The sequence below is a fragment of the Tetrao urogallus genome, assembly GCF_951394365.1.
Source record: "Tetrao urogallus genome assembly, chromosome: 3".
Lineage (NCBI taxonomy): Eukaryota > Metazoa > Chordata > Aves > Galliformes > Phasianidae > Tetrao > Tetrao urogallus.
In genome coordinates, this window is record NC_136815.1 from 52,553,118 (window position 1) to 52,697,296 (window position 144,179).

The 144,179-nt window shown below is 34.8% G+C and overlaps 1 protein-coding gene across 1 annotated transcript; it reads left to right on the forward strand.

Annotated features, from left to right (window-relative positions):
* Nucleotides 1–25,934: 25,934 nt before the first annotated feature.
* CDH7 (cadherin 7) lies at nucleotides 25,935–96,511 on the forward strand (the record flags this gene model as incomplete). Its single annotated transcript, XM_079533550.1, has 11 exons — nucleotides 25,935–26,144; nucleotides 54,214–54,508; nucleotides 61,750–61,869; nucleotides 64,592–64,759; nucleotides 65,991–66,178; nucleotides 76,785–77,038; nucleotides 81,215–81,351; nucleotides 83,265–83,386; nucleotides 85,958–86,075; nucleotides 88,622–88,873; nucleotides 96,018–96,511. The coding sequence occupies 11 exons, from the start codon at nucleotides 25,935–25,937 to the stop codon at nucleotides 96,509–96,511; spliced, it is 2,358 nt and encodes a 785-aa protein (XP_079389676.1).
* Nucleotides 96,512–144,179: the final 47,668 nt, after the last annotated feature.

Genomic DNA, 144,179 nt, shown 5'->3' on the forward strand with positions numbered 1-144,179 from the left:
AACTGAGTGAAGAATACATTTTATTCATATCAATCTTAGCTGTTGTGACAAAGACAACTGACCCTGTAGATGGCTTGTAACACAAGTACTATCAGTCACTGAATCTTTCATTTGCTGTGTTTCCTTACCTGGGATCTGTGCCCAGCAGCACATTTTATGTTTTGAGAGATTGTTCATCAGTTATAAGAAGGACTATTCAGAGAAAAGCAGAGACTCTCCAGACAAGCAAGAGATATTTATGTGCCAAAATATAACTAAAATTAAAGCATTCACATACCACAGAAAGTCAGAAAGAGTTTTTTCAATGGTCTTTTATAAATCTCTAAGTTTAGTCTAAGTTTACATGTTTCACAATTAAATGGCATAAATTCAGAGTGCTTGATAATTTGCAGTTATTTCAGTATACAAATTATATGAAATTCAAAACCTTCTGAGAATCTATATATACAGACCAGACAATCCACTTCACTGTATAAAATGCATTTTAATTTAATCTTTCAACACTCATCTTAATAGATCTTAATCTGATCCAGCATTCACAATAATTTTAAATAGTGTGGTTTTATTGATTTAACTTGCAGTGTCCCAGCTGATCAGTTTCATGCATTTTTCCTCAAAACCAAGTGAACTGACTTGGAAAGTGGATTTACATCTTGTGTCTGATTATATCTCAGAACTACTGGTAAATATTAGATGAACCGAGAAACAAACTGAATTTGTCATGTTTTTGCACTCCTAATTTTCAGATTATATTTATTTTCTCAGATTTGATGCCAACATCCGTCCATATATGACCCAGATATACAGATGTATTTTAACAACGAAAGGTAGAATGATCTTGGTATTTCATTTTGATAAATAAAGAACCATCTGCACATTCACAGTTGTTAAAATCGTATAATATTGGGATTCTTGCTGTCATCTTACTTCTCTGAGTAGAGATGCTTTGCTGAGGACAGAGATTTCAGTTCATCAAATCACTCCACTGTATTACATACCTACATAATTCAAATTAGTTTCAATAATGGTCATAATAAGCTAAGACCTATGAGTTATAGTCTTCCTGGTTTGCACTGATTGTTTCTTTATAACCATAGACATAAAAATTCATAATAGGTATCATTATTGTGCTGTTTTTTTTTTTAATAAATGTATAGTAAACAAGGAAACATAAGTTCAGATTCTCTCTCTCTGCTCCCTCTCTCTCCTCTCTCTCTCTCTCTTTTTTTTTAACTGTTTGCTATTTCTATTCTGCATTAAAATCTTAGCCTTGTGTTTTTACTCATGATTTCTTCATTTCATATTACAGCAAAATAGATGAGTGCACTGAATTGCTTTTTATAGATTTCCGAGCCTGATAGATGACTATTATTTTCAAAAGTATAGAGGGCATTTGATATCCAGTTCAATTCCTTCATGTCTCTATGAAAGTAGTAACCTCACCAGACATCAGTTTTGCAGGCTGTTTCTTCTTTTCATTTGAGAAGAAACGTTCTTTTAAAATGCATTTTCTTTTGAAGGGTCTTGTAACAAGCAGTAGTGGAATGACCTTTGCCATAATCTCTCTAATTAGAGATCATGCTTGGGACAAAGCAACTCTGTGTATCCACTATACTTCTAAAGGATAAATTTAGTTTCTGTGTTATTTGGGAACATTTCTGAGTTGACATTTTTGTATCACTGAACATAAAGTAGCTTATACTAGAAAATATAATGTTCAGGTTCTTCAAAACTGAATTTTCTACTGATGGAAAAAAAAGCATTGAATTTTTTAAAAAACTTTCTGCTTCTTATGAAGAAATCTCAATCACTGTATACATAAAATCATTCAGGATGTTCATAAATGCTTCTTACTAACACAAATCAAACTGAGAATTCAATTTCATGCGAAAAAAAATGAATAAATAAATGAATATATTTAAATATATTTATTTTGATACTCAAGGTATCCTCTGTGAAGCTTGTATTTTATATTCAAAAATAATTTTTCAAGTGATTGTAGCATGCCTAAGCTATGGTTTTTTCCTGTTCTTACATGAAAGTCCTGTCCGGTCTTATGTGGCAATGTTTTTGAAGCAGAGAAGTTGCAGAGTTGGCCTTTGTGAGCAGAGCCAGATAGTGCTCCATGTCAGATCAGAGTTAACTTCAGCTGCTCCAAAATGGACCCACTGCACCAGAGCTGAGCCATAAGAGCTGCTGGATATGTTCCTGGAGAGCAGATTTAAGAAAGGAGAAAAAAAAAAAAAAAAAAGTGCAAAAGCAACTTGAAGAAAGGAGTGAGGAAATGTGCGGGGGAACAGCCCTGAAGACACAAAGATCAATGCGGAAGGAGGGCAGAAGGTGCTCCAGGCAGAGAATGGAAATCCCCTGCAGACTAGGAAAGGCCCGCAGAGGTACCGACCATCCCCCTGCAACCCACGGGCACCACACAGAGCAGACCTCCCCATGTAGCCGTGTCACCAGTGCAACAGTGAGTGGTGCCTGAAGGAGGAGTTGCAGCCCATGGAGAGCAGCCCATGGTGGGGCAGGAGGACTGGGGGAGATGCCACCCATGGGTACCTATGTTGGAGTAATCTTCTCCTGAAGAGTGGGCCTGTAGTATGGATGTTACAGCAGTTCTTGAAGAGCTGCATCATGTGGGAAGTCCACATGTGATCAGTTCAGACAGGATGGCATCCCATAGGAGGAAACCCATGTTGGAGCAGAGGAAGGACGTAAAGAAGAAAGAGATTCAGAATCACAGAATCACAGAATCACAGAGTCACAGAATTGTAGGGGTTGGAAGGGACCTCCAGAGATCATCGAGTCCAACCCCCCTGCCAAAGCAGGTTCCCTACACCAGGTCACACAGGTAGGCATCCAGTCAGGTCTTGAACATCTCCAGAGAAGGAGACTCCACCACCTCCCTGGGCAGCCTGTTCCAGTGCTCCGTCACCTCACTGTAAAGAAGTTCTTGCGCATGTTTGTGCGGAACTTCCTATGCTGCAGTTTCCAGCCGTTTCCCCTTGTCCTGTCTCCACTCACCACTGAAAACAGTCTGGCCTCGCCATTCTGCCCCCCACACTTTAGATATTTATAGACCTGGATCAGGTCCCCTCTCAGTCTTCTTTTCTCAAGGCTGAACAGACCCAGTTCACTCAGCCTTTCAGAGATTAAGCTTTACAGATTGCAGTCCCCACTCCCAGCTCGTCTGCACTGCTTGGGAAAAGAAGGTAGAACAGGGTTGATAGAGGAAGGTGTTTTATTTTGCTGTTGGTTTTTCACCACTTTAGTCTGTTAGTACAATCAATAAATTATACTAATTTCTCAATGTTGGTCTGTTTTGCCTGAATGGGTATTGGTGTGCGATTTCCCAGTCCTTTATCAACCTTTGAGCCCCTTCTTTTTTTTTGGTAGCATTTTTTTCCCCTATGCTATTTGAGGAGAGGAAGTGATAGAGTAATGTGTTGGAGTTTATCTGTCCATCAGAGTGAAACTACAGTGGGATTCAAAGTCTATCCTCAGCCCCCTCCCTAAGGAAGTAGCTGGCTTCAGATAGTTTAAAGACCTGGAGATCTCTCCCAGTTAGTTCACACCATACAGTCTGTTCTGAATTTTGAATTTCTTTTTTTTTGCTGTTGCAAATAAAGATTCATTTGAGTTCCACAGCAGAGAATATTTCAGTATGTTTCAATATATAAATTCTTTCTATCTCTCATACAAAACAAACAAATAAATAAATAAACTCTCCAGGCAGAGGTGGATGGAGGAAAAAATAAAAAGGCATTTATACACAAAGTGAACCAGTAGGCTATCATGGCTGTTGTAGTAACAATCGTAATCAGAGATACTGAAGGAGCATGAATGGTGTGCACAAACTCCAACCATTATCTAATTTCAATTCCTTAAAAGCATCTTTACTCCCATAATCTCATTTTCAGTCAATTAATTTGAGTCCATGTTCTGATTTTACTTCTCTGAGTTATTATTGTACTATCTGGGGACTATAGTGCCTTGTAAGAACCAGTAGGTATTAATACTTTACTCATAATCTTTTTCTTATTCTGGGCTTAAAACTAAATCAAGATCATAAGCCTTCAAAATAATTCAATTTTTGTTTGATTTAAATAATTTTGTTGATAGATCCTACGTACTCTGTCCGGAGAGTAAAAGGATTCTGAACAATGGGGAATGAGAGAAGTTCTTTCACCATAAAAATACAGAGCTTATATTAAACGTGAATTTTATTCCTAATTTATTGACATTTCAGTCCATATTTTCATATATCTTTTATCAGGCTCCATTCAAATTAAACAAGGTAGAAGACAGTAGATTCCAGTGCAGAAGATGACTTTTTGCTTTGTAGTAAAGTTACTTAAGGCTTGCAACTTCATTATGAAAAGAATAACCGCAGTTAATGGCCTCAAGTGGCCAAAAGAATGAAACTCCTGAACAGAACTGGGATAATGAGTTCTCACAGGGCTATGCTATATAGTCGCCGTGGTATTATGAGAATTACCTACCCCTTCAGAACGGCCATATGCAATTGGCCATGGACGCTGGTTCTTGAATAATCATTACTGAAGGGAACCCCATGAATGGCTGTGAATGGATAGAATGAGCACAGTTTGACCTGAAGAGTTCCTGTTAGTGGGCAAAATCTCTGAGTTGCTATCCAGTCTTCTGAATGGTCTTTGATTAACCCAAGATTGTCAACCAACCAAATGAAGGTATCTAATGTATGCACTAAATTAACAAGGTGAGCAAGCTGACAATTAAAACTGCAGCCTGCGTAGAGAATGAAGCCATTTCAAAGTTGAACAGTCTCCTTTGGTTAACTTTAGCTTGTTTCAGGTAGAAAAAGGAATATGATGTGAATGTTTTTTATTTCCATAAAAATTATTTATTTCAAACAGTACTCACTTTTGGGTTGTGAGATGGAATAGTACTCTGTTTTATGACTCCTAATTAGCTTTTAATCTATAACATGACTGTGCATCATCCCCTCTCATCACTTTAACAGCTTCAAAGGAAGGAATTTTTCAAAAAGTTCTTGAAATTCTAAATCAGTTATATTGCCTATTTCTATTATGTATTTTGTTAACTATTCCAAGGGGTAATAAACCTTAGGTTAAATGTAAAACTTTCTATAATGATAAGCTTTGTAGAGTCTTTTCACATTGTCAGATACTCTTATGGTGAATAATCCAGTTTGGTACTACTCTTGGTGAATAATACCAATTTGGTATACTCTTGGTGAATAATACCAGTTAAGACCATACATATGCAGGAGATCAGACTTAGCTCCTCAAAGGTCTTTCCTGTTCCTGTCAGTACTGAAAGTGTCTGAAATATAATACATGTGATATGGATTGAACTTCTATTAAAACATGGCATAGCAATAACCAAACATGAGGTTTTTTTAGTGGTGAAGTTTTTAAGATTTTAAGAGCTAGAGTATTTGGCTTTTAATCTACTTTATGCTGAGGTCTTTATGTATGCGACTAGATATCATCAAATTATTTAGATATCATCAAATAATTTTGTACACATATTGGATATCAATATTTGAAAGCTTAAAGTGACTTAATTTCATTTCTAAGAAAAGGAAAACACAAGTTTTAGACTTGAAATTGTGGTGGGTTTTTTAAGTTTTCTCTCTTTGGTTGCTTGGTTTGGCTTGGTTTGGTTTACGCACGGAAAAAAACTGAGCAGAAGTTCATGTGATTATTTGTTTCCTTCAGAATGCGAATTCCCTGGTGCCTAGCTTATTAAAGTGCACATTGCTTCGGACTGACAACTGGCAAATACCCATACCCTTTCTGCTGGTGTTCTCAGCAGAGTTTGACATTGTCAGTCATACATTACTGCTTACATGCTGTACAAATCTGGCAAGTGTAGGCAGAAGCATGCTGAAGTGACTGATCTTTTCTGTCAGATTATTCCCAGAAGGCCCCATTTCCATCTCCAAAACTTGCCATTGAAGAAAATTTAGTAAGATTCTATTCCTTCCCCTTTCTCATTCAGTAGCTATACTTCATGAAATTATAACTGCAGAAGATTGGGAAAAAAAAAATAAATATATATATATATATATATATATAACCCACAAACAGAATGAGATTAACAAAATAAAATAAAATAAAATAAAATAAAATAAAATAAAATAAAATAAAATAATATACCATCAGATAAGCTAAAAGAGTCTTTATATTGAGATTCCCCAAAATGTATGTAAGAAGTTTTTTTAAGAAAATTTACAGTGAAAGTGTTGTTAATGGTTATTTCTGCCCTACCATCCATATTTTTTATTCTGCCCAATTGTACTGAGATGGACTTGCTCTAAAATTTGATTTGGAAAGAAGAAAACAAATAAGATTTTTTTATCTTTTTTTTTAAAGCTTTGATTTAGCTTGAATCATTGAGTAGTCTATTTTACAATGTAGCTTTACTTATGTGATGTCACTCCAGCTAACATTATGGTAAGAAATGGCAAGAGGATGGGAAGGAGAAGAGGAATGTCTCAGCTTGCTTTATTGCCAGCAACACTGAAACACACAATTCCACATCTTGCATAGCTGAAATCAACCCTATTTAGTAGATCAGTGGACAGTTTATGTTGTCTTGTATATCATCTTACAAAAGAAAGTAAGTTTTCAGATGTAGTTCTTCAAAACCTCATATAGTTACAACTTTCATTGTCTTATAGAAAACAAAGGTTATGAAGCACTATGAAGATACATGTTATTTATTTACTAATTGTTTTTAACAGCAAAAGAAGTGGATTTTCTGTTGAAGATACAAACTCTTTCTGGACTTTATGTTAAAATTATTCTTTGAATATCCAACATTTTTTCCCCCTGATTTCTGTGCAAAAACAGTTGCAAGTAATAGGATGAAATACTAATAAAAGAAGATTGAGATAATTTTGTGACCATAATTAGTATCACTTTGTTTTGTTCTCCTTGTTAATTATTTAGTAAGATTATTATTTGCACTTTCTGTTCTACAGCTGAAAAATTCTAAGTCAATAGGCAGAGTTTTACATATCTTTTCCCCTAGTTTCAATTTCTATAACTGCTAATTGAGTAAATACATCTTTTTCCTTTCTTCTTCAGTTTATTAAATTACCTCACAGATAACTGTACTTCAAAGGCCGTTGTGTGAAATTCAGCCATTCCATATGAATGCAGACCCAGAGTAAATATTGTAATTCCTGATTTCCCCTGATCTTAAGTCTACAGTTTTATGAATTAACATAAATATATATATATATTTTATTTTTGCCAATCTTGTGGAATTACCCATATATACATAAAGATTTTGCTTTCCTGTCAAAAGCACCAAAGAGTGAATCCTTTTGAAGTGGTAAATTCTTGGTATCGTGTTTTAATGCAGTACTGTATTGTTTTGTTTGGCCTCAGCCTCAGAGAGCCATTGGTCTGATCCTTTGCAGAAAATACTGTGATCTGATATCTAGGACTGAACCAAATAAATGCAGGAGATTGACTGCACCAGCAGAAGGGGGGGGGGGTGGGAGGGGGGAGGGTCATGGGGTGGGTTATGCCTTCATCTTTCACTGCTAATGCCTGCTGTGTGCTCTTATCTCATCTGCTAGATTAGAAAGAATTTAAAAAGAGGCAAATACTAAATTTTCTTCATTTGTATTTTTTTCTGTTCTCCTTGGATAACAGCTCTGTAGCAGTTTTCAGTTGCTGAAACAGGTTGAAAGTAGTTTGAAATGGTGATTATTCTTTTCTGAAAATAGATGGCAGAAATGGTTTAGAGAACTTGCAGATGACATTTCTAAGAATATTATAGTGGGGAGAAGCTTATCTGGAATCACATTTACTTGAGAGTATTCTGCTAGGAGTTAAACATCAAGTTGCTCCCCAGCCTGACCTGACAGTGTTACTATTTTAAATATTCCCCAATTAAATAATTAGGTGTAACTTAATAAATGTTTGAACACCATTTTCTTCCCTCTTTTCTCAGTCCAACTGTCTTGTACTTTATGTCACTATAGCCTACTTTTCAGCAAGAGCATGTCTTAATATTGAGTGTATCAAATCTAATCCTACGGTTTATTGTGGGCAGCCCCAGTTGGTCCTGTTCTAAGGTTTTCCCTCCCTTTCTGGTGAAAAGTGCATGTACCATGGCCCTGCTGGTGGCCTGAATCACCTCAATTTGTTCTAGAAATCAGAGGCAGCTGCTCCATGTGAAAGGAGTGTGGACCACTGAACAGAGCATTATGACTGACCTCAGGCTGAAAGCAAAAAGCTCAGCCCTTTCTGTGAGGCCAGTCGAGCATGTGCAAACAGATTTACTGAAGTACAAAATGGTCCAGTGATTTAAAGCAAGTTTTCTTCTCCCTTTCTCCCTTTCTCCTTTCAGAAATGAAATGATAGAGGATAGCCTGGGCACAATCTTAGCAACATCTGTTGCCTTTCACTGGGGTCTTGGTCAGGGACAATATGTATTCAAAGACATACTGACATTTTATTGAAAGAGGGAAAAAAGCCTTAAATAGAGGAGAGATTGGACATGTTTCCCAACACACACAGTTGGGTCTTTTTATGGGTCAGAATGCCTTTGGAGAAACAATTTTCTTCCCTTTCTCTCTTTTCCAGAGAAATTGTCAGAAAACAAATCTTCAAATTACAGAGCTCAGTAGACTTACAATGCTGAAGAACAGTTAAATTTTCCTTTGCTTGCTTTTATTCTGGGAACTAGAGGATGTTTGAAAACTGAAATCTTAACTATGCTTAATAACAGGACTGAAGGAATTTATGTTTAAGGTTGTTTCATGTCTGTTACCATTTAATTTCTTTTCTCTTTTAAAACAGCAAAGCATAATGCTGGAGCAATTGCAGTATTTTAGTTCTATAGCTATGATTGATATCATTTACACATATTCTGTAAATTTTTTGTTATGTTTGTTTTCTTATATGTTCCCCTCTCTTCCCTACACTCTCACTCCCTGAACATTGACTTCATTCTGCACTTAGGAAGAGGCAGTTACCTGGTTCTGTCTCCCTTTTTTCTTCACATATCTTTTCACAGGCAATTTTGTTCTGTCCAAACATGACATGCCTTTGTAAAAATGACAGATGAAGCAGCTGAGAAACTGGTGGGTATATTATTCTCTTGCAGGCATCTGCCTCTGAAAAGATACCTATTCTTTTGTTGGCTTTGGGTCTGAGGATGTATACCTCACCTCATACATGAAGCCATTCTTATCAGCTTTCCACTTTTTTGAAGATAATCACAGTAAATTAAGTAAAAGCTCCTCAAAAGAGGTCTAGTAGAGTTATTCAATTACATACGTTAGCAACAAAGCTTTACATAAATACAAAATTTTAGATACAGAAGGTAGTGCTAGAATCCTCAAGAAGACATCCTGCAGTGTCTCCAATTGTAATGAATTTTGGATTGATCAGACCATGGTCAATAAGATTAAACAAACATGAATATGTGTGGGTGAACACATATTGGATGTGTGGATGAATGTGTATTGGATGAACACTCCATGACATCAAATGACCTAAAGGGATGGACTTACATGTGTGTTGTGTAGTAAATTATTAGCAGTTACCTATATGGTGGTACTTCTCATTCAGAGATTCTGTTCTTATCTTCTTATGTTCTATCTGTGCTCTGTGATTTGCAGAAATTTTTGATCTAAAAAAGTCTTGTCTCAGAAAGTTCACAGCAGAAATACACAGGACGTAAACTACAGTGACTCAGAAGAGCAAATGAAGTACTTCTATTGAGAAAACAAAGCATGTAGAACTGGTAGCACTAAGGTCAGTACTGCTGAATGATCAAACATGGTGTCCTAGTGACCAGTGTCTAATGTCTCCAAAGGCCATACTGTGGAGGAAATACACTGAAAGAGTGAAGGGGGCTGAGTGGCTCTTGATTCTGATGCCAGGGCAGTACACTATTAACCTCCTAAACGTGGGAGCAAGAAGATTCTGGAGAACTGTCATTTTCTTTCACCTGACCTCAAGCCCTTTTCTTTCTCCTTCCATAACCATCAGTAGATGTAGGAGGAAGTAGAACTGGTAACACACGGTTTTGATTCTTGCAGCATAACCATTGACATTCTGCCCTGGGACGTGCATTTTCAGAATGAGAAGGGATTTCTACCACCTTCTTTTAGGGTGGGACAAAGTGCTGTATTCCATGCCCTGAGCTTCTTTTCTGATTTACAAAGACTTGGATCTTTCAGAAAATTATTCTTCTCTTACTGAATCAATTTTTTTTTCCCCCACTGGTTTTAATGAATGCAAGAACAGGCAGAAATTATGTAGGATTAAGGGATCTAGAAAGTTTTAAACATTTTAAGCACAAAAGTGAGGTCTTGTCACTTTTAACAAAAGGAAAAAAAGATGAATATATTAGTTTGGTAGAAAATTGATATATATAATCATGTCTCCTTTGGTATTCACACCAATTAGTTACTACAGTGAGCAGTTCAATAGGATGAAGGTAGTCAATTCTTTTATCTAGCTCACCTACAAAATGTTTATATCTGCTTTCTATACAACAGCTGTCACATCACTTTAGAATTCTGTCTCCACAAATATTCAGGTATTAAATTTCAGTGTTCAGGTTAACATTCAGACATGAAAAGTTTGACTGTCTGAAAGTGAAAAAAGGGTCACAAGTATGCTTCTTGCTCACCATGTTTCCAGTGCTTACAATGCTTATTCTGCACATTTTGTAAATGTTAGTATTGTTATATTTTATTTTTATTTTTTGAGGGAGAAAGAGAGTGTGTCCAATTACTGCTGTGGCCAAGTGAAAAATGTACAAATAAAATTTGCTTACATATTTGATGTGTTCATACGGAGGAGGCTAATATCAGTTGTGATGAAACATTGTCCATAGCTTGGTCCAATTATTCAGAAAAGTTTTCTAAAATTGTAGATATAAAGTCCTATTTTATTCTAGAAAATATTCAAGTTTGTAGTGACATGTTATACTGGAACATAAAAATCTGGTTTGGGCTTAGAGGTCAGTGAAGAAGTTATTCACACTAATTTTGTATAGATGATGAAGCATACAGACTCTGACCTAAAGTGATACATATTGCTGTGTATGAGCGTGTACTGATAGGAATTTTTTTCCAGGAGTGACTTAGCTGTAGATTTTCAGAAGACTGTTACACAGAAGCAGCTCTCTGAAGTCAATTGGACTTCCTGTGTTTAACTTTTCATAGGATCAGACAGATGCTCTCAGTCTAGAGTGCAATTCCTCTGAAAAATTGACCTCAGTTTTGCCACAGTGCGAATGCCCTGCAGAACTGAGCTTAATATCCAGCAGAAACTTATCTAACCTAATTTTTTTTTCCCTGCATACATCAGAAAAGAGAGAAGCGCTGATTATAAATGTTATAAATAAATAAATAAATAAATGAATAAATAAAAAGTATATAAATATAAATAAATGTTGATGCCTCTTCCCTATCAGCAGGATATTGCTAGCATGAAACATCAATCTGAGACCCCAGTGTTTATGGATGTATTTGTTTACAATCTGAACTATTACGTTCGTCATTATTTTAGATATGGTCATAAATGTAGCTACTGTCTGTTAGAGAAACATTTTAAAATACTCTCTACCACTGTAATACGAGTATTGCATCATGTGGTCCAAGGAAACACTAACAAATGGCACTTTGTTTACACTTTGCAGGAACAGTATCTTCTGCATTCTGCCCCCATTTTAATTTTTATTACAATATTTCATTTCCTATCTCTTAGTCCTAGCTCTTGCTTTATGAATTCTGAAGTTTTAAAAATTATTTTCACACTTTTATTCACAGCAGCATTCTTCAGCTGTTGATCTTTTTTTTTTTTTTGCTATTGGTAACCCACATTTCTTGCAGAATGTTCAGTGCACAACACTGTCAGCTTTGTCCTGTTGTATTCTATTTGTCTCGCTGTTGACCCTCTTGGTACAACCACTTATAATAATGAATGATATCTGGAGCCTGGCCACACAGACTACATTTTGGTCCTAGATTTCTTTGAAACCATCTATTTGTGCTTGCACGAATTACCCATCCCTATGGGGTCATGATTAAATTCTCCATTTCTCTTTACAGCCTTCTGACAACTTACCACCATCTTCTTGAGAGATTTTCAATATTTCTTTCAGTTGATTTTTTTTATATATATATATTTTTTTTGGTTGCTCTTACTGCAGTATGACTAATGAGTTATCCTCACTAACAGAATGTCCTTCTTTCAATTTTTGGCCATTCCTAGGATTAAATTTATTAACATATAGATTTCTTACCTAAAACTTTCTCTGCTTCCTTTATCTGATCTTCCTGACGATAGAAACTCCATTTTAACCTGCATCCACATTTATTGACTTAGACAACAGCAAATTATTATTTTTACAGTTATAGTCCCTTAGATTAACCAGGAATATTTCTGAAGGGGAATATAATTCTTAAGATTATACCTGCTAACCACATGTACCAGTGTGTGTGTGTCCAACACACACCAAAAGACTGTGAAAATTCAAGACAAAATACGGGGGAACAAGAGAAGAACAGCTAGAGCCATGATGGGAATGCTGAATTGGTAAAATTTCTTCCTATGTGTCATAGGCCATTGTGGAGATTTAATAAACTGACTGATTGAGTCGTTATTTTTATTTGCTACAGTTAATTTGTATTATTATCCAATTCTGCCTATCAAATCTTCTGCATAAAGTCTTCTATAGAGAAGGCTGCTGAACTTTTTGGAACTGTTAGATATGTTCCAAATTTACTGTGGATCCATGTGGGTTGGAAAACACTCCTGCAATGTAGACAACAGTGTACTTGACTCAAAAGCTCAGTTTAAACAGAGAATTAAGTCATAACTGGGTGGACAGTGAAAAGCAGAGACATTCCTGTGTTGAGATAAAGCCATTAGATTTCAATAGGCCTCTTGTTATTCCTCCTGCTAATTATAGAAATGAGTAAAAAAGATGACTAAAAATCAAACAAGCAATGCTAGCTGCTAGATTTGAAACAGAGACAATGTGACCACAAAATGGACAGTGATCTCCATTGTGATATGAAGGTGAGAAGTTTGCATCAGAATTAAACCACCCATAAATAATATCTCTGTACAGCAGAAGTCCTTACCTGAAAGTCTTGTATAACTGATTAACATTCATAGTGGGCAACCATGTGCTAATGGTTTTTAGTAACATTTTCCTTTAAAAAAAGATCTTGAAGTGCAAGATCTTCTACAGCTCTTCTATTTGCCTCATGAAAGCCATATGAGATTTCAGGTAAAGCAACAAAAAGTTAGCATTTTGCCTCTGAACATGATATATTCTAGTATCAAACAAACTCTGCAAGTGGTTGCTGAGTGCGTGATGGAAGTTCTTTCTACACAGTCAATGAGTTATCAGCATCCAAGTAACCAGACACTGTTTTTTTGAATGCATACTTTGATCACAAAGACAGAAATGCTAATATTGAGAGACTGACAGTGGCTTAAGGGACTGAGGAGAACCATAAAACTCTTTTTTTTTTTTTTTTTTTTTTTTCCTCAAGTAAAAATGCTCCCAAAGCAGTGATTACCAAAGCCCACATGGTCTAGGAAGTATTTGACAGAGTGTGAAAGTGTTTCCTGGTCAGTCCTAGATTTGCCTATGGATCACGTATACAGTACAGTATTACAACTCAGATTTTGCAGTGACACCCAGAACACTTTCAGAAGTCAAAGGAAAGGTGCCAGGAACAACAGGGTCTTTGACACCTGTGGTTGGTCTTTGAAGGGCCTAGCTAAGACATAGATCTAGTTCTTCTTTTGACAAATGGTAAGCTTTCCTTTGAAAATGGTACACGCATACCTCTCAGGATGACTAAATGCACTATAAAACATATTAGAAAGAAATACAACAGCACTGTAAGTGTGGATTACAGCCAAAATCTTCCAGTTAATGTACTGGAATGCACTGACTCACTGGCAAAAACCCACCAAGAAGACGGTCTAGAACAAATTGTATTTAAAAAATATATATTTATACATTTGCTTATGTTACTAAAAGTGGTAGATTGCCAAAAGTTACTAAGAATAATTGCTTCTTTATATTTGATTCTGCCTGGGCAATGAAATTAAATTGGCCTGCTTAGTCACACTTTCTTTTTGGAGTTACTGGACTGTTTTTCTTCAGTAAAAGTCAAAGGGTTTAATACATTTTATTTTGATGTGACAGGGTAAGCATTTAGGAAAAAAAAATAATGATACAAAAATATATATCCTATTTTCAACACAGTAAAAATAAGTTCAAATATTTTCACAGGCATGCAGTTTAATGATGGGTTTTGCTTGAGAGAACATAGATTTTTGGAAAACAAACTACACCCTTGAGAATGGTCAACTAAGTCAGTAAGAACATCATGAAATACTCCATGAGGGTCTACACATGAAAGCTTTTTATTTGGGTGATAATTGACTATTCCAATTCTGTTTAGTAATATCAGAAACAAAATTAATGAGAAAAAATCCTTCTAACCAAAACATTTCAAGTGATTGTAAAATTACTTTGTTCGGATTTGAATCTGAAGAACAAAGAGAGAGCTGGAAGGTGGTGGGTAACATCTACGAAGGTCACTGCCCCTGTATATTTTTTTCTTTTATTTCATCTCACTCTCAAACAATGAAATACTCTTCTTTATTTATTTTCATGACTGAGGTTATAGCTGCTAAAGTAAGTATGAAGATAGAAGGTTCTCAAATACAGTTTGCATGACAGAATGAATTTGAAAGAAGATGAAGGAAGGGTATCTGTGTTACTCAGTGAGCAAGAAAATAATTTGTCCTTGAAATTTGTCCTTCAAGGATCAGTGCAAAGAGTCTTATTTTGATTAATTTGTGAACGATGAATTAGGGATTGGGAGAAAGAGGACAAAAGAAAGATGAGTCCTTAATTGCAATCTTAAGCAACTGTGTGCAATCATGTTTCAGGATTTTCTTGCCTGAATACATCCTATTACATTGTAACCACACGCTCAGATGCTACATAACTTTCAGAATGAAGATTGCTTCTAGTTGCCCTCTTTAAACTACCTCTTCTTTCCACATGCCATATACTGAATTGTCTCGTCTATAAAGGTGATATTAGAAATCACATATCTGAGAATGAAGCTATAAGACAACAAACACAGTGCTTTTACCTATTCCATCTATAAAATATGCATACATGTAGATACTTCTGAATTCAAAGGATAGTAAAGTCCAGAAAGTAAAATGATAGAAGATATGAAAGGAAGAAAGGAAGAAAGAAAGATATATATAGTTCTCTATTTTTTTAAATTTTATTTTAAGAAGTGACTTTGTCTTCACATTATTAATGTTGATACTACACTTCGTAGTATATAAATATATATGAGGAATTGAATTCAGTTATAAACACAGATTATTAGTTGGTTCATAATAGGTTGAGAATGCTTTTCTCATAAAGCTATAAATCAAAAGACATTGACCAAGGTTGCCCTTGGTATGATCCATTGTTCTAAAAACAGTAGGAGTTAAAAATATTTTTGCCCGTGGAAAATGTCAGTTCAGCAGCTCTGCCAGCACTTGGAACCTCTCTCTGCCTTTTGCAGGAACAGTCCTTACTCCTGGGTGATCACCTTTCAGTGGAGGACCTCCTTCATGCTGCAGACCCAGAAAGGCTTCAGCAGTGCTGAAACGAGGTTGAAAGTTTGTACTGCCACTGTCCCTGCCGAACCAATCCCCAACAAAGGAGAGATTCATCTCCCAGACCGGCTTCCCCAAGCGACTGTGGGGCTGTGCGTGAATGCTTCAGGCACCAGCTAAGACGGAGCCTTCTCCTTCCCGGTGCGCAGCGCTCCATCCGGCACGGGCACACAGCCGTGCCTCGGCCGCCTCTCGCGCCGCTTTTCTATGGGAGCACCTGCTTTATTCATTCCATCTCTTTAGAAATACTTTTTTATTATCACTATCCCCCCTCCCCCCCGTTTAAACAGTCAGGAAGGAGGGACGGCGGCACTGAGGGAGGCAGAAGTGAGTGGGCTGCCGTCCGCGGTGACAGACCCGTGCCGCTCGCTGGGGGAGTCGTACCGCGCCTAGCGGCCCGGGACCCGCAGAGGGCACACGGAGAAGGGACTCGCAAAGATGTCCTTGCCCTCCACCCGCTCGCTGGCTCGCAACTCCCAGCTCCCCAGAACCTGCCAAGGAGATATGGATGCGAATGGGAGGCTTTGCGGATGGGAACAGGGGCAGCCTAGAGACAGAAAGAACAAAAATTGTAAAGTAGGGAACCCGGATACTTCGGATTAGTTTTGCTACTTCTCCTTCGCGCCCTGGGCGCTCGGTTGACAAGCTTGTATATTGGGGGTAGGGGGATGGGGCAGAGGGGATTAAAAAATGTCTTAAACTCTCTGCCCCAGCTCCATGCTTTCAAATGCAAATCGGGAGATAGATTGGCTCGCGCCCCACCCCCTAGCCCTGCTCCTGATTTTTATCCAAAGGGCTCCATCTGTATATCCTGTCAAGGAGGAGGAGAGGCGGGGGGAGAGGGGTCGGGCAGGCTGCTCACTCTCTGGATCCCTTTTCAATAGCGACCACTGGGTCTTCGGGAGGTACAAAAAGTCGCGGTGCCTCCGCGCCCACGAAGGGAGCTGGCAGCCGGCACCGGCACCGGCCGCTGAGCGGTGATATCCCCTGCCCAGAGCAGCATCCCCACCTCCACTGTCTCCTCCCTCCCTTCTCTCCCTCCTCCTCCTCCCGCAGCCAGGATCCGCACCCAGTCGGAGCTGGGCTTGGCACCGGCACCCACTTCTCGCTCCGTGCGCGCAGCGGCTGTCTGCGCCGTGCAGTGAGTGGAGGAGGGAGAGCAGGAGGAGAAGGAGGAACGGGGGCAGCGGAGGCGCTCGTGCCTCCGCGGGTGCTGGCAGTGCGCGGGCGGGCGCGCAGTCCCCATGCCAGGCGGGCGCTCGCCGCCCGCAGCCCAGCCCCCGCCTGGGAGAACCCCGGCAGTGCTCCGCCGCTCGGGCACCGCCGGCCCTTGGGATTAAAGCACTCAGTGCGCCGGGCAGCCGAGGGAGAGGGGCTGCAGGTAAGTGCCGCCTGCACCTGCTCCTTTTCCCCACCCCCGTGTAGGCAGAGGGAGATCAGAGGAGTTGCGAGAAGGGCTGAGCGAGGCTCCTGTCCCCGTGTCCCTGCGCGGCTTTCCGCGGGAAGTTTTCACTCCGCAGTGCGGGGGGACGGCGGAGAAGGGGCAGCGGGAACATCGGGAACGGGCTGCGGTCGGGAAGTGCGAGCGCCGATGTTCTGCCTGTGTGTGCGCGCCTCCTGAAAAGAATAAGGAACAATGGCATCTCCTGACTCTTTGGAGAAGTCTCACGGACAGGGGAGAGAGGGAGTGGGGGAAGGGAGGACTGTAGACTTCTGCACAGCGTAGTCAGCACCAGGCACCAAGTCCTCGGTCCTTTCTTTACCGAAGCTGTTGTCTTGCTGGAGCTCTGAGTTCAGCGCTGATGCTGCAGGGCAACAGATTGAAGAGGCCGGGAAATCCGGACTTATTTCCCAGAGCTTTTCTTCTCTTATGTCAAGGATATTTTGGAGTTTGCAAACGTGGAAATGGTGGGAGCTTGTTTCTTTGATTAGTATTCAGTTGGTAGAGCTGGCTCTGCAGTGCTTGGCTGGTTGGTACTGACCCTTCCCCCTGCCCCGGCCCCCATCTATCCATACATCCACATACAGAAAGCACAAAAAGCAGATCGCGTGTACTAGCAATAAGAATTTTGTGATCTGGATCCAACTTGTAGTTGGTAAACGGAAGGAAATACCCTTCTCTGATAGAGGATTTAGCCTTTGTACCTGTGCTTTCCAAAGGTGAGATAGTTCAGGTGAGCAAAGATTCCGTGAATGATGGCTTTCCCAGCAAACCAGTAGATTTAGGAAGGCAGGGCAGAGAATAGTGAGACACTTGATTCTGGGACTTGAAATGAAGATACTTTAATCTTTTTTCCTATTGGAAGGAAAAAAAATCTCATGTTCTGATAGATAACTTCTCAAGTCAAAGCAGAGACTTAAAAGGGCAGCGTATACTTAGTAGTTTCTCTAACAAGACATAGTGCCACACCATTTTTTAGCAAAAGCATTGGTGATCATTATGTTTTGCAGAAAATAAATTACTTTCTGGGAGGAATAAGAAAATCAATAGAGAAAGGAACAAAACTCCTACATGTCTATTTCTGTAACAGTCTCACCTTGCCAGTGGTGTGTCTTTTCTTTATCGTGTCTGCTAATTGCTCATGGGAAGTTTGCAAGGGTTCACTATGGCATAGGTAGATCTTATCCAGTTTCTGGAGAAGATAGGTCCATATAACCTCATGTGAAGAGTTATTCAGATGAATGGACAAGTTACATTAACAGCATGACAGCTGTGTAAGTAATTGAAGTTTTCTTAGATTATAACTTCCAAAGGTACAACAGGTCAGCAGATGAGTTGTAAAATGATGCTAGTTTGCTCTTAGCAATATCAGAGCAGTTTAAAAAATGTAAAAGTGAAGTCAGAGCATTTAGAAATAATCTGTGCACCTCATTAAAACTAGTTCAGTGTAATAGCGGTGCTAGCATGTTTGGAAGAAAAATAATAGTAAAAACACCAAGTAAATCTAACCCAACTCCCAAGGGCCAAGTGCGACATCCTGTTTAAAGACCTTGTACACACTTCTCTGCCTCTCTCAGCCTGCATTTACCAGGGGATATCATCTAGACAAGCTTCTTTTTTAGGGGTGCAGAAAAAGGCTAAGTAAGATTTTTAAAATAATTACAGTAAAATCCACAGGAAGTAGAGCAGAGCAGAGCAAAGAATCTGAAAGCTGACTCTGGCAATTTTTAATGTTAAATATCTGAAAAACTCTGGGTTTGAGAAGTTAATAGAGATGTAGAATGTCCTGGTATTTTAGGAAAATATCCAAGTTAATAATCTGGGCTGCCACTGCATTGTTAGAAATGTGTCTGAGCTAATGTGAAGAAAAAAACGAAAAACAAAAAACAAAACAACAATCATTGGTAATGTGGACTGTTTCCTTGCAAAAGCCATTGAAGATTGGATTTTTAATCAGAGGGCATTTCACCCTAATAATGGGAGACTTTATTGTAATTAAAGTCTGCTGCAGGTCATTAGAAATGTGTTAACAATATCAGATGGCAGCCTTACAGCTCTTTTAAGTCTACTTTTATTGATATAATAGCAAAGCACTCTTGATTATTTGTCTTTGATTTAATAGCAAAGAAGTCTTATCCTTCCATATAAAAGGATAACAGTAAATCATTTATTTAGCTGCAGATTACCCGTGAATTATCTGATGAGAAGAACAGATCCTTTTCATGTATAACTTTGAGTGCTTTGTCCATGTTTTTCTGTTTTTTTTTTTTTTTTTTTTTCCCCCAGCAGTCAGACGCTTGACTCAAAGTCATTATTAATGCAAAACCTAAGGTTGTTTTACTCCAAGTTAAAGTCTTACTTTGCTGTAAACTTGGCTAAGCCTTTCCTCAAAGGTATTCAACACATAAACAAACTCCAGTGTCAATGAAAATAGAAGGTATTTTCAATTTCAAATGCTCTGTAGATGAGTATACTATCATAAGACTGTTTTAGTGATGGGCTGGTTAGGAATTTTCACTGTTTTTTTTTTTTTTTTTTTTTTTTTTTTGCTATTGGCTTCAGTGTCTGGTCAGCTCAGTGGTTCTTCAACAAATGTCTTTCCTGAGCCACCCAGTTTAGTGCTTATCAAGCACACTTTTTTTTTTTTTTTTTTTTTTTTTTTTTTTGGATGTATTCTTTCATGCTACTACTGGGCATTATTTTCTTGTAGCAATAAAAATCATTAAATTCTAGCTGACAAAGGGTGAATAAAATCCATGACGTTTACTTCTGTCCTGCCTGTCAAATCAGGCTTAACTCTGAGCAGTAATGCAGGAGTGCCTCCTCTGGGAATTCAGTGGTTCTGCAAGGAAATGTCACTAAGTCATTTCTTCCCCTAGGTATTATGTGAAATTTCTCAAATTAAATGAAGCTGCAGAAATTGAGCTTGAGGAAATTTAAATATTTGACTTGATTGGTCACAGAATTACAAATACTGCTGCTGTTTCTTTTCAATAATGAATCAAATTAGCATAATCCTTTCCAGCAACTTAGATCTATAAAATATACTATAGCAATGTGGAAGAAAAAACCAACAAAGCATTTTCATTTGGAGAAAATAATATAAATATTTATTTATTTTGTCAATATATCTAGAGAGAAGGGAGGAGAGAGGGGAGAAAGAAGCTCAAACAACTGGACTTTACAGTCACATACAGTATTATGATCAACTGCAGAGCACTGTGAAAAAACAAAACCAGTTTGGTTTTCTCTCTGCATATTTGTGAAGCCATATCATTTATCAAATTGTGTCTAGTGTTTTCCTGTTGTCTCACCAGGTTGTTCCACCTGAGTCAGAGGGTACTGGAGCCAACTTAGTGTAACAGTGCCATATGTTTGGAGCAGTGGTAGTTTCTTGCTTGATAACCAGATGCAGACTGCAGAATGTGCACTTCATCTACAGATCTCCCATGTGAATATTTAGGCCAGCTAGCTGCAGGAGATTATGGTCTGTAATGTAATGTCATTTGGCACAGGAAGTTAACAGGTCTGATTTGGTTCCCAGGCCTCCATTTCATGGAATGGTCCCCACCTCACTTGCTTCAAGGTACCCTCCTACAAAAGGAAAAAACTATTTATTTATTTATGTGTATTTCTGTAGAAAAAGTACAGTGACCAGACAGTGCAATCTACACCATAATTAGATATGTTCTCATCTCCAAACACTTTGTTTCAAGGATCACAGAGCTCCTATGCCTGCAGAAGAGTCTCCTGTGATATTTAGATATGTTGCATTGCTATGAGACCTGCTATAAGTTCCTTAAAAGGAAATTTTCCACAGAAATTGCAACCCTTTCCAGTAGGCACTGTAAAACTGTATCTGAAAACATACATATTTTGGCGAGGTTATGTCAGGGGGCTCACCTGCTGGTTCAACTTTGTTTAAATGATCCTGGTTCAAGATCCACTGTCAACAATTACCCTCAGAATTATGTCAACACACTGGGTCTTGTTTCCTTAAATATCTCAAGTGAGTGTGTGTGGGGGAGAGGATAACTGTGTGCTCTTGGCAAGCTAAAACAAAATTTACTGGCAGATGTTTTCTGGGCTGCAGTTCTAGAGATGGTGAGAGCTAAGTTTGACCAGTGAATTTTGTTATAGTATCAAAGACTGAAGCAATCTTACAAGAGCAAAGAAGGGTGGAGCAGGGAGCAGAAAGGGTGGAGAAGGCAAGAGGATTGAAAAATCTAAGTTAGACCTTAAATGGATGCTCTGATTTGAAAGTAAGTTTTCAAAACAGACAAATGTAATCCAGTCCAATGGAGCTTAGTAATGGAAAAGATTTGGGATTTCTGCTTCTGCCTGAAGAATTTTGTTGAAAAGACTTTAGAACAATATAAAGTGATGGACAAAATTCTATGTTAGGTTGACAAGGAAATAATGTGGTTCATATGTTCAACTGGCACTGTGACACTAGTAGCAGTATGTGAGTGAAAGTTTGTAGGAATTTGTACTTTGACTGCAAATATTAGCTGGTGAAAAAAAGAAAGGAAAAGCATCATGAACCTTCACCAAAGGCCCTTCAGGGCTGCAGGAATTTCAGTGGTGGGGAAAGAGGACTTCCACAAGGACATGTAGGAGACTGAAGACCTCTTTTGTCCATATCTACTGAGGCTCATGGCTACATTCAGATAACCAGAACTAGTCTTGGTGTGTTGTTTCAGAATTTATGAAATGAAACAAAATATTCAGAAGGATTTTCAGTGGGTGTAACTGATCCTTAATTGCTAGCAACAAGGGGAATTATTCCTTAAAGCTGAGGATTTTATTCATGATCTGAATGCTTTCATCATACCAAGATTGCCCCGTGGAGACCATGCATAATGGTGTCTTTTTGACTCTAGCAGATTGTTTTGGTGAAGTAGAGTAGTAACATTTTTCAGAGTAGCAGTGTTCACCAGAGAACTTCTGCAACAAGGTTATGGGTCAAATACAGCCCAATTTTTATACAACAGATGGGAGAAAATGTAAATTTTATGGTTTGTATTGAATTAAGAGTTTATTACTTTTTTGGATATACGTTATTCAGTTTAATGTCTTATAAAACAAGCAGCTATTTAAGAGCATGAAAGAGTAGGTGTTTGATGAATATTTTTAATGGACTTTTTTTTTTTTTTTTTTTTTTTTTTTTTGGTAGAGGGTGTGGAATGAGGTGGTATTTCTGTAGCTGTTCACTTAGCAAGTTACTGTTAGAGCAAAAGAGACTACACGTATAGTCCAGATCACAAAACATACTCTTTGAATTATACAGTGTTACTTTTTTCTTTTTTCTTTTTTCTTTTTTCTTTTTTTTTTTTCTTTTTTTTTTTTTTTTGTATTTGTGAATGTCAGGGCTATATGCAAAGTAAATAGGGAATGCAAGCTTATATGTGGAAAGTAGAGCTTAGTGAAATTCATCTAAGTTTTAAAACTCCAATAGCTCTTTAAGAAGGCAAATCTTGAGGAGACATGTTTGCATTTTGGCCCATTTGAGAAGTAACTTTACATAAATGTGAAATAACATACTAGACTAATGAATGACATTAATTACAAGTGCAAATATTTTTAGTTCATTTGTGCAGAACAGGATACCATTTAATAACAGAGAATGTTTAAACACAAAGTAATTGCAGGTCAGTTTTGTGTTTACTTCATACTCAGGCTTGTAAATAGAGATAATAGAGAAAGGACCTAAATCAGAGAATTCCATCCCCTCTGCTGCTGTCATTACTAGTCATATCTGTTACTGCAAGTGCTCCTGGATTTAAATTTATACCTTGATGAGGAGAAAAACACCAACATTTTAGCTTTCCTTTCAGTTTCGTGAATGCTGTGATGTTTCTTGTGAATTACATATTTATACTTGTGCACTTCACAGAGAAGGTGATGTTGAAGTGCTAGCTATGTTTGAACAAGCATATTTTCTTTTGTTTACGTATAACCATATGCACTTCATATAAATGTATACAATATGAATATATCTAAAATATCTATCGATATGAAGAATTATTATTAAATTCTTCAGTATTTTTTTCCCCAAATAAAAAAAGATTTTGTGCATTTCTTGCCACCCTCCTTTAAAAAAAATAAAAGCTCTAAGAGATTTAGAAATACTGGAAGATTTGTTCTGAAGAAGGGAAGGAGTAGAGGGAAGAGAACTTCAGAGAAGTGTGCTGCCAGATAGACAAACAAAAATAATTGGGATTCTGGAGACTGTGTGATGAAAGGATTTTAGAATGAGTAAATGACAATATGTATATATATTTTTTTCCAGGGGGTGTGAATTTTCTGCTTTTCATCATATTGTGCTGTCTAGCATATGGACTGTTTTTCAGTTGGTATTTTGGGTGCATTTTTCAGTTCCATGCTGTGGTGTGTGGCTAGGGACCATGGCACTCCATATGGTGGCTTTCATACTTCCCTGCAGGTGTTAAAGAAAGGATATAAGAGAACACTGTTCAAGATAAAGGTTAGAGTGATTCTAGGTTTAATATGTCTGCTCAGAGAAAGAACAAGACATTTCAAACTGCTTAGTGGAAAGACTTTAACATATTGTAAATGTTTTACTGACATTTCTTAAGAAAATCCATTTAATATTTTTATCTCTGTTAAGTAACAATCTGCTGCCTCTTTGAAATAAACTGATAGCTTATCAATATCAGATGTGTTGAACCTAACGTAACTTAGACGCAGAGAGGGAAAACGAAGAGATGTGCAAACAGCCCCTGTTACAGGCAATGCTTTTCTTACCTGAGAGGGATGGAAGGAACTGCAAGTAGCACTAGGAGTGCAAAGAGGTTCTCCTTGGTACCTATAGTAGTCCTTCTAGTAATTACAATGTCATGTGGTTATGATTTACCCAATGGCCCACATCAAAACTGAGCTACGACTATTTGGGATAAATCATTTTAAACTGGACTCTGCTACACTTGCATGTTAGTCCTGCTGGGAAAAGAATCTTGCTGTATGTTGGAGTGGAGTCTCTTTTAACTGTAGCATCACCTTTTGGAAATTAGGATCTTTTGGTAAGGTATTTCCTGTTCTTTGTTTTGCCTGTGGGGAGACACTAGATTTTCATATATGGAAGCTTTCAAATTGCTGCTGCTGCTTAGCGTACGTGCTCCGTGGGTTTGTGGTTTATCCCACTAGTCTCTAAGCAAAGACTTTCTGGTGCAGGGCAGTACCACAGAGGGGATTATTATAAAAAGGCTTTAAATACAGTCTATAATCAGAAGAGCTTTTTATTTGTTTCGTGTTTGTGCCCTCTAGGTGCCTTGGCAGCACATAGTTCTGCAGCTAAAGAGCTTGACATACTGAAAACAGATATCAGAGATCGCGTTCCAGTCAGTTTTAATAGTAATGGCTAGGAATATAATAATCAAAGAACATTTAATGCGTTCATTATTTAATCTCTCTCCTTTTTAGATAAATACAATATAACAAAGGAGGCAGTCTTCATTCTTCCATGACTTCCTAAGTGGCAACAGTTCACTTTAACTGAAAGCCTTGTTATGCGTTTTAATTTCATCCTCATTTTCACCTTGTGTTTGGCAGCTCTTAAATACTTCTCATCTGCCTCACTGCTTGCTCAGACGAGAAGAATGCCTATTTCAGAGAGAATTGCTTACTTGTCTTAACGCAGGTGAATTCCCTAAAATGCAAAGCTGCATTTTCCTTCTGACTAACATAATGTGTGCTTTCATAATCCTTATATTAATATATCATTAGTCAGCTGGAGGATGTTCTTAACTGTAAGAGGAACGAGTAATAACTGATTTAATGTGTTAGAGGGTTTTTTAATCTTTACTGAATTCCACCAGTTACTAAATGATCAGGATGATGCACAGAAGGATAAAACTTCTGTGTGTTACTGCTGAAGAATCATCAGTCATTAAATTAAGTTAGCAGTGAAAATATAAAATCAAATTGTTTTCTGATCATACATGTGCATAAGTATGTAATCTTGTCTAACACGCCTCTTATGCTTTAGGAATGCATGTAGAAAAAAAAATGACTGGGTAGCTCTCAGAGCTTTTGAGCTGGTCACATTCAGATCTCTACAAATCCAAACATCTGGTCTACTGTGACTAAGAATCAATTAGATTGTTCTGTTTCTTTTTATACTCAGTTATTTTACTTTCCAGTAAGAGAGTTAAGCTAGCATATGTCCTTTCCATTAATATAGCTTCCTGCCTGTAGCTGGTTTATAATTGTGGTGGTAATGGCAAGTAAAGCTGAGTATAGGAGGCAGAGGAGTTAAAAGACAAAACAAATAACTGCAAAATAATTACACTTGTTTTGCTTATTTTAAATAGAAAACAAAATCAGCCTTTGTCCTGGGGAAACAGATATACAGAAAGAACATACATAAGGAAATTTTATAGCTACAAATACAGATTTATCAGCAGTACTAATGCAATCCAAGGAACACAGTCTAAACTCTGAGTCTTAGTAGTAAACTCAAAGGTATTGATAATTAGAAAAATCATAAATTAACATTCCTGCATTAAGTGAATGTGGCAAAGAATTTGCTTTCTTAAATAAAATAAAGTTCTGACAACAGTTCTTGCTTTTTCTTTCCCAACAGGTACCTATTATGCCATTTATTTGGTGAAGACTGCTCAGCAGTGGTGACCTCTCCCAATCAACTACTCCATAAATTATTATCTCTGGACTCCCAGCTGACACCCTGCCGGAGGCAAGAGCTGCAGAGACAACTGGAATTGTGCCCATTCTCATCAAGGTTTTTTCTTACACGGGAGGAAAAAAAAAAGATGAAGTTGGGCAAAGTGGAGTTCTGCCATTTGTTGCAGATAATAGCTCTTTTCCTGTGTCTTTCTGGGATGAATCAAGCTGAACCCTCGAGGTCCAGGTCAAAGCCCTACTTTCAGTCTGGGAGGACAAGAACCAAACGCAGCTGGGTGTGGAATCAGTTCTTTGTGCTGGAAGAATACATGGGCTCAGATCCACTCTATGTAGGAAAGGTAGGGGATTTAAGGAAACTTTGGAAGGTACAGGTGCCTGCCTTTCAATGAAATAATAAGGTGTAACCTGGAAATTGCAACTAAGTCAGTATGGTTGAAATACACCGGGATGGGTCCAAGTTATATATCTGGGGAAAAACAAAGACAAAAAAACCTTTTAGCACTTCCAAGTAGAAATGCATTATGTTTCTGACTCCTCGTAATTTTCTAAGAGCTTTATATGTTGTCTATGCTTGTTTAAAGGAATACAGTGATGATAATATTTAACCATCACTGATACAATGGCAGTATTTTATTAATAATGTTAGTTATATTTTGTTGTGTGGGAATAGAGAAATATAAAAATATCCTTTCATAAAGACTAAAAGCTATCCACAGAAAACAGCTGCTCTCTGTTTTGCTATTTGAGAGTATTATGGTTGAGAGAGAAAGATTCAGGCATCTGGGGGTGTGACAGTGGAAAGGAGGGCACATCTGCAGCTCTGCTTGTCTGGCAGAATAGTACCTCAGGGGCCTGCTGCCCTCCATGGACAGTACAGCCCTGTGGCTTTGCTCACTCTCTGATGGGCACCAGACCAGCACAGAACAAGCCCTTGTGTCAGGGCATCCCAAATGGCTTGTTGTCAGCATCTGTAGCTGCATGTGGAGCACACTGAGAACAGCTGTGAACCCGAGACTCAGCTCATTCACTGTGCTGTGTTGATGAGCAGTGTGCTTCCTTCAGCAATTATGGAGTAAAAAAACAAAAACAAAAACAAAAAAAAAAACCACAAAAAAAAAACCCCAACCCTCTTGTGTTTCTATGTAAGGTTTTTGTGTAATCATCTTAGTGAAAGAAAAACTCATTTCTCTATGTGATATCAGAATCAATAAATAGAGTTTCTCACTAAAATAGAGCAAAAGCATAGAAAGCACAGGAGTGACAGCTTTTGGCAAAATGGCATGCTTGCAGAAAAATAGTTGAAGTAATCTGAATTCAAATGCGTCAAATGTATGAGTGCTGGGAATTTCAGCATGCTTATTTCATCCTACTGAGAAAAAACCTTGATGTTTGTGTTAATGTAGTTAAGCACTTAGAGTTTAATCATGCCATCTGAATAATCGAGCTGAATGGGGATCTGCTGTTGTGATTAAAACTATGGTTGTGTTTAGGTGCTTTTGTGAACTAGGGCTACAACTTCACAGTACTGAGACCTTAGAAATAAGTGCTAGAATCAAAAATCATCTCCCCTTGCAAGGCTCACAAATATTTCTGTTTGGAGAGTATGTAGCAGTTTTCATTTTGATGCCATGCAGCCACTACTTGGCTTTGTAAGTTTTGCCTTTCGGGCAAAACCATTTTCAGGTTGGAACTTCTCTTGTGCTTCTGGAAAATGACACATTTTGGCATTCCCTCCTGGTGATGGAAAAAATATATGTGCTTTACAAATTAGAATTTCTCTCCTGGAAAGGAAATGTCTAAGTATTTGAAAGAAATCTGGTTTTATAGCAATTCTTATATTCATATGATTATTGTATTTTGGCCAAATGTACAGTGATAGTGCTAGAGTACACGATATTTTCATGCATGTGGTTATTTTTAGCCTCACAGTCTGCTCTTTCCTTGTCCTTTACAGATGTCCTAACATTTATGAGCAGATATCTTCTGAAAAACAAGCAGTCTTTTTTTTTTTTTTGTAACATCCTGTACCCAATGTTACCCAGCTTTTTTTTTTTTTTTTTTTTTTTTTTTTTTTAAATCAGCAGTATGAATTCATGGCTCAAGAACTTGCATTTGTACCAGCAGTTCATTTTATAGGAAAAGCAGACATAAATCTGCACTTGCAAAAGGAAACCCTTCTTCCTGGAAACAGAGCCCTTGCTGAGCATCTTATGAGATAAGACATGCCCAGTTCCTAACCTTCACACTGGAGAGGCTTTTTACTATGTGATTCCTGAGGTGCAATCATGACCAAAGCTGCATTCCCATGCAGAGGAGCAAAGAGGTGAAGAAGTGATTTTCTTTCTGTGTTAACATATTATGTGCTCACTTCACCGCTCTGAAGTGAACCGCAGTTACTTTCCCCTCCTAAAAATATTGCTGTCCTTGTTTCAAACGTTTCAGGTTAGGGACTGACGAGACTGAGATTTGGATAGGAAAGGTTGTTTTTTTTTTTTCCCCCCTTGGTGAGGAAAGTGAAGAGCCTGCATAATATGTCTCTGATCAAGTGAAGTGGAGACAGCAGTCAGACTGCCTTGTATTCTGTAGAGTGCTCTGCTCCTGGGGAGGTCAGTCCTGCGCTCCCTGAACAGAAGTTCAGGATGCTTTGTGGGATGCCCTTCTGACTGCATACCCTGGAAGGTGGAACCTTGGTAATGAAATACCAATGTTATTTCCATGTTTGGCATTAATTCTGTCCTCCTGTGTACATACACTTTGACACTTTAATCACTTTAACATGTGGGCTAAAATCCTATTGCTCTTAAATTATAATACGATTCCTATTTGCTTCAGATAGATGAGATGCTTAAAATATTTTTCAGCCTAAAATATATTTTTAAATGTTTTCATACTAAGACTTCTTGTCTACACCAGGGCATATACTGCAAGGTATATATTGAAAACTATTTATTCTGAGTGGTGGGGGCTTTCTTTGGTTTTGTAAAAAATATTCATGTTCTTGAGGGAGCAAGGGCCTGTTTCTTCAGTTTCTCTGGAGAAACCTCTTGAGGAGGACCTGTAGGAATGAGGGATGACGGAGATTTGTTGCCGCTGTTTGTTTTCGTTTTCTCTTTTTTTTTTTTTTCCAAGTTGGTCTTTTCTATCCATAGCATAAATTTTAATCATTCTAGGTTGAAACTTGAGTAAATCTGAGTGTCTTTTGGGAGGTGCTTAGCATATAACCAGATTGTCAACTGATTCATACACAATTTCAATCTGTCAGCAGAGCATATGTTATATTCACTGAGAGGGCTGAAGCATTTAACTGTTTAGCTCATTTACCTGTTTAGATAGGCCCTTTTATCTATCAGATGAGCCATGTGGGAGGTGAGGTAGTTAACTATGATATTGAACTAGCTGGAAGCATAAGTGTCTTCTGTTTTCCAAAAGCTATTTACTATTTCTCTTTAATATGTCTTGTAAAATGCCTTATTCTGTATTTTCCATATAAAGGACTTTGATGGAATCTATTTAGACAAACAAAATAATAGTTCAGAATAGTTTTAAATGACTAAATACTTAAAACTGGGGAGTATATGCTACAGTATTGAATTTTTAAAAAATCTGTACGTAGCCATGTAATTAAAGTATGTATAGATATGCACCGACAAAAAGAGATGCAACTGAAGTATAACTTTACAAGTCTGTTAATATCCTTTTTAGATGTTTGGTCATATTTTCTTGTTATACAACCAAGCAAACATCCAAAGAGTGTGTTTTTGTGCATTTATTTTGGTTTGTTTAGTCTTCTTTAGATTCATCAGTGTTTCCCTGCTAGAGTGTTATCTTCCTGGAAAGCATTGGAATGACACAAATACTTAGTAATACTTTTGTCTTTTAAGAACAAACAAACAAGAAACAACAAACAAATTAAAAGAATCCCACAAATAAACTTAGTGTTCACAGCCTTGTTTCATTCAATGAACTTCATTTCACTTAGTGCGAAGGCTGGCAGATAGTCTCACTTTTTTCATTTGAATGCAGACCAGCTCTCTTTTTTCAATGGCTCTAGATCTAGGGATAGATAAAGATGGGGACAGTTTCAAGTAAATTGGTCTCTAAGTTCAAATTTCAGGCTGAGAGAACTGGGACAGTTCAGCCATGAGAAGAGGAGACTGAAGTGAACAGATATTGGCATTTCAGTATCTAAAGGGGGGCTGTAAGAAGGGCATAGACTTCTTTGTAGGATCTATTGTGATATGACAAGAGGAAGTGGTTCTAAACTAAAAGAGGGGAGATTTAGACTGGTATAAGGAAGGAGTTTTTTGTAAGAAGTGATAAAGCACTGAAGCAGATCGCCTAGAGAGGGGTACTGCACACCCCATCTCTGGAGACATCCAAGGTCAGACTAGACAGGAGTCTGAGCAACTTAACCTATCTTAGCTGTCTCTATTAATTGCAGAGAAGTTGGGCTAGGTGATTTCTAAGGCTGTTTTTACTGTTGTTGTTATTATTCTCCCTGACATCTCAAAGATATGAAAAGAGAACAAGGAAATGGTGTTAACTGAGCGCAAAGACAAAAGGTTGATATTCAGCTTTGCGAATATTTTGCGAATATATTGCGAATTCAGAAGCGCAGTGGTAATTCTCAAAAACAACACTTAAAAATTCTGTTGTGCCCTGCATGTAATTGTTTTCTATAATATGTTGCAAAAGATAACGTAAATCCTAACCCATGTTTCATAGATGGGAAGATCTACAAAGGAAAGAGGGGCAAAATAAAAGGGAGGTTAAATGAATTAGTGAAGACCATATAACTTGTTAGAGCTCAGATTTATTGCCTTCCAACTATATTTTATCTGTCTCTTTATCTCCCTTCTAAGTGTTCTGGTTTGTTGCATTTAATTTTTAAACTTAGATCAAAGTGCTAAAATGCTATCATTTGCATTATTATTTGAAGGAGTAATACAGAATGAGTGAAACATTAACAACAACAATAAAGAAAAGTAGTGAACTTGATATATCACTGATTTCCTAAGACATTTTCAAGCAGAATTTTCATGCCAGACCGAGACAGAGAGGGGAAAGGGCACGATAACCAAAAGTGTATTTTGTCATTTGGCTTATAGCATGGAATGTCTTTTTCAGCCTCAGAAGTTTGGAGAGATGATGGCTGAGCAGAGGAGAATACTATTTTTGTTTGTTGGGTTTTTGTTTTGTTTTCATTTAAGGTGTCAGGGTGTATGTTAGTAAGGTAGCACTTATTCACATATGATATTTTTCTCTTGCGTGTCCCTGTATCAAGCCATACAGACACAGTGAGGAAATAGAGCTTTTTTTTCTCAATTATAGCTAGTGTTTTTCATATATCTGGTAACTTTTTTATTATGTAGGATAATATGCGTCTTTGCTAAGATACTTTAAAGCAGTGAGTACTGTGGAAGCACTGGCCTCAGTCAAACTCAGAGCAATATGCTGAATACCAACCACTGAAACAGATGGAATTTCATCAATGACTGAAATGGATGAAGACCTCCCCAGTTGAAGTAATCTCTAGAAACCCACTGCTGCCGCTTTACTGTCTCTTTTGGAAATGGAAAAAAGGGAGGAATTACAAAGGCTAAATGTAGACAAAAGGGTGCATGCTACCGTATTTCTGTATAAGGGAGCAGGAAGTGGGTTGGGTGCAATTCCCTGTGGAACTCTTTTCCTCTTATTGACTGTGGAGGCAATCCACAGAGACCTGAGATCTTGCTCAGCCTCAGGTTTTCAACCCTCCAAACAGTAAGATAAATATTTACACTTTCTCTGAAAAACTGCAGGTGAGCACCCGGCTGAAAGTGGCTACAGCTCTGCACAGAACTAATTTGTATTTCTGACCAAGCCATTCCGGGGCAAAAAAATTCCTCATTTCTTTTTACTGTGCACTACATAGAAAACAAAGCATAATAACTCAGAGAAACCTCCTTTGTCTTTGTTATATATAAATATTTTTTTCCTTTTCTGTTTATGTTATCTTTACTTTTAGAAAAAATTTTAAAACACTGTTTTATATATTCCCAAAAGTGCATTCTTAAAACTGAAAAAGCAAATCTACTGTGTTTCTGATATTTAGCTAACTCAGGGACTCTTTGTTGTTCTGCGCTGTGAAAATTGATAATAGTTGACCTTTTAAGTAAAATGGGACTTGCCACTTCTGTCAATATTATTCCACCACAAGTGTTACAAGTGAACAAACAAAATACTCAAGTACTGCTTCCTTACTGGATTGAATAGGTCTTGGCAAAGGGGTGGCCCTTCCACACAGAAGTGGTATGTATTTACCGGCTCAGCTTGTAAAATAAAGTCACAAGTGGCAAGGATTTTTCTTCATTGAAGAGTCACTGTTGTCTCTGTGTTACTCCATGCTTTATTTTATTTGGATTACCCTGAATAAGAGTTCACTGACAATCTGAATGTTTCTACTTAGCATGCAGGGCTAAAGTGTCTCTGGGGAGAACAGTGAGATTAAGGCACACAGCAAGAATTATCCAAAGGGATAACCTCAAATCTGCTGCTTTTTTTCCTGATTTATTTCATTAGTCTGCACAGCTATAGTATAATTTCTTCTTTCTCTCATTATAAGAAGCCATTGTCTTGCTCACATAGTTGAATGGGTACAGAAATGGTTTTTATGCAGGGGATTTAACGTGATGACAATTTCACATGCTCAAGCACTAAAAGACAATTTATATGTAACTTCATTATTAGAAGTGATAATAGAGTTGAGAGTCTTATGGTTGGATACTGAACTAGGACATGAAGCTTTCTGATCTTTTACTATAATATAGAACATTGATCCTTAACACGTGGCATTACAAAAGAGGAAGGTTAGTGAAGGTGATGACAACATCTGTAAATTAAGTGTCACTCATTGCAGTTTTTATTCAGTGGCAGATCTATGCTAGTTATATAAACTTGTAATACCAGTTCTGTGTTTCATTAGACTGAGACTTTATTGACAGTGCTCTACTCTGGATTTTATGGGGCGTTATTTAAAACTATGTTTTATAGGTTTCTCTGATGAAAAGCAAGAGTAAAAAGTAATTTTGCAACAATACGTAGATAGAAGACTCCTGTGTGCTTGACTTGTTATCACAAAAGGCCTTATTTTCATGAGAGCTTGAGGAGATTTAGAGTTTTGATATCAGTCAAGCTCATGTGGTTTCAGCTGTTTTTTTTTTTTTTTTTTTTTTTTTTTAAGTCATATTCTTACATTCCTTCTTATCATATGTCAAGCTTGCTTTTAGTCATACCGTCTGTGCTATTGGCTGTCCTGTTCTTGAGTCTTTTAGTCTTATAACCTGTTGGAAAAACATGTCCATAAAACAGGGGCTACCATGAATTGTCAATGTTTGCATTATTCTAGTGCTAATGAAGTCCAGTCATGAATCAAATTCCCACTGTACTAGGCACAGTGCATGCAAACACAACCCCGTGTCCTCAGACAGGAGTCTTGTAAGACAAGATTTAAGAAACAATAGAATCCAGTGAAATATGGACATATCAGTCAACATCCAGAAAACAGCTTGAGAAAAATAGCTTACTCTTGTGCATTGGTATGAAGACAGAGTATTGCGGTTCTGAATGTGAGTATCAACACTACATTTTAAATAACATGAGCAGATAAAGGGGTGTTTTCTTGCCTTTGTGTTCCATCTTTTATGGGTGATAACTTGATGGAAATTTTTAAGTGCAGATCCATTTGATACTTGCATTTGTACAAGGCTACAAGTCAAAAAAAAATAAAATAAAAAAAAAAATTCTTTCAGACCAGTGAAAATAAAGGAAATCTTTCCACTGCTTTCAAAAGATATAAGTGTATATAAAATTTTACATCTTGTAGTCTGCTTTGTATTTTCTGTGCTGTTGGTTTTCTTTCTTATACCATGTATTTAGTATATTTTTCATACCACAGTCTAAAAATTAATCCAGATCTACTGCTGACTTGTCACAATTCTTTCTTCTTTGCTGCACACCATTTTATTTATTTATTTATTTTTTTAATATCATACTGCACTTCTCAACTTCCTTGTCCTTTTTTGAGTAATCACTTAATAAAACAGTACCCATATATGTATGTATGCATGCCAATTTTTTTTGGTGCTTGTTTTTACTGGCCAGGGAACGTATCTGATACCTCACTATTCAGATATCTTTAAATACTGGGAATGATAACCCAGCATGTTGGCTCTTAAATATAGCAGTGATTGAGTGCTGGAAAATCTCTTCACTTTAACAGAGATTTCTGTCTAAACAGTACGCACTTCCCTGGTAGGAGTGTCTAAACTAAGTGTTAAGGCTGGAGCAGTTGAGAGAAGTGAATAGGCTTCAGTCACAGTAACTCTTAAATACCTTATACTACCAGCACCTTCTCTGTTGCTTTTTGCTCTGGAAGGAACACTTATTGTGAAGTCAATTAGAGATAAGTTAATCTCAGAAAAATCAGTGGAATTTATGCTGCTAAGAGAACTTTAATTCTGTTCCGACTGTCTAAGTGGTCAGTATGTTTGTAGTATGACTACCAGCACAAACTGTGAGTAGATGTTTAAGGAGGTCCGAATGCTTATAGTCTAGCAACTTTGAGGCAATAAGAAAGAAGATCTTGTTTCTTTTTTATTTTTATTTTTATTTATTTTTTTAATTTAGCTAACTTTATTCCAGGACATTTATAGTAGAATTCTATCAGTCCTAGAGTGGAAACTATATTTCTCTTTTTAATAGCATTTTTAATATTGATTTAAACAGATTTTATATTCAGAGCTTTCAAATGGACTGATTTTTATTAAATATAGAACAGCATAACAATTCTTATTAATTCAGTGTTTTAATTTTAAAAAATGGTAGTTCAAGAGAAAAGGAACATCCTTATGATTTCTTAGTACAAGAAGTTAGAGCTCAGGAAAATCAATGGCCTTTATTCCCCAGGATGCTACCAATGAATCTTTGCTGTATATATGGTGTTCTGCTTTTTTTGTTTGTTTATTTTATTTTATTTTATTTTATTTTATTTTATTTTATTTTATTTTATTTTATTTTATTTTATTTTTTCTCTCTCTGTGTGTGATTCACTGTAGTGCTGAATTTGGATTATTAGCAACTGGAAATCTACTTGTACTTTGTCAAATTTAAAAGATCAGATTTTGTTGCAGTTAGATTGTATGCTATTGCCGACATTTTGTAGTGACTTCATTTGGAAGAAAAAAAAAAACATACAGATAAGTTAACAACAATGTTTCTTGTGGAGCTTTCCATTTTGAACAGAAATATACTGCATAAATATGCCGTTGCTATGCTATATTCTGAGAGTTGGGATGATGTGGTAGCAGCAAGCACATATTTCGCTGTAACCTGAGACTATGATAAATGTAGAAGAAATAAAATTGATGAATGCATATGATTTAGGAGATTTTACTTATATGTTTTCAAATAATGAAAATATAGAAACTAGCCATTGCTCTTGCATCCTAGCTACAAGACTGAAATTCAAGTTTAACTATTTCCATGGTATTAACTCTTATTTCCTTAGCCATTATATTCTGTATGTTCAGCTTTATAATTTAAAGTGTATAGAAAATATCTATTTTGTTTAATATGTATTTTATTTGCGTAGAAAAAAATAACACAGGTTTTATTACTGTGTGTTTCTCCTATTCATTACTAAGACAAATTCATTTGGATAAACTAAAAAAGGTAATGATGAATCTGCATTAACACTTTGCTTGTATCAACAGTACACATCTGCAGTGAATCTCCCTGTTGTTTCTGTTTACTATATTTCATTTCGTACTGTAGAATGGGATTTGAGTGGACAAAGCTAGACTCCAGTTAGTCAAAATTAAATCAGAATTATGAGATTCATAAATATATTTACTGAGCTCCTAACAGGACCAGACTATTCTTTCTGGTAGTCCAAAGAAAAAATCTAGAACACATAACATGGACACTAGTCCTTCAGCACCAACTATTTCACTCCCCATATTATTGTACTTGCTGATGCAGACTTAGATAATGAAGGAGATCTACTGATGACAAAAGAGAAACACATGATGAGAAGTTGTTGATAATCAAAATCAGTGTAAACATGCTTATAAAATTGTATCTTTAGGATTCATTCTTTTAAACATTCATGACTCAGCATAAAGATAGCTATAATCGATATTCAAGTGATGGTTTTGCAGGTCTGTGCTGTTGCAAAAATAATTTTGCTCTTTACATTGGTTTAAAACATATGGTACAGTAGTAGCTCTATATTAATCATAAGCAATATAGCAAAGAATCAACATTATTTTATCTTCCAGATAAATAGGAATGCCAAGAGAAATACAGCTCTTTTGTATTTAATAGTTCATGTGAAGCTATTCATGTACCAGAAAATACAAATATGCTTTACTCTCTCAGGCTCTCTTTTTCAGGATGCTCATCTGGGATATGGTAGTTCAAAACAGTTGGGAATAAGGCAAATTTTGTTTTGTTTTGTTTTTAACTTGTATGGTCTGTTAAGTTCTGTATTTCATTGAGTAATTAAAGATTTAATCCAGAATGTTGAAAAAATTAATTTTATCAACCTTAGAAAACCATCTGAGATTATCAATTTTTGAATTCAGTCATTTGACTATTCTAAATTTGGTTTTGAGCTGATATTTTATTCCATTTAATAAAAGAGGAATACTGAGGATTGATCGGCAAGATTCTACCGCATATTCCACATCTTGATGATAAAAAAAATAGTGTGTTCCTTTTTTATAGTGATATAGTGTTCTTTGAGCACTGAAAGCCTATTTTATGATGTTTCATAGGGATAAATAGGATATATGTTGCAAAAAGTAAGAATAGTCAATCATAATGTTCTACCTATATCACAAGAGACCCTTTGGTCTTTCCTGAGTAGAAAGGACTAAACATAATGTCATTTTCCAGGTAACGTGAGAAGATTTTTCTGTGTGAATTCCATGAAGTGTTACCATAGTCATACTATCTCATTTACTCTTCCTATTTCAGTCAATCACGAGAAATTGCACTGAGTACCAGAGGGACATACAATTTTCTTGCTGTGGAGTGCATGAGAAGAACTAAGCCCATTAAATTATTTTCCATCTGAAATATTTCCAAAATATAGAAAATCTGGCACTTGGATACAAATGTAAGGAAGATAAGCTATTCAAACATTTCATACTGAGGTATCAAATTATAAATCTCCTGACTTGGCAATCAAGAAACTCACTATTTTATTTTTTCCTGCAGAGGAAGATAGGTACTATGTTAGGAAAGATTTACTTTGCTATATCTTAACAATGAAAAGTTTTCAAATGCAGCTGTGAAAAACAGATGGTAGTTTCTAAATTTTCTGTAATTATGGTATAATAGCAATACTAGAAATAAATTGAATATTTAACTTCTTTCTTACACAATTTGCACATACTTGTGTGTAGAATAAGCATTTGGAAAAAAGCTTGGCATATTTTATGCTTTTTTTTGTTTGTTTGTTTGATTTTTTAGCTTCTTACATACCGTTTATATCAAATCTTAAAAAAAAAATCATCTTCTTTGATGTTTGTAATCTTCATATATATTTAGGCTTTTGTCCTCTCCACGCATCTCTTTCCAATAACCACTCTAACTGTTGCTAAGAAAAGCAATATATGTTTCACTTTCTTAGAAGTTTTCCTTATTGGAAAGCTTTGCAGTCTTTTGTTAATCCTTATGGCTCTTCTGTTCTTCCTGACAATGAAAAGCACAGGTGCAAAAGTGCTTTACTATACTTTCAGCTAAATAGGAAATAAGCAGAGCAAAACTATTATTTGCTCTCTAATTATATGATTCAAATTGCAGAGTTTAAATTTGTTTCTTTCTTTGGAAGCTCATGTCCACTTCTACACTGTGGATCTTAAAGCCTTACTGCGTTTCTCTTTTAGTCTCTCAGCTGAAGTGTTTGTTTCTCTTAAAAAATTTGAAAAACAAAGGTATTATTAAAACTTAAGTTCTCTCTTTGACCAACAAATTGAATTGAGCCTGGTAAAAAGAGGGTTTATGAAGGAAACCAACAGGAATGATGTTAGTGGTTGATTGTATATGTAAATATGTGTAAACATGTGTATCTGTAAGAAACGCTTGAGACAGCTTATGCTGAAGAATAGCTGATTGGAGTGACAGATTTATTCAGTTCAGATTTATCTTAAGACTGAGAGAAATGGTAAAGGTTCTGATTAAACTAAAATTAGTTTGAAAAATCTGTTCCCGAAGGGAAGGTGCAAGAATCCCAGGAACCAAGGTGAAGGGATATGGTATGTTTTTTTCTGAATCCAGAAGCTGATGTAAACTTGAAGAAGATACTGGAGCACTTGTTAAAATATTTGTTTAAATTAAGATATAAAAGTCATATGTATAGGTCTTGATTCTCTCTGTTCTGTACTAATTTTGCTATATTCCTGAATATAGGCATACGTTGTTTTAAGTCATGTTAATTCACCACACAGTGATTCTGGAAAAAATGCTTTGTGAGTAGCTAATGTTAGGTGACTTAGTTATTCTTCATATAGATGGGAAATGAGAGGAGCTAGCCAAAGATCCAGTCATACTCCAATTGTGGAGAAGACTAGGACTGCCAAATAGCAGATACAGTTGAAATGGACATAAGGGTAAGTAAAGCTTATTTATAATGGAAAGGAGGATGTTGTATGACAAGGCAATCTGTGATACTTAAAAAGATGTGAATATTTCTTATGAAACACTGTTATGGACAGGAAGAATTTGACCTGAAGAAGCCTGAAACATGAGAAACACAAACAAAATAAGACAAGACACAAAATCCATCTTTTCCAGGCTGTTTTTCCAAATTTTACTTCTAGAAACACAAAATGAAATAAATGATTTCATATGGGATGGGAAAGGCTGATGGCTCAGCTGCTTTGTTTTGCTTTTAAAATATCTGCTAGCAGGCAGCAAGAGTATGAGGAATACAGAACAATAAGATGCCCATCCTGATGAGAGATCCTCCTCAGACATTTAAATATTATAGGGTCTGTATCTGCGGACAACATTAAAAAAGATATTTACCTGTGTATTTGTAATAATTGTATCTTCTGTATATTGAGATACAGCAGTTCACTTTCTAATTCTGCCTATTTTGTGCATGCTTTGTTATAATTCTTAAACTGCAAAGAACAGTTTGGAATATGGTTGTGGACTGTTGCAGGAAGAGCTAACGTTATGGATCAGATTCAATTCTCCAGAAAATTACTTCATAAGGAAATTAGCATGAGAGGAAACATGCTGCATCTTAATCATCAAGGTCAGAAGTGTTAGGTTTATTGCAGTGAAGAAATCTGTAAGCAGTAATACAAATTTTCTTGGAGTTCAGCATTCTTGCATATTTAAATAACCTTTGCTGAAAACAGAACTTGAACAGAACTGAATCAAGCTCAGATGTGCCGTCATAGGGAGTAGTGGGATGAAACCAGACATTTTTTTGCTTTATTTTATTTTTCCCCATTATTTGTTTGATCTTGCTGGACTTACAAGTATAAGCAAAGACGAATGATAAGATTGAATCTTAATCTGTTCTTGAAATCAAACTACACTTTTAGTTTCATTGGTAACAACAGAAATTTTGGTATTAAGTAATACAGATTTTCTTAAACTCTAAATCACTGAGATGCTCTTTAATAATGTTTTATAGAGGACAGCACTATTTTCTGACTGATAATTTGAAAGGTAAAGTAAGAGTTGTTCTGTTCTTCATACTTCTGATGCCATATGTCCCGTTACTCAAAAAAACGCTTTCCCGATGTTTTTCTTTAATCACAGAATCAGAGTCATAAAATAGCTTGGGTTGGAAGGGATCTCAAGGATCTCAACTCCCATGCCACATACAGGGCCACTAACCTCCATATCTAATATTAGACCAGGTCACCCAGAGCCCCAACCAACTCGGACTTGAACAGTTCCAGGGGTCAGATCATCCACAGCCTCCCTGGGCTACCTGTTCCACCTCACCATTCTCTTGGTAAAGAACTTTACCCTGATATCCAACCTGAATCTTCCCTCTTACAACTTAAAACCATTTCCCCTTGTCCAGCCATTATCTATCCTTTTAAGGAGTTCACTCCCTTCCTTTTTATATGTTTAATGTTGAACTCAAAAAAAAAAAACCTCAATCTTTTTAAAGTTTCTTTTTAACCTCAATGGAGAGCTTAAATATTTTTATGGTGGGACTACCAGAACTACATGGAAAATCAGCTTAAGAACAAGAATTTCCACACCTTAGCCCTGCTCACAAAGTACAGTACAAAAGTGTAATATGTGTCTGCTTACAGAGTACAGAAAATTTTTCTTAAAAGAGACAATAGAATTATACTTTGCCAGTAGATTAATTCCATGTGTGAGTAACTCTTGCCTCTTCTGGAGAAAATTTTGTTCCACTTATTGTTGCTACCAGTCCTGATGAGCTAAGCTAGATGACGTCAGCAAACTGCATTCTATTACTTCTCGAGTGTCATCTGTGAACTTGTTTTTGTCTTTTGCTGAGTTACAACTGAACAACCCATCTGTAAACTATGCGACTACATTTTGACAATAAGACCAAGAATTGCAAGACAGCAGGGGTTTTACTTATATGATGAGAGGCATCATCCATTTCGTGGAATGAGAGTTTGTATTTACAAAACTCAACCAAGTCTGCACTGCAGGCAGCTTACTTGTATCTTGTCCAGAGTATATTTGAAATGCGAATTGCAAAAAGGCATTGTTGGTTTTGTGGTATCAATTTGTAGCAAGTAGCATGTTAGTAGAAAGTCTTTCTAATCTCTTGTTTTTTTTTTTTTTTTTTCCCCCAATAGTAAGATCAGTTTGTTTTATTAATTCTGTTTGTTCTTTGATACTTAACCTTAATTCACTAGATTTGATATTGAGCTACTATTTTCTTTTATCTTGCAGTACCATTTTTTAGTGTATATATATATACATATATTTACATATAGACAGAACACAGCTCTTACTCAACTTGCATGCTTTCTCTGAGAATATTGGAACAGTTGATAGTGAATTCTGGTTCCTATTATACAACTATTGTTTTTGTCTTTTGAGTATTCCACCTTCTATGAAAGTAGCTGCAGAGAAGATTGAAAGATACTCCATATCTACTTCTGTCAGTGACTACCAGTGTTTGATCACTTCTGTAGACGACTTGCACTGGAGTTTCTTGTGTATTCTTCACTGAAAACAAATAAAGCAATCTTTTTATGTCCTCTCAATTTACTGATAACATATGATTGGAGGTGAATAGAAAAAACAAAACAGGAAGAAGCAATACAAAGAATATATGCAGAAAAATTAAAAGCATATCAGGCATTTAGCCAACCAGTAAATTCCAGCAGGGCAGGGGAACTGTGGAACCATTAGGAGGACTGTAGGGCTCACCAGTTAGCAATGTGACGAATAGAGTAAGGCTGCAGAAACACAACGAAGTTTGAAAATGTATATAAATTAGAGAAAGGAAGGGAATACAAATTCAAGCTGTGAACTGCAAGTGAAGTGATTAAGCTGAACTTTCTATTTACTTCAGAATGCTTCATTTTAATTATATTTGAAGCTTATACATCCTTAATCTTCATAAGTTTGACTGATCTGCTTATGACTTTTTGTTTGTGGAAGCTTTTATTTACTTGGATTATTTTCAAAAGCTAGATCTCAATTATTTATAAGTAATATAAGTTTTTACTAAATTACTTTTGTGTTTAGACTACAGCTTGCAGATTGTTGAAGAGAAAAAGTATAGAAGAAGCACTATAAGTAAGATTTCTTTCTCATTTCTCAGTTGCTTTTTGAAAATTATTCACTGAATTGAAAAAAATGTAACATTTTCTTTCTGAAAGTTATAACATTTTGTCTAAATATCAGTGTGTACTAATGTATAAGGCTCACAATTTTATGAGTAGGGTTATAATTAAATTGTCTTTAACAATGTAGAAACAGATCCTCAACAAATTGAAATTGCTCTTTCCTTGCAATCAACTGAGCTGTTCTGATTTACAACAATAAAAACACCTTGCAGAACTTCCCTAAGGGGGAACATTTTGGATAGTTTGTTAAATTAAGGTTCTACTGTTTGTTTGTTTATTTTCATTTTCTTTGGGTGGACCACGCAGAAGGTGTAAGTCAAAAGTTAGAAATACTTTGAGTATGAAGTTCTGCACACTGCAATTGATGACAGAAGTTCAATCAATCAGACAACAATCCTATAAAAATACAGAGAGATCAGAATAATAGAATAATAGAATTTAATAGAATTGGAATTCTTTTAAAGTGGATGCAAGGGTGCAGCAAAGGAGCTGGAGACTTTCCATCTGCTTTGTATACAAAAATGATTAGATTGTGATCTCTTAGTCCGAGGAGATAGAAGTGAGGCATTATTCTGCCGGGACGAGACATGCAAATTGGATCAATTAAGCTTTGAAAATGCTCAGACAATCTGGTGGAGAAGTTTACATGCTGCGTCAAGTGAAACTTAGAGAAGATCAGTCTGGATGCTGGAGACATTTATTATAGCGATTTTAAACTCTAATCTCCAAGAATAACTCATTGTTTTCAGATACCTTTATAGAAAGAAAATAATTAGATAGCATAATAAAGGACTCCTTTAAGACGTACTTGGTGGTACAGAAAAATTAGTAACAATAATCTTAGTTCAAATGACTGGGGCAGATGAGAATAAATTCAGATGATTGATGTTGTTTGCAGTTAATAGAATAAATAATGCTAACAGTTCATACACCTTCATGTTGACCACAGTTCTTTAGATGCAGGGAGCATTCTTGAAAGGAACTCACTGCCTGTTCCATTTTTGTTAAACTAGAGTACACTTAAAAGGGAAACAAAGTGCAAATGATCATTAGATAAAAATGGTTTAATTTCATCAGTGACCAGGTGAGAATTTGAATTATGTACGCAAAGTAAAATCTCGCAGAGTGCTAAAAGATTAGATAATTAAAGGAGTCTTTATGAAAATCAAAAATTTCTTAATATATGTGAAATACTGGAACCCTCAGAAATGGGTTTTTGAAGGAAGACTTTAAACACTTTCTGTAAAATACAGATGGCTTTCCAAATTAAAAACAGTTCTGCACAGTTTGAATTTTAGTGTAGAGACAGCAAGTGCACATGACCAACATAAAAAATAAAAATGATGTGTTTCATTTATTCATCAATAGCACATAAATTGATTGTGTTGCCAGCACTGAATGGAAATGACAGAGAAATAGAGCAAGAATCTTTTATGGTGAGAATACAAAGAACAGGCAAATAAATCCTGGGTTGGCATTAGCATTGAATAGGGCAAAATTCATATCCATGGATTTTTTTTTTTAAAAAGCAATGAGTGAAATTCAGTTTTAATCCATAAATAACTCGCCATCATTTTAATGTCAAAACATGATTTAAGGGGGAGAAAAAAAACAGTAATGACTGCATAGGAATTTGTTTAGGTTGTCTTTATTATACACTCCTCACCAAAATAGAAAAAGCATCAGGAGATCACTGCCCTTTACACACAGCTGTTAAAATGCCTATAAGCTGGAAGGTTTTTATATACAATTAACCTAGCATTGTTCATGTAAAGGCAGTTCATTATGGTCTTGAAATACTAATGCATTATCCTTTCCCTCAAGTGTTTTCAGAAAAACAGCATAAAACATAGGCATTAAAAGCATTTATTTCCCACCCTTAATCCTGTGGAGTGAAAATGCCTATCAAAATATGAATTACTATCTTGAGATCAGCCCTCCTAGGCCTGCAAATTTTAATGGTTTAAAAAAAAAAAAAAAATAAGAAGAAACCAAAACTTCTAAAGTGTTTATTCACAAGGGATCACTTCAAATTATCTGAACAATTTAAAACAGATTTTCAAAGGTCTGTATTTATTGTGCATACCCTACTCCAGCTTGCTCTGAATACTGAACAGCTACAGTGTAAATTTATATAATGAAATCGCTTAAGCTTTCAGTGTTGCTTCTTACAATTAGTTGATGTAATACACATTGCTATTTATTAAAGTACCTTTTCTTTGCTTGGGGATTAAGGCTGTGGTTCAGAAAGGCGCTTAGGCATATGCTCAGTACCAACTTCCATGAACAATAAACAAGCCCTGAAATGCATGAGCATAACATCAATGAGGATGCTTTCTTAACCTAGAAAATTATAAAATGCAGACTTAGTTTGATCTTACAAGGTCTTTATTCTTTGGATTAGTTTGGAAAATTAGCTGTTAATTAACTAGCCAGTATATATGAATTGATGGATGGATATGTATACTGCAAATATCCGAGGTAAAAACAAATAGGATAAGCCACCTTAAATGAAATATATAAGAGTAGAGGAAAAAATGAAAATTTTACTGCTATCTTTTCATATAAATTATTTACTCATGAAAATTTTACAGTAAAATTTTATATTAAAAATCATGTATTATTGCTGTTTCCTTGACCCACTCTCAACTTTGAGCAGATATTACTGTATTCCCTGCATAACTCTCCAGGGACTAGTTACACGTGATATGGACATCATATCAAATTCTTAATTTTGCACTTCAAATCTAGGAATGGTCCCACTGATCTCTGTGGGAATACTCACAGAATTTGGTTTGTGGTAATGCTTTGAGAAACATCTAGGTAGTATGAATTATAGCATGTAACAGATGTAATCGTATGAAGGACTGTTCTATAGCATTTCAAACTGACTATAAATCTTTCCTAAATACAGCACTAAGAATTGCATTTGTCTAAACTTCTGAAATGTTTGACTGTAATTATGAAAGGGAATATAAATTTAATTTTTGCAAAGCAAAATATAATAACAGATGCTGTTGCTCTGCCATGTATGTTGTCATCTCCTTGAGTAAAAATAAGTAAGCATATACCAATCTACTATTTCTGCTTTGTTTTAATAATTTCATAAGTTCTACTTGTGCTGTCTGCCGTAGTCCAGCACTCTGTAAGCTTCCACAAACATAATTAGTCAAAGTAATTTCTTTAACTGCTTTACAGCTATCTATTTTACAATTCTATTCTAGCCTGAAAAGGTTTCAATGTTTCCTGTTGACATAGAAGGTAAGATTACAAGTGAAATTTTAGTAGAATTAATTTTTAAGAGCAAATGAAATTTCAAGATTGGATACAATGTAACATCAAACACCACTATATCCCGCTGCTTTCTCTTACAAAAAATGAAACTAAGTTAAAAAAAAAAAAAAAAAAAAAAAAGGAGAAAAAAAAGTAAAGAAAGGAAAAAGAAGAATAGAAAATAGAAACAAAATCCTGGAGGATTTAAAGCTTGGTACAAATTTCCTTGGAAGCCAGCTTCTATGAAAAAATCATTACTAACCAAAGAGTGCTGCAAGCTATTTTGGATAGTTGAAACAAAGTAATCACTCTAAACTATAGATCAGTAGTTTGATAAAGAAGAGGTAATATGAGAGGTGTTATTTCTTTTTTAAAATAAAGACATTCAGTATAAGTATGTACCTTATCTCAGAAATTACTTTAACAGCAAATGAATTTTTGTTTGTAAAGTTGGTATTATTGATAAGAATAGTTCAGCAAGAAGAGTGTGTGATTATTTTCCCATTCGGTGCTATTACAGCTAATTCTTTAGACATAGAGATGAAAAAGTAGATCCTTTAATGTGCTCTCATCTTTTGTGACTGAAATGCCAGACTTGAATTATCATGGATAAGTAGAACAATTGATAGGGGCAAAATGACTTGTTGTCCTGTTGTTCTTTCCCTTATTTCTGTTTCTAAGAACAGAAAACAAACAAAAAGCATTCATCTTGCTTTAGAGTGGGTATATAAATTCTACCATTACTGTCTTCTTCCCGCTCTATTTGCTTCCTGTACCACAGTTTTGAAGTGCATTCATGTCTATTCTGGTCCCTAATAAATAAATAAATAAATAAATAAAATCCAAGACTTTAAAATCATGAATTTTCTTATAATGTGCAATGCTATAAAAAAGTTTTGAGATTATTCACTCTCTCCTTCTATCTGTATATATTTATATATAGATACATGTGTTTATAAACATATTTATTTCTTTTAAAGAAAGTGTGTACTCAATAGTTCTTTATATATATTAATGTGTCAGTAGGAATTGTTTGATATATAATGGAGAGATAATTTGAGAAGAATAGTGAGTGAAGTTTCTTGAAAGCTATTTTTGTAAGCTGCTACACATGCATAAACCTTTTCAAGCTCATGGACATCTGCTAACCCAGAGATATTCTTCTGTGAAGTATGCTACGGTCTTTGATATCCATTTGTCATGTTGCATTTTTTAAGCCTGTTCACTTTCATAAAAGATACATGACGAGTAAAGGAAGAGATCATCCTCACACAATTTTATTATTCTGCTGAAAGAGAGTGACTTTAGGAGAATTTTGTCTTATGGCTTCAGTGATTCTTGCTAACAAAATAATTCAAATCACTGAACCAGTAAATATGTTGGTTTAGTAGGTAATAGTAGATAGTATGGTGCAGTATGGATCATATGAAAATACTAGTGATATGTGTGGAGGAGAATTTATTCTCTCTCCTGATTGTAAGTAAATGTGGAGTCTCATATACAACTAGTAAGAACAGTCTTTCAGGATTTTGTAAAAAGAATTTTACTCCAGTTGTATTTTGACGTGACTTAATTGTTCTAGATTCCCACATAAATGAGTTTTGAGACTGTTTTCTTTAATCAAAAATCAATGCAGGCCAAAAAGGAAGAATTTTTTATATGGTAAGTCAGAGAGCAAATTCACTACTCTATATCTTGTTTTGTACTCAAAATAAAAATACCGAGGAATAAATTTTTAGGGACTGACCACAGTTTGAAAGAATTGCAATATGCATATTTTTTGCATAGGACAGGCCTACTTCAGAGTGCTCTGTCTTACCCATTCTAAATTCTAACAGACATATTTTGATAAACTTCAAATATGACTGTGTGTGAGGGGAAAAAAAGGCCTGCTTTCCATTCTACTGAATGTGTTATGTTGCCTGCAGGCTCTTGGTGGTGCTACAATACAGTAATGTTGTGCCTCCCCCCAAGCTGATTCTATGCAATTAGTATGTGATGATGCACAGTATACAGATGAGTTTTAGCTCCTGAAGCTACCAGTCTTTTAAGAACGGAAATGACAAATAGTCATTTTAGAGACCGACATGCCATGACTGCCCATTAAAACTCCCCAAGAATACTCAGCTGGCTACATATGTTCCATCTACAGCAGCAACTGCTTCTGAGTTCTTCCTGTAGCTATGCTGATCTTAACGGGTGGCTGCACAAGTCCCTGTTGCTACAGGGCATTTTGTGCTCTTATAAAAATTGGGAGTGGTATGGGTAGACACAGATTTATGAGTATTTCAGTGTCTGCAGATGTAGGAAAAGACACAGTAAGAATATGCATGTGTATGAGCATATGTGTATATATGCATACATGCACATTATGTTTCTGTATGTACGTGATCACTATTTGTCTTTATGAGGAGTTGTCACAGAAGTGCACAGAAAGAAGGAATACTGTGGATGCAATTGGATATTATTGAACGAAAAATGTAAAAAATGTGATATGATTGATCTTAGCACATCCAGTTTTCAGTATTTCCTATTAATTATTCAGTTCACTAGTCCTTAGATGACAGTGCCTCTTACTCCTAAGGAATTCTTCCATCTAAACTTTATTGTTCACTTAGAAGCCTAGGGGGTTTACTTAGCAACTAACTGGAATGTTACAAAGTATAAATTTTAGACTTTTGGTCACTTCTATTTTGAATTTTGTTTGATTAACAATCATTAAGGGCTTAAAAAACTTCGATGTTCTCTTTCCTGCATCACCTTCCTTTTTCAAAGGGTTGACAGAATTAACATTCATTTTATTTTCTGTGGCTGAGTCATTACTTATTCTCCTCCTGGAGAACTACCAGTCAATGGGGAGTATAAGGACTACATACTACTTACTGAACTCTCCCATGAATGTGGGTGAATCTTTGACTGAAGAAATAGCATAGATAAAGAAAGGGACAGTGAAGTTTAACTGTTTATTCTAATTTTAATCGCAGGAGAAGATGTCTGAGGAAAATCATAAAATTCATATTTCTTTAATTTCTTAGAGTGCTATTAATATTGAGTAAAGTAACAACTGACAAGATTCGTGTTACCAGCAATTTTGAGTTCTGTTGCATTACACAGAGCATGAAAAGTAAATGCTGGTAATACTATACAGCTTTACTCTCAAATACTGTTCTTGTTTAACACTTTCCAATCACTTGATCAGCTCTATTTCCAATCAGTTCTATTTATTACTTTGTGATTTTTTTTCTTTTGTACTTTATGATTTATTTCCATACTTTTTCATTCCATTTCAAATTGTCTGTGTTCTTCTGTCCTCCTTTTCATGCTCCAGCTTCTCTACCCCAACACATTCCTTTTGAAGGCTATCCTGTCTGTTAGCCACTCTGCTTCATTCCTGGTCTCAGAACTGCCAACATTTTTATCCTTGTTTGATTGTTCTTAAATCTACATTTCCTCCCTTCCATCTTTATCCTTTTTTATTTATTTTCTCTCCTGTCCAGTGCTTAATTAATCAGTCATCTGTGAATACATAAAAGATAAAACATTATACTTACTGGCTATATTACACCCTATTGAATATGAAGATCTCTGAGGCCCAAGAAGAAGAACATGAAATTTGTTTGAAAGAAGGACAAAGAGGTGTGGGGTGTCACAGCTGGTACTCCAAACTGGAATACAAGCTTGAATGTGAAATGCATTTATTTCACATACTGAACACAAAATGCACTTATGGGCTATTAAATCTTTCAATATCTAGTTACTTTTGAGTGCTTTTGGATAAGTATATATTAGCTGGTGGTCATTCTTAGGTCTCTAGTGTTAGCAGTTGCAAGGTAAAAGGTTTTTGGAGACAGTCTGAGTTCATGCAGCCTATAAGGATGAGGCTGGAAGAGTTCTCAGGAATGTCTTGGACCTCAGTCATTTCAAAAGCTTTTGGGTCTTCAGTCTGTTCTGGGCACTCTAGATGAAATTCTGTGGGTTTTAGTTCAACATAGAGAAAAAATCTTGGCTATGTTAACAGGGCTTTGAGTAAGAATTCTACAAGCTCCAGTCTACAGCATGGGACCTTGCTGTGTTCCCACATGTCTATTTTTGCTTCTGATGAGGAAAATGTCTGGAGGCAACAAAACAGTACATGGAGTTGCTACTATGTCAAAGTGGAAAACCGTACCGCTATGGCACTGTTGTCTCTGTCGGTTCCCTACCATATTGCTAACATTGCTGGGACAAGGAAATTCTGGCAGCATTACAAATTTATACCCCAAATTCCTTACATTTAATTTTCCTTTAATTACAAATGTAAGGAGTTTTGGATATAAACAGTTATGTTTACTTGATCTCTTGTCCTCAGTATAATCTGTTGAGCTGAAAAAAACAGAATTTAGACGAATGTATTTCTTTTTGAGTCCAGGATTGTGCTATAGCTTTATGCAAATTAATTAAACCAAAAGAAAACAAAAACCCATCAGGAACTTCTTTCTCACTTTCTCAGTGTTTCTTGGTGGGAAAAAAAAGAAAAAAAAAAGAAAAAAAAAAAAAAAAAGAGCCTGCTGAACAGTACTTTCACTACTGCCTAGGTATGAATTTAATCATGAATCACAAGGTTTTTCTGACACCAATAATGTTGAAAATCTGTTTCTGTCCCACATGATGTTTGCAACAAGACCCATAAGGAAATACAAAAAGATGTCTAAAGCCATTCATAATGAAATATGGTTATAGTTTACAAAAGTGAGAGCTTAATAATTATCTCTGAAAATAGCAATAATATCAATAACTAATGTTTGTGATACTCTTACACATTTTAGAAATTTGGTTTGTGTGCAGACTGGATTTTAGTTTAATGTTTATTCCGATGACTGTGCTACACTTTAAATATTAATATTTAGATGTTATCACAGTTCAAAATACTATTATTGACAGTGATAATCCAAGAGGAAAAGGGATTTCAAAGACCTTGTAGTTGCAACTAAAGTAAATATTAAATCCAAGAAGAGAAGTTTTAAAAACTTTGTTGATGTAATGAACAAGATTTAAAAGAAAAGGCCAAGTGAAGTCTTTGTTTGCAATTACCTACCTTTCCTTTATCTTGCAATTACAAGTTTGACCTGGTCACAAATTCCTTCTCTAAGTATCCCCAAAATGTAGCATAGGCATATTCTATATGGAGGTAAGAGTGCCTTTCCTTCACAGTCAATTCTCCATTGTTTTGTGATAGTTAGAAATAGTAAGTTTTCTGTTGTTATGTCATAATAAGTTACAAAACAGACAAGACAATTATTTCTGCCTCAATATTCTTTTTTCATTTTGTCTTTTTTCTTCTTCCTTGTTTTTCTATACTTTTAGAAAGAAGGCAGGAATAAGGATGCAATTTAACCACTTCCACATAACCAAGGTATACGATGCCTGTAAGGTCATAAGGATGTATAAGTTATTCCTTTCCCCTCTTTCTAGCTACTTTCATATGAAGAGAGGAAAGGGTGCAGGCAAGGCAACTCTATCTTGAAAAAAAAATTCAGTTGTTCTGAAGACATGTGCATGTTTCTTCTTGTGTCAGGAATCTATGGAGCTGGACTGCACTGAACATGTTGTGTTTTCTCTGTCTGTTTTTACACTCACCATTACTCAGGGATCCTGCTACTGAAAACCCATCAACTCTTTATGTTCTATCTGAGCTTTTCTTCTTCATGGCCCCATACCCGAATGTGTAGATTTTGCACTAAAATGTTAGCCATGCTGCCACAGTTAGGAACATCAACAAAATTAGAACTTGGAGGAAGACAAAAGCATATGAATTTTGCACCTGCTTTAAGGCGGCACAAAGTGAAAATCAGAGTAATAACAAACCTCTCATTCAGAACTCGGATAAGTGGTGGCCAGATAAGTTGCTTTTAATTTAGTGTAGTACCTCTGTTTACTGAATTAAAAAAAAAAAAAATCCTTCTTAATTGAAAATAATGCTTTAACATACTTTAACAGAATGTGATGTAAAGATCTGTACCTAATAATAGACTAAACTCAGAAACTATTGAGTATTAGGGATACTGAAGGAAATACTTTTCTTAGGTTTCAGTATTCTCTAGAATAATCATGGTTCTATGAGTCCAAATCAGTGCAAATGCATTCTTTGGATGCTCTCTATCTATCTATCTATCTATCTATCTATCTATCTATCTATCTATCTATCTATCTATCTATCCATCTATCTATCTATCTATCTATCTTCTTATATTGTAACACCTGAAACTACGCAGTATTTTGTAGAAATATTGTGCAGGACTGTTGGGTCCAATATTTTTGTTCTTAGTTGTAAATCTTTGATGCATTGACATTAATGACCTTTGAAGACCATTTTTTTGGAGGATTATACTGGAAGGAACTGAAAATGGCATAAAACATATTTGAATTTTTTCAGAATAGCTTCTATTTTCATTGTTCTCTTGTATTTTAAGTTTTCCCATAAAATTACTGAAGAACACACAAGAATTTTGAGTCAAATCCTTTAGAGTTTTTAATATAGAATTGTTTGTACCATAGTTAGATAAATCATCTTTTCAACAGTTAGGTGGGTGGACAATGGTGCTTTCTTGCTTAAGCAAGGGCTAATGATTTTTCATAAAGAAAAAAGTATAATAAAAAATGCAATTTTTTTTTCACCTTTACTCCAAGACCCTCAAACTTGGAGTAACAAAGGCCATCACTAACCTCCTTACTAATCACTGCAGTAGCAGTTTTCTATCGAGGCATGGTTTCAAAAAGTGACTTTTGTTCAGCATGTCACTCTAGAGCATGAGCCACTGAAATGTAAACCTTCTGAAGTTTCATGGACTTCAGAGTGGATCTCCTTAAAACACGATATGTTAATCATTTACTACCTGAACAAATGGGAAATGCTGAAGCTACTATTCTTCTTTTTCTCTACTATGTGTAAGTCTTGGTGCATCTTTGAGGATTTACAGTTCTAGTCTCTCCTTTGAAGGTCTCTTTTCTTTTGTAATCCTGCTAGAATGTATTTAGATCAAGACGCCCTGAGTAACAAGGTGAAAGGGAGCCTGTGCAGACCTACAGCTTGAGATCCAGATGCGAGTGCTAAAGTCTGGTGTGCTGATGGATGAGGCTTCACCCTCATGAGAGAGAACTAATGTTACTCTCTGCAAGCTGAGATGTAGATTCAGTTCCCATCTCTGCCTGAAGAATCTACTTGCACATCTCTAATATTCAAACATCTGCTCTACCTGATAAACAGCTGAGTATGCGGATATCATCTGCTCTTTCTCTCATCTAACATATCCTTAGCTATGCCATAAAATGAGGAATTATTTTTACAGGGAGAATGGGGAAGTCTCAGCCATCACAGAAAAACCAATGCTCTGTCAGGATACGAAATATGGAATAAAACTGAATCTCTTCAGGGAGATTATAACATTGAATCTTTGTACCTTGTAGCTTCTGTTCTTGAGTTATATGATGCTGTGTAAGTCAAGGGATAACCCTGAAGTACAACATAGGGGAAAAAAAGAAAAACAAGCTGAACAGATTCTTACTTGCATACACCTCTGTTCCAATATAAAAAAGATGGGTACTTCCAGTCAAATCTGAAAAACTAGCAAGAGCTACTGCTGCCAGATTTGTAAGATGAACAGGGGTATAGTTTATTGAGTTAACTCAATATTATGGCTGAGGAATAAGCATTTCTGTGGACGTTCAAAGAAACAGGGTGCGAAATATATCTTCTCTTGATCTGCTCAGTGTCAGCATTGACTGATCTTGAGTGTACTGAGAAACAAGAATTTAAAGATTTGAGAAACTGCACCAAAGCATTCCCAGACTTATTCATGTATCTCAGGAGTTACATAGCAGTCAAATGAGGATAAGCTACATTTTGAAATAATGTACCCTAATCCAGTTGAGGCACCCTAGTTCTGTTTTCTTGATCCAGTCCAAAGCTCAGATTTATTTTCTATCTTAAAACTGAGATGGAGTATCCTGCAATTGCAAAACTATGAGATATATTAACAATGTAAGAAATTTTTTGTTCATCTGAAAAATTCAAAATTGGTCACCAATTCTTTCCTTCTGATATAGGAATAGCCTATAAAAAAAGCTGTTTAAAGTTATGCTCAAGATAGCAATTTTCTGCAAGCGTACTTTGGAAGTAATTACTTTCAGTGATAATTCCAGCTGAGAGGAAGAAAAATAAAAATAAATAAATAAATAAAAAGGACATTGTAATGATGATGATAGTAAATGTAATCACCACGTTGAGGAAGAGTAAGTAAAATCATAAAAGAAACAAAGAATGTTGTCTTCACTTATTTTCAAATATAGCTAGATTTTTAGCTAGCTAAAAAGTAGCAAGGGGCATGTGTGACACATTGACATGATACTATGTTGCTAATACAAGTCTGAGAAAAATGAGGTTTGTGTAAGTCTGGATTCTGTAACAGGAAAGTGTGACTCAGTGGAGAAAAAGGAGCTACAAAAAATATGGAATCTTTGTGACTTAAAAGAACTCGCAGAATGAGGAAGAAAGCTTCTTTCTGTAAACCTGTTTTACTTTTCCAGTGGGAGATATATTCTGACCCAATTGGACATCTTTCTTCTGAGTCTGCTTCAAGTTTTCCAGGGAAAATACACTTGGCATTTGATGCTGTTGTTCAGACAGCATTAGGACATTTCTTAGTCTCTCTTGTTCTCTGTATTATCGTTAAGTTAGATGGCAATGAAGAATATATGGAAGTACAGTTATTGTTCTACTACATAGTAGTGAGAAACCAAACCATTGGCCAATCCATTCTCTTCATTTGAAATATTTTAGTGAACTGTACAGTAAACAATGGGGAAAAGAGTATGTAATATCCCATACAGACATAGGAGCAAACACTAACATCAAGTTTATAGTGACATATATTTGAAGCCACAAGCTTTAGTAAGGCAATTGACAAAAACCAATAATTACACTTAAGTGAGAGTAAAGGTATGTAATGTGTGTAAAGGTTTGTATGTGTGTGGTTGTGTAAAATTCCAATACAAGAAACCTATAAGACAATATAAAATGCATTTGAAAATGTTTATAGAAAAGAGTGAAATCATTTTGCTCAAAAGAGCAAGCTGACAGATTCAAATGGTCCCTCTTGGGCTGTGTGCAATAAACATTCAGCTTATCTTTCCAAGAACAATAAAATTTCATGTACTACTGCTTGACATAATTATTTTTACATATCTCCATGCCACTGACTCTCTTGGAAGTTAATCTCATCTCTTATCAATTTTTCACCAGCTTCACTCTGATGTTGATAAAGGAGATGGTTCCATCAAATACATCTTGTCAGGCGAAGGGGCAAGTTCCATTTTCATTATTGATGAGAACACAGGGGATATTCACGCTACAAAGAGGCTGGATCGAGAAGAGCAGGCCTACTACACGCTCCGAGCACAAGCACTAGACAGGCTGACTAATAAACCCGTGGAACCAGAATCCGAGTTCGTCATTAAGATTCAGGACATCAATGACAATGAGCCAAAATTTCTGGATGGTCCTTACACTGCTGGAGTTCCTGAGATGTCTCCTGTGGGTAAGTGCAAAATAGACTGTTGGTGTTGTGGGAAACTTTTTACTGCTGCCTTTTAAAAATTTCATTATTTTTTACTGTGTCACACTAAGATATTTAATTATTTATGAGCCACCTGCAACAGTTAGATATTTCAAGACTTAACTGGAAATAACATGCTAGATTAAGTATTTATTTCTTTCAAAATTTTGTGAAACTCAAATAGCTATGTAGGAACACAGCTAAGCATTTTATGACGTATTTCTCATTCCAGTGCCCAGAGACTTTGTTCTATATTTCTTGTTAACAATAATGAATTTCACACCTACAGTATGGTATTCAGAGATGATAATATATCATTTTATTCAGATTAAGTTTGTTCTTAACAAACTCTTCAAATTCCTGCTGCTACATAACATTTTTTGTAAGTTTTGGGTATATTCTTAACAGTTAGTTTACTGTGAATCTTTCCCAGTGTTGATATCTAGTTCTCTGCGAAGAATATACAAGTGGAAAACACTGGGGTACAGATGAAGATGGTTGATAAAATTCCAATGGATTCATAGAAAAATGGCTGGTAGAAGCTTCAAACCCTCTCAGAAGCTTTTATTCCTAAATTCAAATTAGGGAAGAATTTCAACATTAAGTCCACCATCTCTTCAATTTTAAAGAGAGCAAATGGTTATTTGTTGGCAGGTGCTAGTGTTCCATCAAAAGATATCTGATTCAGGCAGATAAGATACATTTTGATGAGTTTTAGTTTAATTTGAAATTATAAATAAGTTTATGACATTAAAAAGCATAAAAATTTTCACTATGTCAGTGGAAATATGTGTATGGGAACTCAGGTTCTTGATCCCCAGTTTAAGAAAGTTTTATGGTGATTGCAATCAGGAATGTATTTGACTGATTTTAGACCATATACAAACTTGATATTCTTAGGTAAGACTGAATTTACTATGGTGTTCTCAACTCAATTTCTTGTATTTTTGCATACTAAACAATGCCTCTACATTAGAGCTAGAGAGCCAAAAATGACCTTTCCTGCCAGTGCACTGTGCAGCAATCATTACATTTTACATCTGAATCTCACTTTAGGAGCCAATAGAATATAAGTAAAACAGTGCTAATTAGTTTTCTATTTATTTACATTATTGAACAGTGAACATTTGATGCTTTCTCTCATTTAATACTTGATAGTTACTGTTACTGAAACACAGTGTGAATGTCTGAAGAAGCAGGGGTGGTCTTGGAAAGAAGGGTAGACGCCACATTTTTTGAGAAAGATCAGGGATGAAGTGCAGTTTTGATATATTCCTGAGAAATTCCTTCAGCACTTGGGAAAAATAATTGGATAATAAAAAATTAAAACATAAATATTCAGCATTTTAAGAATATGTTGTAAATATTAATTTGTTTTATTTTAGGATTTGATTAACTGAGCTATAGAATACATAAATAATTAGTATTTTACATCTCTGTTTAGCTCTCTAAGGAATAATATTTCTACGTATCCTTCCTGGATTAGTTAACTCTCTCCTGTACACATATAGTGACATATGAAAAACTCCTATAAATATCTGAGGTTTACCTACACGCACAAATCTGTGCCGTAACGTGTAGTTTGCAATGGAGAAAATAAGGACTGTTTTAAAGGGAGCTAGTTTTGCACATTTTGCCAAATCTGTACTGTATAAATGACTGAAAGAAAGTCTGTCTCATGTGGACTGCATTATCAAATATATATTCAGCTTAGGTGGAACACTGCAAAATTACTGCTAACTGTAAGTGATGAAAATGCAGATGAAACTGCCCTTAGTCAACACAGATTTTGACAGTGCATTTAGACATGCACTGTCAAAATCTGTGTTAAGGGCAGTTTCATCTGACCAAACTTTGTGACTCTAAATTTTAAACAACTTCACTGTTTGTATCACACAACTACTGATTTCTAAATTAGGGATTACCGTGAAGTTCTTGTGAGGCACTTGTCTTACATAGTCACATAGATTCATAGCTTATTCGTATAACACAACTTGTAATTAATCAGCTACAGCATTCATGCAATTTTAAGGAGAAATTATCTTTTATTTAATATGAAATTATAGCATTCACAAGGATTTTTAATTGGATATTAAACAAAATGAAAGAGATCACAGGATTATGAACCCAAATTAACCATAAAGATTGGAGAATCATAACCTTTAACCAAAAGGGCAGTTATGGAAGTAAAATGATTCTGTATTACATTTCACAAATATTTTAGGATATTATCTAAGGCTAATTGAGGTCAATCTTTTTTATTATTTGAAACGACTTCAGGTCAGGTTAAAATTATGTTTCGGTTAGGTCCAATTATACTGATTATCCAGAAAAGAGTAAATACTTTTTTACAGTACATAGCAAGAACCTAAAAGATATAACTTTTCTGAAGATCTTTGGGGATTTTTTAAAATTCCTTTTACTTAAAAAATCTGACAGCATTATATTTCAAACAAACAAAAAAAAAGTTGCAAATTATACTTAAAAGGGAAGTCCTTGTTATGTTACACACAAAAATAGCTGATGTGAGACACACACGTTTGTCTTGATAATAACTAGAAATAAAAATTCAACACCAAACATAGCTTTGTCTTTTTTAATTTTCAAGACTCTCCACACATATGAGCTTTATTTATTACTCAACAAGAGAAATACCTGTCTTTCTTGCTAAATTTATTATACTTGATAGAGATGGATTGAAGTACTTAATATATATTTAAAACAAAGAAAAAAAGGAAAGAAAGGGAAGGGAAAGAAAAGAGAAAACCTCTGCATCATACTAAGTCTTTGGTACCAGTGTCTAGTTGAGACTGTTGCTCTACATTCACAAACATCTGCTTTGGTTTTTCTGACCTTGGGCTTTATCTGTGAGTAAAGGAAGACTAAAAAGGCTGTGGGAAAGGGGAGGAAGGATTGAGCATAAAGCCTGCCTCAAAATCCATTATCCCCTGTTTTGTGCTCCTTGAGTGGAAATGCTTTATAGGTATAATTGCTTGAGATCTGAATGAATGCCAGAAGCTGAAGCAAGAAATGCCACACATAGCTGGACTGTTGCATATAGATATTAAGGAAATACTATGGATATTTTCATAGTAATGGTGTTTAATACTTCTAGTAGTAGCTGATATCACTCAGAAATGTGGAGACAACATAGAAGTGTTTTGAGCACTATACATCATTAACTTCTATTAGTCAATGTCTTTACTAACTGGCTGTATTTAAAGGCTTATATTTAATTTTTTAATGTGGTTAGATTATTCAATTTTATAATTCAATTTTAAGGGAGTGCATAATTTCAAAAATTAGCATTTCAAAAACCTGGCAAGCTGATTTTCCCTTAAATGTTAAAAACTGAAGTTACATACATTTCTTATACAGACCTATTTAAAACTTTGATCAAATGTCATGCACTATAATAGTAAGATTTTTTAAAACATTGTTTCTAAAATAATAAACTCAGAGATGTAAAGCTGGTCCATTTGAAGAATTGGTAACTCAAAATAAAATGAATCCTCCTATCTTGCCTTTATTTATCCCTATCACAGAAAACGTTGCTATCTGCAACATGTCCAAAACATCTGTGTATCTTGACTTAGGTAAATTAAAGTACAAATATCATTCTAAATTAAAGGTCCTCTCCACAAAAATTTTCCCTTCCTTTTGCCCTAATATCATAACCGAAGTAGTTGTCAGATAATTGTGATTCTTTGATATCTACCAATATGTGTTAAAGTTTAGGTTAAAAATGACAGCTTAAACATTCTGGAAAAATGGAAATGTATGCCAGCCACCAAAAAGCCAGTTTTTTATAGCAATCATCAATAAAAAATAAATGGAACACCCTTTGATTAGCAGCACAGATTTTCTCCTCAGTATTTGCTGCCATTGATGAAAAAGCTTATGAAATGGTTTCAAGTAGAATTCATTTTAATTAAGTGATATTCTAGCTTTGCTACTAAGACCTAGATAGACAACTGTGGAGAAATCCACAGCTGAGAGGAAAATAAACTATTTTTCAATGAATTAACCCTATTTATCTTTTTGGCCTGTGTCAGATATGCAAACTCTAAGAAATATTTTAAGTTGAAGTTGTGAAGCTACAGGCTATAACAGTTTATTAAGGGTAGGGTTGGTGTTCTGTTTACACCTCAGCCCAGCTGCAGTAAACAAGGTTTACTAGATCAGAGAGTTTGCTGGATGGAAAAAAGGTTTGGTCCTGTATGTGGACTGCCAAATGGTACCTCTGAGTCTTAAGGCTGGACACTTGCGTGATAGATGACAATCTGGGTTGTAAGATTAGGGAAAATGTTCAGGAGTAAAGAAGAAAACAATTTAATTGAGGAGTATGAACTATCCTTTTGAAAAATGATTTTGTATTTGGAACTGTGATGCAACTGATCATTTTTCCTTAACTCATAATTTTACTGACTATCAATAGTATCCATATAGTTTTCTTGGTTACTCTTTCTTTAAAGAAAATTAAGATTTGAATTTAGGATCAGTCTATTACTAGAAAAATTAGGAGTCTCTGTTTTGCAATGATGATTCTCTGAAAGAATGCTTATTCTTCAAAAGACATCCTCTTTCTCTGTAAATATCTGGAAATCTTTACTGTGATCTTTCAGTTCATTATGTTTCCTTGCAGCTGATTTTCCTACATGTAGCTTTATTCACATAGTTAAAGAACCTTTGTTATCCTGCATATTCTTTTAAAAAATATTTTGTGCAAAAATCTCCCACTAAACATAGAACTTATGGAAACTCAAATTTTTTTGAGTAAAAAGAGTAAAGAAATAATGATAACAGTAGCTGTTTTAAAAGTTCTTTGTCTTCTATGAGATTAAAGAAAAAGTAATTAGTACAAAGGAAGTAGATAAGTATCATCATTTTCTATTGTTGATTACAGTCAAATAGGATGAGTGCAGAAAGATTTGGCATTAGAATTTCTGCCTAATTTTTTTTTGTTTACTTGTTTGTTTGTTTTTGTTTCTAGAGGACATATGTGTTTGAATGGGTAAATCTTCAGTTTAAGAGAGAGCCAATTAGATTCAGACACTGGCTTTTGTGTGTCTCACAAATGGTAGAGTCTTTGCTACATCAGTAGATTCTTACAGTGAACAAGCCCTTCTAAGCTTGCAGGATTTCCAAAATTTCCGTGTTGAGACTGCAGAGCCTGTAATTGCTTTCATCTTGTATTGGTTTGAAGTTCTTGAAAGAGGCAAGAGCAAGGAGTAAATGTGTGACTGTCTGTGAGGTTTATAAGTACTTTTCTTATATTTGCACACACGGTAAGCTTCACTGGCAGGATTTAGACACTTTGCAAATGTGTTAAGCCTGGCTTTGTCAAAGAGTACAAGGTGTCAAATACTCATTATTATATCCTTCTACTCAAAAGCTTGAGAGACTGGAAAATTTAAAATAGATCTCAGTATGAAATTACATTACAGAGCAATCTGTAAAATCAGTTTGACGTACAGAATCAAAACTCTTAGTTATTTGTGAGCATAACACTGATGTATTTTAAGTGTCCTGTAACAGATAAATGACTTGATGGATTAACTAACAGTTTTCTTTTTATACTTCCCATCTATTTAATGTAAAATTTCAGACTCAGAGTAACATTCTCTGTTCAGAAATATTATAGTCCACAAGAAAGAAAAATAGAATTTGAGATAGAATTGCAATCATAATACTTCGTCATTGACACTACAGGAAAAGAGGTCACACACGTGGGTTAGTTAGGTCATAACTTAAGTGAATAAATTTATCTTATGAAGGATGACTTTTGGTCAGAATTCATCCCAGCAGGTCTCATCCTTTCTTATCTGTACTATTTTATAAAGGGTCTCATTTATTCCTCTCTTTTTCCAAACCTTCAGCCTTGTCCCAAAATCCATTTACAATTTTCTACTGACCTGAGGACAGAAAAGATGAGGAAAATGGATGATACACAAACTATATAAGACATAAAAGATTTAAGAATTTTTTCCGAATCTTTCCTGAATGTGTCCAAATAAAACAGATCAGAGTGCAACTTCTGTAAAATTCACCCTGGTCACTTATTAGTACAGCTTCTTGTTGAAGAGTAATTTCTGGATCTGTTGCTCTCATATTTATGTGAAAAACTGTTTTCAGTTGGAAAATGATCACTCTCTGTGACAAATACTGTTCTCTAATCTTTTGACTAAATCCTGTTTAACAGGGAATTTGATCCTCTGCTGAAGGGGGCATCTGCCAAATTGCTGCAATATTAATTTGCAACTTAACCTCCGAATGGTTCCCTAGGTGTTGAGTGGAAGGTCTCAATGTTCCAGACAATCTGCCAGTGAGAAATAATAATCCTTTCTGCCTATCAAAAGGTGGTGACCATGGCCAAGGCCCTGGCTCCCAAGTGTTGTCTTATTCTGCTCTCAGCATACATCATGGAAACAGTGAAGAAAAATAAAAAAATGGGAACTGACAAGGAGAATACAACACATAGGAGGTGGATCTTGAACAAGATTCTCAGAAATATACACCTTTTGCTAAGCAGATAAACATCTTTTCTTACTAATTCCTGTTAACATATAGACAGTTCTTTTAGATACATTATATGGCAGATGATTACCAGAAATAGTACTAAAACATTGCAGATACAGTGTGAAGTGAATAGTTTTTAAAGGAATTTAGTGGGAACTCTCAGATGTTTGTTGTCTGTCTTAGCTGAAATATAAACTCTTTAGTTTTCTCTTGTATATAAGTGTAACTAATTTTGTAGGATAAAATTATATATAGGTGTCTAATATTAAAAGATATAATGCATACATATGTGTTATATTTGAATCTGTAGCTGCTTATCATTTATAATTTTAATGTTGACTTCAAAGGGAAGTCAATATTTAATACTTAGACATATTTCAGACATTGTCATTATTAAGAACGTTTCATTTCTCTCACATATTCTCCACTAACTAAACTCAGAAATAAAGAAGTGAGCTACTGAGTGATATGGGCTTAATCGCTTAAAGACAGAGAACATTTGGGAAGTCCAAATAACTGATACTACTGGTTTACAAATAGGGCCTTATTTTTTAGGCTGAATTGCAGAAAAAAAAAAAAAGACTAGTTATGCAAAAGACAGCTCACACTCCTCACACTGTTCCAGTTGTATGTTGGCACTGTATGTTGAATATAGTTTGGATGTGTGGGTTTTATATGTACAATAGTTTCTTAAATATTTGCAGGTACCTCTGTGGTTCAAGTGACAGCCACTGATGCTGATGATCCTACTTATGGCAATAGTGCCCGAGTGGTTTACAGCATATTGCAAGGACAACCTTACTTTTCTGTGGAACCAAAGACAGGTAATTTTCTACAAATTCTCTTTACCATAATGCTGAGAAAGTAGAAAAAGTGCATTAAAACATGCTGGGAACTTGTTAGTGTAGTCTCTTGGTTAACTGAATACAGTAGAGCTTTGTTGCTCTTTTATATTTCTGAGTAGATTTTAGAAATCACACGAGCTATGTTATAAGCTTACATTTTTGGAATGGAAATTTTTATCTCCTTGTCAATCTTCTAGCTCACTGATCTACTGTCTATTGCAGTATTTCTGAACAATAAAAAATTGAAGATGCTGTGAATATGTTTTATTTTCAGATTGTTCTGTAAATGTACAAATATCACCTTCTCATCGGATTTCCTACACTATAGATTTATGCCATGACTGACTCTTCATTTTTCTTTTTAAAATAGAGTTTTGTTGTGGAAAATATATCTTTTCTTCATCAGTTAGAGCATTAAAGCATAGTACTTCCCATTCTCATTTGACACACTATTTTACTGCTACTTTCAAAACATCATTTTTGAAGCATTTTTTTAATTATTATTTTTATAAATTTTGTGAATATTGCTAGCCATAGGAAAATGCAGTCCTTATTCCTCAGTTTTAACAAACGTCCTTCCTGTTGTATATTTTGTTCAGTTGTGGAACCCTCACTACAAAAAGGACTTTGAGTTGCTCAAGCACATGCAGACAGAGCATCAAAGCTGGTAAAAGGACTAGAAAACACGACATATAAGGAACTACTGAGGGAATTGGGGATGTTTTGTTTGGAGAATAAGAGACTGAGGGGAGAACTCCTCTGTCTCTGTAACCAAATAAAAGAAAGTTGTAGCAAGGAAAGCATCTGTCCCTTTTTTCAGTGATAAGTCAAGTTACACCAGGGGAGATCTAGATTGGGTATCAGGAAGAATTTCCTCATGTAGAGGATGATCAAGCATTGGAATGGGCTGCCCAGGAAGGTGGTAGAGTCCCTGCCCCTGAGGTATTTAAGAGACTGTGATATTTAAAAAGCTGTGGCTATGTGAAATGTGGTTTTCTGATGGGAATCAGTAGGTCAGGTTGATAGCTGGACTTCGTGATTCTAAAGGTCTTTTCCAAATAATATGATTCTGTGGCTTGATGATTTTACAGCATCATTTCGCACACTGTTTAAAAAAAAAAAATAAATAAATCAATTTGCTTAATTTCAGTCTCCTACATGGAGAAAAATTATAATCTGCATTTCAGAGATGGATAAGCCACAGCAAAAGAGAAACAGAATATTTACCCTATTTGTCATTTAAAAATCAACCAATGAAACAAAAAGAACTGCTGGGTAACAGATCTGAATCCTAATGTTATGACTAAAAGGTCACACTCTATTTAACAGCACCTAAACTTGCAGAAATCAGTAGTATCAAAATATTAACATATCTATGCATTCATATATTTATAAACCTTCATATATTCATGAAAATGTTCGTCCTCTACAGGGTTATATAGTACTTTCTTTTTCTCCAACAGATATGGTGTATAGTAGGCTTTTCTTGTCTCTCCATTTTCTTTAAGAATTCTTTAAGAATTGAGACTGAAATGTTTTCATACATTTTCATTTTGATGTTGTACTCAAATTTCCTTTATGCGTGATAATTAGCTCCCAAATGGTTGGTTATCATTGCCTGGCAATTTAAAAGTAATAGAAAAACAAACGGGCTAGGTAAACTAATGTAGAGACAATAAACTTATGAAATTGTATGTTAATTGTGTTTTTAAAAGTCTTGTCAAATAGGTGAAATAATGCCAGAATATCTGTGAAGTGAATGTTTCAGCCCATGGCAAGTCCTGAATTCAGAAGGGAAGAAAGAAATAAAATTGTGACTAAACATTCAGCAAATATCAGATGAACAGTTATGTGCCCTAGTGTGCCTCTCCTTTATTTAGATTGTTTATGTTTCCTTTACTGCTGACACTGAATGCTGTTGGAGTATGTAGCTGCCTCTCTGGAAATCAGAGCTAGCAGTTCTACTATGTGCCAGGCATGAAATATTCATAAAGTCATCACATTTTGAATAGCAATATTTATTTTCTGATCTGTATCAACTGAACTGAAAGAATGAAGCATGGAGCTTTCTTCAAGTTTACATTTCAAATCAAATAATTACAAATTGTATGCAGATTATCAAATGGATATTAAAAAAATACTACAGATACCACAGTATTTCCTTTAAGAAATCAGGACATCTTAATCACATTAATGTTTTCAAAATAGTTTTTATTAAGCAAATATTTGGTGAAATAAGGTAATTTCATATATATGCAAAGTGTGGCATGATATCAATATTAGTAAGTCTTAATGTGATGAATAACTATTCAAGACACTGTGAAATAATTTTGAACTTGGAATCTTAAAAATGAGTACAGAATATTCTGTTCTTAGCTGTAAGACAATGGGAAATCAAACACAGAAGAGTATATCTTCTAGGAAAGGAAGTGTCATGCAAATAACTATAGTTCAAGGAGAAGTAAACATGGTCGTGGACCCAAAGAATGTACTACAAACTAAAACATGCTGTTTTTGAACTACTTAAAGTAAGCTTGTAGCATAGCAGTTTATTTCCTAGTAAAATATTGTAATATCAGAGTTGAAGTTATTTCCTCCCTTTTTGCAGTCTTTGGTCTGCTGTTACCTTTTAGGGTCAAACTCAGTTTTCACATTAATGTATTTACTTCTGCAACCATTGACATAGCTTGTATTGCTGCAGGCATTATCAAAACTGCCCTTCCAAATATGGATAGAGAAGCCAAGGACCAATATCTACTAGTTATTCAAGCAAAGGACATGGTTGGGCAAAATGGTGGTTTATCAGGAACAACATCAGTAACTGTCACTCTGACTGATGTTAATGACAACCCACCCCGCTTCCCACGACGTAAGTTACATGAATTGTAGCATTATTTCGAAACATTGCTATTTCCTTTACTTTTTATGTTATACCTAAAGAGAATAGAAATACTTGACTTCCTTATTAAATATTTGAAAATCTCTCAGAGCAAGTTCTATTGTTATTATTATTATTGCTACAGCTACTACTACTACTTTGGAAAAATCTTTTTTCTTTACCTATTTCAGATCAGTTGAAATGAAGTTATATAGAGCAGGTGCATTTATTGATGTACTTTGCTTCTTCACTACAAATAAGAGGACAAAAAATAAACACCTTAAAACTTTTCTATCTTTTGTCAGCTGGACTTCAGAATGAACAATTTCTTAACTTAACTGTTAGTCCTTCCTTTGTCACTTCAGCAGGATTTGTCTTGTGCATGGAGTGTTTCCTAAGAAACTGTAGATCTGTAAAGTCATCTTCCCTCAACTATCTCTAATCAAGGTGGCTATCATCCCAACCAAAGAAGGGAATACACAGTTGTAATGTCATAACTGTTTATAAGTAACATTATGTCTGGTATGATTTTTATTTTATTATTATTTTTTAATTTACACTATCTTATAAAGTCCTCACAAAATCAGTTAAAGTAATGGCGGAATATATTAACTCTACTCAACTCCAGTGATATAAACCAGACTTCCTGCCACTAAGAATTTGAAACAATGATAGAATAACAGAAGTTGTTTTTGAAAGTGAAGATATTATTGCCTTTTGACTGCAGATATCTTTTTGACAGCATATATACGGTTTTATATTTGAATGAAAATACTGGAATATTCAAGATTGCAGGTGGTGACTTTACTTTTAAAGAAATGATTGTACCTTGGTTTCTAGTCATATTAGGAGTGTAAGCTCCCTAATCAAGATATAGATTTATAAGATGATAAGGCTTTGTACCAATTTTACTTAATATATTTGCTTTATTTCCTTTATTTGTGGAAAACAAGTTGTATTTTTTACCTTGGAAAATTGCAGGCATTTTTATGGCTAAGTGTTAAATAAAATTTATGCATTTTTGTCTTGGATTTCTCTCTTATAGAAGAAGAAAAAAAATCCATCATAACGAAAACCTAGAAAAGAAATTTAAAAAATCATATTGTAAACTGAAACACATTTTCTGGTAGACTGAGTAAATATTCAGTTGCATGAATATAGATTACATTTTAGCTTACAGACTCAGAAATCTCTGAATTTGTTATATTTCTGAATTTCGCAGGATCATATCAGTATAATGTCCCAGAATCTTTACCTGTGGCATCTGTAGTGGCCAGAATAAAAGCTGCCGATGCAGATGTGGGACCCAATGCTGAAATGGAGTATAAGATTGTAGATGGTGATGGTTTGGGAGTATTCAAAATTTCTGTAGACAAAGACACCCAGGAGGGAATCATCACAATTCAGAAGGTAAGTCTGAATTTTCTGACTGATTATGTTTGAATCTGGGCAAGATAAGGGAAGGAAATGTGAAGGTACATGTGAAAATTGTTGTGATTTTTTTGTTGCTGGTTTGTCTGTTTGTTTGTTTGTTTTATTGGGGTTTATATTTGTTTGTTTCTTGGTTTTTAAAAATTCTCCAGCACAAATAGAAATCTCAAATTTTCTCTCATTTCTTTTTACATTAAAGAAAAATGTATGTCTTACAGTAGAAACGTAAGGTCAGAATCCAAAATGAATCCAAAGCATAACTTTAAGAAACAAAAATTCTCTTTGATTAATCATGTTCTGTACAGGAGATATGCAGTATTATCAATATTTATTTATTGGTAAGACTAGCTGTTTTGTAAGAAAATATTTTATTTCCTATATTAATCCGCAGCCCCAAAATGTTAAAACAAATATTTTCCTTTTAGCTTTCTATATGTGCAGTTAAGTAACTAACAATTTAAAAAGAAAAACCGTGTTTACATAAAAATATTAAAACTCAGTTTTTTTGCATTTCTGCAACACATTTTAAATGGTATCCTTTTTTAAAATAAGTGTGGACTGAAATATTTTGGCAGAAAATTTTAGTTTTGAGGAGAATGGTAAAACAAAAAAAGAAAATCTTGCACACAAGAGCAGGTTGTGAATATTTATCACTGGCAATGCTAAAAGTACATGGTCCTATCTCTCCTAAGTTATTTAATATCCTGTAAAATATAAGACTGATTTAGTATTTTAGAATTAGCATATTCCTGAACAAACGCCTATTCTTATAGTTTGTTTGATTATTTGGATAATTTTTCTTACAGAGGTACTCTTTAATCTTTGCAAATTTCATGCAACAATTTTCTTTTTTTTTCCTTCCAATGTACCAATATCTTTCTAAAGTAATATAAAATTTCAGTACCACATCTTCTTTGAAATAAGTTAATACTGCATGATGTGGCAAAGTAACGGGCTAATTCTCTGATGCCGTGAACACCAGCTGAGAGCTGGTAAGCATCTGTAGATGTCAGTGAAAATGCAGGACATTCAGCAATTTTGACAGGCTCTAATAAATGTAATATAAATCATTTTTTTCAAGGGAAAAGCAATTGTCTGAGTCTTCTTGCAGACTGCTAATTCCTTTTTAGCGCATTGAAATACAAGTGATGAAAAATTAATCCATTCTTTGTACAACAGCCAAACTCAGTGCGGATACTTCAGCTTGTTCATTTTAAGATTTTTGAGGAAAGATCTGGAAGTGTTATGGCCACCCGAGAGGGAGGGTGTTTATCAGTATCACAGAAAGCAACACAGACAGTTGGGATTGTCAGCAGACTAGTTTGGGAGCTTATAAAAACATTTTAATTTTCAATCTATAGTTGTAGTCACCAATGCTTTTTCTGGGACTCTCTTAATTCTAGTGCACCAATAATTGTCCAGCAGAAAAATAATTGTCATTTATTATTTCTATAATCACTTTCATTAGGGAACTGAAGTGATTGTTTCAGTACTGAGTGTTTGTGAAAAGAATTTCCCTATGATATGGCTACCTGACTGCAATTTTTGACCGAAAGAAAAGCCCAAGGTTTGCAAATAATATTTAAACCTAGTAAATGCTGCTGTGATTTGACAAAATAATTCAGAATTTTTTCTTTGCAACATTACAAATTTTCTCTCATTTTCCTACCATTATTAAATACATTACCCCTGTTGTATTCAAACATAAATCCTCATGCTGAAGGGCACCTCCCAAATCTCTAGATGCTATTAGGTCTCTATTTGTATTCCAGGGAACTTAAATACCTTGCTCAAGGATGAAAGATCTTTCCTATTAACCTTGTAAATAAAATAGTACAGAGAGTCGACTGCAAGGGAAGAAAGAAGTGAAGAATCCAAGCAGAGTAGCCACAAAAAACTGCAGCTTCTCCTCTTGAGGGCAGGCACATGGAATACCATTAATGAGTGTTCATATGTTAAATGGGCTTCAGCTACAAAGGCTAGCCTGACAGAGTCAAGCAGACATGATCCTTGCATGATGATATTAGCTTTTTAGTAAGGAATGAGGGAAGAAACCGTAGCATGATAACTGTGTAAACATTTTACTACCTGGCACATGAAGTTCTGAACACTTCTGAGAGCCATTTGTTCTTTCCTTTTCATACCCCTTAATTCAGCTGAGACACTGAGAAACAACTCAGTCTCCAAATGTGTGCCCATCATTTTAAACTTGTGCATGTCTATACACTCAGATAATATTTTCTCAATTCACATCAAGCAGAAAGACTTCTGAAAAGGTATACTTCTGTTCTAAAAGCAAATATGCTCTTTAACTTTGCATACTTTTGCTGCAATCACACACACAAAGGCCACACATCCAAAACAAAGTATGACTGAGCATACAAAGGCAATACTCCATCCACTTTTGTGCTGGGTGTTGTGGAGGATGTTTGGCAATTGTTTATCAGAGCTTCACACGCAAGCTGAAGATTTTATGCTCTGCTCCTAGGATAACCATTTTGAAACTATTTGAAAAGTTGACTCCCACACTGCAAATTAAGTTTTTATTTTAGCATGTAAGGAGAAAAAAAAAAATTGTTAAAAAATATGTTAAGATTTAAGAATTCATTGAGAAAATCGGGATTCTTTGTGCTCTGAGTGGAAGAAATATTAAATGAAAAATACCCAAGGATCAGCAAAAACTGCAATGTATGCATTTATGTATAGAAGGTAAAAAAATTCAGCAAGTTTGAAAAAGACAGGTATCAATGACAGAGACAATATAGAAGATCAAATGTCTAGGAATTTCCCAAAATTACTTGTCTGTAATGGCTTGACTAATTTGACTAATTTAACTAATTAATGACTATAGGTTTTTGGAGTGAAGGTTGAGAAAGTTTATGAATGCAGTTTGAATAGGTTTATCTATTTATTCATTCATGTGCATTTCCATACATTTTTCCTCTGTACCTCAAAGACTGAGACTTTAAAATACCAAAAGACAGGAAAAACAAGCATATATATTTTTATGCTAACACTGATATTCATTGAAATATGTATTTTATTCTGCTTTCATTAAAAAAAAAGTATTGAACAACTTTACAAATTTTACAAATTGTGTACAAATTTTAACAAATTGTGTTAATGTAATTAAATATATAATGTCTAACTTGCACTGCAGTACATAACAAAATTCATTAACTGACTTCACATGCAAATAATTTATTTAACATGTATCTAGGAGGGCATATCAAATACAATAATACATGATATTAATAAAAATAATATATAAACAAAATCTTCAGACTTGTCAAATGAAACATAAGCTCCTACTTTACTTTTCTTCTGTACAGAGCAATCTAAATATGTCACCTACTCATATTCCATGCTAGAGTTCTGATGTTGCAAATAATGTAACAGCTTGGTTATTCTCTAACTCCAAATTATTTCTTCCTCTTCAAACCCCAACTCAGTACACACAAGCACACTTTAGTGAATTCCTAAGTAAAGCTCAGTTAGGTGCCTAAATTACCATAAAAGAGGATTTAGAAGAACATCAATATTAGATGATCTTTTGGAAAAAATTTCTCACAGCTTCTGAAATGGAACTGGATATTTATATTCTACAAAAGTATTTGAAAACTTTATCCTCATTTACAATGAGACTCAATTTTCCGTCTGTAAAGTAGGATTCCTTCCTATGATTTCATTTGTAATTCTCATTCTACTATAAATACTCTGTTTGTAAGGATGCAGATCTTTTGCATGTGAATAGTATATCATTCCACAGTGATGAGAGTTTTTGGAAGGAATTTTTCAGAAGATATTAGATTTTATTTTATTTTTTTTTTTTTAATGGGTTTGATTGGTCTTTACTGTAACACACTTAGAACTGAAGAAACATTTATGGAAATGAATAATGTAACAAATTTTATAGTCTCCTTGTAAAACTATGTGTATACAAGTTCAAACTGAGTTCTTGTTGAGTGTTTAAAGAATCCTGTTCATAAGAGAAATAAAGGGATTTTTGGCTTCATTACTCAACAAATTAATATACAGACCATATAGAACTTCCACAGCTTTACTCCTAAAAATAGTGTACTGAGAGAGACATCATATATGTATGGTTTCAACTTCATTCACAAACTTGCAGTCTACGGTTAGTCTTCAGTAATAGTAATAGCTGAGTTGCAAAATATCTTAAGATAAAATCTGATATACAATATGCATACTCCAACACCTTTATCGGTTACTTGGTGCTTCAAGTATGATAATGATAACTTAAAAGAACAAAAGGCTGCATGGTACTTTTTTATTATACCTATCATGTGGAAGTTTTTGAAAGGATATAATATCTGATTCAAGCTGTTTGAAGCCTATAGAGAAATTTTATGGAAAACTTCATTGAAAAAAGTCTGAAGGCTCTGCTGAGAGCTGTCTTGTCTTACTGTAGCAAATGACAAGCATAAAGATTTCCCACTGTATTGTTATTGCTCACTTTATCTTCATTTCTTCCCCAAATACATGGCTCTACTATCACTATCACCAAACCATTTGAATGTAATCTAGAAAAATGTGAAAATAAGTTTTGCAAGTACTTTCTCATAGAAATAGTCTGCTAAGATATTATTCTACAATCTGACGTTATTTTAAGAGTAATAATGGCAATTATAAAAATGAGGTTTTTATGTGTAAGCCTTTGACTGAAAAGCCATCTTTCTGTTAGTGTTAACATTTCTCTTTTTTTTCCAGGTAAAAAATTTGCTTTCAATTCTATATCAGAGTTTACAGTGTAAGAACTTGAGCCTACCATGGTTCCTTTGAAAGATAATGCACATTTGTTTGATGTACCGCAGTTTTCAATATAAAACCTCCACTAGACTTAAAAATGGGATTTTCACCTCTGTAAAGTACGTTATTAAAAAGTTACCATACAGTAAAAAATGAACATTACAAAAATAGGTTTCCTGTGAAAGATAACTTCATATCCAGTCTCTGAAATATAGATAACTTGTTTTGTAATGTCCTTCACATAGGAAAAAATTCTTACCTCTTTGAAGAAAAAGACAGACAGAAAGAAAGTAAACACAAGAACACAAGCCTGCAGTTGAGAGAAAGATAAATGGTCCCGCAAAGGACCTAATCAGTTAACATTAATGCACAGATATTAATGAAGCTGTGAGGATCTAGTCAGAGTACTGAAGAACTGATGTATATACATTGTCCTTTCAGCCTTCCACAGTGATGTAGTGATTTGTAAGCTGCTGACTTGGTACTCCATTACTGGAATCTATGCTTTTGTTTTAAAAGGAAATTATAACAGTATAGTCCGCAGGCTAGTTGAAAGTTGCTTACTAAATAAAAAGCATTAGTAATAACTGGATAAGAGAAAAAAAAAAAAAAAAAAAACTTCTCAATTCATATCATCAGTCTTTTAGTCTGTAGTACATAATATCTTCATTGTATTGTGCATGATTTGTTGAAAGATTTCCTTCAGATCAAGAAAATTTGCACACTCGCCATGTCTTAGAAATTTTGTTTATTTTCCTGAACTGGAATATGCATCAAAGCTTGGTACTTTTCTATGAATCATAGAATCTGAGATTTGTATCTTATTGGAGTAGACTGAGGATGATGACTTCAGATTTATGGTCACTATCACATCCCACAGGAAAAACTACTGTAAATAAATTCTACTGTAAAGAACTAAGGAGAAAATAATAGTGTTGCTATTTATAATCTTCTATCATGTGATGATGCAACCTTGCCCTTAGATTCTCTACCTCTTCTAAGCAGCAATGGTTTCATATCACATATGAGTACATCAGATTTTTTTTTTCTTTGTTTGTTTTCCACTGACAAAGAACTTTTACAACTTTCATAAACTGTCAGCAGCTTTAGGTACCTGATATAAGGGAATTCAAGGGTAGGATTCATATTACTGAAAGCAGATGTTTACATCTTTCAGTTATTGAGATGCATTTTCTACTGGCTGCTGAAAAACAGACAGTAAGTAGATCAGGTGATTTCTTCCCTAGAAGGACTTCTGCTCACAGTAAGCAATGTATGATAATTTTGAGAATATAATAGTTTATATGGCTAACTTAGAGAAGGTAAAAATTGCCCTGAGTAAGCAGGCGTGTTAAACATCAACATCATTCATTTTTCATCTTTTCCAATGAATGTATTCTCCTTAGTCCCTACAAATGCGAGATTCCACTCAAATATATGAAACATAATGGTTTAAATGGATATGTAAAACTTATGTTAAATGTCCACATGGAAAAGAAATGATTTTATGATTTTTAGTTAAAACACTAAATATCTAATTTAGTCTTTTGAAATCAATACAGAAACATAAGAACATGTGCAAAATTTTCACTTAAATAATTTCTTCATAATTGTGCTTAGTTTAACAAAATTATGCTCTACACATACTTTGTATCAAATTCAATTTTTTCATCATTTTTTTTTCTTAAGTAACAGTGATGTTGACATTAATATGTCATGAGAAGCTGTCTTGTCTCCATCTTCATTAATTCCACATGTTTGATTAAGTATTGCTGTAATTTAAACTGTCAGATTTTAACAGATATCAGTGATTAACGGAAAGAAGTTAGCCTTCCCTTCTACAGTGTATGCAACTTCAAAGTCAAAATAGTAACTTGAAAATATAACAATCCCCAGAATAGGCAAAGTTTTGTGATACTGTTATGTTGAATCTTGGAGTCACAAGATATGTGATGTATGTAGGAATATTTAAGTAGAAAAATCACTACTTATTTTGCCTTATATCTTGGCATACACTGGATAGGTCTTTGTTATTTGTTTTTTTGTGTGTTTTTTTTTTCTTCTTTTTAACAGAAAGTAACAACAATAGGTCCTCCTTTTTATTCAGTGGAAAACATGCCGAAGTTTAGAATATTTAGGTGTCATGACAAAGTTTCAACTTTTCTATAGTATTAATCAGTTGTACAGGGCTACTCAAAGCATCATGGGAAGATTAAAAATAGAAGGTGTGCAACAGCACGTATTAATATATGTTGAATAGAAAAATAAGCAGTATGAAGAGTACAGTATAAACTGGGCTAATCACTTGTATGTTTATTTATTTATTTATTTTAAACCCAACAGTTTCTAATGAAAACTAAGTTGCCACAGAATTTTCTGTCTGCCATGTCAGAGAGAATCATAGAATCATAGAACATCCCTAACTGGTAATCAACAACACCAGCTCTTGGCTCTATACAAGTCCACCCCAAAATCAAACCTTATGTCTGAGGGCAGCACCTAAATATTTCTTGAATTCTGGCAGCTGGGGACCATGACCACTGCCCTGGGCAGCCTGTTCCCACACCCACCACCCTCAGATGCAGAACCTTTCCCCTCCTCTGTCACAGCTCCATGCTGTTCCCTCAGATCTTGTCTCTGTCACCAGAGAGCAGAGCTCAGTGCTGCCCCTCACTCTTCTCATAAGCTGTGGGCCCCCCTTCAACCTCCCCTCAGCCTCTTCTACTCGGGGCTTAAAAAGCCGAGGGACCTTGGCCATTTCTCATACATCTTGCCCTCTGGGCCCTTCTTTTCCGTCCTCCTTTGGACACTAATAGTTTTAAGTCCTTCTTATATTGTGGCACCTAAACTGCATGCAGTGCTTAATGTGAGGCTACAAAGCACACAGAGCAGTGCAAGTCAATCCCTCCCCTCACCTGGTGGAAGTGCTGGGCCTGATGCACCCCAGGGTATAATTGCGACTTTTGGCTGACAGGGCACACTGCTGACTCATGTACAACATGCATACTCATTTGAACACCTAAACTAAAGGTCAGCCTAATGTAACCCCATTTACTGCAATCCCCTGAGACTGACCCCTCAGCCAATTAATCAATTTCCAAAACTGAATTCTGATTTGAATTATATAATTTGCTAAAAAATTCTGCTTTTTTATTCAACAAATATCAGACTTTTGTCAATGACACTCTTCAGGTCATAATTTCTGTAGTCCATACAACACCGTTACAGAAAAAAAAAATATTTCCATGTGTGTCTGTCTTCTCCCTAACTTTGCTGTTCATCTGGTAATATCATTTGCATTATTTTCTGAGAGATTTTTCATCTTAACATAGAATCATAGAATGGCTTGAGTTGGAAGGGATCTGAAAGCCATTTGGTCCCAAGCTGCTGCTGTGGGCAGGGCAGCTACCCACCAGATCAGGCTGCCCTGGTCCCAGTCCAACTTGGACTTGAATGCCTTCAGGGATGGGGCATCCACAACTTCTCCAGGCAGCCTGTGCCAGTGCCTACATCACATTACGTTTGCATTGTGGCTGTGAGGTGTGTTCCATGGCTCATATTTTGAAATCTGAAATATAAAGCCAAGATTAAGATTCAAAATAATGTCAGTAGGAATACACACTGACCAGTATCCAGTTGTATCAACTGTATTGCCCAGTGTTCAGATAACATAACACTTTTTGGAGAACTGAATACTTAATGCAGAAAGTGAGCGCTTGCATGAAATGAAGATCATATACTTTCCTGTTCAGAAAAGATTTTTGCTGCCACATGAAGTTTATAAAAGTTTCCAAGTGTGATGTATTGCAATCTATTTTTCATTTCTAAATCCAGGCTGTTTACAGCTGTATTGTAATGCCAGCTTAATCGCAGACTTTAAGATGCTCATTTGAGATTTATTTTACTGTAACTTGATGGAAAACTTAGACCCTCACATTTGTAGGTCAGCAGATATGTATTTCACCTCTGCTACTCCTCTGAATGAGTACAGGAATATTTTGCAGATGCTGTCAGATTATTTTTCAGGCCCATTTTAGATATTTATGATTTGTTCAGGATCAGAAGTGTTGAAACCCTTTTTTAATCTGTCTTATGCACTTAGAAATCTAGTTTGAAAAGACAGTAGACTAATCAGACTGCAGTTATGAAATGCTTGGGTCTTTTGTTTCTGTTCTTAATTTGCAATTGCAAAGAAATATTAAGCTAGGCATTTGCTGCAAGCTGACAGACTAAGAATCTAGATGCAAAGTAAATTCTTTTCATATTAATACGATGCTTTTCTTCAATGATTTCCTTCGGTGTCTGTGAAGTAAAAGATTTTTTGTTTCTGAAAAATTTTTTGTAATGGTACTGTTTTCTAGACCACAGTTATCCCATGAATGCTGGAGGATAATTTTGGAATTCTAATGTAACATTAATTCCAAAGGAAACTCAAAATTAATTGAAGAAAATAAAAGTGGAATAAAGGTGGAAACAAATTATAAAGATTTTGCTTAATAAATAAAACAAACAATCTTCAAGTGTCTTTTAAAAATCTTATCATATATACGATGTAGTTTGATAGAGATACATTATCTCTACAAATTAGTACAGAACTTGAAGAAATAGTTGATAATTAATGTCAATGAATGCAAAAACAAAATAAATCAAAATAAAGTGTTTTCAGTGAGGTGTTTTCAGCAGTGAATAATATATTTATTTCTAATGTCTGGTTACTATGGCACATTGTACTTGATACTTATAAGAAAATATGAGTAAGACAAAAATAATTCATTCACAGCATTGAAATGATGAAGGAATATTTGATTCCCATTGAAGTCACAGAATGTTTTACTACTAACTCAGAGAAATCTTGTTTCATTCACAAAGCAGAATTTACACATTTATCTTTCCCATTACATCACTGAGGAACACTCACTAGAACAAATTTTAGTGGAACTAAAGGGTGTTCTTGAAAAATCCTATGCATACTTTGCTGCAACAAAACAAAGCATGGAATCACAGAATCACAAAATGGCCAAGGTTGGAAGGGACCTCAAGGATCATGAATCTCCAACCCCCCTGCACATGCAGGGCCACCAACCTCCACATTCAATGCTAGACCAGGATGCCCAGGGCCCCATCCAATCTGGCCTTGAACACCTCCAGGGATGGGGCATCCACAAGGATGCCTCTCAGGGCAGCCTGTTCCAGCACCTCACCACTCTCTCTGTAAAGAATTTCCCCCTGACATCCAACCTAAATTTCCCCTCCCTCAATTTAAAACCATTTCCCCTTGTCCTGCAGTTATCTACCCTTTCAAAGAGTTGATTCCCCTCCTCTTTGTAGGTACTTTAGGTACTGAAAGGCTGCAATGAGGTCACCCTGCAGCCTTTTTTTCTCCAGGCTGAACAAACCCAGCTTCCTCAGCCTGTCTTCATTGGGGAGGTGCTCCAGTCCCCTGATCATCTTTGTAACAAAATATAACTCACAAATATTCACAAGTCTATTATCTTCCACTTTTTTGTTTGTTTGTTTCTTTTTTTTATTTAGCCAATTAAACATTTTTTTAACAACACTAATGCAGTAATGAAAAATAACTTTAGTATCTTATGATTACCTCATTGTCATTTGGGTTGTGTTTAATCAGACTGAGCAAGACACCGCAAACATAGTGCTTGGAGAAAGCTGAAAGAAGAGCCATACACTGTGCTCTGTCAATCAGAAGTACTGTTTGGATGAAGATGGCAAAACTCATTTTTTACTTTCTGACTGTTGTGAGTTTTGCAGCAATGTTATGGGGTAATACAATTTTCAAATAATTTTTTCTGCACAGGAGTTGGATTTTGAAGCTAAAACAAGCTATACCCTGAGGATAGAAGCAGCCAATATACATGTTGATCCTCGCTTCCTAAGTCTTGGGCCCTTCAGTGACATGACAACAGTGAAGATAATTGTAGAAGATGTTGATGAGCCACCTGTGTTTACGTCACGTTTATACTCCATGGTGGTGTCTGAAGCAGCGAAAGTCGGCACTATCATTGGAACTGTTGCTGCCCATGATCCAGATGTCTCAAATAGTCCAGTCAGGTAATTAGAATTATAATATGATATAATTACTTAGGTTGGAAAAGACTCAAGATTATCAAGTCCAACCATCTACCTGACATATTGATTCCCATCACTAAACCTCCTTAATGCTCCTTAGTGTCACGTCCACACATCTCTTAAATATCTCTGGGTTTCAGGACTTACCACTTTTTTTTTTTTTCCTTGAAGAAGGAGACAGAGATACTCTTTGCATATTTTTAGTTTTATACATATGAATTGATAACATTTCAAAAAATAATATATTTAAGTCTCTGTAAAGAAGGTCGGTAAGAAAAATAAATAAATAAATTAGAAAAGATGTAAGTTCAGGATTCCAAAACAAAAATAATCCTTGTTATATTACCTATATTAATTTATTTGTAAATTTAGGAAGAACGTGTATAATCAAATTATGTTGTTTGTTCAGTTACAGACAAGATCTCTCTCTCTCTCTTCATTTTCTGATTGCATTATACACAAGAATGTAGTAGCACTCAAACTGTTTTACATGGCAAAGCACAACCAAGAACTCACAAGAAAAATATATAGCAATAAACTGTTTATGTTAGACAAATGGATAGGGTAAGACATCTCGTACTTGTCAGGATAATTAAAGGCAATAGTCTGGCTTTTGTAAGTTCTGCTACAAATTAAATATCTTCAGTTGAAATAGAAACATATATGAACGGTATAGACACATGACAATCCTCAAGATATTCCTTTTTTTGGCATATGGAGGACCTGTAGACCTTCCATAATCTAATGTCAAAGAGCATAAGGAACCTGTCAGAAAACAAAATAAAAAAATAAATTAAAAAAAATCAAAGAAACTTTGATTTTATATTTTGCTACATCTGAGGGAGAAAAAAGATCTCAGAGGAAAAGACTAATCACCTGAATTAAAACACCAATGAGTTACTTGTTGCTCCTGTTATGCATAGTAGTAATATTGTCAAAGGAACATAAGAAGGATCTGTAAGGTAGTATTGTGACTCGGGAATTCTGAGGACATAAATAGCTGTAGCAGGAAGACAATAATGCAGTTGAAATTTAGTAGTAAGTTTCATTTGTTATTATTGTTTGTTTAGGGCAGCGTAGAAAACATCACATTTGGATGTCATCTTTTTTGGTGATGCTAAATTTTTACTTTCATGTGTAGAATAAGGTCTTGTGAAACTGATAGCTCCATTATTTTTGAAGCAGGAATTCTAATTGTAAAAGTAAAGCATGTGTTTTATTCCTAGAGGTGATACAAGTGTTCTCTCTTTCATACATATATTTGCAGCAGATTCAAAATAGCTGCTTCCTATCATGAATAAACAAGTCCTAGATGGATGAGTTGGCAGGGATTTACTTGTGAAATTTATCTGTGATGATCTTTCTATGCTGTGGCAGTGTTTTCTTGCATAGATGGTAACATGTAGTATATAATATAGTTTTGCAGAACTGTGTAGAGAGGATTAAATCCAGTTCCATAAGTTAAGTCCATGCTCTGTATGATTTTGACTCCTGTGAAAATCTAAGGATGAATTTAATGGCCCTGTTAAATGATTTTTGTTTTTTTAACAATTCCATCATAAAAATTATATGTTATATCACCAGTTTAACTGACGTCTGGAAGATTTCTTGTGTTTCAAAGCTGTTTGGAATTTGAAGGAGATAAAAATGATTAATAGTGAATGTTTCTCAATATGCTTATGAATTTACTATATATGTTGTCAGATACACTGACAAACTATATTGAGATGTCCTGCATCTTTGTGATGTACATAAGAGACCAGACTCTCCTAAAACAAGAATCTGTTAAAGGGGATTAAAGCATAAAGCTTTTCATGATCAATTTAAAAAGTTTTATTTTTTAATCTGTAAATAAACACTCATAATTCCAAATATTGGAATATGGATAGATTAAAAATGTTGATTTGTTACAATTCAGAAAAGGTTGCAAATAATAGATTGAATATAGTTAAAACTTTGACAATACAAAAAAAAAAAGGAGAGGAGAGGAGAGGAGAGGAGAGGAGAGGAGAGGAGAGGAGAGGAGAGGAGAGGAGAGGAGAGGAGAGGAGAGGAGAGGAGAGGAGAGGAGAGGAGAGGAGAGGAGAGGAGAGGAGAGGAGAGGAGAGGAGAGGAGAGGAGAGGAGAGGAGAGGAGAGGAGAGGAGAGGAGAGGAGAGGAGAGGAGAGGAGAGGAGAGGAGAGGAGAGGAGAGGAGAGGATAAATAGTTTGAAAAGAGGTTAGTTTATACGGACCTGAGAATTATTGATGTTTGAACTAGATTAAATAAAGTGTTTAAACATCCTGCAGTTCAAAGACTTTCAAGTTTTAACGGCCCTAAGGAACTAAAGTATTGAAAGTGTCTGAAATATTTTTTCAGAATTTGAGTATGGGTAAAATATTTGTAAAAAGGGTTAAACAAAACTGCTTGGTTCCTATGTAAAAAAAACATTTTTGATTCTTGATTCATAACAATCTGTCAATCTGTTGTCTAATTTATATAACATGTTTTCTTAGGCTCTCACAATCTTTCCCTTCCTCCTCTCCCTTCCTTCCTCCCTTCCTTCTTGTCTTCCCTCGTTTTAGTCTCTTTCTTTTATTGATTTTGTGCTTTTTCTTTATGTTTGTGCCTTTCTCACTTTTCTCTTTCCTCTTTCTTTCCCTTCCTCTCTCTCTCTCTTTTTCTCTCTCTCTCTTTCTCTCTCTCTTGCTTTACGATTTCTTACAATGTTGTAAGAAAGACCTTTGAATTTTCAATTTGCAGAGCAATAGCGTTAATAATTAGGAAACCTAAGGGCTGACAGGAGATTGAACCTGCCACAACTGACTGCTTTGCAGAGGTGGCAGAGACAGTCTCTAGGGAAAGCTTGACAGGAACAAAGCAGCTGAAGAGCACAGCTGACCAAATAAACAACAGTACTGGCATGAAAGAAAATAAAAATTGAAGTACAGTTCAAGTTGACTCTACAAGGAAAAAAAAAAAAGTACAGAGAAAAAGGCAGAGCCTCAATTCATAAAAACTTCTATTATTTGTATCTGTTAAAGTTTTTATGTCTTTCTCTTACTGTGAGATAATACAGAAAAGCAATGCTAAATGCATAACAGGTCTCTCTTATAAAGATTTTGAAGCCAAAAGGGTTATAGCACCATAATACAACAGAGTAGAAACTGGACAGAACAAACACATCACGCCAAAATATCATTATGTCTGGAAAGTCCTGTTTTTGCACTATTGTCCATAATTCTTTCCTTCCACATTGTTAAAAGGTTTTGATTATGCTATATCAATAATCTAGTATGTTGTCAGTGTGACAGTAATTGTAATGAACACACTTGGTCTGATTCAGACATTTTAATTCATCTTGATCTAAATGACAGTGCAAGATTCTGACCCAATATTAAATCGAATGTCAAGAATATTCCAGCTGTAAATCTAATACTGCCTAATCAACTGTGTCTTTCTCTCAGAAAGGATATAAGCAAAACACCCACAGGCAATCTGACCTTTTCACTCTTGCTGTTTTCTGTTTACTAAGAAGCTCATTTCTCCTTCCTAAAACAAGTTTGAAAACAAAAAATATGTTAAGCCAAAAAATATAGGGCATGAACTTAAGTTTCTCTAAAGACAGCAAAGTGCTGGGAGCTGATGGTGATGACATACAATCACGTGATCTACTCTCCATCCTCTACTCTCCATCCTCTTTTTTTTTTTTTTTTTTAATCCCTGCCCCCGAACACCCGAAGCTCTGAGTGGCTCTTTAGCTAGTAACAAAGATTTATGCCCAGATTGCAGGCCCTTGTGGGAGCAAATCCTGGCTGATACATCTGCTTGGAGAACTTCCAACTCACTTTCTCTTTAGTTTGGGCTCAGGAGGATACTATTCCATGAGTAAATGAATTTCTCCATTATGACAGAGAGGAAGAAAGAGGGAACTCCTACAACTTCACTTGAGGTAACAGAGCCTGCCATGGTCAGGACAGGGCATTCATTGACTAGCTTGCATGCTCTTGCATTTACTTACAGCTTTGCTTCTTTTAAAACCCTGTAGAAAATGGACAAAGCCAAGCTCAATATGGGGAAAAAATGGAAACTCTGCCTTTCTAATGAGAAATCAATGAAACATTTTTACAAGTTATAATTGAACATAAATCAAAAGTTTTCTTTCATCCTTCGCCTAGGTACTCAATAGATCGAAACACAGACCTCGAGAGGTATTTCAATATTGATGCCAACAGTGGAGTCATTACAACTGCCAAGTCTTTGGACAGGGAAACTAATGCCGTTCATAACATTACAGTCTTGGCTATGGAGAGTCGTAAGTAATTATTAAAAGATTGCATGAACTGCTTATGTGCAAAACTTGAGGTTTAGTTGCACCAAGTGCATCACCATCAGCTGCACCAAGTGAAAGTATTACAGTGTTTAAAAACATGATAGACAAATTAGCTTTTCTCACTCAATGTAAAAGATACTTATGTGATTAAAAAAAACTCACAGATATACAACAGATTAAGCATTCTCTATTTGCTTTTCCACACTTTCTATAGACTTTTAACTTTAGATGAACAAGTACAAAGGAAAATGAAATTAGTTATCAGAAATCTCACATTAAATACCATTAGAACAAAAGTAATATGGAATAGATTATATCAATTAGCCCCTCCTAGTTGTGACACTCATAATTGATTGCTGTTGGTCTACCACAGCACTCTTAAAAAGGGTTAAGAATGTGTGAATACTTATGTGCCGTCCTCACTGTTATGTAAGATATTAATGGGTATTTTGTACTTGATAGTTTTTTTCAAGTAATGAAAAAAGTGATGAAGAACCAAATTCTTTAAGTGTGTACAAGAATTCTGTTAACAGAACTGTTAAGTGTAAACCTGTTCAGCTCTCAATACATTCTGTGAAAAACTATATGTGCCTTAATATTTGAATAATTTCTTTATTTAAATGTAATTCTTATTACTAGTCTACTGGGCTACCTGGGTTGGCCTTGGGTGTTTGCTATCAGTCCATAACACTATGTCTCTGATGCTCTTTCATCCTCACTCTCTTGCTCCACTCCCCCTTCTTCACTGATGTTTGCAGGGCTGTTTCTTTCACATTTTCTCCCTCATTTCCCAGCTACTATGCAGCATTTTGCATCTTTTCTTAAATACATTATCACAGAAGTACAACCAGTGTAACTTATTGGCTCAGTTTTGCCCAAAATTAGGTCCCTTTTATATCAGTCGAAGGGAAAGTTAGTGTCAAAATTGCTCTATATTTCCCATGTGGAACAAAAAGGAAAAAAAAAAAAAAAAAAAAAAGACTTGATCTATGTTTGAATGTATTTCTTTAAAAATTTATAATGTTTAATAAAATTTGTTTGCAATACACTAAAAAGATAGATACATCTTTTAATGTTTGTACAGTTTTTTATTCTGTCCTACTACATCACTAATAGAAAAAAACAGTGGTAATAATAATAACAGTAATGTAGTCTCTCCAAGTCAGAAGTTTTATGTAACAGAATAGATACAATATATCAAATGTTCATTTTCTTTATTCTACTAAATATATACTCTTTGAGGTTCATCCACCAACCATCTACTGTTTTAAATTAAATGGTGACATTAGGTCTTGCACAAAATCACATTTTAGGTAGAAGTATACATCAATTAATAACACTGTTGAAAGGTATAGTTCTGTGTACACATTAAATACTTTGGGATTTGCTTGGAAATACAAATTCTCCCCTCATGTTTGTTTGTTTCTTTGTTGATTGTTTGTTTGATTTACATAGCTGAAAGAATTCTGTTTTTAACTTCTTAATTTGAATTTAACATAGATTACCTTCGCCCATAATAACTCGGCTATTCCTGATATAAAAAGTGCTGTTTTGTCTCACAGTGTATCCTTGCTGATGGTTGCACATTATTTACTATTATCCTTCCATATGATACAAATCAGTGCTCTGATTAATGAGTTAGATTTTCAAATTAGCCTTGAAAATAAAATCTTGATTTCATTGACACTATTGAAAAACACAAACATTGTTCTAATTTGGTCCAGAAGATTAAGCTAAGATCTTTTCTCAGCTTTCTAAGAGGGTTTGTAATTGATTTAGCAAGCATATGCAAAGAAATGCAAATGAAAAACATACTAACCCAAAGAAAATTCTCATAGAATTCCACTTAATTAAATTGTTGGCTTTTATTTATTTATTTATTTTTTTCTTAATAGAGAATCCAGCACAGATTGGGAGAGGATATGTAGCCATAACTATCCTTGACATCAATGACAATGCCCCTGAGTTTGCCATGGAGTATGAGACAACTGTCTGTGAAAATGCTCAACCTGGCCAGGTATAGCTGTTGATACTTTTTGTTTATTTTTATCAGATAGGCAGTAATTTATTTTGAAAGTCTAACAGCTTTAAGATAAAACAGAATCAACTTATGGCAGTAAAAATGCTTTGATGTGCAGCACAAGCTTATTTTCCTTAAGTCCTAAAATTTTCACCCTACCTGGTCATAGAAGGGTGGACTGTTTGGTGGATAAGGAATTGCAAGGTCTCAGCCAAAATGTTGTGATCAATGGCTCTATGTCTGCATGAAGGCAGGTGATGACCAGTGTCCCTCATGGGTTAGTCTTGAACTAGTACTCTTTAACATCTTGATCAGTGACACAGATGATGGGGTTGAGTGCACCCTCATCAGCATTTTGCTGATGACATCAAGATGAGTGGTGTAGTTGATAAAGCAGAAGGAATGGATGGACATTCAGAGGGACCTTGATAAACCCAAAAGGTGGGCCCCTGAGTTCAACAAAGCAAAGTACATGTCTCGTTCACATACACTTGGATTGGGGTAATCCCAGATATATACACAGACTGGAATAAGAAGTTCCTGAGAGTAGCCCTGTTGAGAAAGAAATAGAGTTCCTGGTAGATGAAAAACTTAACATCAGCCAGTAGTGTGCACTTGCAGCCCAAACAGCCAACCCAACAGCAACCCAAACAACCCAACAGTGTTCTGGACTGCATCAGAAGACGGTTGGCCACAGGGTGAGGAAGGTAATTGTCTCTCTCTACTCTGCCCTCATGAGGGCCCATCTGGAGTACTCTGTCTGGTCTAGGGACTCTAACACAAGAAGGATGTAAGGCTTTTTTAGAGGGTCCAGAGGAGGACCAGATGATCAGAGGGTTGGAGCACTTCTCCTACAAAGACAGGAACTGGGCTTGATCAGCTTGGAGAAGAGAAGGCTGTAGGGAGACATCATTACGGCCCTTCAGTATTTACAAGGAGATTATAAACAGGAGTGAAATCAACTTTTTGCATGTCTTGATAGTGATAGGACAAGGAGGAATATTTTTAAACTAAGGGAGTAAAGATTTTGATTCAATATCGGGGGAAATTTTTCACTGAGAGGTTGGTGAGGTGCTGGAACAGGTTTCCCAGAGAGTCTGTGGATGACCTGTGCCTGGAGGTGTTCAAGGCCAGGTTGGATGGGGCCCTGGGAAACATGAAGTAGTGCTTGATCCAGTGGTTGGCAGCAAGAGGGTTGGAACTTAATGATCCTTGAAGTCCCTTCCAACCCAAGACATTCTGTGATTCTTCTACTGAAGAGAAAAATGAAGATGTAAAAATGACACATTCTATGTAGTTTTAAAAGTTCTAATTTCCTTACAGCATAGCTAGCATATTTGGCTAAGCTCATTGTGTTTTAAATAATGTTAGGAATGATTACTTCCTCATAATTTTTCTGGGAAGTGGTCTCAACATTGACCTTGTTCAAAGGCAAAATTCCTATCTTTCCTAAAATGAATATACACTTTTATTTTTCTTAGGAGGTATGGACCATAAGGTAGGAATTTCAGAAGAGAGATATATTCCTAGCAAACTCTAGTGTTTTTAATTTCTAACATTACTTCCAAATAGTCCTAGATTCAACTAACTTTATGAAATTCCTCATAATCCTAGACTCTGATGCTGTTTATCCTTGGTGTCTGTCACATTTTAAGTTTTCCATTTTAACTTATAAGATATCTAATTCTCCTTTCCTTCTCCCAGAATGCTAGTAGATGTCTCATTCACACAGATCCCACTTACTCACTGGGATTCTTTACACTTTTGTGCCTTCTTCCAGAATATTTTCCTTACTGTGGCAGATGTTGTTTATTATACATCTCAAAAATACAGCAAGATTTAAATTCTCAGCAGAAAAAAAAAAAAAAAAAACCCTACATTTTTTAGCTCTCATTCATGAGAAACACAGGAATAGATAAAGAATATTCCATTGGCGCATCGGCTTCTTGTCTCTGTGGTCCAGTGAGAACTCTTGCGTCTTAGTATTCATTCCTTTAAGGATTGTAAGCAATATTACAATCTTTTCTTAGAATTTTTGACAGAATTTTACACAATAAAATTTTAAAAGTAAAAAAGAAAAAAAAACCTATTATTATGCTTAGGATTTGTCATTTTTCTTTTCATAGTTTTTTTCTCTTTAAAATAAGAAAGTACATAGAAATAATCAAAAGCATAATTTGTTATTTGCAAAATATTACAGTGCAATATCAATTGCAACAACTGATAACTACAAGAAGGCTATGTTCTGTATACTCAGAAGTGCTTCTTCCACCACTGCACAGTTTATACTTTAAACACTGATAAATGACAGGACCTAATTATCTTGAGGTCCTGCAGAGCATTACTTTTATTGAATAAATTTCAAGTACAGGGAAAGTAATGAAAAGTTATATTTCAGTTAATAATAGTACCTATACCTGCTTGGGAGTTTAGAAAACCAAAACATGATGTAAACAAGATTCAAGGGAGACTTGACTCTTCAGTAGGTAATAGAGAGTTTATATAATGTGCATGTATTTGTTTTCCTTCACGTGCCAAACAATTGAACACCTGTGTATCTCAAAACAGATCATCCAGAAAATCAGTGCCATTGATAAAGATGACCCACCAAATGGTCATCAGTTCTACTTCAGTTTAACAGCAGAAGCAGCAAATAACCATAATTTTACGCTTCAGGACAACAAAGGTAAGAATATAAAGGCAACATAACCTTTTTGTTTGAGTAAATATTCACATCTAACACCTTCTGTTTTGAATATATTGTGCTGATTATGACCTACATAAACTTCTATTATGGCAAGAATGTAAATTAAAGTAGAATCAGCCCCTAAATTAATTCTATCTGTAGACTATCTGTCAAGGGAATAAAGCTGTTGTCTGCATCATTTAAAGCCTTGAGCCAAACACTAGCTTCATTTTTTTTTTTCCAGAAGTCGCTCTTTTCACATTTTCCCCTGTATTTATATGTTTTTGTCTAGACTATACCTTGGGGCATTAACTGAAAAATGTCCAGGAATTCATGTTTTATTAAAATAACTCAAGGCATAAAAAATAAGTGCACAGGGTTGGTTTTTTTTTAAATAAAAAAATAAAAAAAAATAAAACAAACAAAAAAACCCACGTATTTTCAATAAGTATACTGTCTACTGAAGAATGATTTTGAAAATGGAAGCTGCCTGCAGTATTTACACAGACTTCTTACTAACATTTCCCCACAGACTTATGAAAAGACTCCCATGGACATCACATTTCTATTAGTTAAAATATCTGAGAACATGCTTCTAATTAGTGTTCTTATTGCACTGCATAGTATAGTAGCTGGTTATGAGTCAGTTTAGCTATGAGCCGAGGCAAGTAGAACTACATGTCACTCTGAACGTAATTCCTCCTATTTATTTCCGTGGAAAATACAACCAGTACAAAGAGCACAATAAAAGTATCTGATAGAACATGTTTTCAGATACAGAAAACTATTTCTCAACACAGTCACCAGTATCTATGCATTTTTGTCAGTGATGAACAAGAGCCTGTGTGCATCGTCTGTAAAAATTGGCACCAGCAGTGGTGAATGAATGTTGCTGTGGCCACCACTGAAACACACCACATGCTCCCTCAACTATGCTCACATCTTCTGTTTGGTTTCCATAAATGTTCACAAACTCAGTGGGTGCCATTTTTTCCAAGTGAAGAAATTCAATTCCACACCTTTTATTCATACACACTTTGAAGTCAAACAGAATTTTGTTGGACTGGCCCTCTGTTGCCACATGTTGCATGGCAATAAAATTTAACAGAATATTGGTGGGAAGGCTCAACATCTACTGCTATACCACCATTTCCCTCTGATGTTGTGGGCCAACAAAATAAAATAGAAGGTATTACTTTTAGACCAACACTAATGAATAGCACTTTCACTGCTCTTTCATGTACCAGTACTAACCAAAGTTGCAAAGTCATTTTTATTAATAAGACAAAAGAGACATATGGTGGACTAAAGAATAATGTTTGTACAGATTTCAAAGAATTTCAAAGAATGTACATATGACCTAAAAAAGATCTCTCATGCAGCTGTTTATTGCCTTTTCTTGCATGTAGTTATTGACATACATAATGTTCTTCATACGAGAAGCTTACAGTTTGAAATGAGGAACTGTAAATAGTGATCAAAATAATACATTTCTAGAAATCTGACACTGTAACAAGTACTGTAAAGTATTCAATAAAAAGACAGTCTCTTTTTCAAAGAACATATAATATGCTAAGGTCAATAACAGATCCTTCTAATGCCAGAAAAATCAGTGGAGTTACAAAACAGTGCAGCAGTTGCCTCTTCTGACATTAGATTTATATGTATCGCATATGGTTCTATATGAAGAAATGTTTGTATGGTTTTCCAGAAAGGTCATAATAGATGACACAGTGAGTTACCTCAACCAGACTATCAATGTATCTATCTATAGAAAGACAGATAGCTAGATGATAGATAGACAGACCGACCGACCAACCTTTTCTATACATTTCTAGGAGATGTATCTCCCTACCTCTCAGGAGCGATCAACCTGTATTGAACACAGTGAGTTTTGCAAATCTTTTCTGGAACACACTGACTTTTTAGTCATCCAGCTCAGAGCAGCACTGCAGCACACATTTCAGATTCATTATATTAATCAACTTGTTGAATTTTGGCTGACATGGAAAACAAGTGCATGTCTTTATTATATGTGACATTACCTGTATCTGTGCGCCAATTGGATAATTTCTTTTTTACATTTTGAAAAAATAAATCATTGGTCTTCAGAATCTACTCACCTATGAATATGCTTATGAATTCCATGCTATCTATACTGCAAGTAGTTGTAACAGAACTTTGGAAATTAGACATGAAATATATGCAAATAATCTATTTATTGAAGTGTGACGTTTTTTCTTCTCTTTATGATAATCGCATCTTCTATTATACATCAAGACTGTGGAAATGTGAGCATACTAAAACCAAATAGACTTCTGCAATTTTGAAACAGTCTTTCATGAAAAACAGAAATATTTCTGTTTAGTTGAACTTGAATTTTCAGCTGATCCTACCTCTGTAAATAAAGAAATGTATGACAAGGAAATATATATTCATTGAAATAATATGAATGTCCTTCTAAATTCTTTTGAGTGAAAGTCTGTATTATTCATGTTCTAGTAAGATCAAGTATTTTACTTTTATCCTTTTATTCCTTCACCTAGATAACACTGCAACTGTATTAACGAGAAGAAATGGTTTCCGGAGACAAGAACAGTCTGTTTTCTATTTACCAATATTCATTGTGGACAGCGGATCACCTTCACTTAGTAGCACTAATACCCTCACCATAAGAGTCTGTGATTGTGATGCAGATGGTATTGCTCAGACATGCAATGCAGAGGCATACATCTTGCCTGCAGGACTTAGCACTGGAGCCCTGATAGCAATATTGGCTTGTGTTTTAACACTGCTAGGTAAGCCTTCTTCCCATCATTATTATTTTTTATTTAAGTAACAATATATATATATATCTCCAGTTCTTTAGTTCTTTTCTTACTTTATTATTTTTTTTTAATCACTGCTACAATTTTAACAGAATATCTAACATTGCAAGCTGAACGTCATTTTGCATCATGAACAACACAAAATCCTCAGTCTGGGACTTAAAAGTTCAAATGTTTTGTTTCTTTTACAAGCTGCCTCCAGAGGCATATATGAAATAACATTAGATGGAAAAAGATGATTTGCAACAAATGTATTATTTAAGAAGTAGACAATACAGTTTATGGAAGTATTTTCCTAGTTTAGTGTAATAGCTGGTCATTTTCAGATCAGCATGTGTTCTTTTCAGAGAAATAACTCTTTTAAAACATTTCTTGAATTGTGGAGAACAAAAGACACTTAGGAAATACAATTGATATAATTTACAAGCTTAATTTGTTAAGCTTGCAACTGGAGGCACAGCTGAATTTTATGTTAAGCAGTGAAACTACAGCTGTATAAAAGACAGGGGGAGCAATCAGTTCGTAAACAGTGAAGAAGTGTCAAGAGCCTAGTTTAGTTAGCATTTCTCATTTTGTGCCAAATCCATAAACAACATGACTGCATGGTAGCATTAGAAGACTAAATCAGGGAACAAAGATGTAGAATCATCATTGCAACTAGAGATGCAGGTGAGCAGAGGTGTAATTTCACTTATTGTCAGAAAAATATAAGAGTCCCAGTTGTCCCAATTCAGTGCACAGGAATTTTCCTGAGTGTTGCTATCATTGGAAAGATTTCTCTATTTGCTGGATTCATATATCAACCCAAGAGGAAGAAGACTATAGTCTTCCCAAATTCATGTAGTCCAAGTGATGAATTATCTGTTTCTGTTATCCAAGTAACTTGCATCAGATCATGAGATTTTTGTCGGTGCCTTTGTTTGTGGCAGAATTTTAACCATGTGTAGGAGATTTCTCATTGACTGTGGTTTTTTTTTCACTATAAGGATTAGACCGTATATTCCTTCTACTACAAATAAATGTTCCTTTGTTACTTTGTGACAAAATAGCCAACAATATAAGATTGTTCAATCTTACTTAACATATCGTTAGACCTAAGCTTAAGAAGAAATGGAAGTGAATTTTTTCAACAATTTTAATGAACATGCTTAAATAAGTTTTTTCTTATAGTATTTCTAGGTCATCTGTATTCCCTAATGAACTTTATTTGCACATACAGGTTAAATGGCACAGTTCTAAAAGATACACAGTGCTATGGTCTTCTGTCAAATGACAGTAGAAAATTGTCCATTGAAAGTATCAGTTAAATGCACTTAAGTATTCTGTAATAGGAATCTATTTAATCCCAAACTGGAATGTCACTATTTCTGTTAATATATATATATATGAAAAAAGAATTTCTGAAAAATTAATAAGAAACTATCACAGCTAAAAGTCAGATTGGCCTGCGCATGTGCTTTTCAGAAAGAGGAGTCTTATGCGTTAAACAGTATTCACTGGAGATACAGCACATTATCGAGTAATAATAACTCTCCTTTTCTACTCAGTATACCAGGCCTTAAACACAACGAGTAAATTAACCTAAGCTTTTATTCCAATCACCTCTAGATTGCACCAAACAAGCATTTGGTAAAGAACTGAGGACAAACTGTGCGGACACAGATTTTGAATAATGGGCTGTGCACTGAAGAGGAATCTGGCAGATGACTGCCTTGCCATTGATTTTAGTTGCCAAGGAATTGGTCTTTCAAATTTATTTATATGAATGTGTCACCATTGTTTATCCAAGCAGGCATTTCAGTGTACTCTCTTTGCTTCTTTTCTAAGCCATTCTTTTGGGGTACAGTTCAAAGTTGCAGGCACAGTTTACACTGTGTTTGTATATTCACCCTGGCTTTGAGTCCTGCAATTTGATGTTGGATCCAGAAGGTGTTTTGTTCCCAGCCAGGTTTCAATATTCACAGGTAGGAGATACCTAAGTATCATGTATCTCCAGTGAAACCCCAAACAAGTCTTGTTTATCTGATTCCAGAGTCTTTCTTCCTGTCATTTGTTACCAGAGGGCAGTTTCTGGACCAGTTGCATGGTGTACTGCTAGGAATTTCCTTTGTAATCCCATTTCCCTTTCACGTACTTTCCTGATAAAAATAAAAATAAAAAAATCCTGAAGATCAAGTAGTATTGCATAAAAAATAGACTTCAGCTGTCTTTGTAAAGATGGATGAGATTTGCACAGATGTCAAAATGTCACGAGTAGATGCATTTTGGTGCTAATATCTTGAATTCTCAACAAGCTTTTGTCTGCTGAATGTTAGTTTGGTGTGCTTTAATATTTGCTCTTGCTCCTTAGAACCATTTTTCTAATAAATAACCATTTGTCTTGGTGAATACTGAGTTTGCATCAATGAGATTTCTCAGTGTAATCATTTTTATTTTAATAACTGATCAGTTTTAGATAAGCACAAAGTTTTCACTAATGTTAAGAAGGAAAATTATTATTATGTCATATTAATTTGTTATGATCACATATAACATAGAAAGAACTATTTTGTTCAAAGTAAAATCATTTTAAAAGTTATAGACATTTTACTGAAATATATTTCACTCCATAGTTTGACTGATAGAGATTAAATCCTAAATTTTATTGCACAAGAAAATTCCAGTACTTGGTTAATAATTCAAAAACCTTTATAATTATTCACTTTGCAGTGAGGCTGTGCTTTAAAGAAAAAGCATAATAAAGATATGTTTGCAATTCTATAAAAAGCATACAGAGAGCTGTCTTATATTCTTTTTAGAATACATAATTCTTAGTGAAATAAGAAAGATTTACTTCCTCTTAAAATTGGATGGTAATTTAATTCAAGGTAATTTGTTTTTCAGTTACTATCTTCCAGACACAATAACTGCTTATGTTGAAAGTGTTTTGTATAAAATATATGCATAAAGTCATACACACACACACACACAAATAATGTTCAGTTGTACATAACCCAATTTCATTCAAAAGGTTAAAGATTTTCTTTGTATGTAAGCAATAGGAAGCTAGGTTGACATAATTCGCTTTCATGATTTTAACCTTCCATACTTCTGAATATAATCTATTCCTTTAATTTCCTGACTTTCCTTAGAAGTAGTAAAGAAAATCTCCTGTTTTTTGACATTAGACTTTGTAAGTTAATAATACATTGATTAAATTTCAAAATATATATTTAAATTGTTAATTTTTTTTCAGTTGAGAGGCGGTTATGTTATTCTCATGGCACTTAGCAGAACCTAATTAAATCAACACATCTGATTGTGTAATTATTAAGCAGGAAGAAACAGTCCAGGTCATAAGGATCTTATTCTTTAAATGAATAAAAAGGGTAAAGAATGCAACAGTTTCATATGTATGGCTCTTTGTCTTACAGTTGGAGAACTGATAAATCAATAACTGTTTCAATCTGGAGGTAATTCAAATTAAGTCATTCAAAAGATGTCTGAATATGCAGTGCAGAACTTCTTCTCTGAAAATGATATACCTTACTAAGGTCAACAAGTCTGGGCAATCAGAAGTCACAGTTGCTTTGCAAATAGCAAACCAAACTGATTAAGCAATTGCGATACATGAAGCTTATTAACTTGGGAATTAAATACAGATTTCCTAAGCCATGGCCTCTGCTTTCCTAGATCTCATTGACTGTACTATTAACTGCATTATATAATTAAATAGGTTATTAGTGTGGTGGTTAGATGAGTAAAAGATTTCAGTCTTTGGCTTTACAACTCATGCAGCTAAGGCATAAACCAGTGTGCATGTTCACTTGCAGCTGTGGTGGCTTATTGTTATGTAGTGTGTACAGGGCCTTACAATGTTTGTGATCTAGGTCTATCATTTTCTGTACAGCTCTGCATGTAGGCTTCTTCAAGTTGTATTGGAGCTATTACTTCTTCATAATTATGCTGCAGTTTTCTTAAGTTCAAAGGACAGAAACAGAGAAGTATGCATGAGTAACATAAACCAGATTTTTCACTAGATCACACTAAATTGGAAATTTCAAAATAATTCCATCAAACAACTTGCAAATGACAAAGCAAAAATCTCTTCCTTCATTCAATATTATTTCAAAAACTGATTTAGCTTAACTGACACTATCGATGTTATGATTATAGTTGTACAAACACAAAAATAAAATTACATTTTATCACATAAATGCAGATGACAAGAATGAAAATTGACTGTTTTACCGGTTAAACAAAATCAACATTTTTTTTACCAGTTCAGGTAAATCAGAACAAAAAAGTTATTTCAGATGTATATCAATTAGTTCTAATTATTCAGTCTTAATCCTCAGTTATCTCTAATATCGGTTATCAATTTATATGTTAAATCACACACAAAATCAGTCCTGGCATCTCTTTAGCATCATTCAATGTATTAGCGTAGAGTGAAAGGCAATACATGTGTCCCTATGTTTTGTTTTTTCTCTAAAGAGCCTAAAATCATTTTTTCTAGATATTCAGACCGTCACTAATTACTGTCTTACCTCTGCTTTGCAATAAATATAGGAGCAAAACCCATCACTTTGTGAGAAATTGATCAGTTTTAAAATAATTTTCACTTGATTTGGATATCAGTGAAATTTGTTTTGTACTCGTATTCATCTCTGCAGTTGCTGAAATGCAACTAAAAGCTTTGTTCATTGAGAGGTTAAACATTATTGTTCATAGTTGTTGGAAGGGCTAGAAATTCATAATCTCATAAAGCCACCTATGCTAAAAGATTTAACCTTTAGAAGGACTCCAGGTTTCTTTTGGCTTCAAGCAAGTGTATGATGTACAAGGAATACTGCATAAAACATTCATTGCATCTTGATTTTTATTGCACCTTCAGGCGGACTTGCCTTCAGAGCTTCATGTTTTTTCACTTATTAACAGTTCTTTAACTTTCAAAATGAACACTGTTAAGAATGACAGTAGTGGAAAAACACGTTTACACTTGATTAAATAAAATGATTATTTGCTTACATACATGGCAATAATAATTGTGGCAGTAAATATTAAAAATACTAAAAAAAAATACGTTGATAGAAATTTTGACTTAAATGTATAATAGCACTGTGAGCAAACTAATTTGTCTTTCACTTAAAAATATCTTTTATAATAGGAAAAAGCCGAAAAAGTGCAGTGCAACTGTTTTCTGATAACTTTGATATGAAGATAGTACTGCTATCTGTTATATCTACTACTCAATTTCTATTTTGCAAATATCAGAATATTTTGAAATTTCATAAAAGCATTCTAAAGGTCAAAGTCCTACATTTTCAAACTGCTTATGTAAATGTTATTGAAGCAAAGTACCCTAAACTAGTGGTGTATGAGACAAGATAGGATTCAGGGAGGCTAGAAGGATTCATAGAGGCTAAAAGTGAAAGAGCCTGGATTGATACTTTTAAAAATTCTTGCATGAAAGGAAACACTTTCAATAGTGTCCTATATTATATAAGGGCTGCTCTGAAAGTAAAACCTCCTATTTTATGATGTTGGCCCACAACATCAGAGGTGGATGTTGATTGTATGGCAGTAAAAGTTGAACCTTCCCACCAATATTTCATTACATTTTGTTGCCATGTGACAGATGGCAGCAGAGGGGCATTCTGAAAGAAAAGCATCTGACATGGAAGTGCATATAAAGAAAAGATGTGTCACTGGAATCCCCCGTGTGAAAAAAAAAGCACCCATGGACATTCATAAATGCTCCCTGAACATTTATGGAGACTAAAAAGTGAATGAGAGCATAGTGAGGTGATGGGTGGTGTGGTTCATCTGTTGTTTACGTGGAACTAAATAAGAGGTATTACTTTCAGGGCGACCTATGTACAATTTATAGAGGATGCTTTTGAGACTGCCAAGAGAAGTTCATACTTGATTTTATCTAAATGAGCTTTTTATTTTCCAGAAGTTTATGAAGCATTTAATACTCATATCAAAGTACTCTAAGAATAGATGTCAAAACTAAGATATGTGAATGCATATAGCAATATATTCTTAAGTTTAAAAATAAGCAGTAAATCCAAACAGATCAATTGAATGCGGAATTATGCTTAGTGTTCAAGTTACTAATATTTTTACAAACATAGCAATGCCTTCTCTTTTCTAGAAGTATCATTATCTCAGCAAATGTTATCCTAATGCTACAAGATAATATTGTTTTGTAGGAGGATGATTCATGTCCTACATATGAGTGAAATATTACTGGCTTCCATGTTTTGTGTGCCATTAGTGACGCTTCTTTACCAAATCTGTGCTTGAAAAAGGGAAGTCTTGACTTTTTTGCTCACAGTATTTTTTGGGTGTCACCATAATTTAGCATTGAGTTCTGAGCTAAAGGAAATATTAAAGACTAGAATTTAAAAATAATAATCTTTTCTCTAGCTGATCCAGTAAAATCCAGTGCTGACAGTTCTCATTAGAAATAATTCATATACCTGAAGTACAGTGCTTTGGACTTAAAAGGAAAGTATAGTCTTACCTAAAATTTCTTTCAATTTATGTCTGTAAAAGAGTCCTAAGTTACACATGGCTTAATAATTCAGTCATCCCTGATCTAGTAATGTGGGTGGGTGTTTTTATTTTGTGGGTTTTTTTTTTTGTTTGTTTTGTTTTTTGTTTTTTGTTTTTTTCTCCCAGAAGGGAAAGAGATTGGCCATATACTTTAATTCAGGCACTTCCCAAAATGTGGTTGTTAAATTCTATTCAGTTACTTTATGAATGTGCTTTTACTGCTTAGGCAATTAAGAGTACAAGAAAAGGTCCCTTTTTTATTTCATGGCTGTGAGATTGTATAGTAAGACTGAATCAGTCCTGAAATTTATGTTTAGCAGATAACATATGATATAGAATTAGAAATGAAGACATTAATTCAAAATGGCTTTGAATATAAATTCTTTAACAAATGAAAAGCTCATGGATTAAAAGCCACTTTAGAACCTGCTAGATTTGAAGTCTAACTACATAAATTGCCTGCAATTTCATTGTGTCTTTACCATATAAATTAATGAGTGCTTTCACCCCTATGAAAAATATGAGCAAACTTTAACATTTCTAAAACTTCAATCTTTTTGCATTCCAGTTCTTGTCTTGCTGATTGTCACCATGAGGCGACGGAAAAAAGAACCCCTCATTTTTGATGAAGAGAGAGATATCAGAGAAAATATCGTCAGATATGATGATGAGGGTGGTGGAGAAGAAGACACTGAGGCTTTTGACATGGCTGCCTTAAGAAACCTCAACATCATCCGAGACACCAAGACCAGGAGGGATGTGACACCTGAGATTCAGTTCTTGAGCAGACCGACTTTTAAAAGCATCCCAGATAATGTAATTTTTAGAGAATTTATCTGGGAGAGACTAAAAGAAGCTGACGTGGACCCTTGTGCACCACCCTATGACTCCCTGCAGACATATGCATTTGAGGGGAATGGCTCGGTGGCAGAGTCTCTCAGCTCATTAGATTCGATAAGCTCAAACTCTGACCAGAACTATGATTACCTCAGTGACTGGGGCCCTCGCTTTAAAAGGCTTGCAGATATGTATGGGAGTGGTCCAGACTGCTTATACTCATAGCCTTGGAATCTTTCTCTGAAAATGCACTGAGGAATACTAAAACAAAATATCTCAACCTTACAGACAGAAAAAAAGTTGTAAATACTTCTCCATTTTTAATTTTTTAGGTTATTTTTTTGCCTTGGTGGAGCATACTTTCATTAGACTTGTCCTAGAGACTGCACTGACCACAAAGTATATGAGCATTTGATATCATTTTTAATAAAATGAAATGCTCAGACACATTCAAATAGATAGCAACCCTTAGATACCTGCAGAGGTAACTCACTTTCAAGAATATGCTATGCATGGTAACCTCAATGAGTCAAGGCAGATGCCTTGACAGTATTGCTATGTCTAGAACACAAAGTTGATGGTATATGTATTAAAAGCATGAAATTTTTTAAAAATTACATATTCCACTACATTACAATATACAGGATTTGCAAATGAAAACTTTCTAGCAAATTTTCATTACAATGTTGTATACAGATTCCTAAGATAAATGCAGAAAACAGACATGAAAACAAACAAAAATTCAGATCATTTTTTATTTGTCCCTGTTTTTTTCAAATCAATTTAGTGGGAAATCTCTGTAAATTTTGGGGTAGTTTTATGAAAAATAAAATTGCAATTTATTTTAAGAAATTCTGAATTTGTCAACATACTGGCGTATTTTATAAGCCACATAAAATGAGAAATATGGAGGGATGTCCTTAAGGTTGAAAAGTTTTGTGATGCTCATGTAGGTATATTTAAGGTGTTGCTATCTATTTGTTATTTTTTATTATCTCTTCTGATTTGTACAGGAGAATTTAACCTTTTTTATTATTATTTGACATAAAGCATTATATTTATTTTGGAGCTCTAATCTCCACTAAATCCAGGTCCATTTTACTGCCTCAGAGTATTAGACTTGTCAGAACATGCTGATTTTTCTCCAGCCTCAGATAAATGTAGGAAATGAAGCATGGAAATGGAGAAATTACAGTAAAGAAATTGAGCCCACCATTCATCTCTCAGAAAGGAGAGCAGCTACAAGGACATGCAGTTGTTCTTCTGAGCCATTACAAAGTCTGAGACATTTAAATAAAATATTTGTATTTTGCATTTTTGGAAAGAAGACTACAGAGGTTGCTGGGAGTGTTATTAAAGCAAGATTTAATTTCAAGGTCAAACATCCTATATGCTTCAAAGACTGCTTTTCTCCCTCTCTTTATCTTTTGCTGATGATGAATCACAGTAAAAGACTTTTAAATTTCTTTCTTATGTTAAGTAATGTAATACTATTAACTCCAGAAGCCACCTCTAGATCTTACTGCACACGTGTATTTTCCCCAAAAGTGTTGTCTCAGTACACATAATTTCTACGCTGTTTCAGGAGTGCCAAAACAGAAGGATAACTGCTGTTGGTTAAAATACGGTATCGTTTTAAGTAGGATTTCTTAGAATAAGACAACTTTTTTATGATTCTAACTATTTATACTTCATCTTTCATGATTTATTATTAGATAATAAGGCATATATACCAGTAAACTAGTGTTTTTAAGTATTCTTTCAGATTGTTTTGTTTTAGGTAATCTGTAGATGAAATCCTAAGTTAGACTCTGCTCCTGCAAAATCTTTCGCTTATACCTAACTTGCAATGATTTGATTTGCCAGCAATTACTGAGAGGTATTCAGAATTGTTTGTAGGATTTTACTTGTGAACAGAAGGTACACCACAGAGAATGATGCTCACTCTAAAAGTACTTCTTTCTGAGAGAAAGATTATTGTACTAAAATTCTGATCTATGGGTGACACAAGGCTGGGAAATGGGAAATCAAGGTTTTGGAATTTTTGTATCCCAGCATTATCAATTAATGTGAAAATGGCCTTCAGCTTTATCAGAGAAAAACAAAATAATTTTAATAATCTGCAACATAGGTATTTAATTTTGAGTTACATTTTGGTAGACAATCTTTGATTCACACAATTCAGTAGATTTGCTTCTAGTTGTACTAAATATATATATATATATATATACACGTATATATATATGACAGATTTTGTAATGGAACTGAAAGATATTGCCCATGACTTTTCGTCATACGTGTAAGATTTTTCAATAAAAAATAACAAACCAAAAAAAAAAAAAAAAAAAAAAAAAGAAAAAAAAATGGAGAGTGATCCATGTGTTTGTAGTTCAAAGAGAATGAGATATAGTTAAGCAAGCATTAAATCAGCAAGGTATGAAAAGAACAGTTTTAATTCTTTTTGTTTGTGGGAAGATAATTCCTTAATTTGGATTGCAAGTCAGCAATGATGCTTTTAGCACACAGCACTCAAAGGAGATTTAAATCTGGTTTAGAGTAAGCAGCCCAATTCTCTTGCTTTTCTACTTTATATGCCTGGAGGGGGGAAACAAACAAACAAAAACAACAACAACAAAAAGCAATGAAAACAAAAAGGTCCTTTGTTATGAAACTAATTTATTTTTGTGTATGTATGCGCTTTCTTTGGGAAAAAAATATGTTTCTGTCTATTTAACACTATCCAAACTCATTATTATATTTGTTTACTGTTGCAGACTTCTAAAGTAATCCAACATTTTATTTTATTTTATTTTACATTAACTATGCTTACCTATTACCATATTATTGCAGTAAGAGAGAAATTCCACATATTTGGTGACAGATGTTACTATACTACATACATATGGCATACAAAACACATTCACTGCATACTGCTCTCTTTAACTTACCTCATATATGAGTTTTCATGGGTCATATTCTGATTCAAATTCTTCTTTTACTGTTATTTGTGATAGTGTGATGTTAAAAATCATATTTTACTGAACAAACAATGGAAAATATAAGAAATACATTTTCTATCCAAGAATAATTTCAGAATTATTTGAGCTAATTAATTAGAAAATCTGTTTTAAAAGAATTTCCATTTTATTTATTAGCTGATCTTTCTAAAAATTCCAGTATGACCTCCAGGTCACAATTCCTACTTAGAAATCCCTCAAACTTTGCATCAACTCCTAACACACAGTGAAATGCCATCGTCTGTTTCCTTCTCCTTTATTACAACTGAAAAGTCTTTTTTAAACTGAGATTTCAAGACCCATTTAAAAGTTTATAGCTTTAAGAGAGCTACTAAAAATATTGCGCTGTTAAGAGTTAAGGCAAGACAGCTTTGACCTGTGTAAAATCTATGAAATTCAAAAGAGCTAAATTGTTGTAGGCAGTGGACATTCTGATATTTTTTATTTAAAAGAATGAATTTATTAAATTTAGTATTTACTGTATTAAGTTATATTCCCATTCATCTATAACACAGGTCTTCCTAAGCCTAATAATTTCTGGCTGGGCTGGGCTGACAATCACTAAAGGATTTGAGAAATTTCAAGATAATTATATGAAAATTCCCATTCTCCAAAGTATTCAAAAATAATGTATTATTGATTCTTATTTGCATGTTGTTCTTTACATTATTTTAAAGGTAGGTGTGACTGTCATTCATAGCAATTTCTCTTAAAATTCAAGATGTCCTTATTATTTTATCCTATTAACTCTACATCATCAGCATACATCAGTAACAAAATATTTCCCATCCTTCTTTTTTTTTCTTTTTCTTTCTTCCTCTCCCTTCACATTCCTTCCCTCTTCTCTCAGTAGTATTTACACACTTAGCTTAGATTTTAGAATTGTTGAGGTTCTTTACTGAGCAATTTCAGCATTAGTAATTATAATATGTTCTTGAGGCATGGAAAAAGAGGGAAAACTTATAAACAGTAAAACATCATGAATTCAAAATGTCTCTATGTGCACTGACTTTAATGCAGTAGATTAACCATTGCTGTCCCTCAGTGCTCCCTAATGCATTCATATATTTTCCTGTCATCAAGACCAGCTACTCATTTATGAACATGTATGACATCTAGCCAGGTATTATAGACCATTTAAGTCTGACAAGAATGATCAGTCTGAATTTTAATGTCCTCATAGTAACATAATCATCAAAACATCCTTTATTATTATCACACTGTCAAAATTACATGAAACGTTTACTGATGCACCTAGAAGCTGTGCGAAATCCTGATCATGTTGAAGTACCAGCAAGATGACTTCCAAGAGGCATCAAGATTTATACATTGTTAGGAGAGACTGATAAATGACCACTGACAGAATCAAAGCAAGTCTGCCAAATTGATCAGGGTGCTCTTTCTTTTTGTGCAATCTCTTATTGTTCTTTCCATTTTTAGGAGCTGCAATCCCCTTCTTTTTATAGTAATACAAATACCTTGGTGGAATATTTTTTAATAGTATAAGCTATTTTCTACCAGCTTGGTATAACCTTCCTGAAGTAAACAGTACCCTTGCTGACAAAGTTCGTTATCTGATACCTGTGCACAGCTCTTCATCCCTATAAAAAAGGACACATAGAATTTCCATGCTACCAAAATCAAATTATGACGCTTCTTTTTTAAAATGACTTTGTGACCATCTGTAGCTTTATTTATGTCAACTATAGATACAACCAAGATCTTCCTGTTTCGCAGTCTGTTGCCTTGCTGGTTCTTGAGATTTTACTAACACAGAAAGGGAAGGTAGAAGAAAAAAAGACAGAAATTAAGAGCACCTGGTATTTTTATTGCTTCATACATGACCTAATTTACCAGATGCTACTGGAATATAATTTCCTCCGAGGTAATAATGTTTCCATAAAGTGGAAGGATACCTTCCAAGTACTTGGCCTAGTCTCATCTTCATAAAAAAAGAAATAACTATTAAGGAGAAAGATTAAAAATGTAAGTGGCAAACTTAGTATGTAGCTTGCTATTCCTCAAAAGGTTTTTTTTTTGTGTTTGTGTGTAATGAACAACTGAATGAAAATCTCATATGACATCTAATCTATTGATGTGGTTACCATTTCTATGTATGATTCTATGTCTGGATATTTGTTCACATTTTAATTCCTTTCTAGTAGATTTTTATTGTGACATATAGAATACAACTACAGGGATGAGAGAGTAGTGTACATTTGCTACCAAGGACAATGTGAAGATTCAATCAGTGAAAAAAATGACTTCTTTTAAGCAGTTTAGTTAAAGATAAACATTTTGTGTCCCCATTTCTCTTCCTTTCTTCTCTTCTGTCCTCTGTCCCCTCAAAGATAATGTATGACACTTAAGCTTTTGCTAATATATCATTTTGCTGTTTTCTGTACACATTCATTATCTTTGTAGTAGTCACACATAGAAGGTAAAAGGAGAACAAGCTAGTGCCAAAGTCAGAGCTCAAGAATTTGGAAAAAGATTTAATAGATTCCTGTTCTTTACTGCTATATGACCTTGAAAAAATTGTTCTACCTTCAAGGTAGAACTATGATTTGTCTTTCATTGTAACTTATTAATGATAGCAAAACAAAATAATATGAAAAATTGATACCTAGAAACAGCTGATCATGACAAATAGATTAATACATTATGTATGAAATCAAGATTTTTTTTTACTGTGGCTTTACACAGGTCAGTATACTTTATTAGTACTCTAACATTAACACAGAACATGTTGGTTTATGCACAAAGAATTTTCATGAAATAATTTCAAATAACTGCAATGAAAATCTAGGGCTACTTCAACATTAAAAAAATAGTTTCTTGGAAATAAAAAGATATAACAAAAAAAAATCAGATTTTTTGTCTTTATGGGTAGATACATGTACAGAGAAGACAGTAAGGAAACCTTTTAGCATTTAACATGCTATAATGAATGTGGATGTAAATACAACTGAGAACAACTGAAAGCAAGACAAATACAGAAGAGGCATCCTTCAGTGACAGACTTTACTCAAGCTCATCTTGCCATTTATCACCATTTGTTAAAAATTGCTTTATTCTGGTGTGGCCTCTGTGTTCTACAAAACCCAAAAATTCAAAACCTGAATAGATTTCTTGTCTTCTGGTTAACTTGCACTAATGAAGAGATAGGGGCAGGGAGGGTTCAGATTGCATATTAGGAAAAAGCTACTCTCAGAAAGAATAGTGAGGCATTAGAACAGGCTGCCCTGGGAGATGGTGGTGACATCCTTCTGGAAGTGTTCAAGAAAAGTGTAGTTGTGGCACTGAGAGTTAGTGGGCATGGTGGAGATGAGCTGCTGATTGGACTTGATGATATTGATGGTCTTCACCAACCTTAGTAATTCCCACATGAGTCTATGATTCTATGATTCTGCTACCAAAGCTGCAGTTGACTGTCAGTCTGTTTTCACCTACAATACAGTTAGCATAAGCCTGATGATGTGCAGAAACCGTGCAAAAGGACAAGGTCTTGCTACCTTATTCTACATCCTTTCCTGTATGTGTCCATTATTTACCTCTTTCTCAAGTTAATTCAGAGAGAAAAGTTTTATCTAATTGAATTATTTTTGTATTGTACTCCATATACTTTGTTCCAGAATCCAGACCTTCAAAACAGAAACATAATGTTACTACTACATTTGCTACTGCTAATAATAATAATGCCAGGGAAATGAGATGTTAGTGGACATTAGTCAGAAAAAGAGGTTCTCTGCCCAGATTTGTCACAGCTTTGCTCTGGTTGGTTGATTCATCCATCTTCGGCATCTGTTGCTATAGAGCTCTGAGGAGGAAAAGAGTGTTTCCCATATTTTTGAGAATAAAAATAGCACATTTACATAATAAATGTGGGATTGTTGTAATTGGTGGGTTTTGTGAGTGTGTGTGTGGTTGTTTTTTTTAATTTTTTTTGTTGTTGTTGTTCAGTAGTAACTATGAAATATACTCATGGGTAAAATTGAGTCCGGAATAAGTCAGGAGTAAACAGCTCCTAAGCAGCAATGTAATTTCAGTGTTATACAATATGATGACAAAGGAGTATCAGGAGTCATCAAGCATTCCTGAAACTGATTAGGCATTACGAAAACATGAATGCAATGCAGTGACCATGCTAGTGAGAAAAAATATTATAGGAAAAAAAATGGCCAATATTTTACAAAGTTGTATTACAGTGGAAGAAGGCATCTTTGTAAGTAATCAAAAAGGTTTGGAAAATTTATATTTTTATCTTTTAATTTATTTCAACAACTGAATTTTGCTAAAATAAAATGTATTTTGGTAAGCCTAACATTTAAGTAATCTGAGATCAGTAAATATAAAGTTTATTGACTTTGAAGCTCTATCAGATGAGGGAAAGTTCATTTACACTATTTGCCATTTAATCATAAAAAAACATAGTTTTGTAAATTTTAAAATACATATCTCCATTTGGAAATGTGAAATTAATGTCACCTTCAATAGCAAGTTCTATTGGCAAAGCAACATGCAGGAAAATGATCTTGATCAGAGTGTCTCATTCTATACAGCCTCTGAAACTTATCTACCATGTGCATCAGGAATCACTGTCCTGTTGTAAGTGAAAAGGAGGCAGCTTAGGGAAGCAATAATCAGCTCTAGTACCAAAACAGGTTTTGCTCAGTCACTTTTTTATTTGATGATGAATGAAATTGATATAGGTTAATACAAAAAAAAAAAAAAAAAAAAAAAAAAAAAAAACTGGTAATTTTCAACTTGATCAAAATCTCTGACAATGGTTTAGGTGAAATAATTTGCAAGATTTGGGCCCCTAAACCTGGAGTGTTAATTTTTTTTGCTAACAGTGACTTGAAAAGAATGCTAATGCTGCGATACTGAAATAAATTTCTAGTCTATTTAGAACCTCACAGAACATGTTTTTCACTGTTTGCTTTTAACATGCTTAAAAAAAAGTCAACAAATGGCATTGAAGATAAGATCAAAGAATTCAAAGATGTCTTTTCCTAACTACAACAGTTATTGGGATACTTTATTTGTCATCCAATAATTGGTGCAATATGTTGACAATAACTTTGTACTAGAAAGGTAGTGAATCATCCCAGAGAACAGGATGTCTCTCAATGAATAAGGCTACAGTTAACTCTTCAAATGTATTTAGGTGCATGATCCAGTGTACAGCAACTAAACACATCTAAGGACTAGAAGCAGGGCTGTTCCCTCATATTCTAAACTCTCTAGAGATCTGGCATTTGAGCACAACACTTTTTAGGCAACAAAATGTGGCAAGACTCTCTACCTTAGGAAATCAAGGTAACAGAAGTAAAAGCTTATATGTAACTAACTTTTTACATATTTTGTTATGATTGGGAAAGTAATCATAGTAATTATTTACCTACAAATGTCCAAAACACAACATGAAACTTAAGCTGTACATTTCTCATTAACACTACATTATTTATGAAGTTTCCTTAAACTTTCTTGGGAATCCTTGGTAATTCACAGTGAGTTATCTTATAATTTCTAACTATCTTTAAATTATTATGCCTCCTTTCTCTACCTGCTGCATAAAGAATTATATAGTAGGTCAATAATAAAGCTTTTTTATAATTGTTTTTTTTATTATTATTATTATTTTTTTACTATTTTACTATTTGTTTGTGCTTCTTTGTTTTGTCTTGTGTTTGTTTTTTTTTTTTAATAAGAATTTTGCATTTTGACTGAACATGCTCAGGCATAAAATCAGACAGTATAGAATAGCAAGATATCTTGCCTTAGAATACAGCTGTGATCCCTCATGAATAATTTTATTTTTTATATGTATTTTTTCTTACAATATTTTCTATACATTACAAGACAGAGAAAATTATATTGCTTTTACTCTTCTTATCCAAGGCTCTTGTATAACATGATATTTGCATCCATCAGACAGAAGAGTAAGCATGTGAAAGATGACGTGATGCTAGACTAAAAGGATGTGACTTTAACCAGGTTGTACGCAAAGCAGGAGGACATAATAATGGAGATGGAAAAAGTATGACATTTACTGCATGAAAGAACATTTCTGAAAGAATATTAAGATGACAAGACAAAGAATGTAAGAAGAATCTGCAAGGTTTGAAAATAAAGTGAAAATAGTCAAAATCTAGTTCAGTTGAACTTTTGAAGGAAAAGTACAACTATCAGTGACAACGATAAAAATAGACAAAGGTGGGCAGGGTAGAAAGAGAAGTAATACCAGTATGTAATAGAAAGGATCAAGACCAAGATTAATCCATTGCAGCTGCCAAAGTAATATTTTGCCTCAGATTTATTTTTTTTAAAGTGACTGTTAAAGAGAAAAATACTGGTAACCAAAAGAAATACCAAATAAATAAATAAAGGTAGAGGATGTTAATAATGTTATTAATGTTATTAATGTTAATAATGTTATTAATAAATAAATTAAAAGGTAGAGGATGTAACAGAAATCTGAATATCTGAGAAAAAATGGAGACAAATCTTAGACCGCATACTCTAACGAAGTTGGGATACTCTGTTATCCTTTTTTCCTGAAAAATTTATTCCTTGAAGTAGTCATCACTTAACACTGAAAGTCACATATTACAAAGGAATGCTCTCTGAATGTGGAAAATGCTTGAACATATTTTGTAGACAAAGTTACCAAATCCATGGAATTCCCCAGACCCTTAAGCAAGTCACAAAATTACATTAAAGAGATATCACATTTGCTTTACTTCATATATATGTTTGTAAATGCATATAGATATGCATATTTCACGGTGGATGAGAAGCTGGACATGAGCCAGCAGTGTGTGCTTGCAGCCCAGAAGGCCAACTGTGTTCTGGGCTGCATTAAAAAGAGGGGTGGCCAGCAGGGAGAGGGAGGTGATTGTCCTCCTCTATTTGGCTCTTGTGAAGCCCCATCTGGAGTGCTGCATCCAGGCCTGGGGCTCCCAGTACAGGAAGGATGTGGAGCTCTTGGAGCGGGTCCAGAGGAGGGCCACAGAGATGATCAGAAGAAAGGTTGAGGAAAGGTTGAGGGAACTGGGATTGTTTAGCTTGGAGAAGAGAAGGCTCCGGGGAGACCTCATTGTGGCCTTCCAATACTTGAAGGGAGCATATAAACAGGCAGGGAAATGGCTTTTTATGAGGGTGGATAGTTATAGGACAAGAGGGAATGGTTTTAAAATGAGACAGGGGAGATTTTGTTTAGATATCCAGAAGTTTTTCACCCAGGTGGTGATGCAATGGAACAGGTTACCCAAGGAGGTTGTGGATGTCTCATTCCTGGAGGCATTCAAAGCCAGGCTGGATGTGGCTCTGGGCAGCATGGTCTAGTGGTTGGCAACTCTGCATATAAGAGGGGGATTGAAACTAGATGATCATTGTGGCTCTTTTCAACCCAGGCCATTCTATGGTTCTATGATTCTGAGAAAGTTGATACAGTCTCTACAGAAGGTGATATTTCGAAAGTTCAATACTCATAAAAAATTACAAATAGCTAGTAATAGGAGACTGGCACCATTTCATCAAATAGATCAGACCGGAAGTAAATTAGAGAATGATTTTCATCAGTGGTTACTTTTGGGGTAGATTTGCTTAATATTTTTATTAGTGGCCTGCATTTAGGAAGTAAACATGTGTTCTGAGGTTTGCAGGTAACACAAAATAAAAATTATTATCCATACTCAGGAAAATCAAATCGGTAATTAGAAGAATCAGATGAACTTGTGGAATAAATAACAAAAATAAAATAAATAATGGAAAGCATAAAATATGTACTTTAAGTTTAAATAGAAATTACAAATAGAAATTATACAAAGCAGAAACCTAAATACACTAGTGAGTCACAGGGAGGATGTGTGACATGCCTGTGAAAAGGCTAAGAGATTCTGAGTGGCCCTGCAGTATTCTCAGCAGAGACAGGAAAACATTCCTCCCACTGTGTAACGTGTTTACAAGATCATACTCAAAATATTCCACATAGTCTTAATCACCTCATAATTGTGCAAATAACCTGTATTAGGTGCAGAGAAAGACTGTTTTTTGTTGCTATTGTTTCCTTTTTTTTTTTTTCTTTCCATCCTTTTCCATCTTCTTGTAGACTTGTCAAAGGCTACTGTACAGGTTCTCAGGCTCTAACAATACTATAAGTTTTTCAAGTGCTCTCTTGGCATTTCTTGCTCACTCAAGTCATAATCACATATCTTTAAACTAGTTGTCAAGAAGTCATTGCCAAGGCTTAGTAGCAGAAAACATTGGAATGTTGGTTTCATTGGCTTTGCAGTTTCCTTAGCTAAATGATTTCATCTAACAAGTGCCTACATTTTTTTTCTGGAATAAGAAAGTTACAATGTCTGTGATGACCTTAGCTATATTTCCATATAATTTTGTAGCTTTTTATCTTATATGGAAATAATGACGACTTTGTTTTATTGAAATATGATTGTGTTGTGACTTGTGAGACATTCAGATATTTTTTGTGCACATCCAACTAAATGTTGTCTAAATAATAATTTACAGTGAACACTGGACTATATAGCTATAGTTTTTTTGTTTGTTTGTTTTCCTATAGGTTCTATTTCCTTCTTTATTTGTTCCAATATCTGTGTTTTAACTATATTCTTGACTGTTTTCCCAAGTTGATAACAGAGGTAATACTGGAATTACCATAATTCTCACTTTTTAAGGCATTAAATAACATTATTGAAAAGTATAAATAGTATTTAAGAATAGACAAAATACATGTAATGTTTTAAAATGTAAGATTGATATTGGAAAGAGCACTAGTCTAATTGTTAGAAGGTCTTGAATACTGCTTGTGTACTTACCTACCAAATAATTGGTTTTAGTCAAGCAATTTCCACTTTTTCCCATTACTGATACTCAGTTTCCCAGTTTATGTCATTTCTGGCTGAATATCTGAATCTACCCATTACCATTAACCTATGATTTCACTCGAACTATATTTACTCAAATCCACTTTCCAAGAATTATTTGGGAAAAGACAACTTACTCTGACAGGCTCATGCCTTATGATATTTGTGCACAGACTTTATCACTCAGTTATAACTGCTGCTATTCTTTGCTTTGCGGCATAGGAGGCAACAAGAAATTTAGAAGGCATTTCCATTATTTTTATTATAGTGTTTCAGGAAAGAAATGGGGAACAAATGTTCAGAGCTTAGAGAGGGAAGGAGAGAAGATCAACTAAGATTAAACAAAGGCAAGTCATACTTTTAATACTGAAGAAAAAAGTGAAATTTTCACATTTTCAATGAGCAATTTTACTATTTCTGATTTTCTAAAAGCAGCAAGTAAAAGTCATTATGAAAGCAGAATTGTGTGACTATTTTTTCATATTATTTCTCAATTCTTGTTTCTTCCTCTGCTTTCTCTGATCAATTTTGGTAAGGAGACAGCAGGAAATTGTAGGTTCTCAGTTCTTTTGTTTTCTGTTTTGAAACAGTGTTTAGAAATTTATGCATATGAGAAATATAGCTTTACATAGAAATATAGCTTTACAAAGTATATATTTTTGAAATAAATTTCACTCATCTACAGAAAGCAGAATGTCTTACAATGTCAGATTAATTTTTCTGACCTGTTACATTTGAATCAGTAATACAATTGTTTCCCTTAACTGGGGAAAGGTTAATGTAGAATGAGAATAGTAGTCTGTGATAAAAGTTTACATTTTTATTGGATGTTCTGAATGAAGAATTCAAAGTATTTTTCAAGCTTAATTGCGTCTAGCTAGGTAATACAGTTTGATTTGCACAGAAGAAGCTGAGACCTGAAGCACAGACAGTTAAACTGATTTACCCAAGGCCACACAGCAATTCAATTCCAGTAACAAGAATAAGATTCCATAATTTCAGTCTTTTTTCCTGGCTAGATCTCATTCCTGTCAAGCATCTGTCTTATAGACAAATAACCTTGGTCTCAATTGTGAAATGAAATGAAAGGAAATGAAGTCACCTTATGCAATGTTATTAGCTGACCTGTCTCAATGAAATATTATATCCTCTAAATATGGTGCATAGAATTTTTTTTTCTGTTCCTAAATATGTTAATAATATAATTCTCTTTCTTCTGGAGAACTTTTAGATATAACAGAAATGCTGTGTCACCAAATGTACATCCTTACAGCACCATCTTATGCAGCTGTCTAGACTCAAGAGCATAAGGGAGCAGATGTGATAGCAAAGGACTGACTGCATTAACAGCTTAAATAAAAAGCAAATGACATATCAACCAGAACTGAGAAGGAAGTGAAATACCTTCTATCTAAATATACACATGCAGCCGCAGCTGCTTCTGAGGTAACACAATGTGCCTTTCTCAATAGTAATTCCCAAAAGCAGGTGTAACTTTCAAGGGATGAGTCACTGCAGAAAGTCATTCAGACCCATGACATTTCTAACATCAGCAGTTAGTTATTTTAGTTGGTTTTTAGCTTGTTAGACTAAGCAAACTAAGCAAAAGTTTGCCAGGAACATAAGCACACTCTGCTGGCAATCTCCATCTGTGCCTCCTGAAGAATGATCTGTGTTTCAGTATATTGGTAAAAACAAGAACAAAACCAAGTAGATAGGAAAGTCAGGATAAGCAAGAGAGAGCACTTGATTAAAGTTTCATTGTTTGATAAAACAGCTGTCAATAAATCTTTTGTTCATCTTTTACCTTTGCAAAACTGGGCACTAGCCACTATGTACGATGCTCAGTAGATATGGAATCCAATTCTCTACTGCCTGAAGGCAGTGTACTTTCTTACAGCTTTTCATAGTGTGTATAAAATATGGCTATTCTGATCATACTCATGCTTTGCACATAAGATAGTTATTACCTAGGGCAGTGTGGATTCAGACTAGGAAAAAAAATATATGAAAGAGACATTTTATATTGAAGTTAGAAACTATGGAATAATAACAAGCATGGGCATTTGCATGATCTATGAGTTTTTTATCCAGTGTTTGCAATGGTATTAATCAAATTCTAATTATGAATTCAAGCAGATGTTAAAATATTCAAAATGTATAAATTTTTCCACTAGTTTGCCATTGCATCTAAAACTGCTTAAAATTATATTTTTGACATGCTTATAAAAACTGTAATGTAATAATATATGCAGAAAATATATTTTAAATTTATGTACAGATTTAGAAAAAGATTCTTCCTGTATCACTTTTAAGCACTCTAATGTATCTATTAATTATTGCTGAAAGTATTAGTGAACTAAAATATCCAACAATGTACAGAATGAATACAAAGCATCTATTTCTTCATTTTTTATAGTCTCTAAGTATATCTTACGAATATAAGCTGAGGGATGAAAGTACTGAACACAGATCAAGGGATGTGACACTGTCCCTCTACTCTGCACTGGTGAGGTCTCACCTAGAGTACTGCATTCAGATTTGAAGTCCTCAGTACAGGAGAGACATGGACCTCTTGGACTGCATCCAGATGAGGGCCACAAAAATGATCAAAGGGTTGGAATGCATCTGCTAAGAGGACAGGCTGACAGAGCTGGGGTTGTCTAGCCTGGTGAAGAGAAGGCTCCAAGGTGACGTGATAGAGGCTTTTCAGTATCTAAAGGGCAGCTGCAGGAAAGCAGATAACAGACTTTAGCAGGTTCTATGGTGATAGAATAAGGATAAATGGTTTTAAGTTCAAAGAGGGTAGATTTAGTTTTGATATATAAGGAAAAGATCTTTTTCAGTGAGGGTGTCAAATCATTGGAACAGGTTGTCCAGTAATGTGGTGGATGCCCTGTCCCTGGAGATTTTCAAGGTGGGGCTGGATAAGGCCTTGGGCAACCTGGTCTAGCTGTGCGTGTCCCTGTTCATTGCAGGGGAGTTGAAATAGATTACTTTTTAAAGGTCCTTTCAGTCTTGCTTTATAGGAGGGAGAGGAGGTTCTTTTTAACACCTGTATACCCAGCGTGAGATTAAGAAACAACAGTTCAAATGTTGGTCTGACCAGTTTATTACAGATCTTAAACAGGGAGATAGGGAAGACAAGAACAGACACTATTATGAATTAGGGTAATGGGGAAGGGAAGGAGGGCTATAGAAAGGATGGGAAAGAAGAAGGAAGGAGTCTTTGTACGCAGCAAGAGGGAGATAGTCACCACCATGGATCCAGTGTGGTTTATATTTTAGTCATTGATCTTCAGTAGTGGTGGGTCATCGGCATTGTTCTGTTAATGACGGTGACCACTGCAATGAAGGCCACTTTTCAATGGTAGTACCAACCTATTTATAAGTCCAAAGTGGCTGAGTCAGCTCTCTTTGGAGTGGCAGCTTTTGGCTGTGGGATCTCAGCAGAAACTCCTTTGTTCCTATCTTCCTGGCCTTGCCAGCAGATAAGAGGGAGCAGGGAGGTGCCAACTTGTATCTTGCCTTCACAGGATACATTCCCCCAGTTTCCCGTAGCAAACAGGAGCTATTTGGTCACAGGCTAGATCTTCCTACAGTAAACAGTCCTGAGCAATCTATTCTGAAGACAGACAGATCCAAAGAAATGTTTTCAAATGTAAAATTGTCCACACAGTGATGCTGATTGCCACACAGCAACATCCATCTCTCATCTCCTAGAGTCTTATCACAAGAACTACCTCAGAAAGCAAGCTTTGAGCCAGAAAGCAATGAAGGATTCGTACACCTTCCAACTCTAAGGATTCTCTGATTCTATGATTTTATGATCTTGCTGATCTTAGTTCATCTGCTGCATGCTTTAAGGGCAATTTAAGTAAAAGACTGAAGATTTTCAATTGTAATTTTTTTTTTTGGATTCTTACTGTTTGAGGTCCTACAAAATCTTTTACAAGATGTGATTAACCATTTTATTCTCATTCATTCTTATATTTTTTTTCACATACTAAAAGTAGAGCACTTTAGTGAAGGTAATACCTTTTGGTAAAAAAAAAAAAAAATCCACAAATTATACTTTCCTCTCCTCTCATACCCTTTTGTTCTAAAGTTTTTGTAACAAATAAGTGGCAAGGATGACTAGATGAAATTGCAGAAGTAGAGTATCCACATTTTGCTGTGTTTTTGAGACATGGGAATATTTTTAGTGTAAACAGTGTAAACTAAATCGACATTTTAGATAACAAGAAAATGAAGTCATTCAAAGAAGCCTTGAACATTTTGATAGATATATCAGGTCACCAGATCAAGATGCTAATAATAACATTAGAATGACCATAGCTCAGACTAAAGGACTCAGTAATCGAAAATGAAAAAAAGCTCAATGGTTGGTCTCACTTGGTGGTTACAAGTCTTCTCCACCTATGCATTTTGCAGAATGTTTTAAATGGATCAAAGGCTCAGATCATGGACCTACACAATTTTAAAAAAGCACATCTATTGATTATAAAAGGCAAAGAGGAAGTAAAATGACATAAATGTACAATTATTTTCACAGTGTGATATTTAGCTGTTCCTGGTGTAGCCAGCCAGCTTCAAAGGTGAATGCAAAGCAGCAATTCCAGTCAGTATATGGAGATAACTTTTCTCCCTCCCTCCCTCCTTCCGTTCCTTCCTCCCTCCCTCCCTCCCTCCCTCCCTCCCTCCTTCCGTTCCTTCCTCCCTCCCTCCCTCCCTCCCTCCCTCCCTCCCTCCCTCCCTCCTTCCGTTCCTTCCTTCCTTCCTTCCTTCCTTCCTTCCTTCCTTCCTTCCTTCCTTCCTTCCTTCCTTCCTTCCTTCCTTCCTTCCTTCCTTCCTTCCTTCCTTCCTTCCTTCCTTCCTTCCTTCCTTCCTTCCTTCCTTCCTTCCTTCCTTCCTTCCTTCTTTCCTTCCTTCCTTCCTTCCTTTCTCTTGCTTTCTTTCTTTTTGAAAGACAAAATTTCAAAATCTTTTTGAAATACAATTTATGTCTAGTCAAATCATTCTGAGCTCTCACAGCTATAAATCAAGTTTGAGCATGAATGTTTCATATTTAATTAGTAGGTGACAATTTTGAATGTTAGCCACCAGCTGCCTACATAGCCAGTTAATTTCGAAGTAATTAGAGCCTCCTGCATATTAGTTCAGGTTAGCTGTTTCTTGCTTTATAGTTACTATTCTTCTGTACTATACTGATTAAACGGTAAAAAGACAGAGGGAAGCATGGAAGGAAAGAAGGAAGGAAGAAGAAATAAAGATATGAAGCAATAAAAAAAGCAAGCAGTACTTAATTGCTATGTGATAAGCCCAGATTTTTATTATAATAGCTAGGAAACATAGTTTAGAGGGGGTAGGAAGAAAGAAAGGAGGGGATGTAAAGCTATTTTCATGCTAACATTTTTGCTTAGTCTTTTCAGTGATTCTGTTCTGAAAAATATCCATGACTTGATCCCAAGGCACAGACTGGGATCACAGTTAAGCTGATTCCACTGGCCCCAGAGCATCAATCACAAATTGCACACATTTAACTGTGACGTTCTGACTCCATGTCTCCACCCCATGTAGAATAAAGATGAAGCTGAGAACAAGCAAAGACCTGTAAGTCTGAAGTTTCGGTTTTCAGCCAATGAAACAGCCACAGCAGCATTCCCCAGCTGTGCTTATTGAAACTGCACAACAGTGATAATTACCAAATTTCTTTATTTATAGAAAACTGATGTCTCATAAATATCCAGCTGTGCTTTTATGTAAGTTCAATATGTGCCCGTGTTCCATTAATATGGACATTTGGTAGAAGCATTTTTAACTATTAAAATGCAGGATTAAGATACATGACTGTCCAGTAAATTTTTATTAATTTTTAATGCAAAAAAATGCTGCCTTCCAGGAAAATCAATATGAATTGCTACCATTTTCAGTGAACTCATTCAGCCGTTTTTACCGTGAGTTGTGGGGTTTTTTTTTGTTTTTTTGTAGCTGCATTGTTGCTGTTTTGTTGTTGTTAATTTTTTCATTATTTGTTTTCTTCAGCCATATGAAATGACAAGAAAAGAACAGATTCACAGAGTTTTTGACTGAGATGGCTAATGTGCGTAGTCACTGACTATGCTAACTATAATGCTGAAAACGCTGGCACCGAAAAATCTGTCAATGGTTTCAGGCTGCACAGGCTGAGCAAAACAGAAACATTGATTCAGACCAGATAGCTGTAACATTTAATTTTTTTACTTGCAAACAAAAGGAGCAGCAAAACCCTGACAAAACATTAAATGACTAATTTTGAACTTGGAACAGATCTTTCAGTCACCAAGGTACTGCAGAGGCAGAAGGCAAGTTGTCAGTAATTAAAGGCTTGTGGATTTAAGAAAAAAGCGAGGTGTCAGCATTTATGCAGTGAAGGGTAAGAGAGTACCTAGGATCAATCTAGCTGACAACTGCAGGGAGTTCTGCAAATGTTTGCAAGTGACTTCTTAAGAAATATTCGTCTGAAAATGCCTGTACCTATAAATGGATTATGGTATCTAAAACTCCACATGTTTTTTCTTGTCAGTTCTGTCTGCTGGCCTTTTTCTATCTCGTCTAATAAGATTTACCTTAATTTTTTTCGTCTTGTTTCAACAACCAGAGTAGCAACAGCAAGAAAAACAACCAGCCCTCCTTTTTTGACAGAAAAACATCTCTCTTTTTATTAATCGAAATGGCTCTGTAGGCTTTTTATTTATTCATTCATTTTTCACATTGCAATGAAGGCTTTTTTTGCACATTTGCATGTTGTGTGGCTGCAGAGTCTATATATTGCATACATATACAAATCTGGCAAAGTTTTAGTCTACTGCAGATGAGCTGACTGCTTTGATCTCTTACCTCCCCCAAATAAAGTGCAAAGCTTTCCAATGCTACCCTGCCCCCATGTAGTCACTTGACTAAAATAGATTTTAAACTTTTCACCTGCTAATGTTCTCCTTTTCTGAAAACACAGTGAGGATCCAAAGCAATAAAAAAAACTGGCAGAAGTCCCAATGTCATCAAGGGAGAGAGGAGGAGAGAACTCTGGAAACTAAATTAATGCTTAAAATGTCAGCGATTAAAATTAATTGAAATTAATTAAGTAACTCCCATCTTCTTGTTCTTCTTCAATGTTTATTCAGTTTTGATATCAGTACTACAGTAAGCTCAAGCACAGGCTGAAAACAGGTTGAAAGCTGTCAGGGCCAGTGATCTGCTGTTTCATTCCCAATCTGTTGTAGAATCCTGTCAGTCTGCTCTGGTTTTCTGAAACCTGGTCCATCAGTGCAGGTCCTTGCATTCAAGCTCATCCCACTGGGCAGCTGGGGACAGCAAGGCAGCCCCAACACCTTGGAGGGAACTAGGCCAAGGGCAGAGCTCAACTCTGCGAGTAAATATAGAGATCAGATCTGCCAAGAGATCCAAAGTAATTATAAGCCTTAGGAAGGAGGAAACAGACATAGAAAGAACTGCACGAGATGACACCATGAGTTTAACTTCATTATGATTACCAGTTTTAATGTTTTTTCAGACTCAATTTATGTAAAGCAGAATATAAAGATAGACCTGGAAAGAGTAAGAAATGTGTTATACACTGCCGGAACAGGGAAAAGTAATTATCACCTGAGAAACATTAACAGCTATGCTGGTGAAAGGGTTGGCAAAAATGCATATGTAAAAAGAACGAAGTAATTTACCATTTTATTTTTAATATTTAATTTTTGAGGGGCAGTTAAAGACAAATTTTTTGAGAGGAAAAAATTCACTGAAATTTTAGATGACATATACCTTTAAAACTCTTTATTTTTTCCAAACCTGGCTCTAGTTTAACATTTCAAGTGGGTTTTACTTCTAGGGGTTTTTTTGTTTTGTTTTGTTTTTTTTCAGATTTCTCAGTTTTATTCTATAGCCAATGTCTTTCCCCAGCTACTATTCTTTGCCTGCAAGAGAATGTGGAGTGTTCCTTGGTAGTAGCTTGCACTTTATGTCTTGCTTCTTGAACGCAGAATGAATTTTCTGTACTGGATACTTGCTGTCTCATCAGATCTTCCTCATTTTTAAAATGTAAGCTAGTTCCTACTGTCTTTTGATTCCTTTAATTTATTTCCCAAACTTCATTCTGAATTGAGTGTTTTCCTTCCACCAGCTGGTATTTGCCTGGGTTCCGTTTCTTTTATAAATAGTGCCAGATATGGATGTATTTAAAGTTGTCCTTGTCAGCATAACTCTCAGCATTACAAGACCTACGTGTATGGCACAAGACTTTTTATTACATAGTGCAGACTGGAACTAACCTAATCTCTTTAAAAGATGAATTACAAGTATAGCAGACTAGTGAATGTGGACTAAGCATACAACTTTACTCAATTCGAGAGAAAAATGAATATATTCAGAGTTGCTAAAATCTTAGCTTTCTAGCTCAAGTTGTTGAAATTCATGTTTTAAGTTTTTCCAGTCTATCTGTTACTGTAACTGAAAAATTTTCAGAATTTGTCTAGACAACCTGATCTCAGGTTGAATTTAACCCTCCTTTGGGCAGAATAGTGGACTTGGTAAGCTTCAGAATTTACATTGAACTTACGTCTATCTATACTGTGATGAATTATAATGCACATGATAAGGACAGGTCTCTTTTCACTACTGAATTTAATATTCTTTCTCAAAGCCCTGTGATATTCTCATTTTTAATTTACTTTTATCTCAAGTTTTAGGTTACTCCTTAAAATGCTGCTCAATTTTTTTCAAGTATTTCATTTGATAGACTATTTTTTTTCCCTTAAAAATAAGCAAAATATAGAGAGTCATAGCTGTAATTATTATTATGTATATCATTTATTCCTTCTGATTTCCAATAGTGATATTACTTCTAATTTTTTCATGTTTCTTCCTTTGACACTAACAATGCAATTACAGTTCTGTATGCAGTTACCTCAATTTCATTAGTTACTGGTGACAGGAGCACCTTTCATTCACTTTTTTTCCCCCATAAAGAATTATCCTTTGTGAAACTGACATCTCAACAAGCTTTTAATTTCATTGTGCTTTTCTCTCCTTTTCACAGCTACCCTGTGAAAACAGACAGTGGGAGCTGTGCTTGCTCAGATTAGAGAGGAGAAGGTCTCCTCAGACCTCATTGCAGCCTTCCAGTATTTAAAAGGGATTATAAAAAGGAGGGGAATCAAGTTTTTACTTGGTTAGATAGTGATAGGACAGGGGGGAATGTTTCTGAGCTCAAGGAAGAAAGGTTTAGAATAGATTTTGGGGAAGTTCTTCACATGGAGAGTAGTGAGGTGCTGGAACAGGCTGCCCAGAGAGGTTGTGGATGCTCCATTTCTGGAGGTTTTCAAGACCAACCAGATTGGATGGGGTCCTGGGCAACCTGGGTACTAGATGTGAAGATTGGTGACTCTGCCTGTGGCACGGGGTTTGGAACTTGATGATCCTGGGGGTCCCTTCCAACCCAAGCCATTCTATGATTCTATGATTCTACGATCTTAAAATGGCAGAGTAGAGTGGGACAATCCCTATTCCCTCCCTCTGCTGGCCACCCCTCTTGTGATGCAGCCCAAGATAGTGTTGACATTCCAGGCTGTAAGCACACACTGTTGTCTCATATCCAGCCTATATAGTAAAAAGAAAACCATGCATATAGTTAAACATTGATGTTCTGTAAAATGATAAGTAAGCAAATCTTCTTATCAGGTAGTATAATAAATTAAAATAATAATGAAGTTTCCACTGTCTACGTACTGTAATAAATTCCAGCAAGGGACATATATATATGTCTATTGATTAAAATCACCTACTATGAGGTGTTTTTTGAGCTGACTTTCTGTCAGTTCTTCCCTATTTAATAACTGTTCATTTTCAAAATAATTTTCAATATATATTTTGAATTCAATGGGTCATAATTATATGCCAAGTTAAATCTACAGTTATGACTGAATTCCCCCCCTCATCTATTCAGCTTCTAGATTCATAACCACTCCTTATTCTACATTAACCCTTAACAACTTGTAGTTGTTTCTGGTCAGAAATTGTAAATGCATGTCTCAATGTTTTTAGAAAGATAAGTACATTTTAAAATCTTTTGTTAAATAATTAATTGAATTTAATAGAATTTAAATTATTCCATACACACATTAACACAAAGCAGGTAACCCGTCATTTCAGTTGCAATAAAATTACTAAAAATGTATCACAAAGCAGAGAGGACCGTAGAAAATAGACGTTTTGCTTACTCTTTCCCAATTCCAAATGTATTGCATAGTTACTTTTAGTTATTACACACAGCTACAGCAGGGACTTTTTTCTTATTATTTGTATTTCTGGTCTTTCACATCATACAAGAAAATATCTTCATGTAAAAACTGAAATTCTTAATTACATCTGCTATAAAAATGTAATTTTATTTGTCCCTTTTAAGTAATCAAGATTTTCAAGCCTATCAGTAAGACTGTGAAGTACAAAAATAGTATGAGTCAAGAGTTTATGATTCTCTGAAGGCAGAAAAGCTAGAATTACTGAATGACAAACAAACAAACAAACAAATAAATAAATAGAACATATTTCCATAACAGTTTAGTGAGAGTTTTCCAGATGAATTTTCTGCTCTGACGTTGAAGAACTACTAAAAAAATGGAACAAAAGGGGAAAAGGGAATATGCACAAAAGATAAGAGAAAACTAAAAAAAAGAAGAAAGAAGAAATGCCTTTTCAGGACATTGTCAGAGGGAATAAAAAAATTGTGTAAACATTAAAAACTTCTCCCAGAGTGATGGAAAATAACCCAGAACAGTTTTTGAAGTCAGTGGTTAAGCAGTGAAAGCCTCTGGAGATGGTGAGTACAGATACATGCCTACTGATGAAGGATGAATAGCAACTGTCCTGTAATAGGCAAATTTTTTGAAGAAATGTTTGTCTCAGGTAAAACTTTTCATTTTACTAACCTGTCACAATTTCTTTCCACCTCTTCAATAAAGAAGACATACCATCCTCCAAGTCTCCTGAAATCACAGGTTCCACAAAACTCCCAGTAGAAATCAGGACATTATAATAAAAATCTTTAGAAGTAGAAACTATAGGTGGTTAGCTTTGTAATTTTGTTATAAACTTTCATAGAATCCTCCAGAAGATAGGATCTTCTATCAGGATGCTTATGTTTCACTGTTCTATGTTGGTAAGAGAGCATTGTATTAGCATTTTAACTATTATAATATATATACATAGAAAAGCAAGTGTTTGAATTCAGACCACTAGATCTGATACATATCACCCTTCCCACTTTTAAATCTTAAAGTGACATTGGAGTGGTTTCTCTTTCTCATTGACTCTAGATATATTTGCACAGGAAGAACTTTAAAAATTAAGCCTTCTCAGTACCTCTTCAGGGAAGACAACAAGACTATTTTATTATCTCTCAAGTTAGAGATATAACTTTTGGGGGGGGAGTGACTTTTTTTCTTCTATGCTTTTTTCTTTGTTTGTTTCCAGAAGATTCTGTTAACTATTTCCACATTCTTTCCCTTTCCTTCATGAATATCTTCCAAATCTGTTATACTTCTTCCTATTTATCCTCCTTGACTTAACAATTTCTAACATTTTGTTACAAACACCTCAGCATCTCAGTCAGCATGATGTTAATAATTTTAAATTCAACAGATTATAAAATAACAGAGATCAACACAGGCACAGAATATGAAGCCTGAATTTGAACCCCGCAGTACTGATGTATCAAAAATTGTTTGTTTGTTTGTTTGTTTTACTGAAGGGCACAAGAAGGCTAAAGAGGACATTTAAAAAAATAACAATAAATATTTTATGGCATGCTAAATAAAATCATATGTTTGTGCTGCAGAGAACATACACATGAAGCTTAGCTAGAAAATATAAACAGATCATATTATGGTGACATCCCATAGTTGGTTATTACCTACTAGTTCGTATTATATTGCCCAATACTCATTAAAATTATGAGAAGTAGAGTGATGTGATAAAACGAGTATGCATTTATGTGTGTGAGAGAGGGACAACAGGATAGATTATATATGAATGTTCATGTCCTGATTCTGCTTCTAGGCTCAAGTTAGGAAAGAAAGAATCACAGAGGAAAGAGGAATACAACTTCATAATAAATTGTTATTTTTTTATTTACACTTACCAAATGTATATATTTATTTCCTGTACAGGGCTTATCCATGATTTATATATTTTCTTTGTGTAACTGGCATCCTAAGATCTCTGTTCAGAATTGGTGTTAATATATTCGTCTAAAGTTACAAATATTTTATCTAAGAATTTAAAAATTAAAAATTTTAAGCATTTAAAATTTTTTAGCATTTAAAAATTTGAGCATTTAAAAATACTCAAAAGGCAGAAAAAAACGGTCTATCTCTCAGAGAAGAAATATTTCTCCTCCTGGATATGCTGTAGCACATTTATCTATACCATAAGTAAATGCCTATTTGTCAATGACTTGTTGAAGGGTGGGTATATGGAAAATGTTGGGACTTGTCTCAAAATACAAAATCCAGGCTCTGCAGTGAGGAAGTGACTGCTGCTAGAGGACACTATTGAATGCTGGGGCCAGCTTCTGGAACCCCAAGCAACCAACAGAAAATACATAGGGACAGGTTCAAATAAAGGTGAGACATCCTATAAAGGTGCTCTGCTAGGTCAACAACCTGAGATCTCAAAGAATTCCTCCTACTCATTTGGGAGAATTTCTTGGACCTAAGTAGTGCATGAGCCCTCCTGAAGAATGCTGGTTGGCATCTGTTTGGAGAGGCTGCAGTTTGACCTTCCTCTCTTATACCAAAGAACTGAAGGTTCCATCACGGGATCCCTGGGTGATGATTGTATGTATTTCTTTCTCTTTTTCTTTATTTTCTTCTCTATCCATCTCTCTTTCTCTATCCTATCTCAGGATAGTTAGCAAGATAGTACTAATTAGATACACCAAGCCTTGTTGTTATTTGTGATTTTTGCTATTAACATATCTGCCTTGTTTTTGCTGTTTTGTGTGATTTCATTGCTGTTTGTGTGGTTTTTACTGTTATCAGATTTTCCCAACTTGCTCTCATTGTTACAGAATACTGATGATAGTATACTGAATAAATTGTTTTATTAATCTTGTTATGTTCCCCAGGTCATTAAAGTGGCTGAGACAGTCACCCCTCCACTGACGGGAAATCCCTCACTCAAAGCAAACAAAAAAAGACTCACCTTCCTTACAACCCAAGTGGGATGAGATACTATTAAAATATGTTTTTTATTTAACCATTTACTAATATATTTGCTGAAAATGACTATCTTATTTCAGCCACTCAATCTAATAAAAAAATTTGCCAATCTGCAAAACAGTTGCTGGATAACAAATATTTTAATTTAGCTTTCACCTTAAATCCACATTGTTTGCTTCTACTAGGAAAATTGACATTATATTTCAATCTGATTCATATTGCTTCTGTTATGACAACAGATATTTCACTTAGAGATTTGAGTTTCTATTGAATCTGAAAATACACCATGCTCTGTATTTATTTTAACTTCTGTGAAATGACCCATTTACCTAATAACTTCCCTATTATGTACATTTCTAGTTTGAAGGAACTAGGAACCTCAGCTATAGTTTCGTAAAGACCAGTGCGTTTTTTTTCCTCAAAACATAGGAAATGCATTATGTTCATTTTGTTTGAGCAGATACTTATGAAATTTATAGGGTAACTTGGAACAAACTGTTCCATTTGCCATGATAATAACTATTATTGTACAAGTACTTACAATGAAGAGAGTTTTGGCATGAATTCTGTCAAGAGAAGGTGGGAAGTTTCCTGTCTCTGATTCCTGTGAGTTTTGTGCATGAAATTTAAACAAAAAGTTTGTGCTTGTTTGCAATTCTCTGCACCAAACTCTTTAGGCATTATTTATTTATTCTCCTAAATCCTTTCTGTAGTGCTATACATTATCATGCATCACGCAGTAGAGATCAACTCCTCTTCAGAACTCATCATCCACAATTATTTTGATTTGGTTTGCCACAGCTTTCATTGTCAGTTAAAAGGAAACAGTCCTGAACTCTCTAAGGGTAAGACATTCTGATACACATCTGGACTCCTTGAGATCCTAGTGGGTATTTAATTTCACTGAGACTTTTAGAATTTAGATTTCTGAATCTGCACCAAAAAATTGGGGAAAACAATCTTGAGAAAATGAGTGTAGAGTATCAGAGATTTAGTTATATATAAAACCACGTGCCAACATCTTTTAAAATGAAACTTCTTTTTTTTTTTTTTTTAATACTATTTTCCAGTATCTTTTTAAGAAGGAATTTTTGAAATTGCCTCTTATAAAATAGGACATTTTCCTCCGAAATTACAGAATGTCATTATAAAAGGAGGTCTGATTTTTTTATTTTTTGATTCTTACTCTGCATTTTTATGTGGCGGCCTGAGCAATTCTTAATTTTTTAATTGCTTCTTAAAATATTGCTGACAACTATTTTCATTTTTCTCTCCAGGAAAGTTTTGTTTTCTTCTGTTGTGCAAAGTTTCTGGGAAAAACAAACAAACAAACAAACAAAATAAAACGACACCTTATTACTCACATTCCTTAAAGAGTTAGAAAGACAGAAGAGTTTAATGCCTCCAAGATTATAAGAAATACTCTGGGTGATGAAAAGACAACTAATCTTTCCAAAATCTCTTTTTACTGTTTTTTACAGTTGAAGTAAAGCTACGGATTAACTATGATCCTCCAAGTTCCAATTTCATCAGCTTTTGAAAAACAGAAATATTCAAATTGAATTTGGTTGTACAAGAAAAAAAAAAATTAGCTGTCATTCAGAAGATTACAAAACATAAAGGTCTTAAAATTTTTACACATTTTTTTCTTCTTTCAATAGAGCAAAGAATAATGAGAGAATGACATGACATTCTCTGAAGAGGGAATTAGGGGAAATCTGTTGCAGGAACTAGTAGGACAGCATTCTGTCCCTAACAAAATCCTAAGTTATTACCAGTCACAACATCTGTGCTGCTGTTATGGCTTCTCTAGAAGGAGCTTTTGAAATGTAGTCTCCTGGTCTATTTGAATAAAAAATTCCTGTGATAGCACATCTCACAATCATGAGATCCCTGCCCTGCCAGCTATGCTATTACTTTGTTTTCTGTATCACCTCACTGATCATCAAGGTTTTCATGGAGCCATCAGCCCTTGCTGCTTCCTGGTATTTGGACACCCCATGTGTATTATGCTTCATTCTGTCTACATATGAGAAGTGTCTGATCTGCAAAATAAGCTTCTGGGAAGTAGAAAGAAGCTAATGCTGCCATCCAGCTGGAAAAGAAGTGAGGCATAATTATCATGGTCAGCAGCGTATGAGAAGACTGTGATTGGATGCTTCATTTTTTAAGTACTGCAAAGCCTTGTTCAGAACAGTAGTAGAAAAGGAACTCTAACTACGTAGGATTTATATTTTAGTACTTTAGTACAAAGTCTTTTTTGGTGGAGTCTTTTCCTGTGCATTTGCTTGATTAATGGTAATTTGCACACATTAATAAAATAGCTTGATAAAGCATACTAAAACATTTAAAAAAATAAGTAATTAATTCAGTCAAGATTTTTCTGTAGACATTTTTTCCTTGACCAGGAGCAAGTAGTGAACACTGACAGCTTTATAACTGGGACACTGGCTATATAATGCAAAATTCCCTCAGAGACTAGCAAAAAGAATTATTTGATCCATCCAGTCAAGCTGATCAGAATGCTATGCACTTATTAAACATGTTATAAGACATCATACTGATATGTAATTTGTTTTTCACATTTTCCTTTTTGACAACAGAAATTCAAAAAGAACATTCATTTTTGATAGTGCAAAATTTCCCCAGTGAGTAAAGTGCTATGAATTGCATACAAACTGGAGATGTTTAATTAACAATGACAATATGAAAAGAAGTTTCTCTACTGCTACAGAATTATTCAAGCAATATTTGTAGTCAGTGATAATATGATAAATATTTTGTTAACCATTTTGAGTTTTGTTAGCATATTTACTAGAGCTATCAATTATTGACAAATTTGGTTCTGGTCATCATCAATGCATGGCTTTGGAATTTCTTTTTGAGTACTTATCCCAGTAAGTATTTTTGCATAAACTGAAATCAAAGTTATTATTTCCAAATATATTAAAATGTGCAGATTATATTATCCTCTTATGCCTGCAAATAAATGAATAAAATAAACTCCAGTAAGACTTTATGAATGCACTTGAATAAACTATAAAGAAAATAGAAGGTACAATGTGTCATCCTCACATCAAAGACTCTTTCTTTGTGTAACGGTTCATTAGTTGTTAACTTCAACTAAAAACTTAAAAATCACATATGAAGAAGTAGCTTGATAAAGACTTTTATATTTTTCACTTCTGTTGTTACTACATACCTCACAAATACCTTCCTTCAATCAAAGTATTTTAGCAGGATTCTTCTTGGGCTGGAACACTTTTCAAAACATAAAAACATCTCATTGAATTCCAGTAAAATAAAATACTATTGGCTTCTGTTTTAGCTGTCTTAGATCAAAATAAAAATATTTCTCTCAGTAAATAGTAGTGCTACATAGATTACAGTCAAAGTCTATATGAGTTTACAAATAACATGGATAACAAATGACCAACTAAATGGATAACAAATGACCAACTAAATGCAGAAAAGAAAAAAAGTTATAAAAGAATCATAATGTTTAACATGAAGACCACTGAATTTAATAGCATAATTTAATTTGATCTCTAAGAAGCAGCTAGAAGACAGTGAAGTAAAAAATAAATGGACTAGAGGTAATATGTATATAATTAAATGAACTAGACAAAAAAAAAAAAAAAAAAACAATAGTTTTTATTTAGGATTTGGAAAGAGACACATAACTTGTCATACATATTTTACATGAATATGGACTGAAGGGGAGGAAAATGCTGTCCTAACTTTATAAAGAGCGAAAATTAATCCAGGGGGCCAAAGTCTGCTTAGTTTTACATTAATCATGTACAACATTTTAGAAAGAATTTCTAAAAATCAGGCAATTAAAAACACAGATATAAATAGAAGGTTGAATAAAATTCAGTATGAGTTTATCAAAGAGAGATAGAGCTAGATTCATTTAGCAAGTTTTCTTTCAAAGAGCAATTAAATTTTTTAGCTAAGAACTCAGAGTATTCATTTACATGATAATTCAGACTATGAGAGAAAAACAATGCTTATTTCTTCAATAAAGTTGACAAAACTCTTAACATTTAAATATGAAAAGATGAATCTGTGGATATTTTGCACATGTGCTTAATCTAAAGTATACATTAACTGACAGATCAAGAAGTCTTTTCCAGTTCTATGCTTTTGTTTCAATCTCTTTTTTATTTTTTTTTCCTTTTTTTTTTTGTAACTAGGAAAATTGTTGCTGGTTATTTTAAAAAAAATTTTCTTCATTCTAATTCATTTTTTTAACATGTTTGTACACTTTAAGATGTCATGATGAAAATATTGAAATCATAAGCATTTTTATTCGTTATTTCATGTAAGCATTTGTACGGGGAGTATTGAATGCAGTGCAGTGCATAAGTTTGTATCTACTGAAAGTGCTAGCAATGTGTATGAAATGAATTAGCTCCATTGTATTGCTCCATTATATCCATTGCTCCATCTTGTAGCCTTAAACTAAATAGTAGTAAACTGAATGGAATATTCAGAAATTGTATGCTTCAAATTTAATTTAACATGGCAGTTAAAAATTTTTGGAGTAGAAAATTTCTGGTGCAAGTTAATTGTTTTTTTCTTATTAGTGGCACTTAAAAATACAGGGAATTAGTCTAATAATATTGCCTATTCCTAGTCAGAAGTCAATCTTATTCTATATTTAATCGCTAATTCTTGACCTATGCCTGTGATTCCATTATTCTCATTAGGTTAAATGTCCCTCTTGTCTAATATATTAATATGACTCATACAATATTGCATATATGTACTTGAATATAGTGATAATGGTCTGATAACTTCCAGTTATCAACCACTTGAGATATCCTTCCCCCACTGCCATAGCAGAACAGTCTATAAGAAGATAAAACATACTCATTTCTTTTTCAAGCATGGCAATTCTCATCCTTTGTCTCATCCAAAACAAATCGCACAGGGACTAAATGAATATGCAAAATCAACAAATAACGTTATATAACTCAGTATGTCAAGCTTTCACTTGTACTGGTAGAATATATTATGAAGTCACATTTGTTCATGTAGCTATGGCAAGACAATTATGGACAGAGGGCAAAAAGGAGAGGATAAAGTGATCAAAGTAGCAAACTAGAAGTCTAAAGCTATACTAGGGAAAAAGGATGCACAAGGCAGGCAGCCATATTTGCAGCTTATGACTCACAACAACAATTAACTTAATTGACAGTATCGGGACCCCAAATCAGAAGACAGAGTGTTGTCTTTATAACTTTTCCAATTATAAAGACAAAAAAATCTTCAATTAGATGATGATTAATCTGTAGTTCACATCTATAGGGATGAATAACATTCTTCAGTGTTTCATTGTTGATCACACTTGATGCAGTTTATGTGGCTTTTATGCTATTTTTCTCATACATGTATCAATAATATCTGTTCCAGAATAAATAAATAAATAAATAAATAAATAAATAAATAAATAAACTTATAAGAAAACTATTGCACTATCCCTAAGCTAATATATCTAAATTATAAGAAAACTCTCAGTGACTTCTCATTAACTATTACTAATTTAAAATGCAAAAAAATATAATGAAATAATGTTATAAAACTAGAAATCTGTTTCATATTATGGATTGGAATTCCTCAATTTGGAAGCCCTGATATTATTTTGGAGAGTGTGAAGAAAGCCAATTGCATTAAGAAAGAAATATTTCTCTTCCTTGCTCAATCAATTTCGCTTAAGCATTAGCAAAAAATAGAATTGTTCATTGTACAATGAATATTTGATAGGCAGTTCTACTTTTACTGAGCCCTAAGTGAAAATGAACTAGTGAAGAAGAAAATTATCAGATTTTACATATCTAAATTACATCATCTAAGTACCTCTTTCTTCATAACCCATTTGCTTGAAACCCATAAGTTTGAAAAAAGCAAGCTAGTGAGCTTGAGTACTATCTGAAACGTATGAACATTATGGGAAAATCTTTAGTTTATTTCCAGAATTTCACAGTCATTTGCTCTTTTCTTTCAAAAACAATTACATTGGCATTAGCAACATTTTTTTTTTATGAGCTAAAAGTTAATAATAAAATTTAGTTAATATGCAAAGGCTACCACATTACTGCTTAATGCTGTGTTAGGATTTGAGCAAATCCAAGAAAATTTTATTTTGTATATTTCAAAATATCATAATCTTGCCAATGCCATAAAATGCATTATGCTTTTACAGACTCAACACTGCTGGTTTTCTTAGCACAAATATTTCTTATTTCTTTTATGCAATTTATACTGTACTAAATAATACCTTTGCAGAAGTATGTAGTAATTGTATATTAATGACCCTACACAAAGCACATGAAAATATCATGTAAAAGCAAATGAATAATCAACTAGAAATATAGAAATCTGGTTATGTTCTTTAATTACATTTATTTACATTGAGAGTACTTTTTTCAACATAAGTTAGTTCTTCATATGAACTCGAATAAATACTCACACTGTACACTACACCCAATTAAGGCAATGGTAAATATAAACTGATGTCAGCTAAGATTATCAATATTGCCTTTCTAGTATATAATTTTATTTTTAAAAAATCAACACAAATTTTTGCCAATTCAACCTTCAGTTTAAATGTACTAAAATAATTTCAAGTATGACTTGGAGACTTGTCACAAAATGTATAGTATAAGTCCTTTGACACCTAGGAAGGGTGGAAACAGCATGTTGCCTGTACCCAGGCAGCCTTCTGCGCTGCTGTTTGAATAGCTATATTCCCCATGTCTTCACTGAGTATAGGACTGTACTTGGCTCACAGATGGCCAACTCCACAGCAATGGTGGACAATACTAGGGCTCAGACAACTCTGAAAACGAGCAGAAGTTCATATATATGTTATGTTTTGATCCTCTATTTGTCCACTGCCTTCTCAGATTATTTTAAGGAGACTTGGAGTGATCCAGAGCAGGAACCCTCACAAATGCTCCTGTTACCAGCCAGAAAGAGAGGAAGTACTTGCTATGGGCAAATGTCCTTGAAATGGATCAGCTAGAATAGCTCAGTGATAGAAGCCAGGAAGAACATCTATCCAATAGCTAGAGAAGGCAAGATCTTCCCTCACACAGCTGTCTTTGTCCAACAGTTCTATTTATTGGAGAAAAATCTATCCTCTAGACAGGATTTCAGTATATTATTCATGTCTATTGTCTGTCTAGAAGATGAAAGAATGAAAACTTAAATCTGATAAATTAGTTAATTCTCTTTCTATTTATATATATAAAAAATCAAAGATATAATTTTACTGTTAACAAGAGACTTATCTGAAAATTATCAACATTATGAGGTAAGGCTGACTTCCCTGACATAACTAAGTCGTTCTCAAAATAGATAATAGATAATGTGAATAAATCTCTGCATCCCACAAGAGAAACTTGACAACTGTGGATAGATCATTGCAACATCATCAGCAATACATGAGAACAATATATTGCATCTACCACAAATAGTAGAAGATAATATTACCTTCCAGAAGGAAGTTACGTCTGCTCAGATGAGACTTAGTAATTAAATGTGTTCCTGTTTATTTGTGAATAAGGCTTTCTTCGTACTGTTTTCAAATATATTTCACATTTTTGAAATGCTACAGTTGAAATTTATTTTGAGAATTTTAATGAGCATTTTTTCTGATGCCAATAATTGGTTCATGTACACATTTGTTTTTACATTTCAATAAAGTAGAAATATATTCTTTCAATTACAGAAGTCAGATTTGAAGTTTGAAATGGAGGAGAGAGTACACTGTAGCTTTTAAAAAAAATCAAATGTATTGCTAAAAATATATTTGGTGCCTTATTTGCCTTTCCTTGAACACCCCCAGGGTCGGTGACTCCACCACCTCCCTGGGCAGTCCATTCCAGTGCCTGACCACCCTTTCTGAAAAGTAGTACTTCCTCATGTCCAGCCTGAATTTCCCCTGCCGTAGCTTGAAGCCATTCCCTCTGGTCCTATCACTAATGACACGAGAGAAGAGGCCGACCCCCAGCTCACTACAACCTCCCTTCAGGAGGTTATAGAGAGCAATGAGGTCTCCCCTGAGCCTCCTCTTCTCCAGGCTGAACATTCCCAGCTCCTTCAGCCTCTCCTCATATGGCCTGTGTTCCAGACCCCTCACCAGCTTTGTTGCCCTCCTTTGAACACGTTCCAGGGCCTCAATATCTTTCTTGCAGTGAGGGGCCCAAAAGCTTCCCTCTACCAAAAGCTGTAATATCTTAAAATAAGGGAAACTTCTGGAAATATCTGGAAAAAGAATGGTACCTGCTTCTGTTCTGCTGACATGCAGGGAAGGAATAGAGGTTGAGCACACAGCAGGATCTCCAACTGACCATAGTAAGATGAGTTTCAGCAGATCTTACTGCCTGACTTCTGCCCATAACTAAGGATATTAGTTACCCACCTCACTGCTTTTTATTTAGATATGCTTCTAGATCAGATGCACAGATTGGTTCTGTGATTCCTTCATTTTTTATTCTACAATCTTTGCTACCCAATATTTGAAATAAAGTTACTTTCATCAAACTGTGGATTCATTTGTTCCTGTGCTCCTAATACAACTAATTTTCAACAGTACACTACAGTCAGTTTACTGGAAATTATGTGCACAAAGCCAAACAAGTAAATATCTTATCTGATGATGTTGTGTACAGTTAGTTGATTCAAACAGGGGTCACAAACAAATAACAGTGCCTAGTACAGTATGAAATATATTGTAATTTTTTCTATTTATGTATGTTATGAGTACAAGAATAAGAGTTGTATATGATAGAATCATAGAATTACTCAGATTGAAAGTCTTAAGAAGCCACCTACTCTGATCCCTTTTTTAAGACAAGCCTAATCAAATCAGGTTGCTCAGACTTGTGTCCACACCTTAAAGGTTCAGTACTCAAGACTTAAAGGTGTTCAAGATTGACTCCCTCAAAACAGAACCTGTTTAGGCCCTTACCATGTAAAATAAAATAAATTCTATAATTATTAAAATTTCCACGTGCTTAACATTGTACTTATTGCCTTTTTTCATTAACATTTCAATAAAAATCTGTTCTGATCCTATGTGTAACCATAGATGAAGTAGTTGCTGTCAGCAATATAAAGCTGACAAAAGCTCCCTGACCTGTCTCCCCTCCAGGCAGAACTTGCAGAGCTCTCTTAGCCTCTCCTTGTATTCCATGTGCTCAGCTTGGTGGGAGAAAAGAGCTGCTGATTTTTTTTTTTTGCTGGTGCCTTTCTTCTGGTTGGGAGCCAGAAACTGGAGGGAGCTCTCCGGATAACATTCTCAAATGAAACATAATGTTCATTTAATTAATGTAATGAATCAAATTCTTGAGACTGAAAATAATCTTGAAGATGCCTTCAGTTTGTATTTGAAAAACATAATATTTCCAATATTGTAGGTGTCAAAGTAATTTCAGTGGCTGGTTCAGCTTAAATTCTGGCAAAATCAGCAGGATGGCATTTTGCTTAAAACTCTACCAAAGAGAGAGGAACGAACAGATTGTTAAGCAAATTTAAAGGACAAAGGAGGTCTTGTGAAGTAAGATTGATACTAAATCTGCATGGATTAAAACAGATAAAGCTACAGAATCTCAATATTATTTATTGGATATACAGAAAAATGAATTGTCTTTAATTGTGCAATAGACCATTACATAACTTTAAAAAAGATGGTCCTGATCTACTGAACCACATATTGGGTTTAGACATGTGAAAAGATACATAGATCTCTTTATATAGCTAAATATTAGTGTGCTGTTTGATCATGATCCATCAAAGCAATTTAAGGCATGGCAGATACAACAGGAAATTAACTAAGCAAATATGAAAATTAGTGCTAAAACTTTATTATATACTACTGTTCCATGTCATAAAAATATTTTTTTTCAGTTCTTTGTCCTTGTCATCAAAAAGTTCCTCATCCCATGTTCTGTTAATTTCTTACTAATTAAAACCCTTTGATATTCATGCCAACATAGAATAATTTCACTTCATTCAGTGTTGCTTTTAATCTAGCTAATTCAACTAGTACTACTGGACTTTAGAATTATAATGGAATTATTGCATATTAAAAAGTTAAGTAAGTCATCAGTTTTTTTGGACAGCAACGAAAACCTGGATTACTTAGTCAATCCAGAGTGGCTTAAGGCAGAATGTAAACAAAGAGCTGGAGAATTATGACAGAACCCATGAGATATTTTGAAGCATCTTGGACATGACATAGAAATGCAATAATACAAACTCTCTCTATATGCAAGACTTAAATCATCCTGAATAACTGCCTGCGAAAAATTACTTCCACTGTTGACCTCTTGAACTGTTCAGGGAATTCTACTGTTAATTAGCTAGAAAAGATGGAACCTGGAAACACTTGTCATTTTACTGTGAATTGTATTATGTAATTTCAGTTCTTTCAGTGAATTATTTTCTTCAGAAAGATTATGCAAAATTAAGTTAGTATATCCAAGTCAGGTGATTAAAATCACTCTCTATACCTATAATCACTCTCTATATTTGCTCTCTAAAACTGCTCTAAAACCTAAAGGGAGATTCTAGTGAGCTGGGGTCAGCCTCTTGTCTCATGTAAATAGTGATAGAACTAGAGGGAATGGATTCAAGTTGCGCCAGTGGACATTTAGACTGGATATTAGGAAATACTACTTTTCTGAAAGAGTGGTCAGGCACTGGAATGGGCTGCCCAGGGAAGTGGTGGAGTCACTGACCCTGCAGGTATTCAAGGAACGGTTGGATTTTGTGTTGAGGGACATGGTTTATTGAGTAATATTGGTGATAGGTGGATGGTTGGACTGGATAATCTTGAAAGTCTTTTCCAACCTTGGTGATTCTGTAATTCTGTAAAATGCCTTGACACTCCAAAGAAAACTAAGCTAGTAAAATAAAGTGCACTTTCACGACCATACAGATTTTAAAAAATAAGTAAACAACCACATTTACATCCTTTCCAGAATACCAGTAGTATGAAATATTTTTAAAAGTTCTGTTGCCTACCAAACTTGTCAGTAAAATTGTATGTTGAATTACATATATAATGACATCATGAGGTTTTTTTTATACATTATTTTTCTTTTTGGGTTTAAGAAAAGTGACAGTTGAATGCGATTGAACTGTAGAATAAAGAGAAGAACTTACTTTAAACAAAGTAAAATATGATAATACAGAATTTGCGAAGAACTAGTCCATGGAGCTGGTGATTATAGGAATTTCTTGACCTTACCTACTATTAATTTGAAATGATACATAAATTGAACTTGACCAGAAAAACAATGAAAACAAAATAAATCAACAAACTAAAAGAGAACTGAAACAGTATTAATTAAATTTAGAAGGAGATACAGTGAAATTTTTTTTTCCACAAAAAAGCATCAATTTTTTGTGCATCCAGTGATGTATATCTGTCAAGAACCTTTGATAGGAAGGATCTTATACTTTCTCTATCACCCTCTGTGTTATTCACCTCTGGGGTAAAACAGTCAAGTTTTATTAGAGCTATAAGAACACTTGTTTCTTGGTGCACAGAAAAATCCAAATAAGCAGCGCAGGAGAAATTGTATATTTTTCCTTTTATGGTCTTAGTTTCTAATTCTAGCACGTACAGGTAACTTCCAATAGTTTTGTTTTCTTCAGTTATCATAAAGTCAGTAAGATGACCCATAACAGAAGATTATGTTGAGAAAAAATCTATGAAAACGTTAAAAGTTCTGCCTGGCTCATAGTAGTCATTTAGGTACAAATGATTTAAATAAATCAATTGACATTAGTTGTGCATGACTTTGAAGATATGCAGGCAGTTTAGGAACAAATATGATGCCTATATAAGTCATATAGAAAACATTTTTCTCTGAATTTCTTAACCAATTCATGGGTACTGGATGATTGTAAGTCAAAACAAGATCTGGTATATCAATGTAAGTGATGAGAAACTTCCATATTGTTAAATGGCAAAAAATTCAATATGTGTTTATGTTAGAGAACAGTCAGGCTTCCTGCATCTCTTGCATTCCTAAAATCCTTCCCACTGTGAAAGCAGAGGAAGTACAAGACCACTTCATGAGGCTGAATATGAACAGTTTAGGGGCTAGACTACGTGCATCCCAGGTCTATGAAGGAATTGGCTTATGCAGTCTCCATCGTATTTGAAAAGTCATGACTGTCAGGTGAGGTCCTCTGTGACTGGAAAAAAGGAAACATTATTCTCATTTTTAAGAAAGGGATAAGGAACAATCAGTGAACAGCACACTTGTGCTGCAATGATCATGGAGCAGATCTTCCTGGGAGATACCTTAAGATGCATATGAGATGAAGGGATGATCTGAAACATATAGCATGACTTCACCAAGGATGGATCATGGCCTTCTACAGTGGACTGATGGCATTGGTGGACAAAGGGAAGGCAACTAATGTTGTCTACCCAGACTTCTCCAAAACCTGTGTCTGGTCCCATACCACATACTTGTCTCTTAGTTGGAGGGATAACAGATTTGAAGGGTGGACTATTCAGTGGATAAAGATTCTGTTGGACAGTTGCATCTAGAGAATTGCATTGAATGCATCTATGTCCAGGTGGTCAAAGAATTGTAGAATCATAGAATGGCCTGGGTTAAAAAGGACCACAATGATTATCTAGTTTCAACCCTCCTGATATATGCAGGGTCACCAACCACTAGATCAGGCTGCCTAGAGCCACATCCAGCCTGGTCTTGAATGCCTCCATGGATGGGAGGTCCACAACCTCCTTGGGCAACCTGTTCCAATGCTTCACCACTCTCTGTGTGAAAAACTTCCTCCGAATATCTAAACTAAACTTCTCCTGCCTTGGTTTAAGACCATCCCCCTTGTCCTATTGTGATCCACAGGTTGGTGCTGAGTGATTGTTTCTCAGGGGTCTGTCTTGGGATTGGTGTTCTTTAACGTCTTTATTGATGAAATGGACAGTGGGATTGAGTCTACCCTCAGCAAATTTGCAGACGGCACCTAGCTGAGTGATAGAAGGGATGCTATCCAGAGGAACCTGGGCAATTTTGAAAAGTGCACCCCAAATAAAATTCAATGCACCAGGTGTTGCACTAGAATGAGGGCAATTCTAGATATGTATACAGACTGGGGGTAAGAACTCAGAGAGAGCAGCCCTGCAGAGAATGACTTGAGGTCTTGATGGGCAAAAACCTAAATATGAAACAGCAATGTGTGCTGGAACACCTCTGTTACAAAGAAGGGCTGAAGAAGGCACCTGTTCAGCCTGGAGAGGAAAATGTTCCAAGGAGGCCTTGCTATGGCCCTCCAGTATTTGAAAGGAACTTATAAAAGGGAGGAAGACAGACTTTTTACATGTTCTGATAGTGATGGAATAAAAGGTGAATGGCTTTAAGCTAGAAAAAGGGAAAATTAAACTTAAATGTTAGGATGAAAGTGTACTCAGAGGGCAGTGAGGCACTGGAACAGATTGCCCAGAGAACTTGTAATGCCCCATACCTGGAGATGTACAAAGCCCAGGATGGATGAGACCCTGGGGTAGCTTGATTTGGTGGATGAGAATGCATGGCATGGGGGTTGGAAGAAGAAGGTCTTTGAGGTTCCTTCCAACCTAACACTTTCTATGATATAATATTTTTGGTGATTTAAGATATTATTTCCTCTTTTATTCAACTTCTTGTAATTGAAGTTTTGAAATTGAAGAAATTCTGTTTCTCCATAGGTAGCCTATGCTAACATTAGAGAATTATAAATCAAATCTATGTTGTATAAGTAAGTCACAGGATTTATTGAGTTTCTAATTGCAATTTTATTTCTATTCTCTAGTAGAAATACAATGTAAAATCGTGTCACAGGTAAACACTGGGATGTGGAATTGTCAATTTTAAATACGTATTTTGAATTTGCTCCTGCATGGAATAGCACAGCCTTATATCTTCTCTTTTATTGCCTACAATCCTTTTTGCTTTTAAGCAATGGCAAGGGAATATTATGCCTTCTAAAACATACTACTTTTCTCTATCCTCAATTAGATGAACTTTGGCAGTTTTAAAATGCCATCTGAAGTATTTGGGGAATAGAAAAAATAATCACTTGGAATTTTGAGTGGAAAAAGGAAAATATTATTTTATTATTCAGCTCTATCCTTTTCATCTTAACGCTGTCCTTTTTGCTTCTCCTTTTCTTGAGAAAAGATTGCTGATTGTATTAATATGTCTAATTGCATTTCAACTGTGAATGTCCCCCTCCATTTTTGTTTGATAAATAAAACCCATGGTACCACGTTTTGCAAGTCCCATGCATAACCTTGCCAAATATGACTGCATTATTAAGGACTTCTAGGTCAAAATAAATATGTGTATACAGATTATTTGCTAATTATGTGTGAAGCTAAAAAATAACTGAAAAAATCCCATGTACTGATTTTTAAGGGTCTTCGTTTTTGTTTTTGTTTTTTTTAAGAGAACGATTAAAGTTTTTATTTTCAGGAGAACACAAAATTATTTTTCTATATAAATGAAGGAAGCAAACTGAATAGTGACTTTATTTCTTTCAGGCATTGGAAGGATGAATAAGATTCCTAATACATTAATATTTCAATTTTAATTTTCAAATAGAATGAAAACTATTAACATATCCTATATAAGCAGCAGCTGTACAACAGTGAAACAATGACTTTCAGTTGTGGTTGTCAGTTTGGCATTGTTTCAGTGAAAGAACACTTTTAAGATACCCTTCTCTAACAAATCCCACCTATTCTTTCTTGTATCCCCAATGATTGTAAATGATTGTATCCCCACCCAGTGTCTTCTGAGCTGTGAAGAAAAGATGAATGAAGATTGGAAACAAAAAGAGTAGCTCAGACTCACTACAAGGAAAGTTATGTCAGAAAACCTCAACTGTAAAACTTAAGATTTCTTGCTGAGGAAAAAATGATATTACCATATGTGCACAAACTCTCCACTGAAGTAATAGAAAACATAGAAGCACAACTTCATACTGATTAAATTTAACTTCTTGTTGTTTCATAATGAATGTTTAATCCTGGCCTTATTGATTAAAAACTACACACACATACACGCACACACAAAACAAACAAACAAACAAACAAAAAGCAATAAATAAGGTCAATGTCTTTTTTTCAAATATGCATTTACTTCTCACTGTGGAACAGTAAAATTCCAATGAATCTTTTCTTTGCAGTGAAAGGGAAGTTACTGTTTGTCTAACTCATCAGAGAAACTTGATTTTACAAGCGTGTCAAAAAAGGCTTTTAAAGGAAATCCATTTAATCCAGAATTCAGGAAATACTGAAGATATTTGCTGAAATAATAATCTTTAACACTTCATCTGGAAGAAAAAAGGTCAAAAAAAAGTCACTGACATAATAGTATTTCAGTGTATTTGGAGGTAAATAATTGCTATTAACACATGTTCCTTCTCCCTTTTTTCCTATTTCACAACTTACCAAGTCAGGTTGAAAATAAGGTTTAGATTCTTCAACTTTCTTTATAAAAATGCATAATTTAGTATATTTGTAAGCGAATCTGTCTTTGGCTTATGAGTTTACTTCAGTGTTTCCACAATGTATGCTTCAGAAAACTGAGGCTAATTTCTACAGAATAATAGTATTAAAAAAATTACCCCACAATATCTTCCATGCTTTTAATGAGATTTTAAAGTTTTCCAATCAACAATCTTTATTGTTACTTCACATTTGATTTTTATGTAATCATTTCATTCTCTCATCTAGTTCCATGATTGTCCACTCCTTTGATATCAATCACTGCCCTGCATCTCCTGTGGCTGCTGTCTCCTATGACCATATGCAACATAAACCCAGATTTAATTTGGAATAAAACCAGATTAATCTGGGATGTGAGAAACTAAATAATGAAAAACATTAATTGCAAGCAGATTAACTTATTTCTGAAATTAAATAGTTGTTTTATTATATTTAAATGATAGACAAAACTTCAATGTTATTTACACAGGCTTTGATACTTTTGTTCTGATTTGAAAATGTCCAAAGCCTAATAGGTTAAAATTGTTAGGTGTGGGTTACTGTGGTTCAACTAGAAAACACAGAATGATCTCCTGCCCCCACCACCCCAAGAAGCATAGATTGAGGTCGAAGACCCCAATTTCTTCATTGAGACTTCTCTTTCAACATTTAAACACCATATTTTAACCTTTGAGTTTAAAGTATGAAGCAAAAAATTGCGAGCGTGACCCTCACTTAGCTGGGGGAAACAAAAGATTTTTGTTGAACTAAAGCTTTATATTTTGTGTAAATATACAAGAGAGAAATAAATATCACCAAACAGTAATTGAAGTGACATTTGAAGTCATGACCTAATTAGACGTCTGCAATCGTTACAGATTGGCCTGAAATATCTGGAAGAAAGGTATTTTTTTTCAGAATGCCAACAACTTCTTTTAGTAATGGCATCTGTCATATGTCTTTTTACTTCCATTCTGTAATCACGTTTAAGGAATCTAAGGATTAAGAAAAAATAAAATTTTAATACCATTGTGAGGGAGAACACAAAGTAGGTATGCTGATATTAATAGAGATTTTACCGTTCCCCAAAATGGAGAAAGACCTTTACTATCATTGCACGAAAAAATGAAACAGTGGAAACAGAAATCCAGCTTCATCCTGGCTAGGCTGGTGTACAGGTAATATAGGTTTGCAATTCAGAAGGAATCAAGAAAATTGGAGAGACAGGCCAACAAAGACCTCATAAAATCCTTCCCTGCAGCTGGGAAGGAATATATTTCTGCTACAGTCAGGCTGGGGAGTGGCTAGCTAGCTGACAGCTTTACAGGAGAGACCCTTGATGTTTTAAATGTTAAGTGTCTGATTTTGAGTAGCCAATGGAATGACAATATTGGTAAACTGTAGTGAAATTAGAGGAAGCCCAAAGGACAAGGTGGGACTGGACCTCCAGTCCTCTGGAGCAGGGATGTCTTCAGAGGAAACTACTAGCTTCCTCCCTCAGAGTTGTCCCTGATAAGAGCAGGAGGTTGGACTTCCTGAACTGCTTGCTCATCTGATTCATCCTTTGAATGTAATTGAAAAGTACAAAAAGTGTAAGAGATGACTTCTTGTTCAGGGCACAAGTGTAAGAATGAATAGAAGTATATTCTATACCCTTCTTACTAAGTTTCTAATATGAACTTTTGCTACTCACTTTGTTCCTGATCATTTGTTTCCTATTACTTAAATAGGATTAAATCAGCACTTCTCTATCTTCAGGTGTTCTATAGACAAATGTTCACATGCAGGTCTGTTAATATAGTAATGAAGCTATATAGTAATGAAACTGACAACAAGCAACAGTTTTAGAAATACTTCTGTGACCAGGACCCCATAATTTGAGTTCCACTTCAAGTGTTTTGAGCTTTGCTAGTTATTGCTTTTAGGCACTTTGAGCTACATTGGCACTAGATTTTAATTAGACAAAACCTAAATGTGATTTATCAAATATTTAATCCACATAGCAACTCCATTTTCTCAAAGAGAAGAAAAGAGAAGGAAAGAGAAGGAAAGAGAAGGAAAGAAAAAAAGAATGGCAAGGGCAGGGAAGAGAAGAGAAGAGAAGAGAAGAGAAGAGAAGAGAAGAGAAGAGAAGAGAAGAGAAGAGAAGAGAAGAGAAGAGAAGAGAAGAGAAGAGAAGAGAAGAGAAGAGAAGAGAAGAGAAGAGAAGAGAAGAGAAGAGAAGGAGAAGAGAAGGAGAAGAGAAGGAGAAGAGAAGGAGAAGAGAAGGAGAAAAGAAGAGAGAAGAAAAGGAAAGAAAAGGAAAGGAAAGGAAAGGAAAGAAAAGGAAAGAAAAGGAAAGAAAAGGAAAGAAAAGGAAAGAAAAGAAAAGAAAAGAAAAGAAAAGAAAAGAAAAGAAAAGAAAAGAAAAGAAAAGAAAAGAAAAGAAAAGAAAAGAAAAGAAAAGAAAAGAAAAGAAAAGAAAAGAAAAGAAAAGAAAAGAAAAGAAAAGAAAAGAAAAGAAAAGAAAAGAAAAGAAAAGAAAAGAAAAGAAAAGAAAAGAAGAGAAAAGAAGAGAGAAGAAAAGGAAAGAAAAGGAAAGAAAAGGAAAGAAAAGGAAAGGAAAGGAAAGAAAAGAAAAGAAAAGAAAAGAAAAGAAAAGAAAAGAAAAGAAAAGAAAAGAAAAGAAAAGAAAAGAAAAGAAAAGAAAAGAAAAGAAAAGAAAAGAAAAGAAAAGAAAAGAAAAGAAAAGAAAAGAAAAGAAAAGAAAAGAAAAGAAAAGAAAAGAAAAGAAAAGAAAAGAAAAGAAAAGAAAAGAAAAGAAAAGAAAAGGAAAGAAGAGAGAAGAAAAGGAAAGAAAAGGAAAGAAAAGGAAAGAAAAGGAAAGAAAAGGAAAGAAAAGGAAAGAAAAGGAAAGGAAAGGAAAGGAAAGAAAAGAAAAGAAAAGAAAAGAAAAGAAAAGAAAAGAAAAGAAAAGAAAAGAAAAGAAAAGAAAAGAAAAGAAAAGAAAAGAAAAGAAAAGAAAAGAAAAGAAAAGAAAAGAAAAGAAAAGAAAAGAAAAGAAAAGAAAAGAAAAGAAAAGAAAAGAAAAGAAAAGAAAAGAAAAGAAAAGAAAAAAAGAAGTTATCTTGTTTGCTTTCCATTAGAAAGATTTTAAAAATACAATAAGTGCATTGTGGATTAATACAAATGTACTGAAAAAAAGCCCACTGTGTAACAGATCTTTGATAGCTGCACTGTCTCAATTACATGAACTAGCAAAAGACAGTAATTCAATCAGGAACTTTGAAGGTCTTAACAAAAGTCTAGGTTCACTTCAAATAAATTTTCTTTTTTTTTTGTTAAACCCATTCTAACACCAGTTAAGAAAAATAATAAAATATTAAAGGCTATTCTGTTACTGGGAAGGTATCAGATAACACTTTATACAGATAGAAATGTAGCGTATTAGAGAACGAGAGGATTTTAAGATAAAGATGTCAAGGTTTCACAAGCACCACATTAAATTTTACTTAGATGAATAGTCGCTCCCCCTAGAATATGTATATAATCTCTAGAGATCTCAACTTAAGTGAAGTATTTCACTACTGATGATCCTCCCCTCTCCCCTGTAAAAAAGAAAAGGAATAAAAAACCAAAAACAACCACATAAATTGCAGTATGGAAGTGAAACCTACCTCATTGACACTTCTGTATTTAACAGGACTTAAGATACAGCTGTAAGAACCAAAACAATGTTTCCAATCCAGTGAAATTGTGTTTCTCGATGACTTTTAACTGGATTGTTCTGCCCTTGTACAGCTTTTTATTGTGTGTGTATGTTGAGCTTAGATTTAAAGTTACGTTAGCAGTACCTTTAAGAAATGTCTTTAGGATGACAAGTTGATAAATCTTGCTCATCTCATTTCATACATCTGAAACATGCCATTCACTGTGCAAACTGGTATGTGTATTCATTTCAAATTCACATTGATTGATTCACCCCGTATTCAAAGAATGAATAATTGAAGAATATTGCTAAAATTACCTGTCAACAGTTTACAGGCTGGTTCGGCCCAGTTCCATGACTACTGGGGCAGAGGGATTTCGTGAAATCCACACCTCTGGGAAAGGGAAACAGGACCACAAAATAATCAAAAACAGCAGCAATGATCTGAGGAGAAACAAACTAATTTACTAGATATAGTAGCGGTATGCAAGATAACACACTATAATACAATACAATTAGAATTGAAGCTAATAAATCAAATATAATGAGAGAGATTGTCCGAAAGGTGAATAGACCTCACCATAACACTTACGTAAGATGCACAGTCCAGTGCAGCGGGGAAGAGAGCTGACAAAGAAGAGCACATCAGGTGACCTTGCCAGGGATTGTGTCTCCTCTCTGACTGCAAAGCCCCCTGGGGTATGTAGTTCTTCTCTTCCGAACAGGTGCCCAAAACTGGAGCATTAACACTTTAACTCCCAGTGCACTACTACATGATGTTATGATGTGCAATGCTGATAACCAAGACTCATAAACCCATGACATTACTATAACTCTCTCCCATTGCAGTGCTGAGAGACTTTTCACTCTTCTTATAATTTCACCATGTACTGACACAATCACTTGCCTAAAATTCATCTTCCATCTTCTCTTTGTATAGACATATCAGCCAACAACAGACTTTCAGTTCCTTTGCTGTCATCTTTACTGATCATCATATGTAAGAGTTCTTCCAGTGATCTAGCTGGCATAAATATCACTGCTCAAGAAATGAATGAGGTTCTTCTGCCAGCCATCACCCAGAGGAGAAATGACACAAGAGAGGATGAGATCAGAAGGGTAAAGGGCAGTGTCACACTGCTTCACACATGATAACTGAGGAGACTACAGTCTCCATGGCTGCTTGTAAGTCAGTACTGGTAATACAGAAATGGCATACCAACATAGCGAGATTCAAATATATGTGCATTAATACATATATGCATATATATATGCATATATGTGAATCTCACTAGTGTGGGTAGTTTATTAAGGGTATGTTTTTATTTTTCTTCAGACTATGAAATCACTACTACGTTGACCCCCTGCCCCCCATTTAATCAGTAATATAATTTTATTATTCTCTTCGCCTTCTACTTTTCAGACCACTCAGAACATTATTGGCCTCCATAAGAATTCCATTATTACCCTAGAGTGTATAGTAGATTACGAATATAGTGATTTTTTGAGTCACTGTAAATTTGCTCATGGACACAATACGCATGGTATTGCAAAAACATGGAAAAGCAATATATAAGTAGTGTTATAAATTCAAGCAGCTAATGAGTTTTCAAGTGCTGGTCATCTGTATCTGTAAGAATGTACAAACACTAAAAACTGTTGCCAGCTCTTTTTATTATTATTATTATTATTATATTATTATTATTATTATTATTTCCTGTTGTTTTGTTTTATTTGTTTCTGTAGTAATCCAAATTTAACTGTGGTGGAAAATTTCAGTACTGTTCCTAAAATATAGGGTCTAAAAATTGACACAATTTCAGAAATAAATTGTTGCAGCAAATGAGAACTTCTTTAAAGTAATTATTTCAAATTTTCAAGGCCCAGTTCTTAATATAAAATGTTAGAACATTCAATTCAATTTTTAAATTACCCTTCTTAGGAGAACACCACAGTAAATTTCTTGTAGCATCAAATTCAGTAATTCTCTGCATTGCTATAGCATGGCTTTAACAGAAAGACAGTGTGTTAAAATAACCAAAGTACAGAATTTGGATGAAATGTATATGAAAATACAGCTATAATATCTGTATGCTGTTCAATATGAACTATGATACACAGACTGAACTGGCAAATTAAAAAAAGGATCTTTGATTGAGTTTTGGGAGAAAGAAAAATATATAAGAATTTTGTTTTATATGTTTCCACTAACTTCTAGGAGTAATTAAAAAAGAGTAAATAAAAAAGAACACAAAACTGTACTTCAAATGTTTTCTAATTATGGGACCAAATTGTTTAAAACTGTCCCAAAAGAAAGAGCAAAAAGGGATACCAACATCTAGGAGAGATGCATAAGTATTTGAAAGAATAAAAAAAAGTACAGTCAGTGGGTAGCTATCTGTCATGGTTTTATGTTTTTTGGTTTTCAGTACTCCACATCATAACATCATGTAGTGCACTGGGAGTTAAAGTGTTCCCCTATACATTTACGGAAGTCATGGGATCTGGCCCTTCCAGGTGGGGCGGTCTTGCACTGGGTGGTGGAGGGTGCTTTCCAGCTGTTCCAAGCTTTTCAGGTTTGACTCAGTCTCAGAACTCTCTCTCTCTTATATTTGATTTATTGCTCTCAATTTCAGTTAGTTTGTATCATATTGCGTTATCTTGCATTCTGATTTCATAGTTAGTAAAATTAGTTTTCCTCTATAGATCATTGCTGCTATTTTTTTTTCTTACCTTGAGCCCAGCTCCCACCTCCCACCTCTCTTTCCCTTTCCCTTTCCCTTTCCCTTTCCCTTTCCCTTTCCCTTTCCCTTTCCCTTTCCCTTTCCCTTTCCCTTTCCCTTTCCCTTTCCCTTTCCCTTTCCCTTTCCCTTTCCCTTTCCCTTTCCCTTTCCCTTTCCCTTTCCCTTTCCCTTTCCCTTTCCCTTTCCCTTTCCCTTTCCCTTACCCTTACCCTTACCCTTACCCTTACCCTTACCCTTACCCTTTCCCTTTCCATTCTGTGGGGCTGGGGGGAGGCCCAGGGGCCTACTGCCGCACTATCGCAGGCATAGGTTGATCTAGTTACCTCTGTGACACTATCAAAAGTGATATAGAAAATACAGAAACAGCTAGAAACTAAACATTGACAATATATCAAACAAAAACAGAAAATCCATGAGATCATACCTATGAAAATCAGGGCTGCAGGCAAAAAGGGAAAGTAAAGAGGAAGAAATAAACACTAATAAGAGCTAGCATACAGCTAGCAAAGGAAGGTATGCTTTCACTGCTTCACAGTGAAAATTTAATTAATTCTGGAGACCAGAAGAGTGGCATCAATGAATTTTAAAAGATTTTAAAATAATAAAAATAGTATCATTTTCCGTTAAAGTACATTTTATATGTTACCACACAAAGGACACGGATATACAGTTATAAATAGAAGAATATGTCCTCATACTTTACATATCATTTCCCAGATGTATAACCGACAAAAGGGACAGTCCAGAGAATCTGTCAATCTCAGA